The sequence below is a fragment of the Rhododendron vialii genome, chromosome 9a (assembly GCF_030253575.1).
Source record: "Rhododendron vialii isolate Sample 1 chromosome 9a, ASM3025357v1".
Taxonomy (NCBI): Eukaryota; Viridiplantae; Streptophyta; class Magnoliopsida; order Ericales; family Ericaceae; genus Rhododendron; species Rhododendron vialii.
The window spans coordinates 26,615,258-26,758,839 of NC_080565.1; the positions used below are offsets into that span (position 1 = coordinate 26,615,258).

A 143,582-nucleotide genomic window follows, 5' to 3' on the forward strand; every position below is an offset into this window, starting at 1 on the left:
ACTTTTAGGGACAAAATAGACAATTCACCAACTTTTACCCACTAACTTTACAAAATGGACACTTATTAAGGGACAGCTCAAAATGGAATACCGGACTATAAATAAGGAACGGAGGGAGTAATATATTTTTTTGCGAATATCGATTTTACACCTATTATCCTCTCCTTTAAGAGCGGATGTTAGCATTTTCCTAAAGATAAAAAAGTTGTATATGTTTGCGTATGTTTTGGCCTTTAGTTAATTTTTTGAACATTTTAATATTTTTACTTTTTGAATAGAGGTATGCTATATTCATCATAAAAGTTTAAATGAATAAATTTTTTAATAAAAAATTGCTAAAGACGAAAAATTACGGATAACAAAACAGTTACAAAGTTTGGAGATAATAGATGGCTAGTGAATTTAACACTCCATTTTTTTGCCATTCGCACTTCATTTTTCGTCTTTATTCATGTGAATTTACTTTCTTACCTTCTCATAAGTTCATTTTCCGCACATGAAGGGGCAATATAGCCAATTCACCCTAAATAAAGACAAAAAAAAAATAGCGTAGATGGTAAAAAAAGAAGTATTAAATCAATTCCCTAAAGAGGAGTTTTGAGAGGCCTAGGTTATCATTTGCGAGAGGGTGGAACAATGGGTGAAAGTGATGTGCTCCTAACGCTTCTCCCAAGAAAAAAAAAAACTTGATCTAATTTTATCTTCGAATTTTTTTTTTTTTGCATTCCACTTATATTTTTTGTCTTTATTTATTTATGTAAAATTACTAAACACTATCCTCACTTCTTAATTCACTTATCCCATATGGACTGTAATTTGGTAATTCTACGTGAAACATGATAAGAAAATAAGTGCATGAGCGTAACAAAGCAATGTAAACATTAATTTTATCTTTGTCTAAATAAATATTCAAATTTTTTTTTTTTTCCACGGAAACAGAGATGGATATTATTCATAAGAAATAGGGTCCGAAGACCTAACATCGGCAAGAGCTAGGTTAGCCAAATGGTAAGGGACAGGAACCCCCCCCCAATTTTCTAACCTAACACCTAATAGGGATTGTTTAGCCAACGAATGGGCTACCCTATTGCGAGAGCGATTAACATATTTAAAAACACAAGAGGAAAATAAAGGAAGAAGCTCTAGACAATCCGAAAGGATAGAGCTACAATCGATGAATGATTTTCCTACTTGAGTAAGTGCTTGAACAACCTGAACTGAATCACCTTCAATAATAATATGTGAGAAACCCTTATTTGCAGCGATAATCAGAGCTTCCCGAAAACCAAATGCTTCAGTCGTTCTCGGGGAGAAAAAACCGTGAAAAGGAATGGATACCGTTCCCAAGATAAGGCCGGAGTGATCACGCGCCACAATACCAACACCAACAAGACCACTGTTCTTGCCTATAGCGCCATCAACATTGAATTTTATTACCCCAACAGGTGGCAGATGCCACATTGGGCGAGGCACGGAGGCAGAAGCACCAGAGGTACCACGGTTAGAAGTGTTCGATGCCTTAAATTCAAAACAAATTGTAACAGCTTTCTCCAAAATACTAGTACTATCCCAGCCATGGCCTTCAAAATGCATATCATTCCGAGCCTTCCACAAGAACCAACAGATTGATGCAAGAAGCGCACACTTATCAATCTCATCAACAATTGAAGAAGAAGTATGGGAGAGATAAGACCACCACTCAAAGAATTGAAGCGAATCCCATGAATTAGAGAAAGCAGATGCAAACGGGGATTTACGCCATACGTCGCTTGACAATTTACATTGGAAGAGCATATGTTCCAAGGTTTCATGCTTGGAATGGCACCTTGGGCAATATGGAGAGATATCAATACCCTTCCGATTTAAATTAGCAAGAACCGCGATAGCATTATGGGAACATCTCCACAAAAACATCTTAATTTTATTGGGAATAGAGAGAGACCATAGAGATTTCCAGAAGGGGTCCGAAGGATTACTTGAGCTTGATTCACCTCGCTCCCGTGAATGGCGAGGGATAATGCTCCTTTTCGCCAGGTGGTATGCTGACTTAACCGAAAATATGCCATTGTTAGAGAAGTGCCACACACCTTTATCACCAACCCCTTGCGAGCTAATCGGGATCGAGATAATTGACTCTATATCAAAATTTGAGAAGAGAGATTGAATAAGAGGGATATTCCAGCTATGGGTGTCACCATCGATAAGATCCGAGACAAGACCAATCTGGTGGTGAGGGGGTTCTGACGGTGGTGGTGGACTGAGAACTTTAAACGATAGGGAACGGGGAAGCCAAGGATCATTCCAGATATCAATAGATGTGCCATTGCCCACAACCCAGCGCCATCCTTTTCTAAGGACATCTCGGCCTGCAACAATGCTCCGCCAAGCCCAAGATGCCGTACCAGGGCAACCAGCTCCCCAAAAGGAGGAATTGTGAAAGTACTTGCCTTTGAAGAGGCGCTGGAATAGAGAGTGTGGAGATTGAAGCAACCTCCAACCTTGTTTGGCAAGAAACGCAAGATTAAAGGCGTAGAGATCCCGGAAACCAAGTCCGCCTTCCGATTTGGGATTACAAAGTTTCTGCCAACTTACCCAATTAATTTTATTCTCCCCATCCTTAGATCCCCACCAGAATTTGCGGATAGCACGACAGAGGTCTTTGCAAACACGTTTCGGCAAAAGAAAACATTGCATAACAAAATTGGGCATAGCAAGCACAACTGACTTTAACATAACTTCCTTCCCTGCCAAATTTAAAACCGAATCCCTCCAGCTTTGTAATCTTTTCAAAACACGATCATATACATATTTAAAAACCTGAGATTTGGATTTCCCAATTATAGACGGCAACCCCAAATATTTTCCACCTTGGCACTCACTTCGGATGTTCAAAGAACCAGAGATCTCTCCTTTCAACTCATTCGGGGTGTTAGGGCTGAAAAATAATGAAGATTTCTCACGATTAACTATTTGCCCAGAAGCCTCTTCATATTTCCGTAAGATTTCTTCAATAGCGTGGCAACCCGAAATAGTAGCTTCCCAAAAAAGGACTGAGTCATCGGCGAAAAAAAGGTGAGAAATGGAAGGGCAATGTCTTCCCACCTTGATGCCAGATAGATTTCCATCCCGGATTGCCTCTTGAATCAGATAGTGAAATCCTTCCGCGCACAGGATAAAAAGATAGGGGGACAAAGGGCACCCCTGTCTAAGACCTCTAGAAGGAGAGAAAAATTCACCCTTCTCTCCATTGATAACCGTAGCAAAGGAAGTCGTAGTGACGCAAGACATAACCCATCGAATCCACTGCTCATCAAAGCCGAATTTGCGAAGCACTGCTTCTAAATAGGTCCACTCAATCCTATCAAATGCCTTGGCCATATCCAGCTAATAAATATTCAATTGAGGAGATTAAAAAGTGTAGTGATTTTCATGCTTCTTTTTTTTTTATAAACACGTCCCTTTTTTGTTTTCGTGTATTGTGAATTTATAAGATTAATCTTTTATTTGTACACTCAATGGTAAATTCTTATTTGAAAAAAGACAAAAAGTAGTTATTAAAAGAATGTGTAAAAATCAATTATCTTAAAAAAAGGTAACGAAAAGTAAATTATATGAGGTGTTTTTTGGTTAATCAATCGATGTATAGTCCAGCAACGTGACAATGAAAGCTTTGGATTAGGAATAATTCGATAGCTCCATCCTATTTTTGCCTCTTCTTTTGCATTAAAAACTTCAGGCATGAAAGCTTTTTCCATGACAGCTTTTTGAATCTTCTCCAGAATCCTCCGTCCTCTGATATACTCATCTGTAAGCGCCCTCTCTCTCTCTCTCTCTCTCTCTCTCTCTCTCTCTTACGGGTTTTGTGTTTGTAAATGTCGCTGCTTTTATTTTTCTCATTTGGTCCTCCGTGATTCTTTACTTAAACACCCATTGTTGATCTTGATGAATGATGGCAAAATTCGCGTATTTTTAAGTGATTTGTAATTGGTTTGCAAGATCACGCTATACCCATCTTCTGTAACCTTTTTTTTTTCCGTTGCAGTTTCTCCTTTCCTTTACCTTTGTTTCATAAGGTGGTTTTGTTTGTTTCTTGTGAAAGATTTCCTCCATCAATGAGGACATTTCTCGACAGAACCATTCGAAATCAGACAATTCTTTTTTTATAACTCAGGTGTCTGGGCCAGCTTATGCCTAATCTCACCGTCCACTTGCGGGGAGCCCAATCGAAACCGGAGCAATTGCTCCGCATAGACTGGCCCAAAGAAATTGATAACATCTATAAGATTTTGACCCCAAGACCTTAGGAGGGAGCTAATCTCTAAGTCTCATCTCTTGACCGCTAGGCCAACCTCTTGGGGTTAGAAATCAAACAATTGCGTGTGTGTTTAATACTTGGTTTTAAGAGAAAATAACAACGAAGCTAATAAGCTATAATTGGATCAGGAAAGAAAAGAGATAAATTCACCTACTTTGGCTTATTCTCAAAGGGTGGATACCTTTTTGTCTCCATTGAGGGGAACTCTTCCTCTCCTCCACTCCCAATGCCATCAAAGGCAATTAGAAATCTGGAATTTTGATTAAGGGTTCAAAGAGCACTCTTACATGGATTACAACACGTAATTGTAATCAATTACTAGTAATAATCAGTTTTTGGGGCAAAGGCTGTGAATAGAATTTTGTGTTCTTTTTGTTTTTGCAAATGAGGTGTCCAAATCTTCGCCCTGACTAATTTCGGGTTCATGTAGTCCCCAGCCAGAACCGGCCTTAACAGTTTGGGACCTTAGGCGGCTTGTAACCGTGGGCCCCCAATCATTTCATGGCCAAATTCAAACAAATAGATATCATGAAAATAATTTAGAAGCTAAAACATCCTAGTATTTTTGCTTCAGGTTCTAACTAAATCGACACTGAAATAACAAATCAAAAGAAACTAAGTATAAAGCTGCAAGAATACAAAACATTGAAGGAATTGCAACAAAGTGGTTCTGTATTTTCTTTTGTATGTTTTGTATAACATCAATGTTTTGCTTAAGATTTGCAAATTGATTTCATTGTTGTAGAGATAGCACTTTTAGAATTTTGTTTTTGGTTCTGAGTTCAATCCTAAGAGCAAAAGGAAAAATGCTTCATGCGAAAATGCTTTGCCCATTGTGGCATCACACACTTCTGCTTAAACATGTCGTTGAATTCTTGAAATAACTGTTGAAATCTGGAATAGATGGAATATTTTATATCTGATACTTATGCTCAAGTAGGGGCCTTTTTGGAAAAAATTGTGATAATCTGTTGGTGATAATTTGACTATTATTTATGCGGCTATAGTTGGTGATAATCTGTTAACACAAGGCACGGCTCATGAGATTTTCCAAACTTGTCGTTGTCTCATTGTTTTCGAACTATGATCCTTTGTCAGAGCTGTGATTTAGAAATCATGTTCTTTCAAAGACTCAAAATGGAATTTCCTACGTATTGCAATTGGTGTTATTGAAAGTATCTTATATCTTGTTTAATATGCCTTATCCTTCTTTTTGATTCTTTGCAGATACATATACTGTTCTTAATCTTGAAGTTGACAGGAAAAGATGTTTCGGTATTTGACAGAATTGTATGATAATAACATGAAGCCGAGCACAGATCTATTAAGTGCAGTGGTGCCATTGATGAAACTTCTTACCCTTACGGTTGTAGGACTAGTTCTCTCTCATCCAAGAACTCAAATCATCCCTAAAGCCACGTTCAAGCTACTCAGCAAACTTGTTTTTGCTCTTTTCTTGCCTTGCCTTATCTTTACGCACTTGGGTCAATCTATCACACTCAAGAATTTTGCACTCTGGTGGTTTATCCCTGTTAATGTATTGGTCAGTACAGCCCTAGGTTGCATCCTAGGGTACTTAGTAGTGATCATATGTCGACCACCTCCACAGTTCATCAGATTCACCATTATAATGACTGCATTTGGCAATACTGGAAATCTTCAGCTTGCTGTTGTTGGATCGATCTGTCACAGTAAGGATAATCCATTTGGACCTGACTGCCATCGCAAAGGCGTGGCTTATGTCTCTTTTGCCCAATGGGTTGCTGTAATTCTTGTTTATACCCTTGTTTATCACATGATGGAGCCTCCTTTGGAGTATTATGAGATAGTTGAGGAAGCCGTTGAGATTGAGGAACACCGGGAGGGGAATGGTAATGATGTTAGCAGACCTCTTCTAGTAGAGGCTGAATGGCCGGGAATCGAGGATAAAGAAACCGAGCATTCCAAGACACCATTCATTGCCAGGATATTCAATAGCGCAACAAGTGATACACAGACTGGTTTTCCTGAACTTGATCTTACAGTGGAAGAGGGTGGGAACAGTCCCGAGTCTGTTAGGTGTTTGGCTGAGCCTAGAGTGGTGAGAAAGATGAGAATTGTTGCTGAACAGACTCCAATACAGCACATACTTCAACCACCAACAATTGCTTCTCTTTTAGCTATCATTGTTGGAATGGTGCCTCAGATTAAAGCCTTATTCTTCGGAGGTGATGCTCCGCTGTCTTTCATATCAGACAGCCTAGAGATCTTGGCCGGTGCCATGGTGCCCTCTGTAATGCTTATTCTTGGAGGTATGCTGGCTGAGGGGCCAAACGAGTCTAAACTTGGCCTTCGTACTATGATTGGTATTACCGTGGTGAGGCTTTTGGTGCTTCCTTTGCTGGGAATTGGAATAGTGGCGTTGGCCGATAAACTGCATTTTCTCGTTGATGGCGATCAGATGTACAGATTTGTACTTTTGTTGCAGTATACAACACCTAGTGCCATCTTATTGGGAGCAATTGCGAGCCTGAGGGGTTATGCAGTTAGCGAGGCTTCTTCTCTTCTATTCTGGCAGCACGTATGTGCGCTGTTCTCACTTTCCCTCTATATTATCATCTACTTTAAGCTGCTTATTTGAGACTTGCATAAACCTCTATGCTACAAGATACACTGGGAGACCAGCTACCGTGTGAGTGGTTTCTGATTGTGGCGTCTCCTTTCTGGTTGCGGTATAGTTTTTGTATTTTTGAATTAAAGCCTCTTATGTACTTCCTCCAAGTAGGTTAGCACGCTTTCTTTGTGGAGAGGGGTTGAAGATTCTCCTTGCACAGTTAATATTTTCTGTCAAATAAGTGAATATGAATCCAACTTACAGACATGTTCTTATGGATTCAGCTAGTTTCCATTTTCAGACAAACTTGGGCTTGATCTACTGGCTGTTTGCTCGTACTGTCGTACATTGTGTGTCAATGAAATGCTTCAGTGGACAGAGCAGCTTTTGAACAAATTTAACAGTCAGTTTTATTCAGTATGTTCATGATTATGGTGTCCTTCTTCTTGTTTTTTAATGACCACAGGAAATTTGGTTGGCTTTGATTGTATTTCCCAGATCAGAAAGCTTCCGAAGTTCTCTTACAAAACCAGTTCCTTGTTTCGACATGAAATGCGATTTTTAGGTAAACAAACATGTTACTGTATTAGTCGAACGCCTACCCCTGTGACAGTTTGATCAATGCATCTACATTTGTCTAATATGCGATGTTATAACTCCTGTTTTAGAAGGTCTTGAATTTGAGTCTCATTATCATGGCTATTCCTTGTTATCTTGTCATTGACTTCTTTGTTCATGGGTGGTTTGTGCTGCTAAGTCATTCTAATTGGCTCTTCGCGTGCGAGACAAGATCGCGCATGAAGGGAGGGTTTTAGCTTTGACATATGTTATAGAACTCAGTTCCTCAATAGCTTAAGCTATCGGTCTCTAAAGGAGGGATTTCATTGCATCTCCAATTGTAAGCCGCTTTTCTTGCCAAAGTCGTTTTGGTCTTCGGTTTAGCAACATCTCCATGTAATCATATCTATTCTCAGTAGCAATGCGTTTTAAAAAATAAAAATGAAGCCCCATCTCAAAACTGACAATACTATTACAGTTGGAAGGGCATGTTATTGTTTGAGTAAGTGTCTCGGTAGACCGGAGTTACGAAGCTAGTACTTATTACATAACTATCCCTTACTCTTAGCCGCAGGCCACATAATCTTCTTTATCTCGCGGTCGATGAATCAAATCAAGGCTTTAAATTGATTGGAATTCTGCAACTTCAATTTTTCCACGACTTGGAAGAAGGGTTTTCCTCTTTTTGGCTTTGGTTCTGGTCACTCGGTCAAAGAAACAGGATGACCATTCCAAACATGGTTTTGTTTGTAAAACTTGACATGGCTTGTGCCTTTCTCTTTGTTTCGTGGAAAGATCGAAGGGCATGAAGTATTCAAATGAGTTCCTTTTAGCCCCGAAGGTTAGTCCAATTAGTTGGTGAATTTTTTCTCCAACACAATTGATCAGGATTCAATTTTTAGGATTAGGTTATAAGAAAATAGTTTTTGGTGAATTTTCCAATCCCGGCATGGACGCTTTGCTTTTAACCGGATTGAAGAGGGGATTAGTCGAGATTCGCATAAGCTAGCCGGACACATCTGACCGTCAAAAAGAAAATGAAGTAATTCAAATGAGTTCTTGTTTTTGAAATTTTGATTTCCTTGCCGTGCCTATAACGTGACATGCACGGGACTTTTGTGTGGTCGTTGTTCCAAGCAATTGACCCAAAATTACTTTAGCTTTTTTTAGATGGGAAAGACGATTGGCCTTTCGTTAATAAGTCTCAAGATTTTTGTTTCTGTCGGTATTTGCTTATCTTTTTCCTTTTTTTATTTACTCCAGCCTAGGGGATTTGACATGGGGTAGTGAGATTTGAAATCACCACCTAATGCACGAAAGTGCAGAGTGTCTGTTATTGGACAACCGCTCAATTTGTTCATAGTTTGTTTTCAATTATCTCTTTTTTATACTCCCTCCGTCCCTTTTTAAATGTCCTGCTTCGTAACTCCAACTTATTAAAAAGACATCATCATTACACCTTTCACATCAACTTTTTCCTCCACTTTTCTTACTTACCCATCATCATTACACTTTTACTCACTAACTTTTCAAAATAAAATCTACTTTTAGGGACAAAATAGACAATACACCAACTTTTACCCCCCTAACTTTACAAAATGGACCCTTATTAAGGGACAGCCCAAAATGAAATACTGGACACAAAAAAAAGGACGGAGGGAGTAACATGTTTGGCTTAATTTAACCACACTTTTAATAATCTCCGAAAGACTAATCTCACCGTACATCTTCAATTCAATTCAATTCTTGTATCTCTTCCATTTCCTCCACGAGGCAGGATTCTCTATGCTCAAAACCCTTGTGCATCTAACTGAAGGGATTTTCCGGTCATTGAATTTAAAACATAAAACAAAATCACAATTCAACGGTTGAAAAACTCCTCAGCACAAAAAATTTCGGAACAGAAAATATAAGACCCCTTCCTCCACAGGGTTTAAATCCGGACAGAAGATTATACTCCGATAAATGGTGTACAGTGGTTCGAGAATATGTGGAGAATCGTAATGAAAGCAAAAGACCGGTGCTTTGTCTGCCACCTTTCCTCCTATACATATATTGATTCCATTCGTATGGTCCATGAACAACAAGAGCCCACCCCTAACTAAAAGAAGAGAACTATTTACAGTGAAGTTGATAACTTATCTTTTTCTCAGTGATGACCAATGTTCTAGTACCATGAGAGATGGGATTTTGGGGCCAAGACTATGGATAGCTTCTGGACCCCCATGTGTTAATTTTAACACCCTCTACTAATCCCGCTAATATATATAATATTTATAAAAAAAAAACTACTCCTTTCGTCTATTTTTAAGTGTTTCGATTCGTAACTCCAACTTATTAAAAAAACATCATCATTACATCTTTCACATTAACTTTTACCTCTATTTTCTATACTTACCCTCTATGGAGATATTATCATTACACTTTTACTCATTAATTTTTTAAAATGAAATTTACTTTTAGAGGTAAAAAGGAAAATGTACCAATTCTTACCCATTAACTTTATAAAATAGACATTTATTAAAGAACAATTTAAAATAAAATATTAGACTTTAAAAAAAAGACGGAGAGAAGGAGTACTAAAAGAATATTAGCAGCCCACCCTTACATTGGTCAAATCTATGCCCACCCTTGCTTCGGTCACGTAGTAATCAAATCTATGCAGATTGCAGAGGATCGCTGGTATGACTTTTTGTAAGATTCCCATAATATGCTTTAGGCTTCGTTTTCACTAAAAAAAAATTTAATATAATATATTGACTTTTATAAAATTATTTATACTAAACTAAAACATCCAACTCCAATGCATTGTCATGTAATTTGCACATTTTACTTAAGTAATGGTGATATCTCATATGATACTCAACATGTGTTACATAGATATATGGTCACCAAAAGATTAGTATTTCTTTTCATACGTCGATAATTTTTGTTCTTAAATGCGATACTTAAGTAATGAACAATTTGAATATTTTTTTCAAGGCCGGGATGAAACCCAAAACAATTTAGAGAAATGGTAGAGTTCATGAACACTTTTCATGAAAAGTGTCCATGAACCTCAACAAGTTATCCAAACCCTACAAGTTATTAAGAACAAAAAATAAGAGCACGAAGGTAGCTTAATCCATCATGTATTCATCTCATATCTATTAATTTTTCGTATCGTGGTTGTAATTGCATGTGCATGTAGCCTCCGGTCTATCTAGGGATGACAATTATGTCTGATCGACTTTGTTTTTTGCCTCATTTGGATTGAAGTTTTGGAGATTTTTTTGGGAATCGAGTCAGATTTGGAGGAAAAAATTACAAAAAAAAAAAAAAGTGGATTGGATCAAAGGCGGTTCCAAGTACCCAGCTCCTCTGGCTCGATCCCCATCCAATTCACCACCCCATTTTTTTATGGTATATATTTAATATGTTATTTACATATTAATTATTGTAAATTATTACTCACTCCGTTCCATTTTAAATTCAAAATATTGGGGTTCTTCAGCGCGTAGCCTATTAGTTGGAATATGTTGTAATGAAAAGTTTGATTTATTAATTTTTTTCAAAGGTAAATTTTGGATCAAGGAGGGGATGGTCAAATTCGTCTCCGCTTTGCCCAATGCCCCAGTTCTCATCCCTATGGCCCCGTTCAATTGCGTGAAATGGATAAAAAAATCAACTTTCTTGTAACTTCATATGTGTTCAGTTACAAAAAAGTTGTATGACCCATACTGAAAAATCTTTTCTTGCAAAATAGATTTTGCTAAAAAGAAAAAAAATTTAATTTTTCTGTAACACTTTTTGTCAAAAGAACACACAAAAAAATAAATTTATTTATCTTCACTTCACTTTATTTTTCCTGATAATTCATTTCTCACACGGCACACCCAACAGCCGCCGAACAAATGTCAATCGTCAATTGCCGTGAATGGACGACTCGGATTGGCACAACACGCCGCATAAACCCGCATGAAAACTCTGTCCCGGTTCGGATAGGATTCTCCAAAAATTCTTTTTATTGCTTCGAGGCATCTCTTCCCCCACCGCACAAATTCAACCCAATTAAAATAAAAAAAATGCTCCCTCCTTTCATCTCCATTAAAATTTTCAACAATGAAACTTCGATCCCTCTTCTTCCGCGTTTCCTGATCCTTTTGCCCCGCCTCCCGCCCTATAAAATCCAAAACCCTAATCTCTACGCATCCACACAATCTCTCTCTCTCTCTCTCTCTCTCTCTCTCTCCACCACATAAAACGCCTTCCTCTATCTTCCATTTCGCCCAGTACCCCTGACCATATATCTTCTCCCTAAATGCTTTGACTCCAACACCCAGATCAATCAAAACCCTTTTATCTCAATTCTTTAATTTTTTTATTTTTTATTTTTCCCTAATTCATTTCCGTTCAATCAATTTTTTCCTCCAACATGGCAATTGCCTACCCGCATTTCGTCGCCTCCGACAAACCCCCGGTGGTCAACCCACCCCGGATCTCACCCCTACCCTCCCCGCATCCCCCGCCGCCGCCGCAGGTGATCCTAACCCAAGACGAGCTAAAAAAGATCGCCGCCTACAAGGCCGTCGAGTCCGTCGAGTCCGGGATGGTCCTGGGCCTCGGAACCGGCTCCACCGCCAAACACGCCGTGACCCGAATCGGCGACCTCCTCCGCCAAGGCAAGCTCACCAACATCACGGGCATCCCCACCTCCCGGATGACCCATGAATTGGCTTTATCGGTTGGAATTCCGTTATCCGACCTCGATTCGCACCCCGTCGTCGACCTAGCGATCGACGGCGCCGACGAGGTGGACCCTCACATGAACCTCGTCAAGGGCCGCGGCGGGTCCTTGCTCAGGGAAAAAATGATCGAGGGCGCGTGCAAGAAGTTCATCGTGATCGTCGATGAGTCCAAGTTGGTTGACCGCATAGGGGGTAGCGGGCTGGCTATGCCGGTCGAGGTCGTGCCGTTTTGTTGGAAGTTTACGGCGGAGAGGCTCCGGTTATTGTTCGAGGAGGCGGGTTGCGTGGCGAGGCTTAGGAGGGATGGGGAGGGTGGGGAGCCGTCTGTGACGGATAACAAGAATTATATTGTGGATTTGTATTTCGAGAGAGATATTGGGGATTTGATGGTTGCGAGCGATAGGATTTTGAGGCTGCCGGGGGTCGTCGAGCACGGGATGTTTCTAGGCATGGCGACCACTCTCATTGTTGCTGGTGAACTAGGTGTTAAGGTCAAGAACAAGTAGAAAGTTCTAAGAGGTACTTTTTATTGATCAAGGCCAAATCCGGTACCTAACTTATTGAGTAGTTGTAGGCTTGTTATCTGAATTGTGCTTTTATGTAGTTGGAAAGACGAAAGCTCAAAGCTTTATTGCTTTATGATCTAGGCCGAATTCGGTACCTAACTTATTAGTAGTTGTAGGCTTGCTATCTGAATTATTATGCTTTTATGTAGTTGGAAAGTCGAAAGCTGGATGCTTTATTGATTTAGGACAATGTAAGAGGGATGAATTCCCGATGTTCTAGTATGAACGGATACGGTTATTGGAGAATTTCATCTCTAGTTTTGTTCTTGTCTTGAGACTATATCTAGTGAATATGAAATTTTGGAACTTGTGTCCGAATTTATGTATGATCACTGTTTGTACCATGAAGAAGATCGTGTAGGAGAGTACTCATTTTAAATGGTTCTTGCTCTCTTCTTCAACCTAATGGAATAGTAATGGTATAATGAACTTTGACTTTGGCGTATTTCCGGGTGCAATTCAGTCTATTGTCATTCCTTGTTCTTTGCAATATTGTGAGTGACATTGGAGCTAAATTTTGTTCTTGGAAGTCCTGGGGAAGCTATGATCAAAACAAATTGATCCGTGTATAACTTTTTTTTTTTGTCCATCGATAGGAGAGATCATTTATATCATGTATGAGTTACGAAATAAAAATCTAGAGACACTACATTACATCAATTGTGAGTTCACGAGATAACCAAGTCCAACAACTCAACCAATATAAGAAATAGGCCCATCATAGGGAAGAAACAAAGAGCCCCTCTAAGGTAAGAACACCCACAAGCAGGTGGGGAGATTCAAACTCTTGACCTCCTAATCTGATGCAAGAGTCCTGGCTAACTAGGCTAACCCAAGTTGGTTGTGTATAGCTTAGAGTGTGCTCTTTAGAGGTTTTTAGACATTATGTCGTTGGTTTGTTTTACCAGTTGTTTGTTGTTAGGGGCCCGGTCTGGTGGAGAAGGGCTTGCCTAGTTTTTCTGTTTGGCTGTATCTCTGTCTTTGTAGAATTTTGGGATCTTCTAGTTTTCCTTTTCTTTTAAGATTCACAACATTTGGAAGTTTTAAAAGTGTTTGCTTATGTTGAAAGTTTTGCATATATTAGAATTCTACTTATATTATTATTTTGCGCCTAGTCTCCAGGGGACCATGGTGCCTTGGTGCGCCTAGAGCCTTTTAAAACACTAATATGTACGTTTTGCCAAGTATGAATAGAAAGTGGCCATGTTTTTCTTGTAGCATATTGTATTTTAGATATCATACTTGAATTTCAAACTATATTCAAGGAAAACTTAAAAATTCAATAGCCATGTGAATATGTGGAATTTTGGGTTCTATGTTTCGGCCTCCCTTCTACGTAAATCCTAGCTCTGTCCCTAATTAGTAGATCTAAGTCGATATTGCGGCACAAAACTGATATTTTGAGTTACTTCAATGGACATACCATGCTTATTCAAAGAAAAATAAAGTTGATACATACAGAATGTTTCTGCTATTACAAAAGTCCATCAGTGTTTACTAGAAGGTTCAAAATTGCAGCTTCTTCATGAATCAAGAAATCAAATCACAATTTACTGTGTGTGCGCGCGCGCGCGCATGCTAATTTCCTGGACTATTTGTTGGATTCGCATATGTATTGCATTGGTTGTCTTGACTTTTGAGCATAGCTCAAGAAATCGTTCCCCCAGGGTTTTTTGGGCAGGCGGTTTTGTGGGGTGGAGGTTAGGGGTTTGATATGGTGGTGAAGTGTTGATCGGCCAGTTGTGCTAGTCTAACGCATTAATAATACATTGATCTAAACTTTGTAATGTAGCAATTTAACTGACCAGGCTCTGTTTTGACCCTGCATTGACAATTCATGCTTCTCCTGTCACTGCATTTATTTGTTTGCATGCGCATGTTGTTTATAGCTTCCACTTTCGTTTTTCGTTAATTGGTTTCTCTTGTGGGTGGATGATTAAGATAAAATGGGGAAAAAGGCAGTCTTAAATTTCAATGCCTGCAGAATGAAGCTAACCAAGTCAGTTGTTTTGTAATTTTATATGTAAGAAAACAATTCATGGAATAGACCGGTTAGTATAGATATAGGATGCCCAACATGAGTTGGATGGATAAGTCACTCCTACCTGGAAGGAGCTGCAAAGAAGGCTGTTGCAATCACCATCAGGGGAGATTGTTGAGAAGATCCAAGTAGTCTTTTGACCACAGTTTTTGGAAGAATTTCAAAGCTAACAAGCTGTAAATGTCTAATGAAGAGAGTTTCTTGAGATCATGCCTAGCTCGCAAAAATTAACCTGTAACCGAGAGCGCATATGTTGGAAGGTTCACCACTTGTTGGGATTGCCATTGTGGTAATCTTGGGAGGGGTAGTAGTTTTAGTTTGTCTCTGTCTAATGGAATGCTGGATGCTAAAGGTACTCTCTCTCTCTCTCTCTCTCTCTCTCTCTCTCTCTCATATGTATGCATAGCATATGGCAAACTAAGTGAAAGAGTATTGGGACGTCTCTCTCTCTCTCTCTCTCTCTCTCTCTCTCTCTCTCTCTCTCTCTCATATGTATGCATAGCATATGGCAAACTAAGTGAAAGAGTATTGGGACGTCAATCGTCAAGGAAATGCACAATGGCATGGCAATGGAGGCATTCTTGATCACAGCTTCTGTTGTTTTTCGTTGATCTTGTGCAATCTGCAGTAAGGTCAATGGCCTACATGGATCCATGTTAGTGACTGGTTAAAAGTGGTTTCAAGGATAAAAGAGGTTGCTTTTCTATCGTGTCTGAATATCTAGATTGTAATTTCTGAGTATTCCTTCAATCTCGTTGTCGTTCACTCTTAGAAATGCAGCACCGAGAGGGATGAATGCTACTTGCATTTTTAGTCGTGTGGAGAATTAGGTGCGACTTCTGAAGAGTTGTCCCAGTGCTCCAATATTATTGGGCAGATTGTCTGGCAGTGGCTTCAATAAAGGTATGTGTGTAGCCTTCTTTTACGTACACCCTTGATCTATGCTAGTTTTCGCGACCATTATTTCTTTTAGTCCTGCTGTCTTTGACTATTTTATCAGTACATAGCCCTTGTTTGACTTTGCTGTTAGAAGGTGACCTGAAAGAAGGAATATAGAACATCCATGCATTGTTAAGCCTAACGTAAACCTATTGAAGTCAAGCACAAAGCTTATATATCGAAGAAAGACTTATTACTAGTAATTAGTGTACTTGGTGAAGCGAAACCTTGTATATCCCCTGATAAACGTTAGCCCTATATGCATGCGGGAAATTTACAAATAAAAGGGTTTCAGAAAGAATATTTGGGTATTCCAAATTTTATAGAAGTACTTCAAAAAAAAATTCTTTGAACATTGGGTGGAGGACATTGAGGTTCCTGTGTTTTTATTAAAGCAATAAGCTACTTGCGTTTATCGTATCCATCTCCATTCTCCACTTCCAAGCTGTTGATTCCTCTGTCCTTAGCGAAGAAGAGGCCATCTCGCAAGGCCCAGTGTTGTCTCGCCACACTGCTAGCTTTCCCTACGTCGCTGTGTTAGCCCATGATCCATTGTCGTAGTCTATCAAAAATGATACCTCCTCCCATTTGCAAACCTCTTTGATGCTACCACCGTATTGAGCTGGAAATCCTTCGGGGTTTGGAGGAGTCCACCCAAAAAGTGGACACTGGATTTGGGATTCACATCAGCTATATAATATAGCTATTCCGAAACAAATTTAAGTTCGGCGGTGTATTATTGGTCAAAATTGGTGTTTTTGAAAGTTCCGGTGTGTTTTTGTTGATTCAAATGTGAATGTCCAGAAGATCGCTCCTCCTTCTCTCTACTTTCTCTCTCTAAAAACCAAACCCACAGATTCCAGATTTGGGGGAGGGGGCCGCCGCCACCCTCCCCTCCCTTTCCCCTCCTCCAGTCTCTCTCGACCCTCCGGTGTATCTCTCTCCGGTTTTGTATGGCGAGCGTTGGTGTGTTTCAGGTGACAGCTTCGGATGATCAGACCTCCGGCCGGTGTTCTGTGGGCTTGACTCGACCGGACCCCGCCTTGTCTTCTCAGATCCGGCGGTTAGTGGCCGGCGGTGAGGTAATAATGGTGTGATGGAGTTAGGGTTTTTTTTTTTTTTTTTTTCCTTTTTTTTTTTTCTATTTTTATCGGTTTTTTCGGGTTTCCTGACTAGTCTCCCCAGTCCGAAATAGGTACCGGTCTGTTTTTTTAGATCTTGTGTGGAAGGGATGGTGAGCGAATAATCTGACGCCTATTGAGGATTGTCCGACGATGGTGGGTTGATTATGGTCGTCTTGCTCTGGTGCCTGTTTTCGGGGTTAAGATTGGTTTGATGAAAAGGGTCCCCTGTTTTCTTGCTTATTCAGTGATTAGGTTCCGTTCCCATAGGTTCTTAATCTCTATTACGGTGAACGGCTCTATTGGTCGAATTTCGTATGTCGGCTCTGCTTTGCAATATGTGCTTATTTATCGATGGTAGAGTTTAGGTTCCTATCTGATGTTCATGTTTAGCCTGTATCTTTGTATTTTCGGTGGATTCCTGTATTTGCCCGATGGGCACTTTGTAATGAAATGAAGTTGATTGACTTACAAAAAAAAAAAAAAATTTGTGAATGTCCAGTGTCTTTACAGAAATGATTCGTGCACAGCAAGCTGTGCACAGCAGCCTTTTTCTCCCGTCCCGGGTCGCACAAAGATGATCGGAGCCGCTCATTTTGTTCAAAATATGTCGTTTAAGGTCTCTGTAAAAAATGAGTTTCGTTCGATATCGTTAGAGGCGTTAACAAAACACCCAAAATCAGCCTAAATTCTGAAGTGATTTTGGGTGTTTTGTTAACGCCTCTAACGAAATCGAACGAAGCTCATTTTTTACAGAGACCTTAAACGACATATTTTGAACAAAATGAGCGGCTTCGATCATTTTTGTGCGATCCGGGGCGGGAGAAAAAGGCTGCTGTGCACGTAGCACAGCTCGTGTCTTTATAGGTCAAGTCTATAAAGACACTGGATTTGGGATTCACATCAGCTATATAATATAGCTATTCCGAAACAAATTTAAGTTCGGCGGTGTATTATTGGTCAAAATTGGTCTTTTCAAAAGTCCCAGTGTGTTTTTGTTGATTCAAATGTGAATGTCTTAAGTGGTATCAACTCTTATAGGTCCAGTCTATAAAAGGGCTTTATCCCGGCTTTAAGTGGGCGACCCACTTGTGGAAGGTAAGATTAGTGCCACAAGAATTAATCGAGATGAACGAAAGCTGGTCCGGACACCTTAGATTATCAAATGCCCCTAGTGAAATAAAAAACTGTCCCCTACCGAATCCCAACATTTCTCCCCACGGTTTTGACTTTTGAGTGTACCTACTCATGCAAGCTGAAACGATGGTCGACACAAGGGAGGAGGGCTGATACGGTTCCGAATTCAGTTGGCGAAGGTGCACTCTCAAAACATGGACCCCGCTCCACACAAGCGGGCAACCATCCTTGGGACATATCTGTCTAAAGTGCAGGGTGTCCTTCGTGGCGAAAAGGAGTTGTGGATGGATGTCGAACGGTTTACATAAACGAAGGCTATACAACTTATTGCATGAAAAAATTGTTAGCCTAATGGCCAAGTTTGATTATGTCTTCATGGGTATAACTCACCTGCATTCCCAAGGAAGAAAAATCGATTGTTTTTTTTGCTGATAGAGCACTTGATTCTCTAGAAAATCAATAACTGGATCATTTCAAACGGTTCTAGAAAATTGTGAACCAAAACCTAACCAACATATGCATGGAACCTAATTAGAACCAAACCACAATACTGGTCCGATTTTGGTTCGGTTTCAGTTCTATCCAATTGGCATCCAAACAATTATTCACAAAATATGAACTCATATAATTAATAAAATAGAAAACTAATCTGTTGGAATAGGAAAGGAAGGAGGGAAATAAAAGCTTTCCTAACAAATGAGATTTCATCTCTAAATAAATTAAGTTTAGTAAGGAAAAGATTAACATACCAAATCTAAATACACATTTAATTACACACATATGTATTTCTATATTTATTTTAGTTTTAAACGGTTTGGTTCGATTCTAACCAATGTTATTTAATTATTTGAGAACCAGTAACCGAATAAAAATTAATGGTTCTTCTTTTTTTGAAATCATAACCTGACCGTAGAACTGGACCAAATAAGACGGTTTGTTCCGGATCGGATCAATTTTGCGATTTGGTCGGTTTTCTTGAGCACCCCTCCTTATTGGCTAATATGAATAGCCTATTTAGAACCAAGTTTCGACCGGGACACGTATAACAAGTGAGGTACTTGTGCCAAATCATTTGGTCCAAATAAGAAACTACTCCTGCTAAATGGATGTTGGAAGAGGGTACCCAACCCATGTGCTTGTTGTTTTTGAAGAGAAGTTAATGGAGTAGTAGATTGATTTGGTGTTTGAAGGATCTGGCCTAACTACTTTAGCTCGTTTGGTTACCTTGCTTAAGCAAATAAACGAGACAATAAGAATAGTCGTTTGACATTATTAGCTTGTTAAATAAGGTTCCGTTTTGCTAAGATTTTTATTTTTGAAGTACTTATTTTCGCTGTACGAGACAGGTTATTCTCGCACAATATATATTTATTTTAGTTAGTGGAACACACCCTAAATAAATAAGTTATACTCAACAGCCAACCAAAATCTGCGAGGATAACTAATCGGGCTGTATTTGTATTATTTTCTCCCTCTCTTTTTTTTTTCTTCTGCATGTGGGAAAGATGCTTATTAAAAAATAGTGTGTGAAATGGGGCTATGTAGCAAATACTGACAAATTGATTAAAGTTAGAGGGGCGTGGTAAAGGCGATGTACGGTGCCGTGCACATCACTAAATCCGCTCGGCGATCCAACGGTCCAAATTTCATCTCCATCATCTGAGTTGATCGTTGTTGAGCAGACGATTCGGATGTGCGCAGCATAGTGCTACACAACACCTCCCCTTGGGTTGCCTTTTAGTAATTCTCACGTTTCTTTTATTTGATTGGATTCTCCTTTATTGCTTTTTCACTTTTTTTTTCTTTTCCTTTTTCATTTTGGGTGTATTTATTAATCATTTGTTTTGTAGTCAAAAGTTGAAAAGAACCCAATAAAGACTTTATGAATCAACCACTAATGCATGGATTACTATATGCAAATTATAGAGAAAACGTGCGTTTATTGCTTCATGATGAGCATGAGATGTATACCATGAGGATGTCAAGTTGGTCCAATACAAACCAATGACACCTTGATCAAAAACTGCAGTAAGAGCATGACAATGGATAGAGCATTCAGATAAATTTCACACGATACGGATCTAGCAATGGATAAAAACAGATTAATGTTTTGATGGAAATTAAGAAAACCACATTAATAGCAATAACATAAAAGCATTGTCTCCATCTAACTCTTAAAGAAAACCAAAATTATTATAGATTGAAGGTGAAAGCAAGACAAGTGCTATAACAAAAAGCAGAGCATGAAAAGAAAAAGGAGACTCACATTATTATCACTATTTGTGGCTTCGATGTTCATGAATCCTCGGCCTTACCCAACATCACCTGCATAAAGTTCTCAAGAGATTAATCTCTCATGTCTACACCTTGAAAGTGAAAGGAGATCGCAAATGTTAACTATGTCTTTTGCAAATCAATGGAAAACATACTACAATTCCATCAAAACCCAGAGCAACACAGGGGCCACAACTCTCACGGGTATGCAGTCTAATATTATTAAGAGGAAAAGAGCAACAAAGGAAGTGCATTTTTTTGTTAAACTGGTCAATTATTGAAAGGTATTGCACGCTGAAGTGAATCTATGAATCAAGGGCATTATAACAGGTATGTTATGTCAAGGAGAAAAAGAAATAGGCGCTACATACTATGTGCACTATTTCAATTTAAATGCGGCAAAAATAAAGAATATAAATAAGTCGTAACTCTTTTTCATACATTATCATGATAAATTGTTGTGTCTGTGTCCCCCGCCATGTCTGTATCCCCATTTATTGAGAATGGTTGCGTCCCATATTTGTGTCTGTGTCCCCAGCCGTGTCTGTGACCGTATATGTGCCTATAATGGTGTGGAAAATAGAAAAATGCAAACGCACAGAAACATATTATCAAATAAATTGACTGTGTATTTACAAAAAATCTCATGTACTTATTCAATTATGGAGCTCAGATGTGATTCGGATCGAACATAAGGATTGTATTGAAGGTATTTGCCGGTTGTTTTGAAAGGTTAAATAAAGGGGGCAACCAACCTCACTATTCCACTGGATGTTAGTTTGAAAAATAACCTAGGCACGGTTTCTTTGTTTAAAGACACGTAACAAAGCAGCCAAACCTTCACCAAATAACCAACATTTGAACTATCCAAAATTAACAAATGAAAAGAGCAGGCAAATGGGTAGCATAGAACTCAATAAAGATTCCAAATATTACTCCAATTTTTTCCTTTTTTCAATTATTCATTTTCTTGGTTAGTGATTTTAGTATCCCCTATAAGAAACCAGTTCAAAGGAAAATTAAAGGAACTAACTGGATGCGAGCACGTCAACACAGTCATTGTGACAAACAACTAATAGGATGTAAGCCTAGTAATTCTAGAAACCAAAGAACATGAAGAACTGACAATTTCCTGAAAAAATCTTCACCCCTGTGATTTTAGCACATATTTTGAGGCATACATGTCTACTAAGAACATTCAAAAGTTAAAATAAACAAACCCATATAGCTAAAGATGAAAATTCCAACACTAAGACTAAGTAACAACCGGTATTAATTCAAACAATTCAGAGCAAGTCTAATCAATAGTCTTAATAAGGAAATTAAAAAAAAAGTAATTATATACCTTAGAGACTTTACAGCGAAGACAAAAACTGATTTAGACACAAACCAATGCAAGTTAGCTGTTGGATCAAACTCATCTCAGGCTCAGCCCTTCTAATAAAATGTGTTTGCGGGGGGACCCAAAACTGTGATGACCAAAAAAATGTTGTAACTATACATGTAGCAACTATACATGTATAGGTTGTGACGACCATAAAATGTTATTATGACGATCGAACTTTTTCATTGAAAATGAGGTAAAAGTAACCTTTTCGAAACTGTACCGACCAATCGATAGTTCGAATCCCAAGAGGTGGACCAATTATTAATCCAATCCTCACTCCTCTCGGTTCATACCCAAGCATTTAGGCTTCAAGAGGGCACTCTGATACAGGGGAAAAAAATTAAGAACAACTAATTGACAAATAGGTTGGAGTATCGATCACACGAACGTTTGCACAATTATTTTTTAGACGAAACTCTTTACGAAGCCAAACCTAGTCGTTTTACGTACAAAATTGAGGATGCTTCCGAATATGCATTCTTCATTTAGTGTCATGAGAATCTTGGATCTTCCCTTTGAATTTTGACTTATGATTGTCAATCATTTGTTGTACCCAGGAAAATCTGGAGGATCAAGAAAGGGAAACAACAAAAGGGGAAACAGGCAGGTCCCACTCCACACGGCGAAGCTGAGCTGCTGCTGTTCACAATAAGTCAGAGAGGGTAAGTAGGAGCATTTTGAAAGATTTTTTCCTGAAGAGAAACTTTTGAGCTACTGTAGCATTGTTTGATTGATATACACTAATATCATTCCGAGTGATCGAAGATTCGTATTGGTGCAGAGACGTAGAGACAGGATCAATCAGAAAATGAGAGCTCTGCAGAAGCTGGTGCCAAATGCAAGGTGAGATGCATGCGTCGTTTCTTTTGTTGCTATTGCATTACAACTTTTCTTTTTACTTGCCTAAACTCCACCAGAACGTGGCCACAATTATCTTAAACAAAGAAACAATCAGACGTAACACAAGAGAAACGAGATATATGTGGTTCGACAGTATTCTTACGTTCCCAACAGAAAAGAAGAACAAAATCACTATGCAACAATAAAGATTTTGATGCTTCGCTCCCTCGCACAGCCTCCCTTCCAAATGCTCTTTATGTCACAACGCTCAGGGCCTTGCCGAAAGGAACCTTGTACAATAATTCTGAGAGTACTGTAAAACACAAGACACCTCAAAACGCTAAGGGTAAGCAAATGACAAAAAGCTTTATGGTTTACATTTTGGACCTTAATACCTTATGCATATATTATGTAAACTCCAATTGATATTGATCCATTCAAAATGGTACAAAAAGACAAATAATTACACTTGACACGAGAGATCACAAGATATACATGGTTCGGCAGTGTTTTCATCTCCACAACGTTAAAGAAGAAGAATATAATCGCTAAATGATGATATAAATTTCAAAGCCTAACTGTCTCACACTAGGTCCCATCTAATGCTTTCTCCGTTTACAACACTCAGAGCCTCGGCAATCTCACAGTACAGTAAAACTGTAAAACACGAGATACCTCACAACAGTAAAGATGCGAAAATGATAAAGCACCTGTGGATTTAACTCTTCTCATGTTATTGAATTTGCAGACTGATAAAGCCTCAATGGATGAGGTGATAGAGTACTTAAAGCAACTCCAAGCACAAATTCACCTAATGAGCAGTGCAACAAGAAACAACATGCCCCAAATGATGACGCCGGCAGCTCTGGGGTTGCATCACCAGCAGCAGATTCAGATGTCACTCCTAGCTCGTATGGGCATGGGGATGGGTGTTGGTCTTGGCATGGGAATGGGAATGGGGCCTGCATTTCTTCCCCCTCCTCATCCCTTTGTGGTGCCTCCCATGATTCCAAACCACAATCCGTCACAAGCAACAACAGATGTTGCAGCTGTTAGAAGTTCAGTTCCCTTCAACAATCCATATTGCACTTTCCTAGGACAGGTATGTGATAATATATATATATATATATTGCAGCTAGCTGAAGGGTTAGGGATTCTGCGTCCCCAAGTAAACCTAGAAGTATCTGTGTGCTTGTCCTATTGTCCATCACACCACATGAAATTTTAAAATACACGAGTCGTGGGATACGATCGTACAACCAGAGATGCATTAGACAGGGAGACGAGCACTTCTTGCCATCTTGGGGGTAGATGATCATTGTTAAAGATATCTCTATTCCAAATTTTTGATGTACTTTCAGCTGCACAATACCAAGGCAAGAATAGTGTCAATGTACTTTCAGTTGGGGAAAATTTCAAATTACAACAATATCAAGGCAAGAATTGTGTTGTTGAGAGTACATTAGGAGTGCCGAGTTCTCATGCATAGATCTTCACAAGTAGAAATGGAAGTTATTTCTTTGTTGAAGTTGCTTCTAGGCACACATATGGTAATAAACACTTCAGGTTATAGAAGATGGAGGAATATACATCTCTTCCACAACGCACGATAAGCTGTAAAATTTTGGTGGCAATCTCAACATATGAGAGTCTCGAGACACGATCATGTTGCTACTTGCTAGGGATTCATTAGAATTGAATAATATTCATACATCATTCTCTATAACTAGACATGGAAGCCATTCGTTTTTGATGAATTGTTTCCACTGCAGCCTATTAATATGGACCTCTACAACAAGATGGCAGCAATCTACCAGCAACAAGTCAATCATACCTCACAACAAACAAGCAGCCCTTTTCCATCAACACATGTTCAAGGCGGAAAGGGACACCTTACATGATCAATTGAATGGAAGCAATTAATCTAAATTATGTTGGCTCATTGATCCAAAATGTAAAGAGCTGGGACTATTTTTGTATGTTTAAGCGGTTATTGTTGAGTTTAATTTTGGAATTAAGATACTACATCTCTTTTAGTATGGCTTTATGCATTTTTCATACTAATACAAAAATACGCAAACCTATTCAACTTTTTATCTCAAAAACTTAATTCAGAACTGACAACTAAACAAGGTGGATAATGTTTGATAGGCCATTTATAAGGAACAACTGAAAATCTCCATGAATAGAGCAATTAGTCAGTGTTTATGACTTATTTTTGTTTTTATGTTCAATAAAATTTTGCACTAAACATTCAGAACCCATGTCAAATTCACGTCGTTTCGATTTTTGCACAAAAACAACTTTCAACACCTGAAAACAGAGCACTTCCTAAAAGCATTATGTGTTTGTATCAAACTTTTTCGACACAATTAGCTGAATGATATTTCTGTATGTTTTCGGGGTTTCTGTTTAAATTTCCGAAAATTATATTGAGCACTTCCATTCCTAGTAGGCTCTCCAACAAATGATTGCCTCTTGTGAACCAACAAAACAAAGAAGAATGGAAAAAATACCTTGAATGGGACATTTGGTCCAAAATGGAACAAGGTGTCTGATGACCCTACAATGAACTAAACCATAACATGTATAGGCATTCCTGTTCCTATGTCTCAAATTGAATAGACACACCAAACATCAAAACATCTAAAATCACTCACTGAACAAGACCATAGCTTCATCTAATGCTCCAATTGAAACATTTGAGATTAAAAAAAAAAACTCACAGTTTTGATGGATAGTTGGTATTCAGAAACAATAAGTCTAGGGATAAAGAATTCGACTACAGAATTAGGAACAACATAATATGGATGAACAAATTTTTTACATGATTTGTTGGTGAATCATAAATTCTAACAAATACAAGTATACAAAAACAAATGATCACATGGAGACCATGATGTTTTAAATATACTGGCAAAACAAACAAGTCTTATTATCTGTTGATACTCCAACTAGATTAGACTTAAAATATCCATGCAAGCTCCTAAATAACAACTAATAACCAATTCATGATATGATCACTGACATTCTCAACACATTAATTATGACAGCAACCGGTGCACGTGGAAATCCTGATAAGAACAAGCAAAGTCAGAGATTCAAGTTTGATAGAGACACTTCTCTTATGTGCAGCCAAGCAAGTTTTTGGAGGTCAATTCTCAACCAAAACAATGCCAGTGCAATGGCCAGACCATCTAAAATAGAAGTCGCCTTATCTTTGCATTGCTTAAGGGGACCATGAAAGCCCTTAATATAATAGGCCTTGGCTTCCTTAAGTGTGAAAGCCTACTCTACAGTACACACAGAGTTGTTGAAAACCAAATCACTACCCATACGTGTGAAAACCTCACGGGTGCTATGAACTCTTATGGCCAATTGGGTAACTGTTATCTGCCCTAGCATTGTGACACGAGTTTGAGGTATGAAATCAGACTCTTCACGTAAACTATTCCCCAGTTCATGCTATAAATGGGAGCCTTGTTACTGGATATTAACAAGATTGCTGAGACATATATCGTGTTACATCTCAAAATATAAAAGTTAGTTTGGAAAGACATTGCCAAAAGGGAAATGATGTAAACATCAATTGGTTGAAGAAAATTCTCATGACTAGGGAAAACCAATCCTTTTTCCTGAAGGTTGTACCCTCAAAGTTCTGATTTCTGTTTCTTTTCAAAGGAAATACTGAAAGCCACAATGGAGATTTTGGGTTTAACTGTTTAAGAAATACTCCTAAAACGGATGGTTGTTCCATCTTTTTCTGTTTCTTATTAATTGTTGTGCACAGTAACACAGTTCAAAATTTGTGTTATAGTTGCCATTCCATGGGATTCGACACTACAAACATCAAATGCATGCGTCCACCTGTGGTTGTACGTTGATGTATATATCTTTCTTTCATGCATGGCCCGTGATCAATTCATGGAGAGCTGAATAAGACTACTAGACTAGTTAAGACTCCCTGAAGGATATAGAATGCCTAAAGCATATTATTCCAAACCCAGAAGTGTTTATTCTATCGAGATAGAAAGTTCTTTATACGAAATGAAGCAATCCGGACTCAAGTGGTACAATCGTCTCAATGGATATTTATTGGAAGAGGGTTATCTGAATAATCCAATTTGTCCATGCGTTTTTATTAGAAAATCAAAAATCGGATTTGCCATCATTACGGTTTATGTTGATGATCTAAATTTTGTTGGAACTCCATAAGAGTTTATTAAAATCGTTGTATATTTGAAAAAGGAGTTTGAGATGAAAGATCTTGGCAAAACAAATACCTTGGCCTGCAGATCAAGCACTTGCCAAGATGACATTTTAGTCCATCAGTCAACATATACAGAAAAGTCCTGAAACACTTTAACATGGATGAAGTTTATCTTCTGAGCACTCCTATGGTTGTTTGATTACTTAAAGTGAACAAGGATCCCTTTTGTCCTCAAGAAAAGGGTCAATCGCCACTTGGTCCTGAAGTACCATACATAAGTGGAATCAGTGCTTTTATGTATCTTGCCACTTGCACATTGCCCGATATTGCCTTCTCCGTCAATTGATTAGCTAGGTACTGTTCGTGTCCCACCAAAATGTATTAGAATGGAATTAAGCATATTCTATGCTATCTACAAGGCAAAATGGACATGGACTTACTTTATCCAAACGGCTCAAAGCCAGAGCTAGTTGGATATGCAAATGCTGGTTATTTGTCTGATCCACACAAAGTTCGATCACAAACAGGGTACATCTTTACCTGTGGTGGCACTGCTATATCATGGTGTTTGGTAAAGCAAACATTGATTGCCACATCCTCCAATCATTCTGAGATTCTAGCAATTCATGAAGCAAGCCGGGAATGTATATGGTTAAGGTCCATGATACAACATATCAGAGAGAGAAGTGGATTATCTTCAATCAAAGATAACCGAACAATATTCTATGAAGATAATTCAGCCTGTATCACAAATCAAGGGTGGCTATATCAAGGGTGACAGGACAAAGCACATCTCTCCTTATACACATGAGGTTCAGAAGAATAGAGACATTGATGTCCAACAAATGTGTTCTAATGACAATTTGGTGGACTTGTTTACCAAGGCATTACCAACTGCAACGTTCAAGAAGCTTGTTCATAATATTGGGATACGGCAGCTCAAAGATTTACCATCCACGTTGAGGGGGAGACAATGACCTGAAGTTTATTTGTCGATTGTACTCTTTTTCCTTCATCTAAGGTTTTTTCCCAGTGAGTTTTCCTTGGCAAGGTTTTAATAAGGCAATCTGTGAGCGTTTGCCTCCATTGACTTGAAGTTCATTTGTCGGGTCGATTGTACTCTTTTTCTTTCATCTAAGGTTTTTTCCCACTAAGTTTTTCTTAGCAAGGTTTTAATGAGGCAATCTCCTTACAAGAAATACAAGAATAGTGCACTCTTTTTCTTTCATCAATGGTTTTTTCTACTGGGTTTTCCTTGACAAAGTTTTAACGAGGCATTTTCTTAGTTTGCGATCATCCAACCAAGGGGGAGTGTGTGAAATGGTTGGATGGATGACATCATGGTGATGTCACATGGGTGACCTCATCCAATTCTTAGCCATGAAGAAGCCTTTCGGCTAGGCGGCAGAATGAGGACGTGGGAATCACCTTCTTAATTACACTTAGATTCCTCAAGTTTTTGCTTATTATACATAGTCCCTGGTTCCTCCTCTATAAATAGGACCCTCAGTTCTTTGGTTTAATGTATTCAGAAAATTAGAGAGATACTATTGTAAAAGAGTGAAAGTGAGGTTATGGGAAATACTTCAATAATAGTCTGTTAGTTTATAAGACTAACCTCTCTCTCTTGATAGTTCCTGAAGCAACTATCTTTTCATATATATTGGGTTCTTTTTTTTTTTTGTAACAAGAAAAGCATTAACTACTACTCCTATAAACTCTTGGATGAAAAAGCCGAAAAAAAACCTGTTATAAAAAGGGGTCCTTAAGTGGGCGAGTGCTGCAGTAGTTGATCATCGGGCACAAATCAAAATACATTTAACTTGAAACATCTACAAGAATTAAGATGTTTTTGGCCTTCCGTCCTTTCATCCGATCCGTGGAGAAGGTGGTTTCGCCTTATCTTCATCAAGTGGTTGCGCCTGCGCTAGCACCAGCTGTTCATGAGGCAGTTTCTGCCGCGGAGAAGGCTGTTGCACCTGTTTTCAATCGGGTGATTGCTAAGGTTGCGCCCGTGCTGGCGCCGGCTATTCATGAGGCAGTTTTTGCTGCGGGGAAGGCGGTTGCTCCGGTGGTCGCGGCAGTTGTGCCTGTGCTAGCACCGGCTGTTCCGGTCCTTTATGACGCAGCACAGGTAGTTGCACCAGTTCTTCCGGTGGTTGCCACCGTTGTGCCTGTGCTATCACCTGTTGTTTCGGTGCTTTCCACTGCTGTCCGGGCAGTTTCTGCAGCGGCACAGGTGTCGTTGGTGGCAGGGCAGGCAGCTGCTGCGTTTAATGTCCATTGACTCGCAAGAAGCAGTAGTTTGGTTAATTGATCGAGGAGCACCGAGTACAAGTTGCTTTTCCGGTGCTCCCAGTTTGTTTGGTGTGGTTTTTTTTTTTTTTGTGCTCCCAGTAGTTTGGTTTGTTTGCCTTGAAAAACATGTTTTTGGGTAATGTTTTGTGAACCTGCTTGTGTCCCAACGTATTTATGAAGAATCGAATATTTAATGTTGTTTGTCTAGTCTTATTTATTTGCTTTATTAGTATCTTCAAACTTATAAAATGAGAATATAATGTTTATAAACAATACATAAACGAAGAAATCATTAAAGAGGAAATTTTTAAAAATAGAAAAGAGCAATTTTTTTTTTTTTTGGGTTTGACGGTCAGTGGTCTCTGGGCCCGCCTATGCGTACCTTGACTATTTCCCTCTCTGGTCCATGCCTAAACTTGGATATTCACAAGATGTTGTCTCTTTTACGGACATCTGGGTTTACAGTTCATGCATGTTGCCACTTTATATAGCTACCCTTTGGTTTGAGAAAATAACATTTTGGCTCTTTAATTGCTTTCTGCCTTTCTCCTTGAAGCACTCGTAGCCCGTAGGTCTTGTTCTTCCACTCCATCTGCAGAGCCTTCTTCTGTTTGTTGTATCTTTAGTTAGGAAAATTTCATTTTCCCACTGAAAAATTCTCTCACTATGTTGCCAAAACGGGAGAGGACTCGTTGCCTTCATATGTTGCGAAGTATTAATCACACAATCCAGGTCATATAATTCGAGTGTGGTGCACGAGCGAAGAGCGGTAAGCGTGAGCATGAAAGAGTCGTTGAAACACATTCCAAACTACTACACCAAGCACGAGCGTATACATTTTGATGAATTGTGTGACTAAGATCACAATGCCATCCAAGCCCATAGAAGCCTTGCAAAAAACGTACACCCTAACATAAGTCCTCACTCAAGACTCAAGAGTATAGTTGAGCTCTCACTCACCCAGTGCTCATGCTAGGTTTTATCTCTTATCCCCTACATCTCTGCTCTTGCCCTCGCGCACATTTTCTCGCACCCTTCTATATATAGGCTCCATAAATTCTCATTTATAGGAAGCCCAAAGATTAAGCCTAATTACATGTGGAATCCTATTAGTACACCAATAAAAGGGTGCCTGAGTCCTAGCACAACTCAGAAAATTTTCACAAGTTATTCTAACTTTTTTTTTTTTTTGGAACCAATTGATATTATAAAAAGGACTAAGCCCAACACTCAAGGAGATGGCCTTGATATTATAAAGGGAGTACTTTATAAAATTTTCACAAGTTAAACAAACTTTTTCAGGTTAAATAAGAAATCCTTTATGGGATTGGTACTTGCAAGTCCCTCTAAGTGGAAAGCGTTGTCCTAAATTTCAAGTTATGAACCATATTTTACTCCCATGTATAAAATTAAGTGGTGGCTATGCATATACGCAAAGTCTTGTCTTTTTCTTAGACCTAGTAAGTTGCAATATACAGTTAAGGAATATAGTTCTTTTTGCAGTCAATGTAGAAATATATGTGATACGTATTTTGAGCTCTTATTAAGTATTCCTTCCGTTCCAATTTATTTGTCCACTTTTTGACTTTTAAGTGTTCCAAAATGTTTGTCCACTTGACTTCTAATTGAATCAATTTTCCCTTTTTGCCCTTTCTTAAGTGGAATAAAGTAACATTTTAAAAAATTTGAGGGTAAATGTGGAAAGTTGTCACTTTTTAGGTGTAATCATTGTGTTCCTTAAAAAAGTTAGATTTTCGAGATTGGACAAACAAATTGAGACGGAAGGAGTACAAATCATGGATCCTGTGGTGGGCCGAACCGTTATGGACAATAGGGCAAGCCCAGGGAAGGGAAGTAGGCGAAGCCAGAAGTTGGGCTCACTCAGCTGCTGCGTCATTTGGGCTGGAGGCCCAACAAGGTAGTAGAACAACCGAAGCGAGGTGGGCCAGATCGAAGGGTCCAACCCATCGGTTTATGGCCCAGCTTGTAAGCCCATGGACCGAGCCTTCGGGTTGGGCTAGCGGGTCGGTTGGGTTGGTTTGACCCACGCAGAGGCCACATGGAGACTCCTTTTGCTGTTTCCAAAGAGGCCTGGAATGTCTAAGAAGGAAGGCGGTTACTTGTGACGTCACGGGCATGTGTCGTGGTACGTTGGCCTATATAAGTGAAGGGTTATACCCTAGAAGCTACGCAACCCTAGATCACTCTAAAGTACTCTCTCTCTCTCTCTCTCTCTCTCTCTCCTCTTCTTGTATTCTAACTTGTTCGTCGGAGGGGCGAGAGGCGGCCAACCGCCTCACGCCTTGGTGCAGGTTTGCAGTGGAGCGGAGGAGGGGCGATCCGGAGAAGGTCTAAAAGGAAGCCACCTCCCATAGATCCTCTACTGCTCATAGAAACCTCTACACATTTTAGATTCGGATTCGTAGTGAATTCTGGGCAAATTAACACCACATGAGTGGGCACAATACAACCATCTGTTTAAAAAATAAACCAATTAACAAACATGTAGTATCACCGGAATACATGTATATCACCGAAATTTGTTCTTTTCTAACCTGCAGCTATATACATACTCATGAATGTGAATTCTTTCCATGGCTTACCAGGTTTTACTAGTTATATATAGGACGTGGAGGGAAATATATATATATATATATATATATATATATATTGTAGACAGTATTGGCGAATCAATCCATGGATAAGGTAGGGAAAAAAATCGATACAATTAATATTGTGAAAGCGTACCGAAATCACAAAAGATCAATGCATAGGTCAAGAGCAGAAAAATGAAAAGGCTCTTGAAAAGCTTTACGTAGTAATAAGCTAGCTTTACGTAGTAAAGGCTCTATTGATCGTTTCATGCTTTCGTTTATGTCTCTCATTGTTCAGATACTATAAGTTTTGTAACATTTTCATACAAACTGATATGCCATTGCGGAGAACAGGATGAGTACACTATTTCAAAATGGAGTCATCCCGTATCTCTTGATGTTATTATTGTTATCTTAAGGGGCCGTTTAGCTAAATAAGTTAAGAGGCTTATTTTTTTGTCCTTATTCAATTTTTATTTCGCATTTGTTAGTTTTTCGTCAATTTTTTGGAAATTATTGTTTCGTCATGATGAAATGAATCTAAAAAGTAAAAAATTACGATCGAAATCTAATTTTTTTGAATAAAGATAAAAATAAGCCAATTTTTTCGTCTTTATTCAAAAAAATTGGATTTCGATCGTAATTTTTTACTTGTTAGATTCCTCTTGTTATGAAGAAACAATAATCCCTCCAAAATTGACAAAAAACTAACAAATGCGAAAAAAATTGAATAAAGACAAAAAAATAAACCAAGTGGCTTATTTAGCCGAACGGCTCCTACAAGTCTTAATTTAACTTCTTGTTTTGAAAGAGAGTTCAACTCTGCTTGTGTTGCTTCTTTCCACATTGGCCAATTATTTCTATGTCGACATTCTTTCATACATTGTAGTTCATTTTCATAATTACTTTTGGTTAATGTCAAGAGCAACTTCAAACGAGAATACGTTGTCTACAGCGACTTTGTTTCTATCCCATACGTCTCCTGAATTTATGTAGTGTATTGAGATTTCATTAGTTTTAGGTATCTGGTCCTCTTCAGGGATAAATTTTCAGGAGAATTCTCTTTAGGAGACTCCTCTTCCAGAGAAAATATGGATTTCACCTCTTTTGGGTTTCTACAATTTTTAGCTAGATCTCTTTAGGAGTATTGAACTTGGCCTCTTCAGGAGTACTATATTCTTTATTTTAGAATTTTCTTTTCCGGAGACTCCAACCCTTTGCACTGACAAATCTCCCATGCTTCTGGCATGTCTTATACTTATTTGTTGTTGCACCGGCGACTTGTCCAACAGGGACCTCTATCCATTCTGGGATATTAGCATCAAATATATGAGACTTTGTCATTTGCTTTGTATTAGTGAATGCATTAGGCATTTGCTTTGCAACACTTTGCAAATGAATGATTCTTTAAACTTCAAATTCATACAAATTGGTACGAGGATCAAGATGTGATAACGTCGAGACATTCCATGTAATTTCATGTCAAGCTTTTGGCTGCGACTTTTCTCCCCCTAATGTCAAGAATATTGCTTCATCATAATGTCAATCCTCAAACGTGCCTTAAAAGTATCGTATGTGAAGGACTCAAGACACCTAATAATAGATGGTTAATCAAAACAAACATAAATTCCAAGCCTATGTTAAGCACACATTTTAGTACGGTGAGGAGGTGCAACAGGCACATAAACTGCACAACCAAAAAACCTTCAAATGACTAATGTTGGGTTTTTGGCCATAGGCAAAATTGTTATGGTGAGTTCTTATTATATGAAGTTGGTCTAATGTGAACAATAGATGCAGCATGGCATGTCCCCAAGTAGAAATAGGTAATTTTGACTTCGTAAGTAAAGGTCTAGCATTCAATTGAAGTCTTTTGATAAACGACTCTGCTAATCCATTTTGAGTGTGAACATGTGCAATAGGGTTTTCTACATCTATTCCAATAGGCATGTAGTAGCTTTTAAATGCTTGAGAAGTAAATTCTCATACATTTTCAAGGTACGAATCGTCTTAATTTGATGATCTGAAAAATGTGCTTGCAGTTTAATAATTTGAGTCATGAGTTTAGCAAAAGCAGTATTGTGATTAGAAAGCAATGCAACATGTGACCATCTAGTTGATACATCTAGCAAAGACATAAAATAATGAAAAGGCCCACATGGAGGATTTACCGGCCCACAAATATCCCCTTGACTTCTTTGTAAAAATGATGGGGATTCAATATTTATTTTCAAGGAATATGGTCGAATAATCAATTTTCTTTATGAACAAGCACTACAAGGATAATCACTTGGCAAAAGAATCTTCTAGTTCTTAAGCGAATGTCCGTTTGAATTTTCAATAATTCGATGCATCATTATAGTTCCCGGATGTCCAAGGCGATCATGCCATAGCATAAACAGTTTTGGGTTGGAACACTTTTGGTGTGTCACAACATCAATTGTTCTTGTTGTCGTATAATATAAACCACAAGAAAATGAAGCAAGTTTTTCTAGTACCAACTTCTGGTTGGACTTCATACAAATGATATTGAGATATTCATTCTTTCCTTCACTTATAGTTTCAACATGATAACCGTTACAACGTATGTCGCTGTAGCTCAACAAATTTCTTCCAAATCTGGTTTAATACAAAGCATCACCAATACATAACTTTGTTAAATAGGTAACACAATTAGTCCTTCTGAAACCTTTAGTACTCTTATATAAGAGATTTATTTTCCGAAGTCTTCCCTTTATCTTTTCAAGCTTCAGGCTTATTCCACTTCAGGTGAAATTATTTAGGATTCTTGCCATTTGACTTTTGAATATTCCCTCCAGGGAATTGGTTATATTTTACCATAACCTTGTCCACGGTCATGACTTCGGCCTTAAAAAGAGATCTTGTTCGCTTCTGGGAATTGCCCATGACTACTCTGTTCACTTTTGGGAACTATTGTCCACGGTCATGACTTCGACCTTAAAATGAGATTTTGTTCACTTACGAGAACTGCCCATGACTCTGTTCGCTTCTGGGAACTGGCCATTACATGAGACTTCATTTGCTTCAGGAAATAATTCATTAGAAGTTACTCCATTCGCTTCTGGAAATGGTACAGAACAAAATTGAACGAGATTTGTGATTTTTCCAGTAAAGGTTCGTTATTTTGTTCAGTTACGTACAAGAAGACATTGAATTAATTCAGAATACTTTTCAAAACAACGTTAATTAAAATACTACTACAGGAGCATATTAGGGGTGTGAAAACTCTGCCTTGAAAATGGGAAGAAACCGAAACAGAGGTTTTAAAGAAATTCAAAGAATTGATCATTGAATAGTAAAAATACTATATATGTAGCACACTATCCACAATCTCATTATGTAGTACTTCATGAAAAATAGTGATGGATAAAAATTATAGTTTTAGCACAATCCATTCGGGATGCGTCATTTCTATATATTTTTATTATGTGATTAGCCTCCATGGCATCAAAATGGATCTCCACATCAAGTATCCAAAGTCAAGTAATTATTTCTCAAAATATCAAGGGCTCAATTCTGCTCGATCCAATATTATCTAAGGTATTAAGATATGATGAACCAAGTTGCTGGAAAAGGGGTGGCTTTTCTATTGTGTCTGAATATCTAGATTGTAATTTCTGAGTATTCCTTCAATCTCATTGTCATTTGAAGCATCACTCTTAGAAATGCAGCCCCGAGAGGGATGAATACTACTTGCATTTTTAGTCGCGTGGAGAATTAGGTGCGACTTCTGAAGAGTTGTCCCAGTGCTCCAAGATTATTGGGGATATTGTCTGGCAGTGGCTTCAATAAAGGTATGTGTGTAGCCTTCTTTTACATATACGGTGATATACCCTTGATCTATGCTAGTTTTCGCGACCATTATTTCTTTTAGTCCTGCTGTCTTTGACTATTTTATCCGTACATAGCCCTTGTTTGACTTTGCCGTTAGAAGGTGACCTGAAAGGACTATAGAACATCCATGCGTCGTTAAGTCTAACGTACACCTCTTGAAGTCAAGCACAAAGCTTATACATTGAAGAAAGAACTTATTGCTAGTAATTATTGTACTTGGTGAAGCAAAACCCTGTATATCCCCTGATAAACGTTAGCCCTATATGCATGCGGGAAATTTACGGATAAAAGGGTTTCAGAAAGAATATTTGGTATTCAAAACTTTATACTTCCAAAAAAAGTTTCTTTGAACATTGGAAGGAGGAGGAGATTGAGGTTCCTGTGTTTTTATTAAAGCAATGAGCTACTCGCGTTTGTCGCATCCATCTCCATTCTCCACTACCAAGCTGTTGATTCCTCTGTCCTTAGCGAAGAAGAGGCCATCTCACAAGGCCCAGAGTTGTCTCGCCACACTGCTAGCTTTCCCTACGTCACTATGTGAGCCCATGATCCGTTGTACGATGGTCGACACAAGGTAGGAGGTCTGATACGATTCCGAGTTCAGTTGAGACATATCTGTCTAAAGTGTAGGGTGTCCTAATTCGTGGCAAAAAGGAGTTCTGAATCGTGGGATTTGCTGGGATTTTCCCAATGCATTTCCAGTCCGTAGGTAGAGTTGTGGATGGATGTCCAACGGTTTACATAAGCGAAGGCTATACAACTTATTGCATGAAAAAATAGTTAGCCTAATGGCCAAGTTTGATTATGTCTTCATGGGTATAACTCACCTGCATTCCCAAGGAAGAAAAATCGCTTGTGTTTTTTTGCTTATAATTCAAGAGGCTAATATGAATAGCCTCTATGGAGAGCCAAGTTGGGCAGTGGTGTTCAAAGTTCGACCGGGACACGTATAACGAGTGAGGTACTTATGCCAAATCATTTGGTCCAAATAAGAAACTACTCCTACCAATGGGGTTCCAATGCCGAGGCGTACCACGTGGTGCCCACTCGGCGCATCCGAACTGTCTATTACATTTTTGGATGGCTCGGATTTGGAGAGAGAAAAAGGAGAGAAAAAATGTTGGGGTGAGAGGAGAGAGGAGAGAGAGAGTTTTAATCCGAACCGTCTAAAAGTATATTGGACCGTCCGGATGTGCCGAACGAGTATCACCTGAGATATACCCGCCCGGCACCGAAAAATTTCTTAATTAATGGATGTTCGAAGATGGTACCCAACCCATGTGCCTGTTGTTTTTGAAGAGAAGTTAATGGAGTAGTAGATTGATTTGGTGTTTGAAGGATCTGGCCTAACTACTTTAGCTCGTTTGGTTACCTTGCTTAAGCAAATAAACGAGACAATAAGATAGTTGTTTGACATCATTAGCTTATTAAATAAGGCTCCGTTCCGCATATATTTTTATTTTTGAAGTACTTATTTCTGCTGTACGAGACACATTATTCTGTCACAATATATATTTATTTTAGTTAGTGAAACATATCCTAAATAAATAAGTCATACTCAACAACCAACCAAAATCTGGGAGGACAACCAATTGGGCTGTATTTGTATGTGTATTATTTTCTCCCTTTTTTTTTTCTTTTTTTCTGCATATGGAAAAGATGCGCTTCTTAAAAAAATAGTGTGTAAAATGGGGCTATGTAGCAAATACTGACAAATTGATTAAAGTTAGAGGGGCATGGTAAAGGCGACGCAGCACCGTGCGGTGCTGTGCATATCACTAAATTCGTTTGATGATTCAACGGTCCAAATTTCATCTTTACCATCCCAACTGGTCGTTGCCGAGCGATCAGTTCGAATATGCACAGCATAGTACTGCATAGGGGTGGCAAACGGGCGGGTTTGGGTTAAATTGGATAAGTTGTTAGTGGGTTGGGTTTTTAATGGGTTATTGACCCATTTAGACCCATTAACTATGAGCCTAATTACCCATACCCAACCCGACCCATTTATTTTAAAGCAAACCCGACCCGCCAATTAACTCAATTACATATATACTAAAAATTATGATCGAAAAATTAGAAAAGTAAAAAAAAATTATGATCGAAACTCATAAATTTTTTCAAAAGGACGAGAATAAGTAATTTTTTTTCTCTTATTGATTTATTTTTGTCTTTATTCAAAAAATTATAAGTTTTGATCAAATTTTTTTACTTTTCCGATTCCTCTCATCAAAACAAATTAATAAGTTACAAAAGTTTGATACAAAATAAAAAAAATGCAAAAAAAATTTGAATAAGGACAAAAAAATAAGTCAATTTTTTAATCTAAATTCTTTGTGGGACTACCATGAGAGAAATTTATTCACGGCGGAGCACAATTTCACAGGTCCATTCGCGCAATTAATGGATGAGATATGTTTTCAATTTTGACTGATCAAAATAATTGTTTCCGGTCACAATTGATTTTTAATTCGGACCATTCAAAATATTTTTGAACGCGTGTGATTTAGCACAAAACAATTGAATAAAAAAGAGAGAGAAAGCCATGCTCCTGGGTGGGGTGGGGGGAGAGAGAGAGAGGGGAGAGAGAGAGAGAGGGAGGGGGCCGTACTAGATCTGAGCGGGGTGGTTTGGATTTATTGGGCTTCCCAATTGCAAAAGAGACAGAATTTGGTGGGTTACTTTCATTGCCCATTAGGTCAATTAAGTTGACCCAATTGATGTCCAATTATAACCCAACTAATAATGGGTTAGCTGAGTTTGAACCCATTCTTACCCAACTAATAAATGGGTTGGGTTGGGTCTATTTTTTAGTTGATGGATCTGAATTTGTTAATGGGTCTGAGTTCAATTTGCCGCCCCTAGACTGCTGCACAACACCTCCCCTGGTTTTTTTAGTAATTCTCACGTTTCTTTTACTATTTGATTGGAATCTCCTTTATTGCTTTTTCCCTTTTTTTTTGCCCTTTTCCTTTTTCATTTTGGGTGTATTATTACTCATTTGTTTTGTTGTCAAAAGTTGAAAATAACCCAATACAGACTTTATGAATCAACCACTAATGAATGGATTACTATGTGCAAATTATAGAGAAAACGTGCGTTTATTGCTTAATGATGAGCATCCAACTTTTGTGATAAAAATGTTTTGCCTTATCAAATGCATTCATAGGGTTTTTGGTTTATCTAAGTCCTTGTTCTTGTGCAACTTCAATCCAATTTTCAGTTTTTAAGGAGGTATCATGGACTGGGTTCCGATCTAATTTTCAATCCTCAGATATGGTCCAGTTTTGAACCATTGTGAGCACACGCACAACAAAAAATGGAATTGTTGAATTCGAAACTCTGACACAGAAGGTCATTCACGCTAGAAACTAGCTTGATTTGACTTTAATAGTTGTACAAAACAATCACATTTTTAGGACAAAAAGTAGACACTATGAATGTTTAAAAAGCTCAACTCGTTAATTTGTTCTTTCACATGCAATTGTGGCTTCTATAACCAATTGAAGTCGGATCAAGCTAACTGTTGGTGTGAATGACCTTCTATGCTTCATCTATGGGATGAACGGTCATCATGTTGTGGGTTTCAAGTAGGGGTGAGCATGAGCCGGATTGGTTCGGTTTTATAGTAAATCGAAAACCAAATCACTACATAGGGATTATGAATTTAGAGAACCAAACCAACCCACAAAAAGTATATAACCAAATCAATCCAAACCATTAGACTATGGTTCGGTTTCGGTTTCGAACCACGGTTTACTTGAAATGGAGATATCATCTTCGTAAACTATTTAAAATACTCAAAATTGCTGAGATAAACTAAGAATTTATTTTTATTTATAGAAATATAGGAAAATTTTGAAATTAATTGAGCCATGGAATCACTATTCACTAAATGGAGCATTACATTATACCATTTGCTTTTGGTGTATCAAAATTATAGGAATGGATTATGATATATAGAAGTTTATGCTAAATAATTTTGACAGTAAATGAATACTGAATAGGATGGTGGATTGAATAGATTATTAATTTAGAAAATTAGTTGACTATAACTCCCATGTGTATGAGTTATATATATACACACACACGGTTCGGATCGATTTGGAACCGAAACAACTAACGTAAATCCACAGACCAAACCATTTAACGCAGTTTCTAATTTTTTTTAAACCGGAACCAAACCATACCAAATCATTCGGGTTGGATTGGTTTGGACTGAATTCACGATTCGATGGATTTTTTGCTCACCCCTAGTTCTAAGTGGGCTGAAACTACTAGATTGCAACTCACTCCGAGTATGATCCATTCAGAACTAGAGAAGCTGCTGTCCCTTAAAGGGACAGCAGCCTGCTATCTCGGCCAAGGGGGTTGTGCTCCAGTCTCGCTCCAATGATCGAAAACGTTCACTTCGCAGAGCTCGTCGAGTTGAACAAGTATGTAAAAAATCAGCTCGATCGGATATCATTAAGTGCCTAAACAAAACCTTTTTGTCTTAAAAAAAATGAATCCGAAACACTGGATCAAATCTACTAGAACCCATTATTAGCAAGTTATATGTGTTCCGATTAGGCACTTAATAATATCCGATGAAACTAATTTTTTGCATATTTGTTCAACTCGACGAGCTCTACGAAGTGAACATTTTGAATCATTGGAGCAAGACTAGAGCGGGAACCCCTCTGCCGGGACAGCACGGTGCTGTCCCTTCAAGAGACAACAACTCCCCCAGTCCGATCCACTCCGTGGACTGGATACCGGATGTTAAAAAATAAAATCACCGACTTGTTGGATCTTTGGGTGATATTCATCAACCTTAAAGGCTAAGAAAACAAAATTGTTTTCCAATTTTTATTGAATCAAAAAGCTGGATGGCATTTCTGCACAACATGAAACCAGACTAGACTGTATATTATATCATTAAGGCACCACTGACTATACAAATATACGAGTGATATACAACTTTGCTAGAATCCTTGCTTTAGCCTCTTTGTACTCCGATCCCCAAGAGATGCCTAACGAAGAATACTTGCGAAGGGAACGGCTTGTCTGCAGAGTACAATTCGCTCTCGTGCCGTCTAAAAAGTATAGATTCAATGAACCAGATTTGCTGATACTGTTGAGATGAACGACAGGGAACGAACTACGTACACTGCTGCGCTGCAGAGAAGTTACGGAAAAGCCGTGTGAAAAGGAAAAGCAGACAAAGAAAAGAAAACATTATCATTTGAGAATGATTAAAGAAAACTACAGTACGAGAGTTACGGGCGAATTTCGCCGCACTTTCTGGTAATGGAGGCCAAGCCAAGCCAAGCCACACATTTCCTCTTCCTTTTCTTTCGGCTTTGAAAGTGAAAGCAAATGGTACCCATCAACGTTTCGTGGGTGTCTTTCTTGGTTACCTAAACGTATTGCATGCAATTACTTAATGTGTAAGTTTAAGTCTGTACGTCTGGATTCTCAATATTGCAAGATCCAGCAGACCGATTATTTTTAATTTTATCTGTCGGCTATGACTTGGTTTAGTGTTATAAACTTATAGATATGGACTCTCTCTCTCTCTCTCTCTCTCTCTCTCTCTCTCTCGTTTGGGCACATTTCGACTAGTCCTAAGACCTTGCAGTTAATGATCGGGAAAATCTCAAATGGCCATGTAAGAATTGACGGCACGTGAAAAATTTAGAACATGAAATAGAACAAGCCCCAAAGTCACTTGCCTTACCAAGTACCAACCATGCCAACTCTTTGGGGTCGGTTGATGCAGTCTATCTTGTAGTAACCATCGTGATAAAGAGCTAAATGACTTTAAGTTTAATTAACTCCACTTATTTTACCTCGATTTCTATAGCTATACATTTTCCCTAAATTTTTTGTGTTGGTATTAATTTCACCTTTTTTTATTTTCGTTAAATTTACGAAACTTTTTGGATTGGCTGAAAAGTAAAATATTATGATCTATGTGTGCCCAAGATTAAGAGCACAAGTCCAAAGCACCGATATGCAATCTTGAATATTCACCTCCACAACATAATAATTCTCGCTCGATTCATTCTCCTGTCTATTATCTTCTCTCCTTTTGTTTTAGGAAAAAAGGAAGTTTTCTTCGGGAGCTAGATGAGTTTGTTTGTTTATTTGTTTTTTCTTTGAGAGAAAAGAAAGAAAGGATGAGTTTGTTTAGTGAAAGTTGAAATGCATTACTCCGTATTTCCCTAAATAATGTGAATAATATATAAAAAGTAATGGGATTCGGTGGTTCGATCATATACGTAAGTACCAACACTCGCTTTATTATGATTTTAAAATGAAACAACTCTTTCCAGTAACGGGCAAGTAACGCTAAAGCCACCACAAGATTACGGCCGCTTACGTACATGCACGAATCAATTGACTTCAGGCGCAGACCACCTCCTCAGTATTGTTTATTAACTCCCTCTTTTCCGGTTCGAAGTCTCTCCGGTGTGCTATCTATTCCTCTTAGGCTAAGCTAATTCATACAGAGCATTTACGTTGGATTTAATCGGGGGGCCCGTTAGTGGATATTACGATTGGTCTCTTTGAATTAGTCGAAGTGCGTGTAAGCTGATCCGGACAGTTATAATATACGTATCATTGTAATAATATAGGCCCCATTTGTTTACTTTTAGGCTCCGTTCCGGAAAGGAGAATAAGTATTTATTTTTTAAGAAGGCAATTTCAAGCTCAAAAATTATGTGCTTACACAAATTATTTTTCTTTCACTATGGATCTTGTTTGATAGATCTCATTGAGATTTTTAATACGTTGCAAAAAAATTGAAAAAATATTTTTTATTTACATTATTTTTGAGTTTGAAAATATGAAATAAGAACTTATTTTTTAAGAAGGTGTTCTGAAACAGGGCCTTAAGGTCTTGTACAATGGTCGCAAAACGTGTGAATGAGGTTCGGTTGGGTTGATAAAAATGGACCTACTCCTAGTAAAGTAATCAAATAAAAAACTAAAAAGTCGGTACAAAGCATGAAGTAAGCTAAATTTATTTAAGGCAAATTGCTAACGTGTGTCCTAGACCCAATTGATAAGTACAATTAATGACTTTACTTTATGCCGAAAGTTTTAATAAATCAAACTTTTTTTAAATGGTCAGTAGTAAATGAGTTATTATCGAGTAGCATCAGAGCATTTGGTGCTATACGGTTTAATTACCATTACAATAAATTGTTGTAGTACCTGTTAGCTTTAGATTCTGCTGCAAATTTTAGATTCTTAATTTTGGACTGGGGGAGCTGCTGTTCCTTAGAGGGACATTAGTGTGCTGTCCCGGCTGAGGGGCCCCCGCTCCCCTCTCGCTCCGATGATCGGAAATGTTTACTTCGTAAAGCTCGTCAAGTTGAACAAATATGTAAAAAATCAGCTCGATTGGATATTATTAAGTGCCTAATCGAAACCTTTTTGTCTTGAAAAGAATGGATCCGAAATACTGGATCAAATCTATTAAAACCCACTATTGGCATGTTATATATGTTCCGATCAGATACTTAATGATATCCGATCGAGTTGATTTTTAGCAAATTTGTTCAATTCAACAAGCTTTACGAAGTGAACGTTTCCGATCATCGGAGCGAGACCGGAGCGGGGGCCCCTCGGCCGGGATAGCAACTCCCCCAACTCCCTTGATTTTAGTAGAAGTTGAGAAACCTGTTTGTTGTAGCTGCGAGATTACGAGAGTTTTATTCCTTTTTTGAGAATTTGTGTTGCAGAGTTCCATTTGTGTTGCAGAGTTCCAAAAGCTACCCCATCCCGGCTTTGGAATTTTGAGAATTTCTTCTCTTTTTCAGTTCTCAGAAGAATCTGTAGATTATAAAAATCAGTTATTTAAATATTTTGATAAATACTCTAAACTGTTTTTTGAAAGCTAGAATCTAAAAATCAGTCAAATCAAAATGTCGGGTGGATCATCACATTTATGGGTTCTATACTTCTATCTCTTACTACTAGTAACCGTGCAAATCCGGCAATGCTGTTACTGTTTCTTCAATTTGGGATTTTTTGACAAAAATTCTAGTGTATCCTTCAACATCAGAATCATGAGAAATTTGCCAAAATTAACAAAATTCCAAAGATGGGTCTAACTACAGCAGAATACAGACCAGACCAGATAGCTACATGGGTTAGTCATAAAACAATCACCCTCACATTCCCATCACTGAAAGTTTCCAAAAAAAACTAGTCCTATTCTCCTTAATGATCATAATGCAAAGGAAAGATGAGTATAACTCTAACTGCGCTTTTCGGTTCTTTTTCTCCAATAAATTGCCATGCCACCAAACATGAGAAAAATGACTCGAAAGCGAAGGTAAAGGTTCTTCTAGGCCCCACTCACCATGCAATGAGTCATTATTCAGCGGTTGCCTACGTGGTATTTTCAACCATTTGCGTTGCGACAAATTTTGCGGTAGGGCTCTTGTCATTCACTTATGTTGGATGATTGCGAGACAAAGAATAATGATACACATTGTGTGGTGAAGATCTTTTATTTGTAGGGAATACTGCATGACAATGTCACATTGTACTCCGATGTTTTTCCGCTAGTTACTCCGATAAATGTGTATCTCTTGATAAAATTTGCGGTATAGACATTATCATTCACTTATGTTAGGTAATTAGGAGATAAAGAACGACATTATCATTCATCTTTTAGTCCTACATCATATAATTAAGAGCTTTATAACTAGTTAAGCTTTTAATGTGTAACCACTCTTTATGGGTCTCAAATAAGAAAATATCAAATTACAAATTATGAAATGACGAATATATATATAGACACACACACATATACACAAAATTTCAAGTAAAGACGCTCTTACCGTATTAAGTTAAGGACGTCCCTTTCCCGACCAATTTGTGATGATCTGAGTCGTTCAATATGTTTAGAACGTGATTTTAAAGATACTCGCGAGAAATCAGCAAAAAGAAGACCGGAAAGGACTTGATTTGAGCAGTTTTTGTTTGTATTTTATCAAACGGTTCAAAATTATAACTACTCAAATCAAGCCATTCCTGATCATTTTTTTTTTGCTGATTTCTCACTAATATCTTTAAAATCACGTTCTAAACACATTGAGCGGCTCGGATCATCGAAATTTGATCGAAAAATAGGAGAAAAAGGAACGTCTACATTTTATTTAATATGAGGACGCCTATATATATATGTCAGCTGACATTTAATAGTACAATTCATCTGCCATCGCCTTATATTTTTCGAGACTTGAGAATTAATTTTTGTATTCTAATATTGTTATCACTATTTAATGTTTTTTGTCAATTAACAGATCTCGGATATCAAAATTCTAGCTCCATTCTCGGTCCCACTCCGGTGAATGCATGTGATTGGTCGGTCACTCTGACAAACAAAGCTGCACCTAAAGACACCATATCAATACCATGACCGCAGTTTACGGAGGAACATTACTACCAAATTAGCGCTAACTAACTGAATTTAATGAAGTCCCAATAAAACATCATGCTGATCTTTTTCCACCCAGATATAATAGTGGTGCTACCTCACTATTCTGTTTCATCGCTCCTCTCACCGCAACGTTCAATTTCATAATCCGTTTCGGTAATTTGTAGTCCGGAGAAGACTCTTTCAAGGCCTGAAAGAGTCAACTCCAGATCGTCTAAAAGTGGACTGTGAAATTGAGAACAATAGAGGAAGCAGTAAAATAGAGCGGTGTGGATAGAGTTTATGATAGGGGGAATTGCATTTCAGTGGAGAGTGGGGCAAAAAATGCCCAACTCATAGACCATGTTTTTGGAATTGTTCAGTCATGGGAAGGAAAACAATAATTCTAAGACATGGAATTGAAGACAAAAATATCCCTCCCTTCTGTTATGAATCAGGGGCAATTTAGGTTCATTCACAGGGCAATTTAGATTTATACACGGGGCAACTTATAGGGCAACTTAGGTTTATACACGAGGCAACTTAAAGGGCAACTTAGGTTCATACATGGGGCAATTTAGATTCATACACGGGGCAACTTAGAGAGTAACTTAGGCTCATACACGGGACAACTTAGAGGGCAACTTAGATTCATACATAAGGCAATTTAGATTCATACACGAGGCAACTTAGAGGGCAACTTAGGCTCATACACGGGGCAACTTAGATTCATACACAAGGCAATTTAGATTCATACACGGAGCAACTTAGAGGGTAACTTAGGCTCATACACGAGGCAACTTAGAGGACAACTTAGGTTCATACACGGAGCAACTTAGGTTCATACATGGGGCAATTTAGATTCATATACGAGACAACTTAGGCTCATACACAGGACAACTTAGAGGGCAACTTATGCTCATACATGGAGCAAACTGCTTGCGCCCCCGCCCAACCGCGCGCGCACACACACACACATATTTTAATTTCCTTCTTTATTTAATTACTTTTATTTTATTTATTTAATTTCTATAAATACACCCTATCTATATTAAAAAATATAATTCAAAAATTAAGTGTTTCAATTTTCAATTCAGTTGAACTGAGGCAAGATTGTATTTTTTTTGATCATTTTATTCTAAATGGTCATAATGAATTTTTTGCTGTAAGACCTTTCAACAAACATCCTAAGACTCATTATTTAATTTCAAGGCTGTCTTAGGATGTCCATTGAAAGACGTTTGAGTTAAAAATTTATTACGACCATTTTAGATGAAATGATCAGAAAAACAATATCTTTGCACCGGCTCAAACGGATTGAAAATTGAAACACTTATTTTTTAACTATATTTTTTAATATGTATATAGGAAAAAAAGGAAAAAAATAGTTGGATTTATTAGAGGCAATACTTACATCTCATGCTTGGAGTGTTGATTCGTGTGCTAAAAATGTTATTTCTGGAGGCTATAAAAGGAGAACTTTGTGTTTCAACTATATTTTTTAACTAAAAAATTGAAATACATAATTTTTAACTATATTTTTAATATATAAATGGTGTAAAAAAAATAAAATTTTCAAATTTCAATCCGTTTGAACCGGTACAAGGATATTGTTTTTCTGACCATTTCATCCAAAATGGTCGTAGTAAATTTTTGGCTCTAAGGCCTTTCAACGAACACCCTAAGATTCTTTATTTAATTTTAAAGTTTTCTTAGGGTGCACATTGAAAGGCGTTAGAGCGAAAAATTTATTACGACCATTTAGGATGAAATGATCAGAAAAATAATATCTTTGCACCGGTTCAAACAGATTGAAAATTGAAACACTTATTTTTGTAACTATATTTTTTAATCTGTAAAGGACAAAAAAAGGGAAAAAAAACAGTCGGATAGAAAGAGAGAAAAGGAAATAAAGAGAAAAAAGAAAAAGAAAAAAAAAGATTCAAACTGGAAAGAAAGAAAAAGAAATAAAGAGAAAAAAAAGAAAAAAAATTTATATAGGAAAGAAAGAAAATGAAATAAAGAGAAAAAAAAAAACCAGGCAAATTGGAAGGGGGGGGGGGGTTTTCTAAATGTGGAAATGGGGTTGTGGGGTCGGGGGTGGGGTGTCCGGAAAAAAAAGCACAAAGTAAGAAATTAATTTTTAGGATTTCAAATATGTGTGGATATATTAGTCCTTTTACATAGTCATTTCATGCATTGGGAATTACTTTTCTCATTTTCATATTTAGATGAATTTTTAAAAAAGTGGTCCATGAGTTGGGCATTTTTTGCCCCTCTCTCCACTGAAATGTAATTCCCCCTCTTATGATAATACTAACGTTTTCTTGTTCTCATTCACGTGGTACAAAATCCCAAAAAAGGGCTTGTAAACTTCGCCTGAATTACAGTATCTTTTGTCGGGAATTATCACTTTTACTCCTTGTATTTAAGTAAAATTAACTTACATGCTCTCTCAACTTCAAGATAGACACTTGAATCCTTGAATTAAGGGTGGAAGTGAGGATCAAAGTATCTGTAGTACCCTTGCTAAACTATAATCAGCGAGGATGAAAGTATCTGTAGTACCTTGCCAAACTAGACTCGACAACTAAATCCCAATGTGACATGTATCGATATTCAGTTGTCAAACGACAACCAAATCCTAACATCATCAAAACTCGGAGCCACATCTCCTCTATTGATTCCCAGTGAAGTTCAAAGTACATGATTTTAAAGTGATTTTGCCCCTTACACTTTATGTTTAGGACATACTCGAAGTCTCGAATTATATTCCACACTTTTATCTAGAAATGGAAAGTGGTCCAAGAAGGGTGCCATTTTGAACACGCAGTAAATCTCCAGGACTCATTGGTATAAGTTGAATACTTCAGGGCCCCTTTCAAAATATGCGGGATAGCTCCACAGTTTAAGATTTATCTTAAATTGTGGAGAAAAACAGAGGAAAACAATTTTTTTCCCTTTTAATCTAGTTCAAGATTTGTTAAAAAAATTTACCTATTATTTACCTAAACCATTTTTTTTTTATCTGAAGAAAAAAAAAATTAACCGCTATTTTTTTTGGGAATTGATTTTCACACTCATCTTTTTTACATTCACTCTTTTTTTGTCTTTTAGCAAAAAAAAATGCATACATTTTCAATACTAAAAATCAAAAAAGGGAGTGTAGTTATAAATAAATAAATAAAAGGAAATGTGAAAATCGATTTTTTTTTTCAATGCAAACCAATTTTTTTTTTTTTTTGGGTATTCCCAAACGAATCTAGTAGAAGCTAATTTTAACTAATTCAGCAATTACTAAGGGGAGAGGGAGAGAGAGAGAGAGAGAGAGAGAGAGTAAACGATGCTAGCTCAGCCAGCTTTGCTTCAGTCATCCATTAACGGTGGGTCATTCAATGCACCCACTTTTTTCGTTTCGTTTCCTCAATCACATCTTCATGTCACTCTCTCTCTATACGTATACATCGTATACATCTAAACTCCACTTCTTTTTCCTTGTCTATATAAATGCATGAATGTGCCAAGCCCTACAGAAGAACATAGTGGAAAATGTTGACGGGACTAATAACAAAAATTCATCTCGTCGGCTACTCTCAGTCGACATATTTTGTTGTATTTATATAAAATCTTGGCATGGAATCCCTTAATTTGCGCTTTGTGCAATGAGAAGATATAAAGAGGGAAACCCAGATGAAGATCTGCGTCGTCTCCCAGTTCTTTCTCTTCCTTTCTGTATCTTTTTTCAGCTCCATTTTAGCTGCAAGACCCACAGATTCTGTCAAGTTCATCTTAGGTTTGTTACAATTCAATTACATTTTTCGTTCCTTTATTTATCTTTGTGTATTTGTCAATCCAATCCGTGCAGTTTTCTTTTTGTATCTGATGTGTGCTTTACATGTATTCCTGAAACAAGATGATTTTTTTTTTGCTTACCAGAAAAGAAAAAGGATTTTTTTTTTTTTCTGTTGTGGAAATTGAGTCGGGCTGTCCAAGATTTGGGATGACGTGATAGGTTTTGTTTCTGGGTTTTTTCTTTTTTGTGCTTTAAATGTATATTCTTGAAATGATGGAAATGTTTTTCTTGGTTATTTCTGCTGTGAAAAACTGAGCTGGGTGTTCAAGATTCGGAGAGGTTGTAATGGGTTTGCATTTTTTATTCGCTTTGTTAGTGGTTTACAGGTATTCTCGAAATGGGGGAATCTTTTTTCATTGGTTGCTTTTCTGTTGTCAAAATTGAGCTGGGTGTTCAAGATTTTGTGATGTAAATGATGGGTTTTGTTTATCTGTTTTGGTTTGTGGTAGGAGAGGAGAGTTTGGGGCCATTGAAACACGGGGCTTTGAGCGGGGCTGCTCAAGCGCCGGGGCCTGCCAACGAGGTGCCATTGAGCACGCTTGTGTTGGCGGAGAGTAGGACGAAGAGGCCGGATATTCTTCATGGGTTTAGGCGGTATCGAGGTGGATGGGATTTTGCCAACAAGCATTACTGGGCTGTAAGTAAATTTGCCTTGCTTTTGTTGTGGGATAGTGTTTCTGTTTTGTTGATTGTTATGATAAAAATGGACTCTTGTTTTGGAGAAACTTGCTGGGGTTGTATGGCCTAGCCTGTGTTTCCTGTAACTCAATTGCTGGATGGAAATGAAAATTTTCTTGAAAAAGTTTGGCACATGGATAGGAACATGTTTAGTTTAGATTGCAATTGCGATTTGACATTTTTCCAATTTCTCTCCACTGTATTTTCTAAAAGGGGATTGGCAAAAAAAAGAGTTTGTGTAGCTGACTCCCAACTGATAGCGACATAAGACCTGCTTTGGTTTGGTTGGTTGGTTTATAATTGTATTGTCTTAGAAAAGGTCCATGAGAACAAGATGACAAGGTCTTTTTCTTGTTCTCGCCCAAGTTCAGGTTTTAAAAATCTGAATTCTGCACTAAGAAGCTTGGCTGTAGTGTATTTTAGGTCGTCACCCATAGGGAACAATTTTCAACTACTTGTGCTCAGGAAAAACCTACTCATTGTGGAAGTTTGAATTGGTCTTGGTTGTGATTCTTGTGAATATTGTATAAACTTTAGGCATTATGTCCAATAAAGCTGATCAAGTTTTTGTGGAATACGCCAATATGAGGAAGCTAGAGATATATCTTTTGAAACTTTGAATGCCATAGCCTCATGTAGAAGCACATGCATACACAAGCAAACATTCGCCCTGATGTTGCCTAAATTGCACATCTTCCTTAGAGTGGGGTACCTTGAAGTACATCTTTCACTGTAAGGGGGCTCAGAGAAGCTGTTAGTGGACTGGGTGGTTGATTGCTTCTATTTGTATTACTTCAAAACAATATGTAACACAAGTCGGTGTATGCTAAGAATTTTGGAGTTGCTGTCTAAAAACACAAGTGAGTGAAGAAATTACGTTATGGTGATGAATATGATTGTGTAGATGGAATCAAAATGAAATTAATATATTTCCTTACATTATCTTCCTTATAGCCAAGTCATGCATTGTTTTCTAAAGAACAACGACGAAAAATTGCAAAATGAACAGCAAAAGCATTCACTTCGCCAATGATTCTGACCATTGTATTCTGTCGTAGAATCTGACGATTTTTTCTTTCTCTATGATTCATTTTAGTATTACTAATCATGCATATACCAATGCTAGTGGATTATCTTTCCTTGAATTTATCTAGGTAGTCAACACATGGCAGTGCTCGTTACGAAAAAACAAACGAAAGGCATTTTATCTATCATTCTGACCACTTTATCTATAGTCGGTTGGATTTACAGGTGCTTTTGGTTTTATTCTCGCTGTGCTCTGGTTTGTTTCTTTCGGCTTGGCTCTGGTTGTACATCATTGCTGTGGATGGAGAATAAAAGTCAAAGGCAAAGAATCACACTTGTCACAAAGGATATGTCTGATCCTGCTTCTTGTCTTCACATGTGCTGCAGCGTAATTATCTAACTCCAAACTCCTGGCTTGTTATGATCATCATTTCAAGCTTTATAACTGTATCTACTATAGTGCTTGAACAATGTTTAACGTTAGAATTCCTCTCTTTTTGTGTGATTATTTTTGTGAAGTGGACATTGCGTTAAGTACAAAACTACATTGATGTGCATCCCCTGTATTTGAGGTTATGCATGCTCTCTCATGTTGTCTGCATGTGGGCTTGCTCCGTGTGTGTGTACATGTGGACACATAAAGTATATGCATAAAATACCAAGATCTTTTTGATATTTCTTGAAAAAGCAACTCATTTTGCTCATATAGCTTGGTTCGTAAATGAACCAAGTTCATGGATTGGAAAACTTGTAAGCTTGTTGTGTCCTCAGTCCCTACCTTTTTAGTTTTCTTTGCCTTTTAAATTTTGAAAGAATGGGATTTGAGCTGTATTAACAAGTCATGGTATAAGCTTTACCATGTTTTGGCATTTAGTGAGGTATGTCGCGCGAGAGGTGTTGTGCGGTCAAGTGAATTTGCTATAACCTATTTCATGCAAATTTTGGACTTCACCTGATTAATGTTTGAGTCGTAATCGCTGAAGCAAACACATACTTAAAGCTTAATCATTAATGTTGTGTGTTTTTCTCAAACAAACTGTCAGTGTGAGTATAGGAATCTCTCTCTGAATGATGTCTCTTTTGCAACTTCTGTCATCTAGGAACATTTTTTTCTTTGGAAGTAGTTCCAAGTGCGAGTGTCGCTTACAAACATGATTCAACTCAACTTTTAAAAGCCATGTTCCAAGTATTTACAGCCAAAATGAATCATGAATCGTTATTCTTTTCTAGCTGATGAAGGGAGACCAACCACTGATCCCAAAACTGGCAGCTAGTTGTAGGAGGAAAATCAATCTTTTGATGGGTGTATACCTAGGATGCTCCTGCATTGTGATAGCACAGGCCATAGTTTGAGATTTTCAATTAAACCAAAAGTCGTTATGTTTTTTTAACTACATCAACCAGGCTTTTCAGTTTGTCCAAATCCTAGTAACTTCTTTAATCTGGTTCATACAAATTATTATTATTATTTTTTTGGCTATGTGATTACTTGTCATGGTTGTGCACTTGTGCATGAGCAAACCAATTTTAACGCTTCCTTCTTTGTCCGTAAGGATGCTCCCTGTAATGCTGTGGCCTTTAACAATGACATTCATTTCCATCTCTCTCTCAGTTCTCTTTCTTTTTGGCCTTTCATTTTTTAAGTAGCAAGATTAGATGTTGTATGCAAATTTATTGTTGTGCTGTTTGAGATGCCAATTTCTACAAATCTCAAAAATCTAATTGGTGGCTGGGAAAAAGTTTTTTCCTGTGTTTCTTTAACTTCTCGGGTTAAATTTTACAAAGACTGATTTTGCTGGTAATTGTGAAACACGGAGTTAGAAAATAGTAACCCACCCTTTCGATTGGAATTTCAATTGCACTCAAATTCCTGAACTTATGTCCCATCTTATCTTTCTTGGTTTCTAGCTAACAAATCTTTTGTTGTTCATAACTCAGGACCGGATGTATTCTTCTGTCTGTCGGACAAGATGAATTCCATGGTGAATCGATGCATACTCTGAAGTATGTGGTGAATCAGTCGGACTTCACCGTGCAAACACTAAGAAATGTCACAGAGTATCTGTTGCTGGCAAAAACTATCAATGTGGCTCAGGTTTTCCTGCCTTCAGATGTCAAAGAGGAAATTGACAAGTTAAATGAAGACTTAAATACCGCAGCAGATATGCTGAGCCAGAAAACAAGTCAAAATTCTGGGAAAATACAGAGAGTCTTCAATGCAATGTATAAGTTCATGTACTTAATATTGTCATGAAACTTACCTTTTGTTTGACCTCACAATGATGACACGAAAAGAACTTTCATTGCAGACGATCGTCATTGATCACTGTTGCTGCATTGATGCTTCTTCTCTCTCTTGTTGGTCTTTGTATGTATCTTTTCAAGATCCCATTGACCATTTTATGGGTGCCAATTTTGCTTTTGACTCTTTTTAGCTATTCCCTACTTACATGTTTTACTCTGTTTTGTTGCAGTTCTATCCATTCTTGGTCACAAACATGCAATTCACATGTAAGATTTCTCTTGGTTCTAAATTCTATCACATCCCCGTCATACTGTTGATGTTCTCTGAAAGAAAATAGTGGGATATTTCTCAATAGTTCTAGTCTGATTCAACCTCATACTGATGCAGATTTCTCATTAGTGGATGGTTACTTGTGGCAGTCACATTCGTTCTTTGTGGAGGATTTGTAATACTCAACAAGTAAGATATTGGAGTTAGTACATTCACTATGCTTTCACATATTCCTTCTTTGATAGCAATTTGTGTAGAAGTTCAAAAAAATAGAAAGAGAATAGGGACAAATTTTCCCCAACTTCCAACACCTGCAATTATTTCCAAGATTTTATTGCAATGGGGTGAAGATATGCTTTGTTCCAAACGTTTATGGTTATTCTGCCAAATGGTTCCTTTTCAGGTGTGGTACTTTCATTAAGACAACAGAACTGTTTCGGTTTACCAATCTAGACTTACCTTCTTCTTGATCCAATTTATTTGTCGCTCATGTAATTTTTATTTCATTTTACGGAACTCCCACGTTCATGACTTACATTGCAATACAACTTGCTTTTGGTTTTCCTTCTTGTTTTAGCTTCTTGAACTTTCAAAAAGAAACGAGATGCTTAATGGGTAAGCTAAGCTAACTCCATTTACTGACAGGAGGTATTCTAATGTGTTTCAGTGCCATTTCCGACACTTGTATGGCTATGGGAGAGTGGGTAGATAATTCTCATGCAGAGACTGCTCTTAGCAATATCCTTCCATGTGTTGACCAAAGAACCACGAACCAGACCCTCACTCAGAGTAAACAAGTCGTCACTGATATTGTAAATATCGTCAACCAATTCATATACACCATCGCAGATACAAATCCGTCTCCTCAGGCAAATTATCCTAGTTACTACAATCAATCTGGGCCATCGATGCCACCTCTTTGTTATCCATATGACGGTCAGCTGCAAGTTCGCCAGTGTACTTCCTTCGAGGTGTCTATGGAAAATGCATCTCTGGTATGTGGTGTTCTATTGTTGCTTTGTTTCTTCTTTAGTTATTGTTTTTCTAGACGAAGCTCCAAATTAAGGATGATCATGAGCAAAGCTAATGCAATCATTTTGGCTCTTCTCTGCTTAACTGAGCCTGCCCTAGCTCTAGGGCTTGTATGCTACATTGAGTTACATTCACCCAGACAAAATGTGGAAACTCTTGCTACGTGCAAACTGACCAATATTAAAGAGATGTTCTTTTGCTGTCCTTTAGCTGCATCTTCATCTTGACTTGCATCATGCTGGCTCTGTAGTCTTGAATTATTTCAGTACCTGCAGCAAGGTGGTTGCTTAGTCTCACGTTAATTGTGAATTTGAAATCGACTGATCTAACATCTCATTTAGAACGACGGACAAATAAATGATTATCTTATTTTGAAGCTTGCCCGAGAGATCTGTGTAACCTTTTAAATATAAACTGTTGCGTGTATTTGACAGGTTTGGCAGAATTTTACTTGCACAGTGTCAGCATCTGGGTTATGCACCAGTGTGGGAAGGGTGACCCCAGACATGTATGGGCAGTTGGTGGCGGCCGTCAATATAAGTGTCGCTCTTCAGTGGTATGCTCCACCATTACTCAGTCTCCAGGACTGCAATTTTGTGCGCGACACTTTTCGGAACATCACTTCAAATTACTGTCCTCCCCTCGAGCATGATCTCCAAACGGTAAATGCCGGTCTCGCCCTCATCTCGGTTGGAGTAATGCTTTGTCTTGCGCTCTGGTTACTTTATGCAAACCGCCCCCAAAGGGAGGAAGTGTTTGCGAAGCTGTCATTTAAAATAAAGAACACTTGCAGAAATATCAACAGCAACGCTGATGTTTTATCTACAAGCACAACTCCAAGGAGTGGAGCTTAGAGTGTACTATATATAGAGTATTTATACATGCAATAAAGGAATGTTTTTTTGATAAGTTACATGCAAGAAAGGAATGTTGGGATGTAGAATTAAGGGTAGTTGTATGATCCGCCGTCGGGGCCAAAGAAATTAAGGTGGGGCAAAGCGCCATTTTGAGTTTTTGGGCGCCGGCGTGTGGTTGCCTTTGTAACGTAAGGTTGTAGCTCGGCTGGCTTTCTTGCCGCCTTAACTTTTGAAATTGTTTTGGTTATTGGAATTTACTAGTAGGTTTGTAGTTTCTATGTTGCGGCATATGTTCCATTGACTCAGACACCAGCATCGGGTGCGAGTCTACATTAGACCTTGCTAAATTAGAATCTTTATGAATCTTATGATCCTGGGGCATGGTCTCAGACAGTACAAATGTTTCTTTCTAGCCAAAAGTGAAAAATGTGAATAGTTGAGGATCTCAATATTTAGAGATTGGGTACTAATGCTGGGTACTGAGTGGTTTACTGTGAAAATTCGTAAAATTTTTACACGTAGGCGTAAATGGTTTCAAGAGGAATTCAGACGATATGCTACTATGATCATTGCGTGCAAATTGCATTTGATTCCCGACGAATAACACATTGGTCGATGAATCATGACTTCTCCAACTGGTTAAAGAAACGCAATGTGCAGAGAGCATTTTCTGACATTGCTGCAGCCAATGTTGCACTTTTTTTTCTAATGAACGTCTCCCAGAAGACGATATCATTACAAGTCTGACAAAAATGAACAGACGTTTTTATCATGGCAAGAGGGAAAAAAACCCCTCGAAGGGAGGAAAAGCGGCCAATGCTGCACGTAAAACAATCACTTGATCATCATATCATGGTAACCTTACTACAGTCTCTCTCTTTTCTTCTACTGTTGGAGAAAACTAAGGAGGCCCGTTCCATCTCAACTCCTTGGCTTTGTTTTGGTACCTTTGATGTTTAGATCAGTCCCTTTGCTTATGCAGAAGACCTTTTTGGAAATGTAAGACCCTTCTCGAAAAGTTTATCCTCGGAAAAATTTGCAATTATTTTCAAGAATACATTCATAAGTTCACTTCGTTTCCCTTTTGACATTGGATGACACAGCTTATTCATGGAGCCTTGGCTGCTATTCCTAGTAGTATGTCTTGATTTCTAGCAATGTATTTGTATCTCTCAGTGTTTCTGTTGTATGTCCGGAAATGTAGCTGAGCTTGATGTATAAAATCCATATACACATATGTAAAACAACCATATATACATATTACACATATAATACAGAGAGAGAGAGAGAGAGAGAGAGAGAGAGAGAGAGAGAGAGAGAGAGACCTTGATCTGCCTTTCTATGAAAAATGCACTATGCATGCTGGTAACCATGCAAATCAAACTACTGTAGTATGCTCACTTAAGTGTTTAGGCTATGCTCACAAACTCATCCAATACCCAGAAAACCGAAAAATGAAAATGGAAAGAGAGAAAGAACCGATGATAAGAAAAACTCAAGGCCGTCGTTGGACCATATGAATCCAAATATAGGGTCATCAAACTGTACATTCAATTAGATATATTCGGAAGAAAAGGCCGAGGGTGTCGAAGAAGACCTCAATCAGACTATTTGGTACAAGGCTTTTTGTGTCTATGTTCCTATCCAGCTCTCCTGAATTCACCTGTTTGTGTTCCTTAAACTGATGGCCATGTGAATATTCTGTCCCTTAAAACACAACCTCAATTCCAGCTTCTCCTCGGCCTGAAACGGTAGCGGGAGAAAAACATATAAGAAAATTTCCCCTTCTTCCATCTCATTTCAATTCTTTTTCTACAAAAATCTCCCTCCATTCTATTTTTCTTCCCCCGTAAATCTTGTTTTTTTTTTGCTTTCAGAACACTATTTTGAAACAGCTTACACTATTGAGATGATTATATGTTCTTAAAATAGTGTGGTTGGTGAAAATACTTCCTATTCTTCTGCCGCGAGCGCCAAAAGCAAGCAAGTGCTCCAAATGCACAGCTGGCCACGGCGATTGCCAATGCAGCCCCGACAGGCACCACAAGTGCATTCGTAGAGACTGTCAGATCATCAGCGACAGCCTTGTCGGTCCCACCATCCTCGAGCCCCTTGCCCTTGTACACAGTCACAAGCATCTTTCCATAGTAGCTACCCAAAAACTTGAAAACCTCATCGTGGTCCCAATCAATCTGACTAGTACCATTACGTTCCTGGCTTTTGGAGAGAGAACAATAGGGGCAAAGCTGTTTCGAAGGCCATATCATCTTCGGGAACTTTGGATCATCTGTTTCGAGAGATGTTTCTTCTTTCATTAATCTCTCGTTGACTTTGTTATGTGCACTCCACAACCAGAGGACAAAGTCACGGGTTTTGTTGAAAGGAGTAGAAACACTGACAAGGAGAGATTTTGTTTGAGTCAGATGACATGAGCTTCAAGAACTACAAGGATTTTCAGCAGGCTTTTTTTTTTTTATACCTTGAACACATGTCATGAAAGTGTTGGCGGCACTCCTCACAGATGAAGAAACTGTGAATAAATTCACAACTAGCTGAAAATGCCATCTGGCTCTCCCCGTCTTCAACTCTCACAGAGAGTGAATGCAATAGAACCCATAAACCACAGCTGCAATAGGAACAAAAACTACTAGGTTAGTTGAAACTTCTAAGCCAAAACTAGAAGTTTTTTTCTGTGAATCTAAGGCTTTTGCTTGCCAGAAATTTTTTTGTAGCCAAGCCATATCAAAAAGTAACAACTGAAGATCCAAATAATGCAAGCTTTTATTAAGTTTTTAGTCAGTAGAAAAATTGCATTCAAAGAACTTCTCTTTAGAGCTGTAGTTGTAAGAAGTAGGCAATCGTGTCAATAGTATTAAAGCCATATCAAACATCAAGCCTCACCAACTACAGTGCCAACTATGCTTAAACAGTACCAATTTGGAGGCACAAAATGAGATGTGCCACATTCTCTATAATCACATAAGCAGCAAATACTTAAGTACACTGAAAGCTATAGCAAGAGTTAGGATCAGGCTCAGGCTTAGTCTGGTACTTGATTCCCGTTGCACATCATCCTATGCTTATGATACCGACCAGATTCATGACAACACATCCATGACAAACTAATTTCGGTTTGAAACCATTACCTTGAAGTGTACTTGCTCAACAGCTCAGAAGTAGACCACATAGTTTTCTAAAATACGAAAACTTATAAATGAATCATTGCTTTTGCAGAAACAGAAGCTAGGAACCTTCTACTGCTTATGTCACCACCGTTCCCATCACTAGTACACCACTGCAACCATCACTGCCACCACCATCACAACAGTTTTCACTGCTGTTGCCAGGAGAACTCACATTATCATTGCCAAGAGGGAAGAAATCACCCACCTTTGACACTGAAACAACCATTATACTTCTCTCACAACCACTTCCATCCATCCACCCAATTCTCACTAGCTTCGCCACGGCTGCCACATGCTATAGCCCACATTTGATTATCTTTTTCTTTGGTACCAACTTTTTTAATGTATTCATAAGCATTTTGTTCTACAATAGAAACAACACACTGTCGTACAAGCTTCTCAATTGATCTCCCAAATTCTACACTAAATGTCTTCCTCTTTCATATCAATTTGTTTATGCATCCATAAAATTGTTTTCAAAGGAAAAAGCCAAAAAGCAACTACACAGTGCATAGTGCATACAAGCTTCTTATTGAACCCTTTGAAAATCTGAACCAAATGCTGCCATTGCCCTTTGTTATTTATAATGATGCTACCCACTCACAGACAGCTATTATGGCCTAATTACAAGTCAGATTTTCTCAGCTTCAGGGCCCGAAAGGTTTTAACGGTATTTTAGTCCAAAAATAACCACTATTCAAGACAACTCAATTCCCTTAACTGTGTTGTCTATATGGTATTTTTGGTTATCTTTAGTGGAAACAAGTAGTATTTTGATGTCTATTTGGAAACAAAAAAAACAAGTCGTGAACTTAACTACTTAAGTAAGCAACAATTGCTAAACTTCTGGTGGTTATCTCCTGGAGTAATTTCAAGTCCAAGCAACTTCAAAAAAGAGCCCACTCCACTTTCAGTGCACAGTATAAAAAATAAAAAATTGCTTCTCCTCCACAGAAACTTCATACATAAAGACTCACTTGGATATTAAATACATCTAACTAATTTGCTTCTCCCGGAAGATATTTCATAGGAAGGACTTATTGGCATTCGCATTCGCTAGAAAATCCACCTGATTAGAAAGACACACAAAGTGATACTAAAATGCATAACAGGAGCAACGTTAATTTCTTGTTTCAATGAGTGAAGTTTGTCAATCAGTATAATCCTATCCTTCACCTTAAACTTCTTGCAGATATGCACAATTATCGACTGTGTTGGCCATCCAATAATGGAAAATATACACCAATGTCATGCTCTTGACCTAAAATTTCAAGCAGATATACGATGAATCGCTTTGTTGATCAAAAGTTAATCCTAAGCTAGTTTACTACATGTGGAAAATAATATTGCAACGATGATGGTGGTTGATATACATTGTTATTCAGACTTGTTATTTCAGGGAATATCTTATTCAAAGAATATAATCTATTAATATCCTGGAGAAACCAATAAAATGGAGAGCTGACATTGTCAAAGTCAATAGTGAAAAGATAATTAACTGATGTATCAGAAACAAGAATACAACATTACCTAAATCCCCTTGTATCATTCCTGCTGCCTCGACAAAACATCTAAAAGAAAATCCATAGAAAAGGGATACAATGAGACACCATTAGTTTTATCAGATAGTCTACAGAATTGAAATATACAATGACCAAAGCTTAATCTATACTTGATAAAAAAGGGAAAAACCAAGTCATGAGAGCCCAACAGTTGTACCCGACTGAAAAGTGAGTTGGTAGGGTGCAGCGTATCCACTTTAGAAACCTAATAGAGGTAGAATATAGCCTCTGTATCTGCTGTTCAGCCATTGTTTTGACTAAAGAAAGTGGTTTTTGTTGTTGCCTAGATTGTCAATTTGATTTTATTTCAGAGTTGGGGTAATTTTGTTTTCCTTATGCATAATCTCTTATAATATTTCAAAAAAAAAAAAAAAAATCTCTTATAATTTGAGAGTGACGTAATTTGATATTTTGTAATTTGCTAGATACAGGTTGTAAGGTGACCCAGGGGTTGCATTCAGGGTCAAATATCATTATTTCGGGCGTATATGTTGTCGAGAAGAAGTGGTGAATCTGGTACGTAGTCGTAATAGAATTACGAGTAGCACATAAGTCTAGAATCTTCTAAGTATTTTCTCATACTAATCCAAATGCAACAAAAGGAATCAAATTTCATGTCTGCTAATTCAAGAGATTTTACGAAACAAAAATATCAAAGATAGCTACTCAAGTACAGTTTAAGCAAAGGAAGGCTTTATCACTACTTTGAACAAAATTTTCACTGGTTACCAACCCAATATCCACGAGGAACTTCTTTCCCACAAATCTGTAAATTTCCTAGTGCGCCCTTCCCATTAGCGATGATGGTTTCCTGTTTTTTGTCTGCCAACATATCTGATGGGTACAACTCGTCAAAGTTGACAAGGAACTCTGCGCTTCCCTTCCGACACCTATATGAATCCCGAGTCAGTTAATGACAAAGCTACACTTGCGGAAAGTAAAACCTGACCTCAACGACTCTCGGTACTAACCTTCTAGATGGATGATGAGCCACAAGAAGTTGAAGAAATTTTATGAGTGATGCCCGAGTCTCCGAATTGATCATCTGCACAATTCTTTATTTCAACTATCTCAAAGCCGTAACATAATCACATGAAGAGCAACATATTCTCAAGCCCAAACGAAACCAAATTTACCTTGTGCTCTGAGATGATGTCAAAGGCAGTTGATGTTGCTTCCTCAACATCGTATACAGCGCGTACAATCTTCCATAAATCAGCATGACGAAAATAACTCCAAGATTTAGGAAACATAATAATTTTTTTAAGAAACACCGAAAGAAAAACTGTGAGTAATGCTTTTGAAGGACCTGTCCAGGGTCTGACACATTTGATTGGAGATGCTCATTTTCAAACTTCTCATCCTCCAAGCCATATGAGCTGCAAAGTCAAATGAAAGATCAAAACCTAACAAAGGGAGGAAAAAATAAAAGCTCCAAATGTAACAATTCTGGAAATCATGCATGACCAATACATGTACAACAAAATAACAAAGGTGTTACATGCCTTCCTAATTGCTTGTTTATCCAATTAAGCAAGCGATCAGCTGTCCGCCCGTCGTCAATGCCAAGTATCTCATTTTTGTCTAGTTTAGGTTTTGAACCAGCAGAGACAAATTTAGAAGGAGCGCCCCAAAAAAGCATAGGATAATGACCCACGGAGAACCTATCACAAAGATCAGTATTTATCTGCGCTGCCCAACAATGAAGAGAAAAGGGAGTTATTACTGAGATGTATATGATGAGAAAAGGGATGGGTTCCAAAGTACACTTAAAAACACAGGAGAAAAGAATTACAGCAGAGAGAAACGGAATAGTAAATTGATTCAAAGTTTAAAGCTTTGATGAAAAACTTCTACTAAATCATCCTCCATGTGCAATTGCAGGTGCTTTAATTTAGGGTTAAAATAACCTCTTTAGTCAAATTTCTTCGTTTCATAATTGTAAGTCATTGTACGTATAGAATTGCACTAGGCTAACAGGCAACAAATATGTACACAATAATTCTTCAGTGGATTTGCACTCATAAAAACTTGGGTGAAGCTTTTGAAATTGGGAAAATGACGGCTCAGGACGTGTTTTGATAATTAATACCCGCCAAGGACATGCTAAGAACATTTGTTAATGCTGAAAATGTCCTTGGCAGGTATTAATTATCAAAACACGTCCTGAGCCGTCATTTTCCCTTTGAAATTTGGTTTGATGTGTCATGCAACCTTATGGTAGTGGAGTTTTATGTCCATCTTAGTAGCAGGATCCTTCTAAAATAGGTGCAGACGGGAGCTCGAATCGGCACTCCCAAGATGGGAGCATAACGGGAGCTCGCTCTTAACTAAGATGGGAGGTTATCGGGCCGTTAAGGTAGTTATTCTCTTACTTTTAAAGGAGTTATGCCATCGTGGAAATAAGAATATGAAAATCATATTAGTCAAGAAGTTTTGCAAATTGAGAATATATGTAACTTCCAATAATTACACTTTAAGATCGGAAAAACTTTCAGTAAGTATCACTTTTCATTTAATGGTTAAGTATTTAAAGAAATCTTATATACATATTTTTATATTATCTATATAAGCTCCTAAGGCACTCCCTACCTTAGGAGCTTCTAGGTGCCTCCGCTTCCCCGCACCCGCTCCCACTTCCGCTCCCGCACCTGCTTTGTGCTAGTAAGTGTCAGATTCTTAGCTTATTTTTCTTCTTTCGTTATCTGTCTCCCCCCAAGTTTGAAGCAAATTTTTTTGGTACAACCTACTGGTTTTCATACAAACTCATATCTTATACAGATAATACAAAAGATTTCTTTTAGACCGTTTTCGATCATAACAATACTATCTCTACAGCTTTCATTTGAAGACCACAAGTGGACCAAACTTGTGTTCTTTTCAGCCAAAAAAGAAGCTGACGACAAAATTTAATTATATGAATTCCACTTCACATTTTTATGGACAACACACAATAACAAAAGTGGGCTTCCATTGAACAATGTCTGTCCCGCATTTAAAGCCTAGCTCCGCTACTGCTCATAACAACCCAGTTTTCACCTCAAAACCATACCTAACCATGTCCAATAATCAACCTTTTCTCCTGCCCCTTTGGACATCGTGCGCACGTGTAACCCTCAAAAGCTTTGCCGTCCAGAGAATTAAAGAACCTATTATTAAACAAATAATTTCAATTTCGACACCTTTTGAGATGGAAAACCTTTGAACCTTCATTTTTTTCTAACTAATGGACCCCTGACACCAGCACCAATAGTGCACAAGCTCAACCCTCCTAATGTCATAGTTAGATGCCCAAACGCTAGCTTTAGATATCTTTGCATTTTATTTCTATTGAAAGCTATTTAATAATCTGACAAAAGCTATTTAATATTCTGACAGTCCTTATCAATGCCATAGGGTGAACAACTAATAAGTAATTTACATGACCACACCAGCATACCATTGCCTCAGCAGGAAGTATCAAGAAAGCATAGCAACTATACCTTTGATGCACAGTCTACTCTTGTCATCAATATGATCCCTGGATGAACTGCTTTAGGTCCATTGAAAAGCCTCGCTACCTTTTCATAATGTGGCTGCAAGTTGAAACTCACAAGTCATAAGCCATTAGAAATCCAAAACCGGTAAATTTAAGATTCTTAACACATCATTCAGCATAGAGGATACCTTATAATTTCTGCAAGCAGGGCACCTGTAAGATCAACAGAAGCATGTAAAGAACTCATGTTCTAGTATTCTAAGAACAGTAACAGAAAGTTCAAGCATCTTCGTACTTGCATGCCAGCAGTATCCAAATTGTTTCTTCATTTCACAAGAAGTACATAGATGGGACCACGAAAAACAAATAATTAAATTGTGCGATTTTTTGCCCAAAAATGAAGTCGGCGATCTAAGTTGGATAAGATTGGTTGGCCTTCTTGGCTACAGGGTCGAAGTTTTTCCATGACGGCATCAAGGCCATTAGTGTATACATAAAGAGGCTGTCATAGTTTTTCTTTTCTTTTTTCTATGACGGCTTGACCTGGCGGTGTAAAACTGAAACTTTACCAAGTGGTTGTCCAAGTATACCTACTATGGGCTTCCAAAAGAAGGGACATGGGTCTGATGCAACTAGTAGCATATGTCACAATCATCAAGAAGTTTCTATGGATTATAGGAAGTGATAATGCCGTTATGAGGCATTATCAGTGAATAATAACGTCATTGCTCTCGTATTTAGACCATGACGCAACTAAAGGAGATTAAGAATGCGCTGGATCCCCAACTCATTTTTCCAGTCAGAGTCTCAGACCATTGGCACTTTTATACCACAGGCCAATGCAGAAAACATGCGAGGAAGTTAACAAGTTGCAACTTACTAAACACAGATTACTAATGGCTCTAAAAAGAGAATGAAGTGTTCACTCCAGTTCTCATGTTTGAGATCACAAATATCATCATTCATCACCAATGTGAAGGGAAAAGGAAAATATTACCTTAGCTTTCTAGTTATACAACAATATACTTATGACTTATGAGCAAGCTGGTACTTTCTAACTCAGTTCTTCATGTAGAACAAGTGGTCTCAACACATGATTAAATACGATACTGTCCCTCCACTCATACTGAACAGAATATAAAGCCTCCAAAAAATATCCCTATTGTGGATGGCTGAAAATTACTTAGTATTTGCTTAAAGAATGCACTTGATCATTCTTTGACGTAAAAATATAATAAGATTCAGTGTTCATAATTACAAAAAAGCTTCAGTTGAGAAATATTGTATCTTCTTCTTTTAGATGTTTTTGAAGCTTCACCACATTGGTCAACATCATACCAGGTAATACCATACCAAGGCAATGGTTCTAGTATATAACTTGTAGAGTTGTCCAAGGAACTGAAACATTGATCCTAAGAGTTTGAAAACCTTCCAAATAATCAAATAATTGTATCTTATGCATGCACGAAAAGAAATTTCGGAAGCAAAATAATTAACATTCTTAATCAGATTTGTAACTAACCCCACACAAATAAAGGACAGTGCCAACGCAACAAAAACAAAACACCATTGACTAACTCACTGGCCACTGCCCTATATATCCAAGATCCCAATTTCCAGTTGACATGCAAGCATCTTGAATCTTATCAAGCATTTATCAAAAATTTCTAAAGGAGACATGAACTGTATAACTGAAACTTCAAAACCTAGACTGCCCACAACAAAATTCATATTGCCTGTGACTTTCAACATTGAGTTTTGACCTTTATCGTGATGGTATTGACTGTTTAATCGGACCTATTAAAAATCTTTCACGTCACAGATTGTAGTCATTCAAGAATCTATCTATCTCTCTCTCAATAAACCACGTCTTTCCTTGTGCACACCAAAGGCGGACCGAACAACAACTTAAATACACGCTACTATTAGGACACCAAGCTCATAGGCGTACCATAAAAGTTTAAAACCTTTCTACAAAACATGGCTCATTTCTCAACCTTCACCTGCCCTAAAAAAGAATAAATACTTGAGCCGCTACTGTCCAAACAGAGCCTAACAGTTACACTATAGTACGGTAGCACAGCAATCCAGATCGAAGTTAAAATTACGAATTTCACCGCTACAGATAACTGAAAAAATTCTAACTGACCAGTGAGCGAAGAATTCAACAATGGCGTAGGTGGCCGGGGTGTCCCTGAGGACGGCATCGAAATTCGTGGCGTTCAAATCTACGGCGAAATCCGGCTGGTTTCCGGTTTTTTCGACGACGACGGCCCTGAGGACCGAGCGAGATCCGATTGAAGCTGATGACGCGGATAGAGCTTCGAGGCTTAAAAGGAACAGGGACAGTGGTATAAGAATGGAAGACATGGACGTGTACAGGGAGATCGGGAGTAGAGAGAGAGAGAGAGAGAGAGAGAGAAGAAGGGGGGAAGAGAGAGAAAGTAGGAGGAGAGAGGAAAGCGGGAGGCCGGAATCTTTGATTTCTGGATTCTTGTTTGTATGTATTGACTTGTCACGGTAACGGTGCGGTAACTACAGGTACCGACCCTGTCGGTACCGAAATCGTAGGGCCGGCCGTGCCGGGCCGTTTCCGGCCACAGAACGACCGATCCGAGCCGTCCAAAAATTCTATAAAAAAAAAACGAGGGGGCCTTTGTGAGAATCAACGGCATCCAAGATGTGTAAGGTGCTTGATCCGAGCACCCTTTTTCGTGTATATATGTATATTCCCGCGAATATACATATATACACGAAAAAAGGGTGCTCGGATCAAGTACCTTACACACCTTGGATACCATTGATTCCCTCTAAGGCCCCCTCGTTTTTTTTTTTTAGAATTTTTGAACGGCTCGAATCGGCTGTCCGGTGGCCGGAGACGACCCGGTGCGGCCGTCCCTACGATTTTGGTACCGACCCAATATCATTTCTGCGGTAACGGTTGGGGAGTTTCGACGGCGGTTTGGATTGTTTGGGAAGCGGGAGGGCGACGGGGCGATCTGGTTTTGGCTTGAGGATTTTTTCAGTGCCGAACGAGTATATCCCATCTGGTACTGTTCGGTGCATCTGAGCCGTCCGATACACTTTTGAACGGCTCAAATTAAAACTCTCTCTCCTCTCACCCCAATCATTTTTCTCTCCAAATCCGAGCCGTCAAAAAACGCAATGAACGACTTGGATGCGCTGAGCGGACACCATATGGTACTCGTTTGGCACTGATTCTTCGATTTGGAAAATGTCAGAGTTTAAAAAAGAAATTTTATTTTCGCACTTCATTCTTCATAAAATACTCCATTTCAAAATTAGAAAATAATTTTTACACTTTTTTTTTTAATATCCACACTTTTTTTTGTTATTTTGTAAAAAAACAAAAAAAAAACACATTAAACACTAAAAAATAAAAAAGGGGGTGTGGATATCAAAAAAAGGTGAGTGTGAAAATCACTCCCCTTAAAATGTCTTTCAGTATTTGTGTGTTTATGTACTAAAAGACAACTTTTTTAGTGCAATTATAAACAAATGGGGTACAAAAATCAAGCCCCATTCCAATAAGATTATTATTTTTTAAGTACTTATTGTTCGCTTTACGGACAGATCATTCTCTTCCAATACATCACATTTAATTCAAAAAATAAGTACTCCTTATTTTAGTTGATAGAACACACTCTTATTAGTCATTACCTTTTAAAAAACAAAAGAAAAATGTACTGCTAATAATACATTTTCACTAGTATTATCTTTTTCAGAAGAGAAAAGTTTTTTTTCCACTCTATTATCTTATAAATACACTCCAAAATGAATTTTTTAAATTATATAGAGTAACTTAAATCTCTATAAATGGCAATTTGTTAAATACATCTGTAAAGAAGTGGAATGCATAATTAATTTCTCTGTATACAGTACGACAATATGATACTGTCTTAATTCATTTAATTAATTCTGATATTTCTGATGTGGGGTGGTTGAAATTGAAAAACTTATAAAATTGTAACTTTCCGTTTTTCCATTAGTGGGTATGGTGGCAGCAGGCCAGGTATGGTGTGTCTCTAGTTCTGGTGCTCTGGGTAGATGCAGGATCTTCAGTGCCAAAAATTTATGTGTCTCTTTGTCAAGGGATTTTTTGGCTTCTAAATTTAAAACATAAAAAAATTACAAATCCAATGACTTGAAAACCTCTTAGCACAGAGGTATATGGGTTTTTGGAATCGGACCCCTTTGGGCAATACGTTGTTGAGAAAATTACGGCCTAGGACGTGTTTTGATAATTAATACCTGCCAAGGACATGCTGAGAACATTTGTTAATACTGAAAATGTCTTTAACGGATATTAATTATCAAACACATCATTGGTCGTCATTTTCCCGTAGTTGTTTGTAATGTGACAATAGGGACATTGAAAGGTTCAATGAAGGACTACATGCAAAAATATTTGAAAATTTCAAATTCGCACCTGTATAACTTAAATCTTTTGTAGGAATTGGGTGAAATACAAGTCACATTATAGGACATTTGGCAAAATTACCCTTCTATTTATAACTAAATGTTCTCGCAATCCCAGTTTATTTTCGCTTCAATTTAATATTTTTATTGTTTTCTCTCTAAACTTCCATTAATCTTGAAAATATCTCCTCTTTCAACCCAACGCTAAAATTCTCAGTAAAATAATTAAACAATTCTTTGTAACCTTGCAAGGGCAACCTTGTAAAATACCTTAAACAATAAAGGTATCGTCTTCTAGCTTTGTCACGTAATTTGAAGATCATGAAGTTTTCATGTTCTTTGGTTGTTTCACAATCAGTTCCAAACACTACTAACATTTTCCATTATATTATTGGGATGATGATTTCAAAACTAGTTTGTTAAATGCTTGAAAAGAATCAAACTTTGATTAAAATTCGAAATATTTCGAATGCTCCTCGGTGACACTCAGACTCAAGATTTAAGTGGAAATTGTGACGGTGTGTTGCTGCGCTAATTCTACCGCAGGTTTACATTCATGGGTGCTAGGGCAGAGAGACATTTGTACGCGGCCTTCTAACTTTCACCATGGGTAGGTAGTTAGGTACTAGTCTACACCCAAATAATGCTTGTTGACCCCACTTTGAAAATCTAATTTGCCCCCAGCATATTCATTGGTTTGGTACTTATAAAACTTAGGGTGGCAAATAGAGGTTCCTCAGCCTAGGTTCTCCCACAATCAGAAAACATCAATTCACATTAAAAAAATTGGCATTATCATTATCCCAAAAGATTAGTAGGAAAGAAAGGAGATATTTGAGTCATGTGCTTTATTGTTTTTTGGGGTTTTATATATGATAGAAAGTAGAAACTCTCTCCCTCTCCTTTGTGCTATTCGGGTTATGGGTTTTGTTATTTTCTGAGATTTATAATTGTGTATCCAGAGAAATATTTTTTCTTAACAATAAAAATAAAGCCATATATCATGGATTGTTTTTAAAATACGAAAGGTGGTTGGGTTCAATTATAAAGAAAGCTGCATTTATTAAGGCAGGCCTTCTCCCATCATACCGATTTTAAAACAGTCATTTTTGTCACTTACGTCAACTAAAAGTTCATTCAACGAAAACAACTTGTCTAAAGTCCTTAGGCTACATACACTTTTTTGATCACCTCATTAACCTAATTTTGTCGTTGGGTCAAGTGAATCACACATAGGTCGAAGTTTTGGTCCAATGTGGCCCTGCCATGGGATATGGTTCCTTCATCATGGGAAACAAAAAAGAGAGTTCATCCGATGCACAAGATTCCCTGCGCTCCGCAATTAACAGTTCAACCTTATTTGAAGTTTTGAACTAATAACAATCAATAAAAAAACTAAAGGACACCAGAGATCCCAACCAACATAACAAAACACACACTCCTAACTATAAATCTCCATAAGATACATGTCTAAAGTCTTGTTTCATGACCTGACCAAATTCATTCCTTTTGCTTCATTGCTTATCCTGGTTTTATAGTAATTCTCTGGTGCTGCGCGCTCATACGGCCGTAAGGTTTGCTAGAGCCTTCAAATTGAGGGGCCTTATCCGGGATTGGCTTCCACTCCATAGAATCTTGGATATGAGGTGGTAAGTATGCTCCGAGGGATGAAAATAATCCCAGAACAGAAACTGATCCGGGTTTGGACAGACGGTGTAACCCTCTTTGCCGCATTGCACCAGCCCTCCAAGAGTTCCATCCCCACAACATGCGTTTGATACATTCAGGAAGCCTGCACTCCCATAGAAACACAATTTTTATTTGAACCGCAAAAAAAAATCGTTAATCTTTGAAGTTGTTACAATGGCTAATAAGATAGGGAAAACGGCGTCATATTTCTAACAAAGTTAAGAACAATCTTGTGCCCAGTCCGAAACCCAAACCCTCGATTGACAATGAGTCAAATGTATATTTATTGGTTCGGTTGCAAATGTATATTTATTTAAAATTGGTTGTGCATTAATTAAAAGAAAACTTATTTGATAATTTAATGTCCAATCAACTTCATCTTTTTCATAGACCATTTTTCTCAATGGACCTTGAAAATGGACAGTTTCGATCATTGCCATTGCCCTATAAATAGCCCAGTTTTACTTAATTTATACACTCTCTAAATTTTAGAGTCTGTGTCTTTTAAGCAATCGTGTTATTGTTCAGATTGAAAACTATTTAAATTGGCGTGGAAACAAAAAATCAGAAACGAAAATATTTTAATTTTTTATTCAAAAAACCAATAATTGTTTTAAAAAAAAAGTAGAATGACTTGGTGAAAAAATGTGGGCCATTTAATTTTATTATCTTGTTCACACTAATCAACACATTTTGGCATTTTAGCTTGTTTTCACGCTAACAACTTGTGATCAACAACTTCTTTATTCAAAAAATTTGGAAAGTGATTTTGCCACTCCCCTTTTTGTTAATGTCACTTTCCTTTGTGTCTTAATTAGATGATTTGTTTTGTGAGAGAAAATGAGTGATATTAACAAAAGAAGAGTGACAAAATTAATTCCCAAAAATTTTCACTCACATATCTATTTACAACTTATTTACTATCGAAAACAGCTAACAACTTGATTACAACAAATTCTTTCTCAAAAGTACTTATTAACCGGGGGAAACACCCCATCTATATATGTTACCGTGTGCATTAAAGGAAAGGAAAAAATTACTGTAATTACGTACCATAGCGCTTTGGAATTGCCCGAAAGAGTTGAACAATGTCATAAACAGCTCCATACACACCAACTGCACCAGGATACTTGCTGGGTATACTCTTCACCACAGTTTCCAAACCCTGGTTGTAGTTCTTCACCATCTGGTCCATCTTCCCGAAGCACCGGTCCACCGGTGTGCCGGGCAGGAGGGCCCTGGCCGGAACACAGCCCACAGGGCCCAGCGAAAACACGGCGATGCGATGAGCCCCGAGTTTGTAAATCTGGTCCATGAATTGTCCAACTTGCGTCAACATGGCTTGAACATAGGCATCTGGGTTCAGGGCTGGGGGATCAAGCGGGAGGAAGTAGTTGAAGATGTCGTTTGAACCGGACTCGAATAGGAAGAGCGAGTTATGGAGGAGTTGTTTGTCGATCTGGTTTTGGTCTATTAGGGTCTGGAATTGTTGAAGCTGGACTTGGAGTGGTGTCACTGCCTGTATGACATGGCAACCACATCAATCAATCTAAATACTAAGCAAATGTGTGCTCTCAATTTTCACACACACATTGCTAATTTGTTGGACTTTTCAATTTTTTTTAATTTTTTAAAATTAACACAGAGAGAGAGAGAGAGAGAGAGAGAGAGAGAGAGAGAGAGAGAGAGAGAGAGAGAGAGAGAGAGAGAGAGATTAGGGAAATATATACACCTGAGGAAGAATTATTCAAGGGCATTGGCATGGGGTGACCCAACTCATTTCTCCACGACACATCTTTGTGATTGCCACTATAAAATGTCGAGTCCACACAAAATTTATTTTTGTCTCGTGCATCAAACAAGTTCAACGCTAGTGTTAATTATGAGAATGGTATTGTGGTAACTTTAACATAGTTAAGTGGTAATGTTTCCAACAGTGGAAAATATGTATGGGAGTGATGGCTTTTAGTGTAAGCTAGCACCGAATTAAAATTTTTATTATCTCGTGGGGTGTATCATATGTTGTCTTCATTAAGACCTTAATTATAATAGAGATATGTTCCACTAAATAAAATAAGTACTTATTTAAATAAATATTTTGAATTGAAAGTAATATATTATGAGAGAATAACTTATCTCGTAAAACAAAAAATAAATTCTTAGTGAAACGAGGCCAAATTATTTAATACGCTTAGAGCATCGCCACAAGGGCTCTTCTCAGCGCACGTTGGTGTGGGATCATGGCTTTTCCAAAGTAGGTAATTTTTTTCTGAGTTAATTTTCTTACCAAATCCTCATTTGTGTCGTGCAAAACTCCGCTGCCAGCACTTGCAAAGTTGATGCCATTGGATGGGTAATCCTTTGTGCTTCCATTTGCCACTTCAATCTGTGCCTGAAGATATGGCTTTTGCAGTTCTATCCCAGCAAATTGAGCTGATCAATAAATAAAACAAACAGAATTGAAGGACCAAAATTATACTCCATCAAAAAAGCAACCAAGCTGAATATGAGTCAAGAACTCACATATGAAGTCGACAACCGTTCTGCCGTTGGTGAACCTTCCCGTAGAGCGGTGGAAAAAGCTCGATCCGTAAGGCGGGAAATCTGCTTGCGCAGTGCAGTTCTTGTTGAAATGGTTGTTGCCCGCGTCGAAAATCGAGTCTCCGAATGTGAAAATGGCTCGAATGGTGGTTGCCGAGGCCGAAATGGAGAAGGCGAGAATCAGGAGAGAGAGAAGCGGTACTGGAGGACTCTCCATGGAGAGAGATCAGAGAGCTAGAGACCTCAAGCTAGCTTGAGAGAGACGTGACCAGTATTAATTTATACGGACGAAAGAGAGAAGGTGACGAACAAAAGAGAGCACAAGGACAAGAAAATAACCGAAGACGCAAACTTGGTGCATGGAAAAATCGTTACCCGTCATGACAAAAGTAGCCGCTAAAACCAATTGCACGCCAACAACATTTTCGGCTACTTTTGCCCAATGTATATATATCTGAAGAATGGAGCCGGGATGCTGCCAAGCATTACCTGTCAAACAGGGTGCCAAGCGGCATTCGGTCATTTATCTCGGCACGAACGATCAAATTTTTGCATATGAATTGATTTTTGTTATCGGGAGGTACGTACTTTCGAACTTAATATGAACAATCGGATTTATGTAGATAATACACAATTGCAATGATCTGACAATAGTGTTCGTTAGGTTTATAACCGTAGTTTTTGTGACTTTTTTTTTTGCCCCAAGGGTGTGATCGGGCTTTGTCCCGTCCTGATGTATTTCCAACCACTGGTTGGAATTTCCTTTTCCCTTCTCCTTAATAAAATGTTATTTTTGCCGATCAAAACAATTTTGACTATTTTTTATTTAAAATGTAAGATTGTCAAATTAAACACTACATCATTTTATCTCTTGAGAACGTCAATCGGAAGAATCATCCCTTTCAATTCCTTTACCCAACTTCACAAGAATCTCCACCCAAAGATTCTTCTTTTCACTATAGTGCCGATGCTCATGGGGTTTTTGGAGCCACTAATGGATCTAGAATGGGGTTTTTATACATATATAGTAAGTTTTAAAATTTTGATAATTGCAATTCCAATTGTTCTGTTTTCCTAGTAAAAGGTTTCCATTTGGTAATTTGTTGGTGGCTTGAGCATTGTCTAGATGTAAACCAGTGGACATTTTGGTTATTTATATATTGATGAGAAAACACACATCTAAGCAATGTTTGCGATTTCGTGGGCCTCACTGTATGTGCACCGCACATATATGGCACCTTTGGTTATATTGTTCGTTTTGAGTTTTGAGATTTCGGATTCACTCTCAGCGCACGGTTTCTAATAAATTTTTTTTTAATTATTACTCTTATTTATCTCTCTATCTCTCTCCACTAAAAATCCAAAATCCAGGTACCAAAACGAACAAGCCCAGACAACTAATGAGAGGCCAAACGAGGAGGCTTAGATAGTTCAAGGTAATAGCAATTGTGCGATTGACGACTTAAATAAGAGGCCCAACGGGATAGGTTTAGATATTGTTTGGGGTCAAGTAAAAACCGTTGATAGATATGGGGTAAGTTGTAGTTGCCTTTGGTGGAAAATCACCATTTTCACCATTGCGATTTTGTGGGCTTCACCTTACGTTCACTATAATTATAGTATAGTAATTTGAACCGTAGGATTCTTAGAATAAAATATTTATGACAAAAATTAACTTGATTAGACGTTGATAGGTGCAGCAAAAATAAAATTTTAGTTTGTAAAATGGACGATCTGATTCTTTAAAGTTGAACTATCCATGACCGTATATTTTATAGACCAAAATTCAATTTTAAATATACCTATCTATGTTTGATCAGGTAATGACTTTTTATGTGTATATACTACTTTGTGAATCCTTCAAAATAAACGATTTAAATTATTAAAGTGAACGCATGGTGAAGCCCAGGCAAGAACGGTGGGTTTTCCAACTTAAGGTGGGAAAAATTTGGTCCTAGTTTCGTTCTTAATTTTTAAATACTGATTTCCTGTTTTACGCGACATGTCATTCTCTTACAATACATTACCTTTAATTCAAAATACTTATCTAAAAAAAGATAATTCCAAGGGGACCAACCACCCCATACTGATGGGGTACTGACGGGCACACAAGCTCACTTCAGGTCCCGCACGGATGATCCAGAGCCGTTCAATACTTTCCAAAAAAAATGAATCCAAAATCTAAATGAAAAAATATAAGATTGAATCGAGCACCTGTACATATCAAATTGAGCTGATTTTTTCATAAGCCTACTCAATTTAGTTTTAAATTATTGAACGGCTCGAATAATTTGTGCAAAACCCAAAATGAGCCTCGTGTACCTATCGATACTCCATCTGTACGGTAGTGGTCGGTACCAATAGCAGAGTTCTTCGAAAAATAGTTAACGGGACGAGGCCTTCTCCCCATAAATATTTATTGTCATTTGATTTTATTTTTGGTAACTCCTGTGAGTTGTAAAATGTGGGGCATCGGAAATCCCTAATTGCCGAAAAATTCAACGACAAAACGACTTGTTCATACGTCTCTCTCTCTCTCTCTCTCTTGTCCAACAGTCTGTCTGCACTAGGAGTATAGACTACTCGAGGATTTGAGGTTTTCTTCTGCGTAACATGAGCAATCAGAGCCAAGGCGAAGTCGACGCAGCAAACGTAATGGCTTCGGCCATGAAAGCTGCGGAAGATCTGTACAACATTCGCGACACCTATTTCCCATCAAATCCAGATGACAAAATCTCCCGTCTCCAAGCCCACTCAGATCTCGCTCTCAACCTCCTCGATTCCATTCCTTCAGGTAACTTACTCTGCTAGCCTCTCCAATCCTCCCATACATCTACCTACATATATATATGTACACGTACGTGCTTATATATCAGTTAGCCTCACTGTACCTGTTTGGTTGCTGAGAAAATGCATTAGAGTACATGAATGCAATATCCATAAGCTGTAAAATTGATTGGGCAATGTAAATTCTAACCTTGAGAGCCACGGCGAATATATGTAGGGTGGCCGATTGTGCTTTTCACGTTGATTTTCTGTTAGCTGTTATTATAACTTGCAAATTTTAAAGGGTGGCGAATTTATAGAACTTGAAACGAAGTCTGGTTAGTACTACTGTAATAATCAGGTTATCACTAAGGGCACCATAGATTGATTTCCCGGGAGCCATAGCTCAAAGGAAGGCTGAGTCCCTCGCAGCTGCTTCAAACCTTAGTCACATAATAGTTCAGTAGGACCCCCACTCCCACTCTTAGTCCTTGCTCTTGCGAATTTTAGTAGGTTGGATGTTTTTGAAAGATGTTTTCACGCTCATGCTTGCGCTTACGCTCGCGCATTATGTAACTTAGCTTCAGACTATGGCCAGATTCACCACCATAACTACCTAATCCCAAACACAGCTAATTCTAACCAAAAAACCAAAATCAGAAATTGAGAACGCATTACTCGATTGGAATCAGGACAAAAACCTATTAGAAAAATTGGAATCGAATTTACAGTCTGTAACTCATGGTTTGCGAAGCCCTAACTTTCTCCTTCTCTGTGTCCATCTCTTTAGATAGATAGACATATAGAAACATCTCATCCACCAAGCAACAACTCAGAGTTAACAGAGCAACATAAATGTCATGCTATTATCTTTTACTACCGATACAACTCAGAGTTAGTTTTGCTTCATATCTTGTCTCTCTGTCCTTTTCTGCAACCTACAATTTTAGTTATCAAGTTATGTATACCTGCAATGCAACTCTTGCGTGTTTGAGTACAGAGCAAAGGAAATTACCTATGCAACGTGCAACGTATGAATATTTGAGAGGAAAGATATTGGATGTGTTTCCTGAATATAGGAAAGAAGCAGAAGATCATCTCTCAAAAGCTGTAAGAAATAAAAAATTTGAGCCCTGACTTCCTATTTGCTTGATGGGCTGCCTTGCTTAGGCTGAGTATTGTTTTCTGAAATTCTCTGTTGCAATTCCAGGTAAAGTTGAGTCCGTCTCTTGCAGATGCTTGGCTATGCTTGGGTAACTGCATTTGGAAGAAGGGAGATCTACCTTCAGCAAAGAACTGCTTTACACTTGCACTAAGCAAGGTATGTTTTTTCATTTCAGATGATTTTCCTTGTTTCAGGAATATCAACGATGATGCATTTCAATTTCCATCTCTGTTGTATTTTCAACTTCCCGCCTGTTCATCTACCATGCAGGGTCCAAATAAAAAGATACTTAGTCAATTATCAATGCTCGAAAGAAGAATGGCTCAAGGTACGGATCATATTGCAGTGATACTTGTCTGTTTCCTGGCATGGTAACATCATACTGGGGTTCTCAGCTCTTCAAAAGATAATATGAGTGTGCTCTCAATTTTATTTGGGACTTTGGTCTGGTGACTCCGGTCAATATTTAACAGTCTGGTCTGCTGCTTAGATAGCTATGGATGGCAATTTGAGGTGATTCCTGCTGGACTGCAAGTGCAACTAACCAGTTTTCACACTCATAAGAGTTGAACATGTCTGGGATCAAGATTCCATTGATTTTTAAATGCTTCATTTTCAGTTCCGTTAACTCGTTATCTTAGGATCTCAAATCTAAGTCTACTAGGGGGCACCCCTTTGGCTTAGGAGTTGGGGCATATTCAACCAGTCTTGAGACATGAATTTGAGTCTCCCCAAAGTTTGGTAAAGAAAATTATCTGAAATCAAATTGTTTTGATGCCTTGCTATCCTATAGCTTTGGTTCTTTATGGCATGAAGCCTAACGTCGTGGACTCTTTTTCCTTCATCCTTCTGGCTCATCACACACACACACCCGCCCTCTTTTTCTCCATGTGTTTATTGTCTGTTTCTACACACTGTTTGCATTAAATTTATCCGAGGAGATTACTTAATCTGCCTTGGTTAATACAACAATCAGCAGATGCTCTTGATCTTTGTAAATTTTGTTCTGAGCTCTGACTGATACATTGACCTGTTGCTTCCTTCCATTGCCTTTGATGCCTTTTACTGGAAGCAAGTACTGAGATATGGTGATTTTTGTTGGAAGTTGGAACTATCAACTATGTATATGAGTTGATTTGTGAATATGTAAATAGTACATTTATTAGTGTCATACGCTGATGTAAGAAACAAGTAAAATACTTTCTATTATAGAGAATCCAAGAATGGGAGCTTCCCCATCAGTTCTCAGATATGAACCTCATTCTCATAGTCATATGAGACGGTAGAGCTTTACGTGTGATCTCTGACCTTATGCATCAAATATATCACAAAGAATCAAACCTAATCCTGTATTCCTTTTCTAGGTGCTGAAAATCAGGCAGAGATTGTCGAGGAGAGCATCAAACATGCAAAGGAAGCTATAATGCTGGATGTGAAGGATGGAAACTCTTGGTGTAAGCTATAATGCTGGATGTGATTATTAATTGGCTCCATTAGTAATCACATGGAGTATGCTGCATAATACAATATTTTAGTTTCTAGTTAGTTTTGAACTTGTCATCGGCTCCTATCCATGAAAAAGGATTGCAATGGGGCACAAGGGTCCTATTTGGCTTCCTTGTACATGATCCCCGAATGGATTCTCCTACTTTGACTGCAACTAGGTAGTGTGTCTACTGTCCCTATCCCTGACAGGGAGGGTTTTTCCCCATCCCAAATGTCCCTGCCCTAGTAGTCACTGAGTTAGTACTCCCTCAGTTCCACCCTAAGAAGCATAGACATGGATACAACCATACAGGATATAGGCACGACACGGACACGCAGACACGTTATTTCTCAGAAAATTAGGACACGGACATGTCGGGGATATGTTAAATGTAATGTGTAGTTGTTTTATAGAGGTTTGTTATGATTTCATATAAACGTCAGAGACATTTTAATGCGTCCTTAGCATGTTCCAAGAGTGTTGTGGTTGTTGCCACTTGCCAACATGTTCTAGAATATCCACAATATGTCTAACTAAAAGAAATATAGTAAAATCATTAGACAAGTATTTAGGAATGTCCAATACGTGGCCGGAGAGTGTCGTAGACGTGCCCGTGCTTCTTATGTCCCACATTGTTTGGGCTTTTGGGGGAATCCAACTCTTTAAGGAGCATCATCATTACAAACTAAAAATAATTCAATTTCCCAAAATACCCTTGATTTGACATCTTATATGAAGTCAAAAGAGTTATCCAATGTTTATTCGATTTAAAAAGATAGGGCAAAATAAGAAATGTACTCTATCTTGCCCATTGAAAAGTCGAAACGGACATACACTTTGGGACAACAAAAAATGGAATCATGGGCCAAGATAATGGGACGGAAGGAGTATATGCTAAACCTGGAAATGGAACTCTATATCATTTTGCTTCATCACACCCCAGGGGAAAAAAATAAAGGGAAAGAGGGCCTATGTTCATGTAACTAGAATAAAACATTGAGGCTGATGATATGTAGCTCAATATACATAAAACCCACAGCAGCATCACAATAGATCATGGAAGTATCAGTCTTGTACAAAATGTTGGAAAAAGGCAGAAACAGAACAGTGGCCATTTTCCATCATTTGTCAGCAAAAGTGGAAGAATAAAAATATGGAGCCCTGGAGCAAACGGCTACTACGGTGACCCTTCCTATTCTTGATGTTGGACAAGGGTCCAGCACCAGTACATGACTTCTGGTGAAATGTACAGGCTTCATAGGATTGGGCTTATGAAATGACTCAATAGACACAAGGTGAACTTTATAAGACATTACGGTCAAATATCTATGTTATGAAGTTCTAAGAATCAGGAAACACTAAGTGCATTGGGCAGAAGTTTGCGGACGTTCAACAAAGGGTGATAACGGAGGGTCGACTAGACAAGACGGGTTAACTTGCTGAATCAAAGGAATGCTCATCTGCCCTAGGTTTGGGAAGAAGTTCTTATACTTTCCTTCCCCCTTATGCAAGGGTTACAGACTCTAACAAACTCAATGCTTGCATTGCCAATAGTGATTCATAAGTTGCAACACGGATATTTGGCAACAATTTTACACGTCCCCGCGCTTTGCTTCGCTTGTGCATCTTTTCTTGTCAAAACTTCTGTATTATGTGTACAAAGTGTGTAAGTTCTCATGAAAGGATGTGAATTATCCGAAGTGAGTTAAGAAGGGTGACTTTTGAGATGGTAGGGTTACTAAAATACTGAACGTTTGTACAGTTAGTAGTATCTCATCTGAGACAGCTAAGAGCCTAAGACAATTGCAATAATCGTGGCTACCTGCATTAGTAAAGGAGAAAAGGAGAGGAAATGAGATGTACTGAGGAAAGAGAGCAAAAAAAAAAAATCTTTTGTGGCCTTCTGACTTTTTTGAGCTTATTATCCTTTCTAACCTGAAGTTCGAAAGCCGGACCATGTATCTATAATTCTAAAAATTATTGCCTATTCTATCGGTCATATATTTGTCTAGAAATGGTTTGGTTCCAGGGTTTATGATTCTTTTTTTTTCTTCAACAATGTTTGTGTCTATATTCTCTTTGTTTATGTGTTTACATCTTACTGGCAGACAACCTAGGAAATGCCTGCCTCACATGTTTTTTTGTGACTGGAGCATGGGATCACAGCAAACTTCTGCAATCTTTAAAAGCATACCAAAATGCTGTATGTGCACGCAGTAATAAGTTTCTCGTGATTCATTGGTTTTCTTTGGATTATGCTGTTTTCTGATACTGCTATATTAGCTATCTAATGTTAGCTTCTCTGCTACTATAATTTATGTCTTTCCGAATTGTGAACTATGTTATTACATTGTGATATGCATCAGGAGAAAGACGAGAGCATGAATTCCAATCCCGATCTCTATTTCAATTGTGCCACAGTAAGTTTTGAAAATTTTCCAACTCTTTCCTTTCTAAGTTTTCTCATGTAACAAGACTTTCTGGGAAGTACTTTTCATCTACTAGAAGCCTAGAACTGGATCTTCTTGAAACATTTGACTGTGCAGCATTTCTTTATGTTCTTATGTGTTCCTTTCCCTTTCCATGGTGGATCTGGACCATTTGGCTGTAGCCTATAAGTAAATTGGAAGCTGAGGTTCCTTTCACAAGTCTGGAACCAGGGATTAAGAAAAATGAAAAATACAATAGGCTATTTTTACGAGAATCCAAGGGTGAATTCATTTTTGTGACTTGTTCCGTTTCTTGGTTGCATTGTTTCAAGGATGGAGAATATAGGTGAAGGGGTAATGGGAGAGATACTTCTGACTTCTGTGATTCGAATTGCCTCTCAGTAGGACATATACAAAACCAGCTGTGCTTGATGGCATGGAGGTCTTCAGGGTTTACGAATTTGCTAATGTGAGACATTGCTAAAGAGGTGTGGGCGACAGATTATTGCAATGTATGTGAAGGAGCAAACGTAGTTCAGGTAGGGACACTTAAGGTGAAGAGGGCAAAAACCATCCAGAATGGAATGATAGTAATATGTAAAAGGCCAAAACAAGATTATGGGTACCTTTTCCGCTAAACTAAATGGACTACAGGCTAATGGCAATATTCAAGTTGTTTCCGCTAAATGGTATTTTAGTAATAGTTGATGTATCTGAAGAGAATGGCCTGCCTAGAAATCCATGAAAACATGGGCTTTCGTCCATTTAGTCTATTTAGTTTAGCGGAAACGCACCCTAATATGTGACCCCGAATAGCTATGAGGATAGTCAAGTGGTTATTACCCCAATTAGTAGCTTTCAAGCTGAACTGCAAGATCCTCCATAACCACAACCCATCCTGTGCCCATAGGTTAAATTGTGTCTGAAATTACCTCATGGTGAGCGTACTTGAGAATCTCACGTGCAGTTCTCCCTCCTTTTGGTAGTTTCCCTCCCCTATTTAGTGAAGTGTCGATTTTTTGTTTGTTTAAATCTTTTGTATCTTTGTGAGTTGTGTGGTTCCATGAGCTTTAAGTTCACTTCATAAAATGGGTTGTCATAGTCATGCCTGTAGTCGTATATTACAACCTAAGCAGTTTTTAAATGTTCATTTTCCTCTAGCCTTAGCTTACTGTTAACCTGTACATCTGTTAAACAGTTGGGGTGGTTGATGAAATAGTGGAATGGTGAATCAAGTAGTTTCAATGGTCTATTTTGGAGAACTATTAGTTGGTCAACGTTCATATCCTCCTGCACTAGACATTAAGAATTTACATAGAGATAAACAAATACTAGCATGGCATAATGGTCACAATTAAGGCAACACTGTCCTTTTGGTTCATGCAAACTTAAAGTTTGCTTCAGAGTCTTGAAAAGGAACCTAGGGCTGTGAGTTGTCCACTCTAGCATCCCTATTCCTTGAGAATAACAAGGCTCAAAGAATTTGAGCTGCACAAAATTTGGACAACTAGTCAGATTTGGGACAGCTACAGTTCCATGCATAAAGAAAGGGTAGGTGCAGAGGTGCATATCTTATGCAAACAAAAATTGCACAGAACTTGTATTGTTACTATGTACCCAGCTATTTCCTGGGAGGACCTTGTACATATCTTTTATTTTTCGGACAAGTAATTAAATTTTATTGAAAAGGCATCAAGGGGATGCCACCCAAGGGGAGGACCTTGTATATATCATACAATACAAATAACTCCGTAGCTAATAATGCCAAGTAATTGCAAAGCTTCTATGCGGATTGCATGGATGTGTAATGTCCTGCATTTACTGTCGTGGTCCTCATGGTTTGTGGTGCAGTTTAATTGTACTATTTCTCCTTATTCAAGGAATAAGAATAAAACCAATAAGAATAAAACCGCTCTTATAATTTGGAAACCTAGGTCCCAACTATGTTTGGCCCATTACGGTTGCAACCGTTGTATCTTGTTTTAGAGTTTCTTTCTGCCTAACATAGCCATGACTTACTTCAATAAGTCATGCAAACTTCGGCATCATATACTTATTAGGCATTTAAGAATAAAAATATCGTTCACCTGTTATTGGTCAAAGTCAGTGGTTGATGGGAATAATTTTTTTTTTTTTTTTATAAGTATGGGAATAAATTTACTTCTTAGAGGATTTGAGATCTAGTTGCCTTCTGGTTTTTAGTTTCAGTGATTTTCCATGTAGTTTTATAATGCTCAATAGAAAAGTTGCCTGTCAACCAAAAACCAAAAAAGGTGGAAATTATAAAGCGAAAGACTCAGGCAAATTGCCATGGGGAGTTGGCAAATCCCATTATTTATTTGTGATTTGAGATTATGGGATGTTTTTGTTCTGTTTGTTAACCCTTCTGCGATCAGCTCATCTTGGCTGTTCTTGTATACTGTAGGTACATGGCTTAGTGTGTACGTATATGCATGTATTTTAGACACCTCTAATTTAAGGGTTTTCTTACATAGCCTACCTATTCGCATGTCCATGATCAGCCTGTGGTCCGTCTATTAGATTTTTACTGTCTTGCTTTCATCGTACATATGTAGCTTAAATTAGATCTTAGTTTTATTTGTCAGTACAAATGTGTTCAGTTACCAAAATCCATTTATTCAGGTAAACAAATATCTAGAGAACTATGAGAGGGCTCTCAGTGGATTCGAAGCTGCTGCCTCAAGGGATCCTGGTCTCAATTCTACTGAGGAGGTTCGCAAGATAGTCAACCTTCTAGACAAGTTGGAGTCTTTGTTGAGGGTAATGAGTTCCTCCTTCACGTTACCATATCAGTGGTATACAAACATAGTGGATTCAGCTGACGTAGAAAAGCAATAACTTTAATCTGTTTCTGCTTTAGTAGGATGGCTTTGGTGGTATGTATCTCCATTTCATGGAACATGATGGGTTAATGGAATTCTATAAACTGAAATAATTTTGAATAGATAAATATGCTCTCTTCATTGCTTCACCTGGATTGGTAGTGATTTTTCAACAGTGTTACCCTCAGGATGTCTTGTGCTCTAGTTTTCTTTTTCATAGAGAGCAGGCGCTGTCATAATTTCCCTTTGTTTTACAGGGACAAACTAAAGCAAAACGACTTAATTCTTTGGCATCATCTCTGGCTGCAGTTAACTGTAAGCAAATTTTGTGCTTTATTTGATGGTCTACTCCCTTCTAGTGAAACTGTTAGCCAATGTTTTATATAATTGAACTTCTTTTATCATGCTAGTGAACCCTTCATACAGAAAAGCCACTGTAGGCATTCTCTCGGACGGCCTGAATAAAAAAGTTGCAATTATTGGGAAGGTGTTGTTCTTTGTTAAGCATGAGAATGTGGCTCCTTTGTAAGTTCCTTCAAAATTTCACTCCAAGTCGTCTCTCGTCTCTGTCTCTCTGTGCACAATCGGTTGTGCTCGAGATGTTGGGCCATATGCATCACTTTGTGCTTTTAGTGAGGTTGAACTAAATTTCCTTTGGCTCTACAGATACTACTTGGTTTGTGATTCAGATCAAAGTTGCTATGTTCTCTCGGTCTATGGGATACGCGATGAGGCGGTAAGTTACTTGGACTCTGGTTGATGTCTTGTAAGGTGCAGATCCTTTTCAATTGGATCTTGTTTTCTCTTTCCCCCCCTCGAATTTCAACAAATGGAAAATAGAAAAGTATAGAACAACAAATCATAGGAAAGTGAAATTTTCTTGTTGTCTTAGAGGGCTGTGCTGTGCCTCTAGCAACTGAAGAAGTAGTAGAACAACAGAAGGATTAACAATCCGGATCTTTTCCGGTGCCTTATCATTGTCATTCCCAGTTCTGAATGACCGTTAGGTGAATAGTTCCCAACAGTTAGGAATGAACAGCTTGATTTTATTCAATTATGGCTTCAATTACTTCAGTGCGATATTGAGATCAAGGACCCCTTGCAGATTAAAGAAGGAGATCAGCTCACATTGTTGGAGCCTAATTACCATGATGTTGATTTTTCTTGGAACAGGAAGGTATGTGCTGTATTTTAATCCTCCTGTTTCTTAGACTTCAGTAGGCTAGTCATGAGTTGGGAATCTAAACTAGTACAGTAGTACTTAGTTATCTACAAGTAAAATCCATCTCATTTTATTGGCAACAACTCCCCCTGGAGAAATTAATCATGATTCTTCTCCCTAACTCCCCCTAGAATTGGGCCCCTGATGTTAATGACTTGATTTGAGCTTATTGATCTATTAGACAACTAAACAATTATCTTGTTCTCTGAGGCTTGAAATCCATTCACGGTTCGGTATTCACAACAGCTCCCGCAATATAAATGAAAATGAGTCTTCCTCCCAACTCATGTGAAGAGTGAATTGAGCCCATGTTTGATGATCGTCCTGTTGAGTTATATTCTTTGAAGTTAGGTAGGACTTAATCTCCTGGTTCCTTAAAGAAACTTATAATAGCATTTTCGTGTGACTCTTTGTGCGCCAGGCGTACAGGTTCAATTCAGTCCGTGTGGATTTCTTGGAACAAGTTATTGTGAATGGGAAAGCTATATCTTCTACCCAAGCAGTTCGGACAGCAATTCTTGCTCAACATAAACCTTGAAAAAGGTTTAGTCATTGGCTGCTGCAATAGTTCGATTTTTGTGAATGTGATGTAAAAAAAGAATAGGGTTAGGAAGAGAGGAAATAATGAATACAGTTAGTCGTTGCCACTAGTTCAATTACAGCGGTAACAGAAGTGCGGTAACTTCTGCTTGTACTCTTTGTTTGATTTTCCAAAAATCTCATTCTTTTGCTCATGGGTATTTGTATTTGATGTAGTATATTTTACCATCCATGAACTACAAAACAAATGCGGTTTCTATGCAGTGTTAATGCCTGTAAATTTGAGACACGATATCAATCAGACTTTCAACCTTGGCAGAGACATCATTGCTACTGCAAATTTTCTAGGGTCCTTTGATGTTCGAATCTCCATTGTTGTTTTCTCCAAGAACTTGATGGTAACCCATAGAAAGTAATATCAGCTCAAAGGTTATAGAACCTGACATACTGCAATGGAGGAATGATGCGGAACAATGGAAGAAACCAATTGCCATTTTTTTTTTTTAAACTACTTCTACAATATTTGTAATTGTTAGCATTTTACTGCGGATAGGCATTTTGTAAAAGTAAAGGAACAACTCACTGCTTTTGTGGCTCGTGATTTTGATGTCGAGATGATCTGGTAATTAGGGAATTGAGTGCTTATCAGTTAAATGAACATGACAACATACATTTTTGGCAAAACTCACGAAACCATTTCCGTAAGCTTTCTTTAAACTTATTCCATATTTCTGCTCCTCTGATGAGCTTCTCTCCAACGAAAACCATCACCTATTTGTCATCAGTTCGGCCTGATGGACCATACTGTATATAGCTGTGGCTCTGAAGTGCGAAAAGAATTAATCACGGGGATTGGCAAGTGACAATCACCTGGCAATGAGGACCGCAGGAAGCCTTCGGTCTGTATTGGGTCAATCTATAAGGAGCTTTGTCCCTATTTTAATTGAGCCACGCTAGTAAACTGCAGGATTGATTCCCACATTAATTGGTCAATTGGGCTTATGCGGTTCTATTTGCTTCAGGTTTCAAGTCATTTGGTGTATGCTAGGGCGTCGAGCCCTTACCTGCCATCCTGTTCTTGAATTCAAATCCAAAATTTTAGGAATTTGCCTTAATGAAATGGTCAGAATGGTCGATTTATATGCACTCTTTTATGCTTCATTGGCATTATCTGATTTCCTAGTGCACTTTACCTGCACTGTGAATACATTTCTTTGATTTTGACAGTCACCTGGATATTTAAAAACACTGAGATTTTATAGAAGAATCAACCTGCAACAAGCATAAATTGCATTTTTTTTTTTGGTACTTCGGAATATCAATAAATTGCAATTGCAAAGGAACAATAGTATAAACCTTGCTTAAACACAACATTATACACCAGGGAAATTTATTTTATTCGAAGGAGGAGCAAGCGCAAGTATAATGTTTAGCTCCCAAAATTACTGCAACCTGCAGTAACTAATATCCACGATGTATTGATCCAATAAGATATATAAATAAAATTCCAGTGGTCGTACAACTGCTAGATGTAGGAAAACTAATACGCTATACACAGTACAGATGAAGATGCCGTAAACAATGTGCATGCGAGTGTCAACCTAACCGCAACACATCCTCCACTTTTTTTTTTTTTGATCATCCAACACATCCTCTACTGAAAATGGGGAAAAGATACAGACCAATAACGCCAATAAACAAACAATCAGACTGCATAAACTATTGCTTATAATAGCCACTCTGGTGAGGAGGAGGATATGGAGATGGAGATGGAATGGTGTAAGGAGGCCGAGGATGAGTTGCAGGTTGCTGGGCTGGTGCATTGTAATATGGACCACGCCACCCAGGATATGCCGGTTGGCCAGGATATGCCGGTTGGCCATACTCGTGGCTTACTGGTGGCTGCTGTTGGGGTTGTGGTGGTGCTGGGTACGGTGGGCCACCACCTGGAGCTGCTGCGTGGTATGGAGGAGGAGGTTGCTGCTGGGGCGTGGTGCCATAAGGAGAAGGGTGGTGGGCGTAACCCCCGGGCATTGTTGGCTGCTCAGTATGCTGGTTATAATAAGATGTCTGAGGACGTGGAGGTTGGGCCATGTTCCCAGGACTTACTTGTTGCTGAGAAGAGGATCTTGGAATTTGATGATGAGGTGGTCCGCCAGACGGGTAGTTGTAAGCACCTGCTGCATTCTTGTCCTGGAAACCAAAATTTGCCATCTGTCTCTGTACATCTTCGATCATATCTCGGCATTGAATGCTTCGGGTCATTACAAAATCGCTGCACTGCTGTTTTATGTTTGTGATAGCATCCTGTTTGAGGCACAAGACGAGATTTTCTAAGGCAATCTCAAAGACAAAGATATGATGAGTCATTCCTAGATTTTCCATACAACACCGTAATCCAGAACACAAAAATCATACCTGAAGAGTAACATAAAATTTCAATCCCTCATTAACGTTTTCTTTAATTTCCTGATACTTCGCTATGGCAGCTTCAATTTGCTTGTAGCTCTTCTCACGAGATGCTGAGAAGTCAGAATTTCCACAAAGGGAGAAAAGAGGTTAAAATATAAACATGTATGATGTAGCTTACAAGATAAACACACAGTTTACACACAAAAAGGGGAAATGGAGAATCACATTGTCAGTCGTGTTAAACAGAGAGGAAAACATTGAAAAACCCAAACAAAAAGAACCCAGAAGACAAACTTAATAACTGACATTGAAGTCCAAATCCCAATTCGTCAAGGCTTACCTTTATAATCTTCAAGATTGAAGATGGCAGCGAACTCATCATTTTGAGCCTGCGAAACAACAATCGATTCTATAAGGAATGTTCGAGCCACCAATGACAAGATACTTTCCTAAATCCAAAGGGATCAAGTACAAAACTTTAAACAGGAGAGCCTTCACATGACACGTCAATTCTCACATTCCATAAATGCAGGCAGAAAGAGGAATTGAACATCAACCATCCAACATGATTCTGAAGAATGCAAGGAAATGACATGGAAAAGGTAGTTTCCCTATTCACCCAAAGAGCTATTTGCATAACACAAGACAAAGTAAGACCAATTGTTTGGAAAACAGAACCTATTGCAAGAATGCCAACAATACCCTGTCCACAATAACAATGACAATTACTTTTTGATCCCACCTAACTCCTAGATTGATATGTTGACCTTCCTTGGATTCAACATAACCTTCGGATTACAAATACAAGAACATAAAAATAAAAAAATAAAAACATACAAGTTAGAATTCGACCTGACAAACTGCCTCTTGTGAACCATGATAGGAGAGCTCAAAGCAGATGACATGACTTTGAAAACGGGCAAGGTAGAAGACAGTAATTTACAGAATCATGCAAAGAATAAACAGACCTGAATTTGTAGCAACAGTTGCTCTTGTGCCTCAATATTCTGGGCAATTTCTTCGCAGATGTGATCATACTTCGTTATTTCCTTCCTAAAAAGATCCTCATACGAGCCAGTTGATGCCATCAATTTCGGCAAAATATCATCCTGAAAATATCAGATATACATCAGCCAATTAAGGGCACACTAAAAGCAAAAAACACGGAAGAAGAAGAATGCATGGAAACCACTTAAGAACTGTGATGATAACTTCTGGAACTGCAAAAGCAGTGATCAACATAGGCAATGGAAAATCATTGGAAGTATTGAAAATTAACTAGTTAGACATTACAAGAAAATCTTTACATTGCGACAAGGAGATACCACCTTCAACAGTGCTAAAAACAATTTTTTTTTTTTTTCTAAAAACAATATTCAAACTTCCTCTTCCTTATGAGAGGAGTGGACATCAAGTTTTCAAGCTCAAGAAAAGAATTGAACACGCAATGTGAAAATGACCACAGGGGGCATCCCACCCCAGATAGAGAGAAGGGTTTTGGAAGCAGGTCCACCTGCGATCATAACAACTTCAAAGACTGTTTAAGGGACATCCAAAATTGAGCAGAACAGAGTTGATATGTTCAAGCAGGGTGTAGTCCAAGACAACATCCATTTCTCCTTGCAACCAGGACAAGAAAAAATAAATCTTGCCGTATAAACCAACTTGGTTGCATGGATAAATCAGAAAAGCGCTTTCATTAAGCAGCTATGCATCCCAAAGGTAACATGCGAAAAGTCGTAACTATTATCAAAATCATGCAGGACACAGGATTTTCCCCTTAAACAGCAGCAGACAGAGCATGGAGCAATATCCACCAGAAGTCGGAACAAGGAAAAAAAGAGAAAATGATGCTATCATGTGATAATCTGGCGACATAGATATCAAATATAAATTAGTCACACCTTCCTCTTCATCTCTTTGAGCATGTCTTCAAGCCCTGCACGTTGAGCACCAAGAGTCTCCAAGTGCCTCTGCAAAAGCAAGCAATATGAGGAACTATTGTGCACAAATCAGTCGCTAGACAATAATGTTTTCAGTAAAATGAAATGGGAACAATCTTCCCCAATGACTGGGCAATGATGATCAAGGGGCGAAGGAATTTAAATGCCGTTTCCTATATGTTTCCCCGTATATCATCTAATGAAACAATACTCAAATGCTTTAACAACATTTTGAAAGCGCTAACTCTTAAGACATTCATTGTAACATGCCTGTGTCCGTGTAAAATGTAAAGAAACGTGCAGAAAGATAACTAATCATTCAATTCATGTACATCGACATGCATGTCAACAAACATTACATGTATGGCATACAATTTATAAAAAAGTGCATCATTCAAGGAATTAGTAGTTCACTTAAAAGAGAGATCCCTAGCAAAAAGAGAAGCATTATCTTGTTGGAAAGAATGGTCTAAGGGGCCACCACACCCCCAAAAGATTTCTTCAAAACTCGGTGTTATATTACAACTCCTAAGATAAGTCCAAAACTATAAGGGTTGCACACCTAATATTTTCGAAGTTCGTCCCCAATTATAGAGGTTGAAACCATCATTGCGTCCAAGTTTATTAACTAGGAATTATTAGTTCACTTCAAATGTACTTTTCACTTACAAGCACTCAGCTAGTATGAAGTTCGTTAATGTATCAAAAATATATACCATATAAATAACCCAATTTCGGAGCGATTCTTTCCATGAAAATTACCATGCCAATCCAAGGGATTCCACACCAAAGGGTTAATTTCACATGTTCATGTACTAAACCCTTGGTTTCAACCCACAAGTTAAGAATGTTATTCCTTTTAACTTTGATAAACTCCTTCAGATATCAAGCGTCAATCAAACTATATAGCCTGCAAATGTCAAGTTCTCATCCAAACAAATATAATAACCACAAGGGTCCAGCAACTCAGCCACAATAGTAACCTCCTCAAATCCATAAGTTCCATAGATGAGGAAGCATAACCCAGTTGAAAGAGAAAAGACCACTCTGATGAAACAGAGAAGAAGGAAACAAGATAGGGAGACATTTGAGGGGATTAAAGTAACAAAGGTGAATGACTCCACATATAAATAAGCAGGAGTTGAATTATAACAAAAAGTTCCAAAAATAGCTCAATCTGAAAACAACAGTGAATAGCAAACAAATGCAACAGAGTTCCAAAATATATTGAATAACATCCAAAAGAGTATCTAAAATGTTACAAAGTTCATCTCGAAACAATGAAGAGAGTAGAGCTTCCTTGACGTGAATCAGGAATTCTTATTTTCAGTTTTCCCGCAATGGGAGGGGGTAACTGGATGTCCAATGATGGGAGGGGGTTTCAGTTTTCACATTTGGAAGGCAAACTCCTTCATGAAAGAGAGAAACATGACTAGCAGAAGACTAGCTATCATGCCCATACCAAACAATACATAAATAATAACACAGTTAATAGACATAGACTGAATAGATTATATTACCAAACTCTGCTTGAGGGACCCCACAATGGCATCTTCATTGGCATCCAAGGACATAATAGGTCTTGCCAGTGTAGGAAGGGCTGATTCTATCTGCAAAGAGTAAAGTGCACATCAGTACAATGCTCCAACTTCTCTCATAAGGAAAAGGAGTGCTAAAGCATCCAAGTCAAAACAAATGGGCAATGAGTAGAGAGGCCGCCCAGTCTCATATCCTAATTTTGGAGGTTATAATTAACCACTGCGGACAAGCTCTAACAAGGAGAAAAGGACACATTTACCCTGCACCTAACTCAATTTATTACAATTTTAAGACGGGTATATAAAAAGAAAGCTAATGAAGCAGTCCTAATTGAAATTGTCAACCACGCACCAGTCAACACTTCTTTTTTTGATACTGGTATGGTATGTACTGGACCATTGTATCTTGCCTCATGATTTCTGATTTATTGATACTTTTATTTCATTGATAGATTTTACATTAGGGAGTCTTTCAAGTAAAATTTGGCATACATATAATATTATACATGCTAGAGTGTATTTAGCAGTAATTAACTATATACGAGGCAGAAATTTTTTCCATTGTCCCAGCTTCATCCAGATAAGTGCCGGAACATGCAGGAAACACGTGTAATACCGGAATACAGCAGTGGTTTACACCGTACAAAACTGAGTATGGAGTGTGCCGGTTTTTTGAAGTTATGGGGCGTACTGTCCAGTACCAGCAGGCATGGTACGAGATTTATAACATTGGTCTTAGTTGCAAAAAAACTACGAGGGTTTTTGGGACTTGATTTTTTTCTTTAGATTTTGAATTTTTTGATTGTGATTTGTAAATTTTGAATTATGATCAGAATAGACTATGAACATATCGAAGACGTGTTTGGATGGTGTGCGCAAAATAGATTTCTCAACAGACTATTGTAAAGGGTATAATCTGAAGAATAGATTATGATGCGTGTTTTGAGTCTTTGACCATGTTGCCATTACCTGGGATCTCTTAATAGTTAAAATAGTATTTTTTTTTTAAAGGCCAGGGGTAAAATAGTCTTTTTCATTACTGCAAGGAGACTCCAAAATCTATCTTATCTACTGCCTTGCTCCTCGGTTCCCTACTGCTCCAGCCGCTCGCTGTGATAGCTTGCCAAGAAAGCAAAAGCTCCTCTGAGCAGATTCTCGGATCGTGTCTCTATCTCTCGATTTGAAGAATGTATTCTAGCATATGGCATTCTGCAAATCCCCCCAAACCCCCAGAATTGGATAATGGAAAATTGAAAATGTGAAAATCTGGCACCCAAACACCCCCTAAACAGGTCAGAAATGCAAGGAGAAAGGTACAAAGGAAGTGAATAAACAAAATAAATATTGACAGTTGACCACAGATCCTCCATCAACACAGGACAAGCTACACAAAGCCAGTATGCATGGAGAAAAGTATTAATCAACTACATAAAACAATTGGTTGAACAACCTCAGTTTTCTCTGGCAACAAGATATACCACACCCAACCCAAAAGATAAGTCATAAATGTTAAAGCATCCATCTCGAAACCAATTGGCAATGAAAGGAAAGGCCGCCCAAACTCACATACTAGTTTTCGAGGTGATAATTAACCGATGTAGGATTCCAACACCCCCGCACTTGTGATCCCTAACTCGCATGTGGAGAGGTCAACAAATGATCCGAAACATATGCATCACAATGAAACAAAGTGCAACTATGGCACAAACAAAGGAGAAAAGCCTCCTAAAACTTAGCTCTGATACCATGTTAAAGCATTCATCTCAAAACCAATTGGCAATAAGGAGAGAGGCCACCCAAACTCATGTACTTTTCGAGGTGATAATTAACCGATGTAGGACAAATTCCAATAGTAACAAAAGAGGGATTTACATAAGGCACATGTATAAGTGTACCACAATATAAAATTTGTGTGGAGACCAAAGAAGAAAGTCAGATTTGCTTCCATCACTCACATAACCACAAAATAAAATTTGTGAAAAGGCCCACAAACTAAATTCAAAAAATGCTTTTGAAAATCCTATATAACCAGGAATAAAATGCATTCCTTGGAAATATCAGAGATCATAATCAACTCAAATGGAAAAACAATATGCATTATGAGATAGGAAATGAAAAGCTGCCACTCGAACTTCCAATCAACAAGCCACAAAGATTTCATGCAAATCCTTGAAAGGACACATACCGGGCGCCGGTCAAGGATTGACATGAGTGCTGAATGATCCCTCACTGAACGCTCAATCCGGGCATCACTGTCTGCAGCTTGCTTCAGATTTGCTGCAAATCTATTTAACCTATCTTGCAAGTTCTTTGTTAGAGTACTTGACTGAGGCCTAGTCCACCGCGTGCCAAATTGGCTTCTAAACTGTGCATCTTCTGTTGCTTCTTTCTGCAAGAGCTCCTCAGTTTGAACAAGCAATTCCTGATTTACCCTCCTCAAATCTCTAAGTTGCTGTAGCTCGGCTTCCAACCCAGCTGGACCACCGCAAATTTGAACCGCCTCCACATCTTCTTTGAGAGTTGTAGGCAGGGTGAAATTCCCTTCTAAAGCAAGAATAGAATCAGGCAAGTCCATTTCTTTGAGCCTCACTCGGGCAAGTTCACTCCCCTGTTGCAATTTTTCAGCTTGTGTTCGGATGATCTCATCAACCATTTCAGTGTATCTAGAAAGAGCTTTTGCGCTGCTGTCGGGAACAAGACTTGTAAACATTTTCTCCTTGCTTGCATCCAGTATCTCAGCCATTGGCATAGACTTAACCAAAGAAAATGCTGGAAGAGGAGGTAAAGAACTGGCGGGAGGAACCCTCATGAGGTAAACTCTATCATTCTCCTTCATAGCCCTTTCAAGGTTGCGGTTTAGATTCCCTTCCAACTTATTAATTGCATCCAAAAGCTGCTGTGCAGCACCTTTTGACGATGATTTCTTTACCTCAGACAAGGCATTAACCCCACTCTTCAACCGAGCAATTTCCTCAGCAATTTCCTCTTTCTCATGCAGCTCCAAACTACACCTATAGCAAGCCTCAGCATAAAACAAGGCTGCCTTCAGTTGAACATGAGAGAACCAGTTCTTGTCAAAATGTTCTTTCAGAGGTGCAACACTTAGCGCTGCTAAAGCTTCCTCATAGTAGATCCCAACCTGAATTCAAGTGTAATTAATTGCCAAGCAAGCAAAAAACTATATCTTCATGGATGTTCATTGCCACGAACAAGCTACAGAAACAAGTATATTAACGACGGCGGTATAACCCTTCATGTGCCATTGTTATACGGTGAACAATAGCATGTTTACCACACTTCCAGTAAATTCCATCACTTGTGCAGCTAAACACATTACAAGTCTCTCACATTAGACATAAAGTCACATTTTCAGAACTCATACCACGTGTGCAACAATTCAACTCAGATATAGGCACTTCAAGAGTTAGAAACAATTCAAACAGACCCATAGGGCATGTTCGTTTGATCGGATTGAACAATATATACAGGGGAACAAATATATGGTATTTGGTTAAAAATTCTATAATCCGGACTGAATATCCACCTGATTGTATATGTATCCAATAAGAGATGACGATACTATAATATTATTAACCATTTACTATAGTTGAATGAGATTAGACATCCCCTGTGAGATTTACATATACATCTCACTTCACCAGTTCTCCACCTTCACGACAAAACAAAGGATCGATTCAATTCTATCGAGTCTAACTCATATTGATTATTTCTCAAACAATCAATCTGGAGGATTGAATGACCATAATAAGCCTAAGACTGCATCTCCGAAAAACATAAGACTGGACCGAAACCAAAATAAGGGGGTTTAAGTGGAACTATTGTCATTTTTCATTTCTTTTTCAACAGCCTCTTGTATCTGCTGCTCACTATACAGAGGAGCTTCCGCGTCAAATGCTTTCATTCCTACCGTTAGACGACGATATGAAAAACAATCTAGCTCTAGCCATAGCTAGAACTCAATTGTCTCCTAGTAATACTAGTACTTCACAACGCACCTTAATTGGTTTAATTGGTTGACCAACAGTATCTTTGCATATCCCTTTACAACTAATCCCATCGAATAAACCATCCCTTAAAGCATCTCCAGCCCTTATCCATTTTTCCACATAAACTCAAAAGTTGAGAGAACACCTCGAAACAAACTCCACTCCTTAGACTCAAATTAGTTTTACTTATACTTTTACTCAATTAGGGGAGACTCAAATTCTTACTCGCATTCTAGAAGGCTGTTTTGTGCTCCTCAAACTTACAACTATGCCATCAATGCAGTTTTTACTCAAATTTATGCTTAGATTTGGATTTGTCCATTGTAGTCCTTCATATCAAATGAAGCTTTTACTCAAAAAAATTCACCCAAACTTAGGTAAAAGTACAGAACTCTAACCTGTCTGGAGATTTTAGCACAAACCCCAGGAGTACTCCCCTTAGCAATGGTATTTTCAAAAACACACTCCTGTGCTTGTGCCAGCATAAGCCTCTCCAGCATCCCCGCACACTCCACCGACAAATCCACAGTCGCGGAACCCCCCATCGCCGCCTTGGTCGACTCGTTATCCCTCAAAAACGCAAACGCCCCCGCAGCCGCGATAAACGCGTGCGAAGCCTGCTTCCTCCCCTCGATCGAGCCACCCGCCCGGTCGAACGTCAGCCCTATCTGGCTGTACACCGCGCCTAAATTGAACAGCACGGCGGCCTTCTCGAGGTGTACGTTCTGCTGCGAGGCCTTGAGCTTGTTCTTAAAGGCGTCGTGCCACACGAAGGTGAGGGAGTTGACGTGGTCCTTGTCGGGGGAGATCGGGAAGCGGGACTCGACGGCGGAGAGGGCGCGGTAGTACCGCTGGAGGAGGTCGCGGCGGGAGGAGAGGGAGTCGGGGGCGGAGGCGGCGGGGGAGCGCTCGAGGTCGGCTCGCATTGATTTCAGGGTTTGTAGGTCGTCGTCGAGGCTCTGGGCCTCCCGCTCGGAGTAGTTGTAGACGACGTAGTTCCGGAGGGGGCGGTAGAGGTCGACGGAGGTCGGTTTCTTCTCGTAGACGGCTAGCATGATGTTGGCGGCCGACGAGGAGGAGGACGGAGGAGCGGCCATGAGCGGAGAGGCCGAGTTGGATCGGATCGGATCTGATCGAATTCAATTGCGTGTGTTTTCACGACCGGTGGAACTGTCGAACAACGCGGCTTTTCCGTCTCGATTTCTATACAGTTTGGATTGACATTATTTTTCTTCGTCACGAAGGAGACGTAGTAATACTTGCGGTAAGATTTTATTTTGTTTGGAAAAAGTCTATTTTCATTCACTTTGGTTATCATTATGTGTGAATATCCCCTCACGGTTTAAAATTGTTCATATAATTTACATGTGATTTTAAAAATGTGCGGATAGATTCCTACCGTCATGTTTTCTATTTATATTAATTGAGGTGTATCTCACATGCCTTTAGAATGTAACCTGAGTCGTTCATAATGTATTAAATAAAGAATAGAATATCTCTGCAAAAAAATCATCTCGATCAAACATTAATAACTCGGTGATCTAATTTTAGTAAATTCAAATTTGAAATTTTAATTTCATAACAAAATCGATTTGACTATAAACTTTCATTTTTTGATTGACTTGAATTTTGGCATAGATGTAGTACTCGTCAAAATTTACAATATCAACGATTTGGATTCAATTTTTGGTATAGGTGACGATGTGGTTAGATTTAAAAAAGAAGAAAAATCAAGGGATATGATGAGGGTATTGATGCGCACCCAATATTGTAGATATTTGGTGCGACTAGTCCCGTTTTATGTTGCTTTAACTTGCATTTATCTAGCTTTTATAACGATATTGCACGTAAGGTGTGTTTTTAGTGTTTTCAGGCAAAACGCCCTTAAAAGGCGTATTTTGAGTGCAAAGTCAACCCCCAAGTTAATTCAAGAATCATCGCCCGGTGGAACTGGTGCCAAAGTGACCAAAGAACGAAGGCGAGGAGCATCGGGCAAGCCAACGGTCGTCGGGTGTCAAGTTTTGGAGGCTGGCCTGAAGACCAGAGATAAGCTCCCCGTATCGATACGGATTTTGGACCGTATCGATACGCGTTTGTTATCTTTCCAATCAGAGAGTCCCGTATCGATACGGCCATAATCTGTATCGATACGGGATTGTTACGGGATATTGGCCTTTTCAGCTTAACGATGTGGTATCGATACTTTGCTTATTCTGTATCGATACGGAGAGCTTCCGACCAGATATTTTGCTACTTTTTGGACTTTCCATTTATGGAATACTTGCTACTTATAGTATGTTTTTAGATATTTGAGGAGAGAGAAACCCATTGTGTATAAATAGGGGTCTCCTCTCTCCCCTTTGTTAGGTAGTTAATTAATAGCTTTAAGTTTTCTTCCATTAATGTCTTTCAAGCTTTTATAGTGTAATCTCTTAGAACTCAAGTAAGTAATTCTCGTTTGTTAATTTCTCGTTTATTAAAGTTGTTCCTACGGACTAGATCTTTTATAATATCAAGTTTGTTTTCGTTTTTATCGATTAAAAGTCATGTCTCGTTTTTATGCTTTCTTTCATGCTTTAGCTATGTGTGAGTAGTTGATAGGCCAAGTCTCGGGGTAATCTTTCCCGAGTACTTAGGTGGTTATTTGGTTCTCAAACCTTCGGGCTTAAAATCTTGATTTTCGGAATTTCATTAATCTAGCCTTTTTGGTCTAAGCGAGGCGTGTTAACTCCTTGGTATGAAGTTTAGTCAAGCGGTCTTGGCAAGCGACATATTGAGGGCTCGTGGCCCCCTACGTGTTAGATACATTAGCAAAAATAGGTTGATTTAATTCCGGTTAATCACATCTTTTGATAAACGTAGTCATTAAAGCTAAATCTTTCGGGCGTGAGCACGCGGTCGTGACTCTCGCCTGAGTTATATTGAGAACCGGTAACAGCTTAAGTCAAGGGTTAGACGATCCCTAGACTTGCCTCCTTTTAGTTTATTAAGCGTCATCCTAGTCTTTTGCCTTGGCAATTTTCATCGTTTCAAAGCAAAACCAAGTTGGCCGTCTTAAACGCCACAATCCACCATATAAAATCTACATTCCGATTAAGCTACATTCGAATTCTCTGTGGGTACGATCCCGGACTTCCGGATATTATGCTACCGACGACCTAGCCCTACGCTTGGGGTATTTCAACCTTATTTGAAGGCAAGGTTTGAGGCGAAGCAGGTATATCGGTCTTTTAATGTTGTATCCATTAATATGGATGAAAAACATGACGGCAGTGTATCTATCCGCATATTTTCAAAACCACAGGTAGATTATGTGATCAATTTTGAACCATGAGAGGGATATTTACACATGACGATAATCACAAGGGGTAAAAGTGGACTTTGCTCTTTTATTTTTTACAATAAAAAAGGGGCACGGGCCCAAACCAATTGGTTTCCAATCGGTTTGGATCGTTTGTAGGCCTTTTTTCGGCCCACAATAATGATCGGAACCGTTCACTTTTTAGAGCTTGTCAATAACATTGACCCTGCAAAAAATCACATTGATCGGATATTGTTTGATATGATTTAAAAAATGCATTAAGTTTGGGAAAAAAAAAAGAGTGCAACACTTGATTGCAACCCTTTTGATTCAATTATCCGAAGATTTATGCATTTTGATATCATATGAAACGTATCAACATAAATTTTGGCGTGATCAATGTTCTCGACGATTTCTAAAAAGTGAATGATTCTAGTCATTGTTGTAAGCCCAAGAAAGGCTAACAGTCAGTCCAAAACTGGACCAAATTGGTTGGTACTTCAACTGGACAGGACTATTGCCCCAATAAAACTATGGGGTGTGCACCATTTGGTATATACCAAATGCACACCGCTTTACGTTGGACTTATCTTGAAGTTTCGAACAAATAATCATTCAATTCATTTAAAATGTATTGACCAGTTTTTTGCTCAATTTGCCAACATGAAATTGAGCGAAAAAATTGTTTAAAGGGATTCTTAAAAAAATAATTTAAATAAATTGCATAACTCAGATCATTTATTTGTGAAGGATCTGGCATGAAATGGTGTACGTATGGAAGGACTCGTTTTCAAAAGAATCCTTGACTTTTCAGTCAAATGTACTAAAAGAAATTTCAGTTTTATTTGTCAGACTTGCTAAACCTCCAACGTGAAATTATGTTAAATTGAAATTTTCACATCGTAACCAATGGTGACTTGTCTATTTTGTTAGTCCACATAGCGGAAAAGTTATTCATGTGGAAAGTGTAATTGACAGCAACCTTGTAGGTGAACGACTCAGAAATGATCAGTCCGAGGGCCAATAAGGAGCAAAGATTTGGGAAAAACACATTTTAAGAACAGAAAATCCAGGATCACCGCACTTGGTCCACCACCGTATAGGGCCCACTCCGGACCTCAAAATAAACGGAAAAATATCCATAAAAAATTTCTTACTCAGTTGCCCACCTTGGCCATCTGAAGGCATTCGGAGCAAACACACCGGCAGCTAGCTAGCTTCTTACCGTAACTCTCTAGTTACATAACTTATATTGACCACTGAGTTGCTCAATCGGAGCACAGTAATAACTCAATCGGAGCACAGTAATAATTACTCCGTATGTAACCCAGCAGAGACATCAAAATAGGCCACTTTACAATTCACTACCCTGGAGCATTATATGCATTCCAGCTTAAGACTAGCTTAAGTCAAAACACAAAACAGAGAGACTCGACGTTCTTTCTAAAGCTCATGAACTTCTGATGTAACACGCTCGCAACAAAAGCCAGAGCAGAGAAAAATACTTGTCAATGCTGCAGGTGGAGGATAACATTCTGTGGTTCTATCATCACATAAAAAATAATGCAGACGCTTCGATGTCCAAGCATCCAACCTAGAAACGCTTGTTTCCACAAATTGTATGCACACATGCGCTAAGAAGTCTAAAAACACCCATGCCAAGACAGCTACAAAGGAAGAAACGAAAGTACCATGTCAATGCGCTGTCCTGGAGAAATCCTTTGCAAGGTTTTGTCAGATCATCCTCAAAATACTGATAATAACTTACATGGGAATTTACAGATCCACTGCTTTTTCTCCTTACAATATGACAAAGATGAAACAGCAAGGCCCTCACCCATCTCCATAAGATGGTTAAGATGATTTACCACCGTTGACATAAAACGGAGAACCCTCAAGCATCTCATCTCAAAACCATCTAAGATGTAACTGCTCATGCAGGTATCACCAACAAGACCCTAAGTTATAGATTTTCGCTATTATCAACAAGGTTACAAGAGGAAATCAGAGCGCTTGTCTAAGAGGTGGCAGATTCCTTTGCAATCTTGTCCGCTTTGGCAATGACCTCTTCAATACCTCCAACCATGTAAAATGCCTGTTCAGGAAGGTCGTCATATTCTCCATCCAAGATGTCCTGTTGGAATCAAGGAAAACAGTAAGGGACCAAATGCATTTATCTTTGCAACAGCCAGAAAGACTAGCTATATATTCTCCAGAAGTACAATAGTAAGATAAAGTCACAAGCATAACAGTGCCAGAAAGACTAGCTATATATTCTCCAGAAGTACAATAGTAAGATAAAGTCACAAGCATAACAGTGCTTAAATCGCTTGCAAAGCACCCACTTCAGCCAACATATCACACAACCTATGACGGAAGTAGTGACAGAAGAACAGAATGATATTGGCTATCAGCCATATGAGAAGTATTGAATCCGCTTTTCCTTGCAAGCATATGTAGCACCCCTCAAAGTTGAGTCACTACCTAAAACACTACAATGTTTTGTAGGAAACACGACAAGATGGAATACCACACCAAACACGGGGTGCAGAGCTATTAAATCATCAACAAGACCACCAATCTACAAGTCTTCATTAATTGTAATGTAGGAGTGGAAATAGAAAGAATAAATACCAAACTATAGTTCTGCATGTATACCCTTGGGAGTCATTCCACTAAGCATTGTATTACATGCTTTACAAGGCTAGAAAGGGGACAACCATTAAACTTTACAAAATTTCATGTTGGGTTGAGTTGGCAAACAGAAGTTGCTAAGCAGGTGAATGCGAAAAATGAATTGGGACAAATACTTTATAAACAACAAAAGGATGGTTTCAGAGTGTAACTACCTGGAAACTGGTAATGCTTTCCTTCAAATCCACGTACTTGCCAGGGGCACCAGTGAACACTTCAGCAACATGGAAAGGCTGGCTCAGGAACTTTTGAATTTTTCGAGCATGAGCAACAGTCAACTTGTCATCTTCACTGAGTTCATCCATTCCCAAAATGGCAATAATATCTTGAAGGTTCTTGTAGTTCTGAAGAACTTTTTTGTACTCCACGAGCAGTATTGTAGTGTTCCTCTCCCAAGATACGTGGGGAGAGCATACGAGAAGTAGAATCAAGAGGATCGACAGCAGGATAGATGCCAAGCTCGGAGATTTGCTCAACAAACAACCAAAAACATTGTTAAGGGTTTAAACAGGTTTGATTGTGTCACAGTAGACGGAAAGCGAGAAAACATGTCTGTCGCAATAACACAGTTGTGGCATCCAAGTGAGCAAAGGTGGTTGCAGGAGCAGGATCTGTCAAGTCATCAGCAGGCACATAAATGGCTTGGACAGATGTAATGGAACCTTTCTTGGTAGTAGTGATACGTTCTTGAAGACCACCAAGATCCGTAGCCAGAGTTGGTTGGTAACCCACAGCGGATGGGATACGGCCAAGCAAAGCAGACACCTCTGAGTTTGCCTGTAGGATGAAAACGATAAACATAATATACATGGCAAGAGGGGGAAAAACATACAAGCACAACACACAAAAAAGAAAAGTTCATTGAAACTCTGCCTGCCTACCTGGGTAAACCGAAAAATATTGTCGATGAAGAGCAGCACATCCTGCCCTTCAGCATCTCGGAAGTGTTCTGCGACAGTCAAACCAGTAAGACCAACACGAGCACGGGCACCAGGTGGTTCATTCATTTGTCCATAAACAAGAGCACACTTGCTTTCACACTGAATTCAGTGGACATAGAAAATGAAAACAGAACCGAAACAAAGTTAAAAACACTCTAGTGCGGATCATTGTGGAACAACCTAAACTAACATTAGAATGCATTAACCTGCTTATCACCCAGTTTAATGACACCACTCTCAATCATTTCCCTGTACAAATCATTACCCTCCCGAGTACGCTCGCCAACACCAGCAAACACAGAGAAACCAACTGATTGAGGGTAGGGTATTAATTAACAAAGAGAACACTAGCAAATCAATGCACATGACTATCACTTTCACAGTTTCACTAACCATGGGCTTTCGTGACATTGTTAATAAGTTCCATAATCAGCACTGTTTTTCCTACACCAGCACCACCAAACAGACTAATTTTTCCACCTCTTTGGTACAGTGCAAGAAGGTCAACCACCTGAAAAGAATAATATGGATATGGCGTGAATTCAGGCAATGAGAGTTATCTAGGCCCAAGGGTAGGATGCAGGAAGGAAATACACAAACAAAGGTTGATGATAACTAATTAAAGGTACATAATTTCCTTCAAGAATCAAAGCGGAACTAACAGCACAAACCTTTTAAACTGATACATTACCTTGATCCCAGTTACAAGGATCTCTTGTTTGGTTGCTTGCTCAACAAAGGCAGGAGCTTCTCGATGAATTGGCAAAAAGTGGTCGATTTTTATGGCAATATTGGAACAAAAATGACAAGCAATCAAAACTAAGTTCAATTATTATAGGTACCCAAAATTTTACGCAAAAAGTGGAGTGGACGGTGGAGATTTCATCTTAGAGCAGTGTGGATCCTAATCGGCGTGAATCTGGGCCTCGAATTTCAAGTTTGAGTACGTTTCTGGGGTATCTAGCAAACCATGATCAAGTAAAGTTGACACCACATAATTTAGAATCAAAATTCCCAACCCATAAATTTATCCAAAGTTTCAAGGGAAGTTAAATTGCTCACTGATTTTGCCTCTCTCATCTATAGGCTCTCCGATAACATTCATGATATGGCCCAGGGTGGCCCTACCAACAGGAACCTACCCATGATTCGAAGGAAACTAACATTAACTTTTGAATAACAATCATTCTACAACCACAAACACTTACACAAACCCACTCACATTCACATTGGGGCACATACACACTACATTTCTAGTGTGTGTGGGACCCATCAAAATATGTGAGTGTGTGTAAAGTGTTTGTGTAAGTGCGTGGTTACACTTACACACTCGCATCTTTTTGTGGGGCCCACACACATTAGAGATGTAGTGTGTGTGGGCACCAATGTGAATGTAAGTGGGTTTGTGTAAATATTTGTGGTTGTAGAATGATTGAATTAACAGAAAGGAAGGTGGAGTATACTGAAGAGGCATCCATTCACCAAAAAGTATATAACATTGAAATCACTGGGAAAAAAAAAACCAAAACAAAGCATTGTATAGGTAGAAAACTCAAACAAAAGAAGCCCAAAGAGAAGTTCCATCTGGATACACTTCCCAGTTAGTGTTTCGCTTGTAAAAACTAATACGACTAAAAATAAATCAATTTCCTAGAATTCCCTGATATGACATCTTATGACTTATATGAAGTCAAAACAGCCTTCCAATGTTGATTGTGACTTAAAAAGAAAGGGCAAAATAAGAAATATACTCAATTATGCCCATTGAAAAGTCAAAATGGACATACATTTTAGGACAGCAAAAAATGAAATCATGGGCCAGACGGAGGGAGCAACCAAACGAGGGAAAAATCACAGAGCTCTCCAACTTCAATCCACCAACTGCCAAAACGCCCACAACGATAGAATAAAAGAGCAGGGCTAATAAACAAACCGAACATTTGATTGTTCAAGTTTGGTTTCAAAAGATGACCATACGTTCAAATTTGGCTTCTTTTTTTCTTTTTGATAGGCAATTTGGCTTGTTTATTAGGCGAGCCAAGCTCAAACGAGCTTTATTCGAGCAGATCACGAATAGCTATAAATTTTTTAAACATCATAACTCAAAAGAGCCATGCAGCAGCTTGTTAGAGCTCGGTTTTGAAAGGTCAACGAACTTTTAAAAAAAGTTCAAGCTTAGTTTAATTGTGCAGCAAACCCATCGCCCAGAAGCATTTAACTAGTTAATACGAGCTCGAACTTGAACGGCTTGATTTGTTTATCAGCCCTATAAACCAGCAGCAAATTAGTGGAGTAACTTACAGTAATTGGGGAACCGGTGTTCAGAACCCTCCGACCACGCAAGAGCCCTTCGGTCCCATCCATAGCGATGGTCCTAACCATGTTCTCCCCCAAATGCTGCGCCACCTCCAACACCAACCGAATCGAGTTATCAAGGACCTCCAGCGCCGTCAGAATGGGCGGCAACCCCTCGTCGAACCTGACGTCGACCACGGCCCCGATGACCTGGCAGACCTTCCCGAAGGCGCCGGCGCCTGTAAACTCGTCGACGATCTTTCCGGCGGGGAGGCCGGCCTTCTGAGGAGGAGGAAGAGGCGGACACGACGAAGTGGGGGCGGAGGTGGCGTAGTCGAGGACGCGGGTGAGCAGGAAGCCGGTGGGAGAAGGGCGATGGTGGGAGTACTGGGGAGATGGTGTGGGGATTTTGAAAGGAGGTTTGGGAGGGGAGCGGTGGAGGGAGGTGCGGAGGAGAGAGGAGAATAGCCTCCGTGTCGCCACGGCCGGTCTGGTATAGAGAGAGAGAGAACGAGCTGGTACTAGTGCTCCTCTACAGTGCCCCGGCAATTGTGCATTTGTGCGTTTTTTTTTTTTCTCCTCCCGCAATACAAGTTGTGTCGATTTAGTTTATTCGCACTTCGAATTAAATTTTTTTGAAATAATTTAATTAGATATTCGAATTAGTTTATGCATACTTTAATTTATTTTTGAAACCCAAATCACCCCAACTCACATTAATACGCTTGCTCTTGAAATGATGTGACTTAAAAATTATTGATAAAAAAAATCGAACCTTACACTTTGCGGAGGAGACCAAGAAAATCTCTTTGGTACGTGTTTTCATTGAGAGTGACAATTGTGGGGTTAAGTTTTTGTTTTTTTTTCCTTTTCGGGATTGATGTCCGAAATTGAACCGCCGTTTTGCATCGTACACGAAGCGGTCTTCTCGATTAAAGTAATTTTTTTCTTCTCATTTTGACTTTCCATATCAACCCGATGTGTCAAACGGTTTGGGCTTGACACGGCATGGGCATGGGCATGACATATTTAAATGTGGCGCAGTACGGCATCAGCACGATTTTAGATGGTTCCGGCATGTTTAAATCTAACACTGCACGACATGAGCATGGACATAGCATAGAAGCGAGTCGGGCACGGCATGACACAACACGGTCAGCACGACACGAACATGGCCCACCAAATACTAATTTTAATACAAAAAAATATTAATTTTTTTATTTTATAACATTCTACACTGTTTGTGTTGATAAAGATTTTACGCTTTTTGAAAAAAAAAATCTTTCCGACAAACTCGGTTGGAGATGTGCCGACATGGGCACGGCACGACTTGATTAAGTAAATAGGCTAACACGGTATGACACAATTAAAAAATAGCATGACATTGCACGATAAAGTAAACGAGCTGGCATGGAACTAAACGGGTCATGCCGGCACAACACAACACGATAAAGAAAAGTTTATCTGATAAGAAGAACTCCCATAAACAAACTCCAATTTCAATTTTAAATTCAAGTACTAATACTTTCATAATGCAATTTTTAATTCCAATTTCTATTTCAAATTTTTTGTTCTTATTCAAATTTTTTTTTTGCATTTGTTAGTTTTTCATCTATTTTTTGAGGATTATTATTTCTTTATGATGAGAGGAATTTAAAAAGTAAAAAATTACAATCAAAATCTAATTTTTTTGAATAAAGACGAAAAAAATTGGCTTATTTTTGTCTTTATTCAAAAAAAATTGGGTTTTAATTGTAATTTTTTACTTTTTAGATTCGTCTCGTCATGAAGAAGCAATAATCCTAAAAAAAATCAACAAAAAACTAACAAAAATGATTTTTTTTGAATAATAAAGACAAAAAAAAAAGCCATTTGACTTATTTTGCCAAATAACCCCTTAACTCTTTGAAACGTCATTGATTTCATTTAAGTTTTTGTGTAAAACTTAATTAAGTGCAAGTTTAAGTGAAATAAATCCTTCAAATTGTGAGTTTAAATAATAAAATTATGTGACGGGTTTACTGACGTACTATAAATAGGAGTATTTGAACAAGATTTAAGATCCTAAATCATGTCTGACTTTTTTTACAAATTTCTGCCAAATAATTGTAGTTAAGTGGTTAAGTTCTTGGGCCATTTACAACCATTTTTTCAAAAAAAAATCAAGTTATTGGGTCATTTACCATCGTTAAATATTAGTATTAATATCGAGTAATACACAAAATGCCATGTAGCTAAGTGGTTAAGTTCTTGGGTTACTATTCAACAGGCTGTGGTTTCATATCTCAGCACTACAATTTTTTTTGGTGAAAGGCCTTTAGCTGCGGTCATTTACTATTATTTTTTCTTTTCTGACACTTGCTTTACTAGCAAAAGAATTCTAACGCCATTATAGCCGAGCGGCGATCATTTACCGTCATTTTTTCTTTTCCGACGCTTGCTTTATTGGCATTATGAATTCTAACGCTATTACCGCCGGAAATATTTTTACCGGCGATTATTTAATGCTGCCAAAGCCAAAATTTGGCGTAGTGACCAAAGACCTGATGCTGTTAGTTGCTGAGTTTCTTATGGTATAACAATCTCAACTTGTGGGTGCTCACTCGAACACGCGGCCGTCTCACCATGTTGTGGTTTGATCAGACGCCCCGAGTAAAAATGTTACCGAAGTGAGGAAATGTATAATCCAGAGGTCCGGAGCACTCATTGAGAAACAAGATGTTCAAGAGCACAATTTCACAGTTTCAATCATTGCATTTAAAGAAGTGTTCAAGCACGATACCAACCTATTTTCAAATTCTGTTTGTTTATCAGGACATCTGCATTCTACGTTTTCCCTTAAAGGAAAGAATACCAACTCGTGTGATTGATTAGCTGTGTTCCTGTGAATGCTAACTCTGTTTACGACATGGAAGTCAACAATCCGTGCTGGTCTTTTGAACTTTTTCTATGGCCTTTCGCGCCTGAAAGAACGACGATAAAGAAAAAAGGAAAGATGTCATAGCACAAGATATCATCAGAAGTAGAAAATTACCAGTACTCGTTCGAATGAAAGTAGAACAAGAAATAGTACTAATAATTAACTTGCCTCGAGTTCCCAATCGGTGAAGAGATTTACGGTAACAAGTGCTATAACTTGTACAGAAAGTCCACAAATTATTCCCATCCAAAGTCCCTGTTTGTCACAATTTAGAGATCGAGAACTTCAGTATGGGTGTTGAGAGAGAGAGAGAGAGAGAGAGAGAGAGAGTTTGTACCATGCCTCCAATATGCAAGACAAAAGCAAATAGCACAGCTGAAGGAATTGCCACGACATAGTAAGCACCAAGGTTAATGAATGCACACAGGTTTTGCCACCCACATCCTCTAGCAGCCCCTGAGATCCCAATACACCACTGTTACACAAGTATTGAATCCTACGTATATAGAATCGCAAATAAAGAATATACGGCCTTCGGTTGTCCTTTCAAACAAAAAAACTCTACGTTACGGCTCATAATTTGAAGAAGTAATGGTCACACCATTAATTTGAAGAAGTAATGCCAACGACACATGATTCTAGTAAGGAACGTTGTATAGGTATGACAAAAGTGTTGACTTTTGAGGCCATGTTTTGGCTCCATCCTATACAAATGCAGATTTGCATTTACTCAGAAGATTTGGCGTGGGTTGCATTGAATGCAATTCATTCTCCCATGTGGGTGATTGAAGTCAAAGATTGGCAGCCTATGAAGATTTCTCAAGCCACGCTCAAATCAGGAAAAATCTCAGGCGTGGATTTGCATTGATCCTCGCATGGCCATGAACAGTGAAGTTTGCACAGCCTATAAAATTCGAGCTTTGCTCCATGTTTTTGTATCTCTCTTGAGTGAGAGACCAGAGAGTGGGAAATCAGAAACGTATCTGATTTTGTATCAGTTTGAGAGAGTGTGAGTTTGAGTGATTTGTAATCCTCCTCCTCCTAAATATAATCTGGCTGCCCCCCGTGGACGTACCCGATTTTGGGGAACCACGTAAATCTTTGTCTCTGTGTTTGTGTGTGTGTTTGTGTTCTGGTTTGATCCTTAGTTTCCGCAACAATTGGTATCAGAGCATTTGGTTACCAAGAACACAAACTCTGTTTCGGCTCTGTTTTCCGTTTCTGTCCAGAAAATTACAGTCACGGAATTCTGATCAAAAACTCAGTTTGATCACTGAGTCTCGTGCGTCTCTCCGAGACGATTCCAACGCACCAAGGCCCGTCGCGAACCGAGCACCACAGAAGCAGAACGCTCCGTTCGACGGCGGCGTGTTCACCGCGAGTTCTGTCCAGATAGAACCCAGTTCCGAAAAGTGATCGGAAATTTTTTTTGATCAAAGACCCAAATTCGGATTGTTGAGACGATCACAACGGTGGTCGGAACGTCGCCGGAGGTGGCCGGAGGAGCGAGCACGCGCCGGTCAAAGGTGGGGCGTGCGGAGCGCGTCAGATCTGCGCGCGCGCGTGGATAGCACACGCTGGCGTGTGGAGAGCGTGTGCCGGTCAACGCCACATGGGCAGTCAACGCTGACTAGGCGATGAGTCAGCGGCCCAGTCAGCAGCCACGTCAGCGAACACGTGGCGGTGCCACGTCAGCAAGAAGGGTCCCATTTTGGTGACACGTCAGCGGTCAACTGTCCACGTCATCCGGTCAACGATGACGTGGCAGTCCAGTCAGCGGTACAGTGGCTGGTCAATGGTCAAACTGCCAGATTTGTTTTTTTTTGTGATTTCGGAGCCGTCCGAACTCCGTTTTGCGCCCGTGAGTAGTCGATTTTGACTATCTCGACGTTCCAGATCCAACCCCGTGCCCCGTTTTTCGAGATTCCGTTCCGAAAAAAACTGTTGGGAGTATTTTCAGCGGTAAAACTCTCGTTTTTGACTTCGTTGGATGTCCAGCATCGACGAGGAGAGCCCTAGTGTTGTTTCTTCAACACCTATGGACAAATCATCAGATAGGAAGACTTCAGACGAGCCCTCGGTCAGTTCCTACATGAGGAGGAGCTCGGTTTCGAATGCCAAATTCGAAGTGGATAAGTTCGATGGCACAATTAACTTCGGCATGTGGCAATGCGAAGTTTTGGATATTCTAAATCAACAAGATTTGGAATTCACTTTGGAGGATCGTCCTGAGGATATGTCCACCTCCGATTGGGACAAGCTTAATCGGCAAGCTTGTGGCACGATCCGTCTTTGTTTGTCCAAAGACATCAAGTATTCCGTCATGAGGGACAATTCAGCCAAGGAGTTGTGGCAGAAATTAGAGAGCAAGTACATGACGAAGAGCATAGAGAACAGACTCTACTTGAAGAAGAGACTGTATCGTTTTCAGTATCAACAAGGTGCGTCAATGAACGAACATCTAAATAGTTTCAATAAAATTTTGGCCGATTTGCAAAACCTTGATGTTAAAATTGACGATGAGGATAAGGCACTTTTGTTGATAAATTCTTTGCCTGATACATATGACCACTTGGTTACTACCTTACTGTATGGAAAAGATGAAATTCGTTTTAATGACGTTTGCTCTACTTTGATTAACAACGAGGTACGGAAGAAGGATCAACAAGTTCATCGAGATCCCTCTTCATCAGCACTATCAGTAAGGGGAAGGACTGAATCGAGGAATAGACAGTCCGGGAGGAGACAGTCCAGGTCCAGGTCAAAAGGCAAATCAGCTGAAAGGAATCAGAAATCCGGTGATAGGAAGCAGATTGCAAAGGATGAGTGTGCTTACTGTCATGAAACGGGGCACTGGAAGAAGGATTGCCCCAAAATCAAGGAACAACAACAACAACGAGCGAATGTTGCAAGAGGAGAGGTTGACGACTTGGCGTCAGCCTTGATTGTTTCATCAGACACGAATTCAGATGAATGGATTCTGGACTCGGGATGTACCTACCATATGTGTCCCCATCGGGACTGGTTCTCAAACTTTCAGGAGATTGACGGTGGCGTAGTTTTGATGGGCAACGACAATGCCTGCAAAACTCAGGGGATAGGTACAATCCGACTCAAGTTGCGCAACGGTACAACCAAGCTTTTGACAGATGTCCGGTATGTCCCGGATTTGAAGAAAAATTTGATTTCTCTTGGAACCTTGGATGCAAAAGGTTACAAGATTACTTTAGAAGGTGGAGCCCTGAAAGTAACCCATGGTGCATTAATGGTCCTGAAAGGCACTCGGAGGGGAAATTTATACTTCCTCGACGGGCGCACAGTTACAGGAGGAGTAGCCATCTTCAACAGCAGCTCAGATGATGCTACAGATGACATTTCCCGACTCTGGCACATGCGCCTAGGTCATGCCGGAGAGAAAGCTTTACAAGGATTGGTGAAGAAAGGTCTCCTAAAGGGGGCCAAGACAGGGAAGTTTGGATTCTGTGAGCACTGTGTTCTGGGCAAACAGACCAGGGTCAAATTTGGCACCGCAGTTCATCGTACGAAGGGTATTCTGGATTATGTTCATTCAGATGTTTGGGGGCCCACAACGACAGCAACTTTTGGTGGCAAACGGTGGTTTGTCACGTTTATTGATGATTTTTCACGGAGAGTATGGGTTTATCCCATGAAACGCAAGGACGAGGTCCTTGACACCTTCCTTCGTTGGAAGCAGAGGGTGGAGACTCAGACTGGCAGAAAAATCAAGGTACTTCGGTCAGACAACGGTGGTGAGTATACTTCAGATCCCTTTCTCAAAATCTGTCAGGAGGAGGGGATAGTCCGACATTTCACCGCCGCGAAGACTCCACAGCAAAATGGAGTTGCAGAGAGGATGAACCGCACTTTGGTGACTAAGGTGCGGTGTATGTTGTCCAACGCCGGTTTGAGCAAAGTATTTTGGGGAGAGGCAGTCGCCTATGCCTGTCAGTTGATCAACAGGCTACCGTCAGAGGCACTTGGCGGACGGACTCCCATGGAGGTATACTTTGGTCAATCTTCGATTGATTACGATCGGCTGCATGTATTTGGTTGTCCTGCTTATTTTCATGTCACAGAATCTAAGCTGGATCCTCGAGCTAGGAAGGCTATATTTGTTGGCTTTACTCCAGGTGTAAAGGCCTATAGACTCTGGTGCCCGGAGTCTAAGAAGATTATTACCAGCCGAGATGTTACTTTCGATGAGTCGGCCATGCTTCAAACCAACTCTCGAAAGGTTAACACCATTCCAAGGTGTTCAGATCAGGTGGAGCAGTCAGAGCAGGTGGAGCTAGAGGTTCCTGTAGTTCAAGTTCCTACCATTTCGCCACCACAGGAGCACCACAGTGATGTTTCAGATTCGAGTTCTGAGTCTGATGATGTTTCAGTTCCCGAGGCTATAGCGCCAACACAGTCTATTGCTACTAGCCGTCCGAGGAGGGAGATTCGAAAACCTGCCCGATATGATGGTATGGTTGCATACGCCCTTCCGGTTATCACAGGTGTTCCGAATACGTATAGGGAGGCCGTTTCAGGTTCTGACAGTTCTCAATGGAAGCAGGCTATGAATGAGGAGATGAGTTCTCTTCACAAGAATAAGACTTGGGAGGAGCTGGTACCACTTCCCAAAGGGAATAAAGCAATAGGATGCAAATGGGTCTACGCCAACAAAGAGGACAGTTCGGTCAAGGGTGGTGTTAGACATAAGGCCAGATTGGTGGCAAAGGGTTATGCTCAGCGCGAAGGGATTGACTACAATGAGGTCTTCTCTCCAGTGGTGAAGCATGCATCGATTCGCATTCTATTATCTTTGGTTGCGCAGTACGACCTCGAGTTACAGCAACTCGATGTTAAGACTGCATTTTTGCATGGCGACTTGGACGAAGAGATCTATATGTCACAACCAGATGGTTTCAAGGTCTCTGGAAAGGAAAATTGGGCTTGCCGTCTTCGCAAGTCACTATATGGCCTAAAGCAGTCGCCACGACAATGGTACAAGAGATTTGATCAGTTTATGGCTACGCAGAGGTATACTCGCAGCAGTTTTGACCATTGTGTTTACTTTCGTAAACTTCGGGATGGTTCCTTTATCTATTTGCTCTTATATGTTGATGATATGCTAATTGCATCTAAGAGCAAGGTGGAGATTTCTCGGTTGAAGGCACAACTGAGTTCAGAATTCGAAATGAAAGACCTTGGAGAAGCAAAGAAGGTCATTGGGATGGAGATTCAGCGCAACAGGAAGCAGGGCACAGTTTGCTTATCGCAGACTCAGTATCTGAAGACTGTACTCCAACGGTTTGGCATAGATGGCAAAGCTAAACCCGTTAGTACACCGTTAGCCCCGCACTTTAAGCTCAGCGCTTCGATGTCACCTCGTACTGATGCGGAACGAAAACAGATGGCCCAAGTTCCGTATGCCAACGCTGTGGGATCCTTGATGTATGCAATGGTATGTACCAGACCCGATATTTCACACGCTGTCAGTATGGTTAGCAGATATATGCATGATCCAGGAAAGGGTCATTGGCAGGCCGTGAAATGGATTCTCAGATACATTCAGGGAACAGTTAATGTTGGCCTAAAATTTGGGAGAGATCAGAAATTTGGTGATCAGCTTGCAGTTGGTTATATAGATTCAGATTACGCTGGTGATCTGGATAAGAGGCGGTCAACTACTGGTTATGTTTTCACTATGGCAGGAGGACCAGTTAGTTGGCGTTCGACTTTACAGTCCACGGTTGCACTATCTACTACGGAGGCTGAATATATGGCGGTGACTGAGGCCATAAAAGAAGCCATCTGGTTGCAGGGTTTGATTGGTGATTTGGGTGCCAAACAGGAGCACATCAATGTCTATTGCGATAGTCAGAGTGCCATTCATTTGGCAAAGAATCAGGTGCACCATACCAGGACAAAGCATATAGATGTCCGTTTTCACTTTGTTCGGGAAATTCTAGAAGAAGGGGACATATTGCTTGAAAAGATTGCCACTGCAGACAACCCAGCTGATATGTTGACAAAGGTTGTTACTGGGATCAAGTTCAATCATTGTTTGGACTTGATCAACATCTCTCCGGTTCAGAGCGCCTAAGGGCGCATTGGGGGCAGCATCGGATCTTGGAGAATTGTCGCCAAGGTGGAGATTGTTGACTTTTGAGGCCATGTTTTGGCTCCATCCTATACAAATGCAGATTTGCATTTACTCAGAAGATTTGGCGTGGGTTGCATTGAATGCAATTCATTCTCCCATGTGGGTGATTGAAGTCAAAGATTGGCAGCCTATGAAGATTTCTCAAGCCACGCTCAAATCAGGAAAAATCTCAGGCGTGGATTTGCATTGATCCTCGCATGGCCATGAACAGTGAAGTTTGCACAGCCTATAAAATTCGAGCTTTGCTCCATGTTTTTGTATCTCTCTTGAGTGAGAGACCAGAGAGTGGGAAATCAGAAACGTATCTGATTTTGTATCAGTTTGAGAGAGTGTGAGTTTGAGTGATTTGTAATCCTCCTCCTCCTAAATATAATCTGGCTGCCCCCCGTGGACGTACCCGATTTTGGGGAACCACGTAAATCTTTGTCTCTGTGTTTGTGTGTGTGTTTGTGTTCTGGTTTGATCCTTAGTTTCCGCAACAAAAAGAACAGTAAGATAAGTGATGACAGAAACCAATGGCGGAGATACTTTAGGGTGCATGAACAGCGGGTCGGCCATCCGTTTAGCCCATGTAGGCATATCCCTACTCTAGAGGCCGAGCACAATCCTTATTCTAACATTGATTAGGAAACAAGAGTTGTGAGCACAAATTCAAGGGAGAATTTTTCATAAGTCCACTATACCACTTTCCAAACCCACTAAGTCCATTTCTAAATTCTATAACCTCCTAAGTCCACTAATCTATTAATAAGGATATAATAATCTTGATTAGTCTAATATACCCTCTGTTTTGAAAAAAAAAATTGCCCCGTTATTTCCTCAATTTCAAACATATCCATTTATTCATTTAATCCCATTCCCCCCCTCCCCCCCTCCCCCACTTTTCCAGACGATCCAGCCCATTCCCCGTCCCTGCCGATTACTCATTGCCGCTGGTTCACTCCTCACCTGCTCGCCGCGGTGCACTCCTCCTCCTCCTCCTCCTCTCCGCCCTTCGTCGCCATCCATGGTTGTTACCACCATGGCCGAGACGAACGTACTCGCTTGTGGTGATGTTTGGTTCTTCAAAATTGATGCAGAGCAATCAAGAAATCAAACTGTTACCATGAATATGGGCATGAGGCGGCATGTGACTTTGGAGATACTTATTATATGCTAATATTCGGTGCAGTGCAGATCGTAATGTCTCAGATACCCGATTTCCATAACATGGAATGGCTTTCTGTCGCTGCTGCAATCATGTCGTTTACCTATTCTTTCATAGGACTGGGACTTGGCTTTGCAAAAGTTGTAGGTATGGTTGCCCAATTCCCTCTGTTGAACTTAGAAATAAGAAACTGCATTTTGGAATGAGATGGTACAAAATTCTCTGATGGTTCATTCCGAACAAACTTTGGCTTATACGACTGCAATTTGATATTTCCCATAGATCTGTATCAGATTTTTGACATGTTTTACTTCGTATATATGGTTATATAAAAGTTGTTGGAATTAAGATGTTACTGACGTTTGTTTAGTTGTTGTTGGATACCATATATGGTTATATGTTCAGCTATGTTAGGGTTTTGTTTTTTGTACTTTTGATTAGCTGTTGTTGGGTAACATATATGGTTATATATATAGTTATACATGGTTATGGTTGTATATTTATGCATATATAAATATGTGGTTATATATTCAAGTCTATAAACGGTAGTCCAATTGCACTAAAACTGTTTTTTTGGTTGCTTTTGAATGTTTTTTGTACTTTTTTTTGCTGCTGTTAAGAAACATATATAGTTATATATTCAGGCCTATATGGTTAACATATATGGTTAATTTAGTGTTTTAATTGCGAGTATATATGGTTATATCAAACTCTGATCATTATATGTTCTACTTTATTGAATTGGTCCGCGCAGCGGCCTTACTGACTTATTATTTGTACATTTTTTCAAAGGGTGAAGAGTATTAAGTTACATGTGAAGTTGACTGTGAAGAAGGCAACAGTGACAAAGGGAAAGAAGTTACGAGATCTCTTCTTCTTCTTTTTCCCATTTTTTTTAGAGTTAAAAAAGGACAGAATCTCATGTATAACGTTATAAGGTTATATGTTTATTTTTTGTCACACTTATTATGTTTTTTTGTGTGTATTTATTTATATGGCAAAATAATACATATAAGGTTGTTTGTTTGTTTTTGCATTGTAAACATATATAAAATTATTTATATACGGTTATCAGAAGCAAGTCAATGAAGCCGCTGCGCGGGCCAATTCAATAAAATAAAACATATAACGTTATATGTGAGTTTCTGTGCTGTGAAACTCCAAAAAAATAGTACATATAACATTATATGAAAGCTGCTGACTTGTGTACCTCCCAACAAAAAAAGAACATATATTGTTACTCGAAGCAAGTCATTGAGGCCGCTACGCGGACCAATTCAATAAAGTAAAAATATAATGTTATATGGGAGTTTATGTGCAGCGAAACTCCAAAAAAAATATAGAACATATACCATTTTATGTTAATATATGTACGTTCAGATGTAAACGTGGAATGTTATATGTTCTTGTATTATAATTAAAAAGAGATTTCAAAAACTCATATAACGTTAAATGCGAGCCGATAAATGAGTATATAACGTAAAATGTAAGTATCGCACGTTAAATGAGAACTGATGAACGAGTATATAACGTTATATATGTACAATTACGTTATATACAGTGTATCAGAAAAGGAGAATCTTTTGTCGCTTTATTCCAACGTAACTGCTGGGATTTCAAACGTAGAACGGATAATGGGCTAAAAATATGGGATTTGAATGAAAAGGGTAATCTTCTCTCTCTCTCTCTCTCTCTCTCTCTCTCGTTTGGACTCTGTTTCCCTTCTGGATATAGGAACAACGTGAATATGGGAGATTTTATAGGAGTGGGATATGAGAGATTTTATAGGAGTGAAATATGTCAGATTAACAGTTTTTAAAGGTAAGGGTATTTTGGTCCTGAACTAATTCCTTTTTTAAGGCCTCACCAAAACCTAATTAGTGGACTAGAGGGGTTATGAAATTTAGAAGTGGATTTAGTGGGTTACAAATATGCTATAGTGGACTTCCCAACAATTTTTTACAAATTCAAACCAACTATGAGAAATCCCCTTGATTTAGTACCTGACAGCACACATTGAAACCCATCCAGGAAGTCAGATAGTGCAAGCAGTGGCATCATCTTTGCAACATAGCTTATCACTTCTTCTTCATTGCAATAGAGCTTTCCCCACAAATGTCTAACCAAAATAGTACCTGTTCCCACAACCGCGCCCTCCACCACGGCCACTACTACCATAACACAGAGAGCTAAACGCGCACCTTGTGGACGACCAGCGCCCATCTCGTTAGAAACTCGGGTACTACAACAACAAGAGAACACCAAAGGTTATGGAAAAAACCCAAAGAAACAAGTTATTATTGCAAGAATGTTCCGCATATCTATTTATATTGTTCTGATGGCTGGATTGTTTCATGTTCGTATAAGGCTCATATCGTGTCTTCGAGAGGGAATTTGGGATTCGGAAGCCAGTATGGTTTGGGAATACAGTTAAGAAAAACTCTATTTACGCTCGACTTACTCACCTTATTGCACCACCGAGACCAACGGAGATCATATACACCATCCAACATGTGTTGAGGCTGGGAAAAATGCACAAGATTAACTGAGATTTACCTTTAGTCTTCAAATTATTAGTTATGTTTGGATTCAACTCTAGCAAGAAAATTATTTGCTAGTATTTATCAACAGAAAGAAACACTTTTTGTAAAACATACCTTACTGATAACACTGATGTCTCTAGCTGTGGATTTGGAAGAAGACCGGATAAAAGAACAACCATCTCAAACGACCAATACTCTAAGCTGCAGCTCAGGTGATCAATCGAAAGGTCAATTACCAAACCATTCGTATCACGATATAATCAGCAAAGTGTTTCCCACGAGCAATCACATCGAAACCGGAAGCAGAAAACAACATGACCCGGAAACGTGAAACATGGTGCAGAAAGACAAGGAAAAGACTATGCTTTGACTTCTTAAAGTGAACAAGCATTTTGTTTCTACATTTCAATTTGAAAAGATGAATGAGCAAAAAGCATCCAAACACTGATCCGGATACAGAGTCATCTAATGCACGTGATCCTATGAATGCACTATAAAAATCACACGCATTGAACGACTGTGTCTGAAACATTACGGACAAACAAAATTAGACCGAAGAAGTTTTCTTTTGGAGTATAAGAACCCGAATATCATACTTAAAGATACTTTAATTTCTCTCTTTTTTGTTTAACTGTGCTCAATGGATTCGCATGAGAAACTCAACTTACCAAATCATAAAAGCCGAAGGAACAGCAAGCTTCAAAAACCCAACCACATCATCCAACCCCTCCCTCGAAAACCCGGTCCAAGTCTTCGCACAATCGGGAGACAGCGTCACATAAGCCCACAACAAAACCACATTAACCCAATTCGACACCCCATTCGCGACCGCAGCTCCCCTGCTCCCCATACCAAGCCCGAAAACCAAAACCCAGCACACCGGGACGTGCAACAAGGCCGTGAACCCGTAAATCATCACCATCGGAACAACGACGCTCTGGGTCTGGAGGAACCGGCTGAGGCACTGGAGGAGAGCGTAGGCGAAGAGGGATGGGATCATCCAGCGGTTGAAGGTCCCGGCTTCGTTGGAGATATCGGGGTTCTGGCCGAAGAAGGTTAGGATGGGGGCGGTGTAGAACCAGACGAGAGAGAGAGGGATGGATGCGGCGAGGAGAGACAGCATGGCGCGCTGGGTGTGGATGCCCAGCATGTGGTATTGTTTGGCTCCGTAGGCTTGGCCGCAGAGTGTTTCCAGAGCACTTCCCATTCCTAGCTATAACGAGAAGTAGTTAGAGATGATGCAGAACTCCGGTAAGATTTTGAGTTGGAATTAGGAGAGTTATATAGCAGCATGAATGATTAGTCCAGTGTGAGAGTTGGAAGCTAGTTTTTGGACAGGTACTCCTACAATTGTGTCGTTAGTCCATTCTTGTAAACTTATTTTTCTTCTTCGTTTTGGGTATTTTGTTCATTTTTTTTTTAAATTTGTTAAATTCGCATTATATTTTTTGAATTAAGCATCCTTCTTGACAAGAAGAGTTTAAAAGTACAAAATCATGACGGAAAACAAAAAACAGTTTACTAAAGACGAAAAAATATCAAACAGTTGTCTTATTTGTCTAAAGTGTCGTCTTATTTGAAGTTTTTCAACATCGATCCATATTTTTATACTTTTCCAATTTGTCTTGTTGAGAAGAACGATTTTAACCCCAAAAATAACGAAGAAAAGCTAAACAAAAAGTTACGAAACGTAAAAAATATCGAAATAAGTTTCAGACTTCTAAGTTCACAAAAAACGCAGCTTAATTTTTAGTTGTGTCGAGTCATATGTTGATACAAGTCCCACTTCACCATCACTTGTTATAGATTGAACTCTTGATTGATGTGCCAAAATTACATTCCCAAAGGAGCCAAATTTAACAAGCCAGAGGAATTGCGAAAGTCAAGTTTCAGTCGAACAATATTTTTGGCAAGGAGATTTGCCAAAGCGAAAGAACATTTGAAATGGCGAGCTTTTTTTCCTTTGCAAAGCTCAGAATGTGCAAGAAGTCTCGAAAATCAGGCCACCAATGGCCTGGTTTTGCCATTTCCTAAGCACTATTTGGCAAAAGAGATGACAAAGTCATTTATCACCGTATCACAATCACATTTGTACGTTGTTAGGATTATAATTCAAATCTTAATGAAATGATCCAACGAAGGAAATGACTTCAGCTCACGACCCCAAGTGATTGGGACGTAAGGCTCGGTTTGGTTTGGTTTGGTTACTGTTATGATCTTTGTTTTCGTTCTATGCCCAGTTTGCAATCTAACAGTTCACCTTGATTGGCTTCTCTCCCCTATGGATATAATTTGCTCCCAAACATCAATCTCGGCACCCAAACAGGGCAAATTATTGGGTACATGGTACTCCCCGCAAACAAAAGATCGCCGCTACACAATATTGGTAACTCCTCGTCTACCAACCACTCGACAAACCAAAATGAATGATAATGTCTAGAACTGCATATTTGTCGCTACGTAAATGGTTTGGGGACTGCTGAATAGCTACTCCCCAGACAAGCCAACTATCTATAGTCTGAACATGACGGCCTGATCTTAAGCACAATAGCAAGAATCTGAACATAACAGCCCAAGCCCATAAGCAGGGACGGATCCACCCAGGGCACGTGTCCCCACTATGATTAACAGGTGCTCCTACTAGGATATATTTCTGGATCTGTCCCTGCCCACTAGGGTAGTAGGACTAGAGATGGAGATAAAATTAAAGCACCCAAATTTTCAAAAACACAAGAGGATAGTTGAAAAATCATTTGAGCTATAGTTACCAGGACACTGAAGCCGGAAACAGAAGCGAAGGAAGTGGCCAGGGAAGCAGAGGACAGAGGGAGCTCCCCCAGGTGGCCTACGAACATGATGGATATCACTTGCAAACAGTACTGCAGCAGGCTTACTGCTATCAGGGGCCCTGCCAACACCACCTGCTTCTTTCCCTCTTCCAGTATTTCTTCCCTGACAATAAACCAGCCGCCTTCTTCTTCTTCTTCTTCATGATCTCTTCTCTCATGGTTTGGAGTAATGATCAGACGAGCTTCAAGACTTGACTTTTTTCCCCCATCCATTAATTGTCCTTAATTCTTCTGTCTTGGGGTTAGTTAATGTGGAAGGAGAGAGGAGAAAGAAATAGCATATTCTCAACCACTCTCAATGTATTAGGACAAAAGATCGGTCAATTATGGATGAATGTAAAACTACTACACAAGTGGTACCCACCAGCTTAGTAGTAAATAATTTATGTGGCATTTGTGTTTCCATCTGATTGGGAATCTAGAACAGATGGGGGCAATTAGGAGTAAAATAAGTAAAATGAGGAGTTTTACACTCTACTTAATTCTAAGGGGGCCGCTATTCGCAGCCCTCTATTTTCTCCCGGAGCCCGTTAAAAATTTGCAAGTAATTACAACATGACCCCCTAATGTAAAATGACCTACTTACCCTTATACCTATACATGAAATGACCTATATGCCCTTATAACCAAAATCCCTAAATTATCCACTACCCCCTTCCCCTCAAAATCCCCCCAAAATCATCATTCACGTTTGAAAATAAAAAAAACACACACAAACCTCCAGTTCTTCATTCTCGGCTTTGTACTGTTCATCTTCTCTTCTCCCGTCTCTCTAAATCATTATTCTCTTCTTTCCTCTCTCTCAAATTTTTCAATGGAGGAGGAGCAAAGACCAAATATTGTATTAATGGAAGGTTCAAGTCCTTCCATTGATCCATTTTTTGACCCTCTTGTTGGATTAGATTTTGAAATTGAATCAAATTCTATTGGCAACCATATGATGGCAGAGGAGAAGAAAGATATTGTGATGGACATTGTATCTTGGAAGCCGCGTGAGGAGGTAAATTTTTCCATTTACAATGCCTCTGTTTTGTTGTTGTGGCGTCTGGATTTTGTAAACCCAATTTTTGAAGGGTTTTGTCGATGTATCTGGTTCGAACAGAATGAACAGAATAAAGTAAGTAATTTCGATAGCTAACCACTGTAAAATATTACCATACTCGACAGCTAGTTACCGAAATTGAGATACATTTTCAACATCTAATTACCGAAATACATGTTTCTTGTTTTTATAGTATGCATTTTCGACATGTAGTTACCGAAATATAATCTTTTTTTCAACAGCTAGTTACCGAAATGTATGTATGATTTTCCTATATAGTATTAAGTTTAGCAGTTCTTTACCGAAATTTGAACATATTTTCGACATGTATTTACCGAAATATAATATTTTCTTCAACAGCAATTTACCGAAATGTATGCATGATTTTCCCTATATAGATAGTTCGGCAGTTGTTTACTGAAGATTGAATATATTTTCGACATGTAGTTACCGAAATATAATCTTATTTTCAATAGCTACTTACCGAAATGTTATGTATAATTTTCCTATACATAGTTCGGCAGTTGGTTACCGAAGTTGGAACATATTTTCGACGTGTAGTTACCGAAATGTAATCTTATTTTCAACAGCTACTTACCGAAATGTTATGTATAATTGTCCTATACATAGTTCGGCAGTTGGTTACCGAAGTTGGAACATATTTTCGATGTATAGTTACCAAAATATAATCCGAGCACAATTGGAAGACATGCCGAAATGATTTGCTCTTGGAGATGAATAACCATTATGACCTTTACGAAAAAATGACCGGTATCGGAGGTGCTAACAAGTTACGTTATAGATTGTCATTCTTTCAAGACGAAACTGCACCCGAAGACAAGTGGATGATTTTTCCTGACATGGGTCACGTTGTAGCTTCTACTTATAATGTGGTGGTTGTCCTCCTATCCCAACTTCAATGCCTTACTTTCCTTCCACTCCATTCTCGTCCTCCATCATCGGACAAAATAAGGGTTCTTGGAATTGGACTCGTGAACGGAGATCACTTCGTACAAGTACATACCGTTTAGTTTTCTTTCTCAAAAATTCAACATTACTAGAAATTGCCTTCATGTGCAATTTTCAAAATCCTTTTACTTTGACAGGTTGATCTAAAATCATGTTCCCCCTTGCCACCTATTGCCAACTATTGGTTCAAATTTCGATGGGAGGAGGCCAAGGAATGGGAGAAAATAGAAGCGTTTAAAGCCATAATAGGAAGTGATGTAGCAACTGCCGAGTCCTTTGACATATATTAGTTTCATTTTATATGTATGGTTATCATGTTGACGCTTTACATTGCAATGTTGTTGACTAAGCACCACAAGATCGACCTCGGTTTCGCTCTTTGTGCCATTTATTTTATTATGGGATTGATGTGAAGAAATTGACTGAGCACAGGTTGATTTAAGTATGTCAATTCCGAAGTTCTTGTAATGTTCTAGTAGCTGCATACCGATATTTTTGTAATTTTTCAGCATTTACAACCCGAAATTGTTATTAGATTTCAGCACTTGGATACCGAATAATTGGTACTATTTCATCATGTGGATGCTGAAACATGCTTTTTTTTAGAAGAAACAGTTAGGTGGGCTCTCTCAGGCACGGTTTTATTGCCCTGCTCATTTAAACGAATGCCCAAAAATAGCAAAGTGTCATTGATTACAAGAATCTTTTTTCCCAAATATGAGTACCACAATTTACAGAAAATACAAGGCAACATTTGAGTGTCTATCCAACATTTAGAATGTTTCATTGATTATAAGACTCGTTTTCCCACACTATGAGTACCACAACTTACAGAAAACAAGTATAAAATAACATTGAAAATGTCAAACGATACTGTTTGAGGATGGAGCAGGTTGGGGTAGCTCGGCTTCCTGCACAGCAACATGGCACGACTGCCTATTCGAGTTCGAGGACAAGGTTGACTGTGGCTGTCCTATTCGTCGGCCTCCTCGAGTTCGAACTCGAGGCAGTGAACGCATAACCTACACGTATATGAAAATAATACAATTACAAGTTATTCATTTCCACAGGAAGAAAGTTTTAACATCTGCTTGCCGAAATAAGCTTAACATGTCAGACACTGATTATTGAAAATGATAAACAATTTCGGTTTTTGGTTACCGAAAGTTGACCAAAATGAAACCAAAAAAGAATTTTGTTTCACAAGTGATTATCATACGTCAAGCTTCTGCTTCTGATCTCCAATAAAACAAGAGGCACAACGCTGTTGCTTATAAACAGTTAATGCCTGAGACATAAACTTTCCCTATTCACACCCTTGAACTCCATTACCAGGAAAAATCTTTCACAAAAAAAGTACTAGTAACAAAGTTCTTTGTTTTTCTCCAGCTAAACATAACCACTTTGACTTAGATGCTTTCAACAAAATATTTTCAATACAGTTCTTATTTATCAATTTGGTTGATCATGCTCGTATCCATTATAAACAAACATCAAGTCAAACATTAGACATTAGACACTACGAAGGAAGATGACAGAATTTGTCTATGACAAAGACTCAAACTATTATACGTCTTGTTCCAAAGAAGGTCATGCAAAGTCAAACTTCGATCAAAAAATCAACTATTGAAAGCTGTTTACCTCAGCAGCCTCAGACTCGTCCTGAAGGACACCTCGGCCCCCGGGCCCGACCTCGGCCTCGAACTCCACGTGGTGGACGCATAATAACCTGCATATAATAATAATAATACAAATTTACAAGTACGAAAAGGCAACAAAAAGTAAGAATGCCAATAAGACCATGCACTATCAGTAAGCTATGGCTTATGGCAGGAAAAAATGAAGACTCCATAGTAGTACTCTATAGCTTTTCAACCGTTGTCGTCAAAACGTACTCAGACTTCCTCCAATTGATACAAGTGATGCAAATAGAAACAACCAATGTCCAAAGCAAACTCAATAACATTTTCAAACTCATTCGGCTCACTGCAACAAAGTGTTCATTGCTCTCCCTCCTATATGTCATATATAACATCAAGAAGATGAGTATAAATCCAACAGAAGTATAGCAAATACGGATCAACTAGGCGATCCTTGTATTGTTTGCTTCCCAGAACTTGTATAGAAAATTTGTTTGGTTGACAAATCAAGTCAAAAAAGTTTTGTACCAAGTGGTCTGCAAAATAGATTCCGAAACAGAGAAGAAACAGGAAGAATAACAAATTAGCAAGACAGCTTATGAAGGCCATACCTTAGCTTTCTATTTGGTCTGATAATAACCCCACTACTATTTTGTTGAGTATGAGGATGCTGTTTCAAATATGAGTACGTCTTTTGGAAAAACTAATATTAGTACCCTATATGAGTACGTTTTTCAAAAAGACTAATATCAGTACCCTCACTAATATTTTGTTGAGGGACACAGGCTATTGGCGAAGTTGTTTATAACCTAAATACATCTTTGGGAAAAAAGACCAAAACCAGTTCTGAGGGCCACAAGTTAACTGGTTTTAGTAACTTTTGAACCTCTACAGTTTAAGTCACTGGATCCACAACTATGAGGGATCAACCATTGTTTTGGAAAAGAACCAACAACTTAGTCGATTCCAAATCAAGGACGGGTGTATTCTGGAAAAAAAAAAGAAAAAAAGAAGACAAAATAAATAAATAGGTTACTTAAAAGAAGTGGGCTTCATCAAGCTCATTTTCCAGATTATTCTCAATTTCCAGATTATTCTCAATTTCCAGATTATTCAAAGAGCCGTGGCTCAAACTTTTGTCAACTAGCAAATGCACTCCACATATCTAAGACTCGCTATAAACATTTCAAACAGTGAGCATTTCATCGACACAAGCTAAAGCAATCCCATTCATGCAGGACAATGTAATAAAACAACAAAATCTTAGGAATCCACCTACGAGCAGAGAAGCTCCAACAGGAGCTTCAAATCCTACATGGAGGTATTGGCACTTTTGACAAGTACCACAGCTCAAATTCAGCTGCCTCTCATGAAGCCAAATCCACTTGTATTGGCATGAGGTTCATGCCAAATGTGCTAACCAATACAGGATTAAAAAAAAAAAAAAAAACCCTAGCATCTCACATATAAGCTTACAAATCTCAACATTCACCGTTTTTGGCTACCAATTTCGGGATTTAATTACCAAAATTTCTAAACAAATACGGGATCTAGTTACCAAAATTTCTACACAAATACGGGATCTAATTACCAGAATCTCTACACAAATACATGTATGTAAATGGGTGGACTGGGGTGGCAGCGGTGAAGAACAGAGAGAGAGAGAGAGATAGGGAGAGAGAAGAAAAGAGAGAGAGAGAGAGAGAGAGAGAGAGAGAGAGAGAGAGCGCGCGCGGCACCTGAGGCGGTGGTGCGGCGGCAGGAGTGGCGGTGTTGCGTTGGTGGCTATGGAGGTGGAGATGGTGGGAGCCAGAAATGGAGTGGCGTGGGGAGACGTAAATGGGTGGGCTGGGGGATTAGGGTTTTTATTTGGATGGGTGCAGGAGTTAAAGTGTAATTTTTGGGAGGGAAAGGGTATAATAGGAAGACCTAGTACATTTAATGGGTTACATGGAGAAAATTTTCTTTTTTAAAATATTGAAAATGGGCTCTGTGGAGTAATGGGCTCCGGGAGAAAATAGAGGGCTGCGAATAGCAGCCCCCAATTCTAAATGTATTTTAAAATTTAGGGTAAATTTCACTTACCTCCCCTGAGTTTGTAACAATAACAGACACCTCCCCTTATGTTTGACTTACCTCCCCTGTCAAACTCTTCGGCTAACAGATGTTGACGGACCGCATGAATGTATAATTTTTCCCTTTTATTGACCTCCCCTAAGGTTTCTAATAATTGCAAGTACTTCCCCTAGGTCTCTCTCTCTCTCTCTCTCTCTCTCTCTCTCTCTCTCTCTCTCTCTCTCTCTCTTCGTCATATAATTTAACCTATAATTTAATTAAGTTATTGGAGTTAATGCAATAGTTATCTAGTCTAGAATTTTAAAAATAAAAGTTTACTTCATCTTATCTCTAAATTTCTTGTGAAAACAAACTTTAAAATTATAATTTTTTTGCCTATTTTTTCAAAGATTTAAATTTCTCGTTTTAGATTTCTAGTTTCATTGAAGTTGTTAAAATTTAATTCCGGCAAAAATCTAAAGGTATTTGTTACCGATTGGGAACCCATTATCTTTTTTTCAATTTATGATTTTGTTGCTTTATAAATTAAATTGAATTTTACTAGAATATAATATCATAATATCATTATCAGAAAAAACATATGGGTAAATCATGTAGCCGTAAGGTTTTTTTCTGAAAAATAGGAGAGTAATTTTGACATGTGTACTTCTAATTTAGACAGGCCTCAATTAGCAATTATTTTCTTTATACCATAGAATTTTTTAATACCATGAAACTTTTAATATTTTAATTACAAATTTGTTTTACAAGATCCAAAAGTTCGGGAAAAAAATTGGTTGGAGAAAAAAGATGGTTTGGCTAAGAAACTGTGTAAGAGTTTTAGCCAAAATATGACTTTTTACTCCAATTGATTTTTTTGCAGACTTTTGGATGATATCTAACCTTAATTTAAAGCCATGAATTTTGTAAATTTTTGTTATTCTTTGTAAAAATAATAAAAATTGAAGCTTCATGAAAATGGAAAGAAACTGTAATTTCTTTGGGATCATGCCTACATGTGCATTTATCTTCAAATAAATTCAAAAGTTTTTTTAATCTCCGTAGAAAAAAATATTTATACATGCATATTTAAAACCAAATGTATATATTTAATCTAAAAGTTCGAAAAAGAAATCAATTGGAAAAAAAAGATGTTTTGGCAAAACTTTTAACATAATTTTTTTGGTATAAAAAAAATGCACGATGTAGGGTTGGGAAATTTTTTTTACCTTAATTTAAGCCATATTTTTTTTAGAAATTTTTGTTATTCTATGCAAAAAAGACTTTTGAAGTTTCATGATAAAGGAAAGAAATTGAAATTGTTTGGTATTTATACAAATATATGCATTTGACTTCAAAAAAAGTCAAAAGTTGTTTTAAGTTTCCTAAAAAAAGATTAAGAAAAGAAACTGTAATTTCTTTATATTAATGCCTACATATGCATTTTTTTTTGGGTAAATCAGCTTGAAAATAAAAAGGGATAACTGAATATACAATCTACAAGGGACATACCCCCGGAGGAAAAGAAAAAGAAAAGAAGAAAACTAAACAAAAGAGAATGCCTACGCCAAATGGCTACATAGGACTAGAAAAATGGATCAGTTGTTTCTTATCCATCTAATAGAGGGATACGAAACAGATGGCAAAATGATTACATTTAGTGCAACCTGCATAATAAAAGATCCATCATGACAAGAGAAGTAACCAGTTTACATGAAACCAACTAAAGCTAGACGTTACAAATGCCTCAATCTGAGCTTCCTAATGCCTAGATGCAAATGCTTGAACCAGCAAAAGGCACAATCTGAACTTCACATGAAAGTGCCTACATATAAATTTGACTTCAAAAAATCAAAAGTGTTTTCAAAGTTTTGTAAAAAAAGAAGAAGCTTATACACGCATATTTAAAATTAATGTATATATGGGTTTAATTTTGAAGACACCCGTGCATGTGAGATATGTATAATAACTTGATCTCTTTTAAATAGTTTTGATTAGTAACATGAACGCCTTTTAAATTGAGTGTAGAAGGGCATTAATTTCACAAAACCATTCTAAAGGGGTAAAATTGGTAATGAAATGAATTTAGTAGCTGATGTAAGCATTTTCCGTTACCTAGTAACAGTCTTCTAACGGCAATGGAGAATCTGCAACCGGCAACTAAAGCAGAGGAGAGGTAAGTGTAATTTTTAAACCGTAAGGGACATACCTCCCCTAAAATTTATAGTTCTATACTTTGGAATTTTTGTATTTTTATATATATATTTTTAAAATTGAGATGTATTTATAGAGAAATAAAGTGAAAAAAAATTATTTTCTTAAAAAAAAATACTACTACGTAAAAAGGGCCTTAACAGGCCTAACATGAAACCAAGCACAAGTAAATTGAGTGAGTTAACGTGCGTTTTCCTAATTTTTTTACCCTTTATAATAGCCTAACAAAAAGGCCTCATTTTTTAATTTTGTTTTAAACGCTTGACAATTGAGGGCCGGCTCTGGACCAAAACCCTTAAATTCAATAAAATAGCAAATTAAAAGTTTTGGCCAGAGAAAAGTTGAAAATTTGGTTCATGCTCTTTGAAAATATGTTTTGTGCAAATTAATGATTTACTACTCAAATCATTCCCTCTCTCTCTCTCTCTCTCTCTCTCTCTCTCTCTCTCTCTTTTCTACTAATAAAAAGAGAAAAATTTTCAGTGCCGGGTGGGTACCACGTGGTGTCCGCTCGGCGCATTCGATTCATCCATTGCGTTTTTGGATGGTGAGAAAGTGTTGAGATGAGAAGAGAAAATGTTTCAATACGAGGCGTCCAAAAGTATCTTGGGACAGCCCGGATGTGCCGAGCAGTACCACGTAGGAAATACCCACCCGGCACTCAAAAATTTCTCCCTAAAAAGAGTGATGTTATTTCGGCATTGAGCATCCACACTAACTCTCTAGATTTTGGACCAATTTACATCTCAAAAAGTCACTTTATTATTTTATCTACTCACTTTTAAAATGTTTATTGCATCATACTCTCTATATTAAAACTATGTCAATTTTTTTTTTTGAACAGAAACTATCTCATTTAAAATATTGTTTCTTTATTCCTAAAAAAAATACAGCAAAGAAAAAAAAAACAGCAAACCAAAAGCCCCCCTCTCTCTAACTTTCAGAGAGGCAGAACAAAGAAAAGAAAGAAGCCCGTCCATCAAAGAAAGCGTCGGAGGCCCGTCTATAAAGAAGGCGCGTTGCCGGCAATCAAAGAAGGCGTTGAAGAATGAAGACCAGTCGATCAAAGAAGGCCCGTTGCTGGCGTCGATCGAGGCCATGCCGTCCGTGTCGGTGAAGGTAACCCGCCTCACAGCCTCAATCTGATAAAGCTAATAGATTAAGGAATAAAATATTGTCTACCGAATGAACAGTGACTCGCAGGAAGACGCGAGGTACTGTAGCAAAACTACAAAATTGTTGAAGTAGCGATGGTGATAAAGAGTCTGATGTCGGCGAGTTTTACATGATTTCCTCGCTAGTATAGTTGCAGAGGGGGTATGACGAGGGAGATGCGCTAACGCAGAGGATTTCCAACGTTCTGCCCTTCACGCCTGCAATATTTCCCGCCATTCCATTTCTTCCCCAACGCAGCAAAAACCCCAAACAAACAAACAAACAATGGGACGACAAGACCTAGCAAGGGAAGCCCTAATCCTCCTTCGAAACCGACTCTGCAACCCTAGATTCGTCTTCGCTCCTTTCTCCAACTCTCCCGACAGCAACTACAGGTCCCTATCCACCACTGTTTCCTGCGTTTTTCACTTCCACCTCTTACGATTGATATCGTTTTGGTTTAATTTCAGCAAGTTGAAGTTCATTGTATCGAGCTCGGTCACCGAGGCATTTAACAACTCTGTTCTGCTTCTCGATCCCGAGGTTGCAGCAAAAATTCGGTAACACTAAAGATAGGTACACTACCTTTTTACACGACATAGTTATACTACATCTTATGTGGAACCTATTTTGAGTCCCAAAAAAATCTAAAAAAATACCGATAAATTTTAAAATATTATTTTATGGGTCCTATAAAAAATTAGCTCCAATGAATGTCGGTAAGTACTACTTTTGGATTCATATGGGTGAAATTGCTTAATTGCGCAGTTTCGGCACTACGAATCTAGAAATAATACTTACCAATATCCGTTGAAACTAATTTTTTACAAAGCCCTATAAAATAATATTTTAGAATTTATGAATATTTTTCTAGATTTTTTTGAAATCTGAAATGAGCTCCACATAAAATGTAGGGTAACGTGTAGTGTAATTATGTAGTGTATGTAGCATCTCTCGATGCGGTAATAATCAAGATATATTAGTAGTAAAAGTTAATTGTTGAGATTACTTGTTCATGGATATGTTTGTTAACCCAATTTAGTTATCGAATGGAATAGAGAAGAATGCCGTGATTTTCTTGTTTCTTCATCAGTTGTCTGATGCTTAGTACTTTTTAGGTGTTAGAGCTTGTTATTGAAGAGGTATTGAAAGAATATCCCGACACGATATCAGTGGTATGCTTCTGCGCAGCCTTTACTTTTTCCTGGGAAGATTAGATATTGAATGCATGGAGGAGAATTCCAATCATGCTTCTTCGCTTATTATTTTTGTTTTCTATAAAGAAAACAATTGCGGTGAATGGTGATATGTCCCTTGTTTCGTTTGAGATTTTCATTTTCAGTGAATCTTGTACCTTTTCACTATATTGATTAATCTCGTGACGCTTTCAGATAAAGCTGAATGGGCTTTTACACAGTGATGACAATTGCGCACTCAAGGTTCATCTTGATAACCTCGTATACTTGTTTGTCGTTTCGTTTTTTTTGATGTTCCCTATACTTGTTTTTTACATCACATATGTTTGAATTTCATGGTTTCGCTACAAATTCATTACCAGTCGAAAGAATAAAAAATCTTGCAATTCTACTAAATCATGGGATTCAGCTCAAGCCTGAGCTGCATTGTTGGAGATCAATGCCTTTCTATGGTCACACTTGTCATATTGCTTATCTGCATCTCCTAGACATCCTTGCGGCTCTTCTCTTAGGAAACTCAACTAAAAGCGTTACCACATTCCTTTTTATAGTACGGAAAATAAAGTTCTACTTGTCCTGTGTGTTCATTTTTCTCTTTGATGCTTTTTTATCTTACCTTTTCTATTATCCAGGAAATTGCTCGACAATTATGCATGGAACATCAACTGTTATTCTCAAAAATGGTAACATGACTAACCAGGGCCAGCTCAAGACTTTTGAGGGCCGGAAGCGTACTTCGAAAATGAGACCTTAATTTATGCATTTTTCTACTTCTTCCATCCCAATTTGTTTGTCCAATTTTTGACTTTTACTTGTTCCAAAATGTTTGTCCACTTTAAAAAAACCAAGGGATCAAAAGCTACAAAATTCCCTTTTTGTCCCTTACCATATGAACTAAAGTAATTTTTTTCAAAAAGTTTGAAGGGCAACTTTTGGAAAGTTGATCATTTATTGGTGCAAAGATTGTGTTCCCTTAAAAAGTTGTATTTTCCAAATTGGACAAACAAATTGAGACGGAGGAAGTAGTATTAAAAGAAATCAAAATAGCAAATTCGAAACAAATAAAGAATATGTATTTGTTATGGAATACGCCTTATTTTCTTTCTTTTTTTAATGCCTCAGTGTTTTTAATGAGTAATTTCACAATTTAGGCCTATTTTAATTGTGGCTCCTAAATTTCAATTGGGCCTATTTTGTGTAAACGAGATATATATATATAGATCCTAAAAATTTGGGGCCCCTCGTTTTTAATTTTTTCCGGGGGCCGGAAGCGCCAGCTTCCCCGACCTTGGCTATAAGCCGGCTCTGTGACTAATGCATTTCAGAATGTTCAATGTGCTTGGAATATGTTTGATTCAGTATTTGTAATCTCAACATAATGTTTTTGCAGGCATCCTTCGATGATAACACCCAGTTCATGATATCAATGTTAAAGTAAGCCTACATGCTTCGAATATTTGTAGTTTCCCTCAGATACTTCAGGGCTGGTTGTATTTGCCATGCATATATATATGCTCATTTGTCATATGGTGTTGCTAGGGAATGTGGATTAGCACACAAATCAGTCATTTTCGTACTGGATGAATTTGACCTCTTTGCCCAGGTAAGATCTTAAGTTTGTTTTTATTCTCTTCTGTTGTTTGCATTCCTGAATCTTTGAACCATCACCTTTTTATTATTCCTTCTTCTTCTGGGTGCATGTATGATTGCTTAATTGTACTTGATCATTTGTTGCAGTTAGGTGGATTAGTAACTGTTAAACTCCCTTTTTTCAAAGAAATTGGAGCCCTGACTATTATGGCTCTGCGTTTCTATTGCCAGACGTGACATGCTTTACCTATCTCGCACTTCTCAGGGTAAACAACGACTACTTTATAGTTTGCTCGATGCAATGCAATCTCTAACATCACAAGCTGTTGTAATTGGTGTGAGTTCCCGACTGGTATGTATCTTCACATTTTTAATGTTTCTGGGTTTAATTTAGTCCTGTCAGAAACGAGAGATGTTCCAGATAATTGCAAAACATGAAAATTGAATTTGATGGTTCACAAAAATGTCCTGCAATTGGCAGAGAACACTAATAATTGATAAATTATTTCTGACAACATGCAGGATGCTAATCAGCTCTTGGAAAAAAGAGTGAGATCTTGTTTCTCACATAGGAAACTCTTGTTTCTTCCTCTGTCAAAGGAAGATTTGCAGAGGTACTTCTCTAACTTACGTCTGCAGAGCTGCTGTAGCTTATGACCAGGTTGAGGATTCTAGATAAAAGTGTTGACGTATTAATCTTCTAGCCTATTTGTTATGCAGACTTCTAAAGCACATTTTTGGAGTTACCAACAGAGTCAAGCCTTCCGCATGACTATGTTTCTGAGTTCAACTCAAGCCTTCCTGTATCCTTTCTATAACTTTGTTTTTCTGAATAGCACAGCCAAGTTTGGCTTAGAGCATGTAAACTTCTTCAGACAGTGTGGAAAGAAAACTTGACGAGAAGTTCCTTTCATTAAATAACAAGAAGTGGAAATAATGAGATGCAGAGTTAGCATATGAGGACTTGTAGGGAAAGAAGCTTCACTATTTCACGAAGAAACCATCACTTTACAATTTCTCACAGAGCAGACATATTAGTACCTGTATCCAAATTGACACGAGGTCAAAATTTGCATGATGGCAAATGAACATCCATTTTGATTTTTGTTGAAGTGTCCTACATTTCCTATATTTTTCCTTATTTTGCTTTCTTACTTTTTACATTTATTATTATTTTTTTGTGGCAAGTAAAAGACTATATTAAGAAGGGCTATGGCAGGATGTGTGTGCCTTTCTACCATGTTTGATTGGCTTTTATTTATATAAGAGAATCCTGTATGTGCATTGAGCTATATAGTGTTTTCTAGACCATCATACTTGATAAATAACTTGTTTAAAGGTTTATCTATTTTGACATATATTCACTTGTATGTTGTTTTTGTTTGTGTTCCTCATGGAGAGAGAAATCATATAAAGAATATGCACCACAGCAATCATATGCAGGGTATACAACCCATGCTTACATTTTGGGTGGTCTATTTGGGGAAGGTGAATTACATGAGAAGTTAGGTGTATGCCTATAGGGTGCTCAGAATGTAAATCCTTGACTTTCATCAGAACATACTAGCCGATGAGAGATTCAAACAACTTATTGATACATTAACAACTTCTGATCCCACATGCAGCCATCTTTTGAAGTTTCTGTAAGTTTTCTAGATCAGAAAGCATACAATTCTAGTGCAAACATGCACTTCTTTTATTTGTTCCTAAACCTAACTCTCATGGTCTCTAACACCAGGTTTTCTGCTGTTCGTCATATGAATGTGGAAACTGGGTTGTTGTCTATTGACAACTTCAAGGCTGCACTTGCTAGCATCCAAAGGCAGCCAAAGCTAGAATGTTTAAATGGTATGGGGGTACCTCAATACACCTTTCCCTCTTTCTCATGCATTTCCTACTTTTGAGTTCCTCAACTTTCCTTGGTTCATCACCTGCCTGATAGTTTGGATTTGGAGGGCGAACTCTGAGAATAGGGTTTTTCCCTATTCCTTTTATTCGGATAGAATACCAAAGATGATGCATTTTTATATGAATCCATTTGGTTCTTGCTTGAGCTGGATGCCAAGTACTTCCTAATGAGCTCTAATATGGCCAGATTTATAAATAAGCTATGATCTGGAACTTTCACATTTACCTATTTACATCTGATGTTCTCCCTTCCAGTCCAGTGGGGAAGATGAGGGGCATTTGATTCAGGAATAAGCTTGGAGACATGTAGAATTCGTTGTCTAGAAATAAGTCAAGAGGATTAGAATTGTTAAGGAAGACTAATACAGTATCTAAGTTTTACGGAGAACATGGTACAAAATCTTGTTTCTGGTTGTGTAAGTTCTGAAAGAGGGAATATTGGAGTTCTAAATCTGGTTAAATATGTCTCTTAAGCCACTCTAATCTGAGCCATGGCAAGACAGAAGAAAGCCTCATAATGTTCTTCTTGTATGCATCCTTACGTTTGCTGATTACTATTTATGATTTTAGCTGTTTTTTGTTATTGGAGAATCTTTACTTTCTTCTTGTCTCTCTCTCTCTCTCTCTCCTCTATCCATAATTTTGTTGCTATCATTTGGGAAAATGCATTTCCTTTCCAAGAGATGATCAATTCACATACAAACTTGAACATCTTTCTATTCCTTGATTTTTACGTTGGATACGAGCTTTTCAAGTTTTTTTTTTGATCGGCAAAAATATTCCATTCATTTGCTTTTCAAGTTGGAATTCAAACTCTTAGAAGCCCACTAACGAACCCAAAAACAATAAGCTTCTAGTCGCATGCATGCTTCTTTAGGCGTCTACATATGTCACGAAGGTGCTGAAATATCTATCAGGCACCTGACTTCTTATCACCATTTTGTTGAGTTTCTTTTGATGTAGACTTATGTGGCGCTAAATGTTGTCTGTGCAAATTCCACCTTTTTTTCAAGCAGATTGCTCTATTCTTGAACTCTATATACTAGTTTGCATGAGGAGGTTAGAAGAGCAAGACTCATATAACTTCAATTCTATAATGAAAGGTGCGCCTCAAATGTTGTTTTGTTTATTATGTCAGTACAACTCTGGCAATATGTTTTGACTTATTGTGTTAATCATGCATTCCAGAGTACAAAAGTATACATGATTCATTCCAGACTTCGAATTACTATTCTCGAAATGTATGCTTACGAGTGGGTATTGAACTTTGCATGATATTCATTGCTTCTAATATATCCCCCAGGCATATTTTGGCTATCTGTTTATCTAAACTTCTGCAGGCATTTGAGCACCTTCTTGCACGTGAATTGATCTCCTTTATGGATCACAGAGGGCACAATCAGTCTATTGAATTTCGCCCGGTGAAGCTTCTAATCTCCTACCACGAACTATATCAAGGGTTAAAATCGTATCGCTCTTGTCCCGTAAGTTTGGAAAATTGTAGTGCATGCATCATGTTAATGGTCTTAATTTTTCGTGCTCCATAAAAATAACCTAACCATACATCTGAGAATCGATAAACATCTAACTTATACATAAGAATCTACGTAGCTCTGTGGGAATATTTTCATGCTCTTTTTCAGTATCTATCTTATTACAATGTTCCAAAAAGCTAGCTTCCTAGCATCATTTATAGACCTATTATGATGTCAACAATTTTGGCTTACCTTATATATCAAAAGTTGGTGATTGGTATCATTTTACTTGTATTGATAGGCAATTCTTCAGAAACTAATCAATCGTGAAGGTTGAAACAGCTGAAGGGGATTCATAGATGATGTTGTTTAAGCTACAAGATGAAGAACCGCACAATGTTGTTTGTTTCAGATTTTTGTTTCAAAGACTTCATTCGTCACGTTGGGATCATTGATAGTTTAACCAATGGTTCTAGCACTGACTTAAATGCCATCCTCAATGAGGGAAATCATCTTAAGTTGCAACATTTTGGAATGATTTCCTTTTTAACGTCTTGTTTTTGTTCGTTTTTCCTATTTATGTACTATTTTGTATTAGATTCTAATGATGACTTTTAGCCTTGTAATAAAGAAAACAAGAAACATGATCAAGCCTCTCCTGTGTATGCCCAGTGCTTATTTCTTCATTGAACATTATTGCTTACCAAAATCCCCAGTAGATGAATGAAGTGCATAATGAAAATTAGACCCCCGGAGAAGCTTACGGCCCGAACAGTTCGTTCCTGTCCATTTGAAACACAATCATTATTCCTTCATTTTAAGTGTCATTGGGGCTATGTTTTTGCTCATTCTCTCAACCCTTGCTCTATGTTTTTACTCTCACAAATTGTAGTGGTTGGGAAGATACTGCAAAAATTGAAAAACTGGATGACAAAGCCAAATATGTGAAATCTGATCTGAAGGTAGAACTCACTAGAAATGGATTTCAATTGTTTGAAATGCTCCGGCATGAATCTACTTATCGATATTGAGAAGAAAAATGATTCAATACATCCTATAGATAATGTTTCGGTGACATCTGCTCGAATTATAAGCTATAATGACGTTTATTTCCGCTCACTGTCACTCCTTGTGAAAAATCTTTACCAGAATTATGTTGACGAGAACTTTGATGTGCAGCTGAAGAGGAGTAACTTGGACATGAACCACCATGCAACCAACACCACATACACAAGATGGATGCTCATGGTAAAATCGGAACAAGAGTTCCTCAAATTCTAATCCCAAATCAAAATTCGAGTTTCTTGCATGTAACCATTATATCTACATCTAAATTGTTTCCACAATTTCTATTCAGGCAATCCCAGATCAATTACAGGAGAGTGTATGATACTTGAATTCAGAAGAGAATGTGGAAGTTTAGATATAGTTCAGTCGCTCTGTGAACCTCATGAAGTTGGAGTCACAGAAAATGGAGTCCACAAAAAAAGTGACAACAATATCAGTCTACTTAATGGGTACACTCAGTGGGCATCAGAAACACTTGAAGGCAATGGGCTCCTCAGGTGCTTTGATGAGGTGCAGCTTTGGTATACTCATCTACTGCAAGCCAAGAGGGAGGAGATTGCTAGGGGAAGGACCTCATGTAAAAGAAAGCACTCTACCTCACCCATTTCCGCCCAGAGCTGTGTTTGGTTCAAGTGATATAGCAAGCTCTTCCTACTCAAGAATTCGAGCATCAATCGTCAATTGATTCTTGGATGGACTGGAATCAGACTGGGAGTGGATCTGCTTGAACATCCTAGTTTCTTTTCATATTTTCGGCTCTATATTCAAAGGAACAAAAAAAAAACAACAAAATAAAAGGAGTTATAGGGTTAAAGATTTGAGTTCACCAAAAGGTACCAAAGCAGCACGATTCAAGAGCATGTCTGGTAAAAAGCAGTGTGTGTAATAATAGGTTAAATACAGATTGATGAGTATGAATAGGGTGTGCATATATATATATATAGAAGGATCCCAGAGAGAAGATTAAATTCAGCAAATTCATTGAAACTCAACCAGGATGTATTGATTATTTGGTCTGTTCTCTCAATGGTGAAAAGCTATGTTCCATTAACTCGACAAATACGGATGTCAGACACTCAAGAATGGAGCAAGGTATAGGAATAACTAAGGAACTTTAAAATTATTTGTAAGAACTAAAGTCCAACAAACAAACCAGCAAAATAATGTAAGCTTCTGATCGCTGTGAGAAGATGCAGCATAAAAATGTTCAATGTCAACTTCATCAACAAACGAAGAGAATCAAGATGCAAAACCAATGGTTCTGGTCAACAAAAATATCTGAACAAGTTACAAATTGACAATGGAAGAAAAAAAATTCATTATTCTGAGAGACTAAATTTAGAAAACCTTTCCAACAACCTAAATGGAGTAATTTCTATTCAGAATCTGCGCTCAACTAACCTAAGTAATAAGCATTTACAACTCAAGATGGTGATAATTTACAAGGGTGGTTGGTTTACACAGCAAAAAAGGAATGAAAGAATGATACTCGTAAAATGACACAATCATTGTTGTTTTCTCTGCAGAGTCCGATGCAGTTGCCACGACCACGCAATCAAAAATATCAAAAGGACAGCAGCGATGGAAGTCTAGAAAACCACCAACCACATAGGCATTGGCTGGGGGAATAATTCTGGCGGTAAACAAATAGAGATGTATGTCAGATAGCCCTTCTAAGCATGGATTTGTGCAGAAATTTATCTAGCAAAAAGATAAGGGACTAGAACAAATGAATTCTTCTTTGTCACTTGGGTGTCCCTATCTTTTTCTTTCCTTTATATCTTCCTTCCTTTGTAAATCTTGCGACAACGACATAATTTAAGCTTGACCTTGATTTTTTTTTTTTCAAATTTAGTCAATTAACAATTCAGTTTCCCATTGCAATATTTGGTGGTTTATGTGATTTGCTTCCAAACCTTTACTTTAAAAACAAATTTTTTGGTTTATGTGATTTACTTCCTACCTTCTAAAGTTTGTTAAACTTTAAATCAATGTCAATAGTAACCATCAATCATATATGTACATTGCTGAACAACGGGCACGCCAATCCTCGTGCAAGCACGAATTGTCCAACTAGTTAAATATTATGTTAGTTATAAATGTTTTACATGTAGGTTAATGTGGTACACAAGAAAGATTTGGGTGATAGAAGTATAGGGTTGCGAGTTCAATCTATGACCACTCCATTTTTAACGCAAAGCAGTTTTGTAAATCATACAAAAAATTGTTTCAAAATGACGGGCTTGCCTCGAACTCATAAACTAAGGATTTGAAGAGGTGGTACGATAGTTTGGCCACAGAACCGCAATCCTAGCTTGTTTTGTGTGTGTGTGTGTGTGTGTGTTGTGAACAACTAATTAATAGTAATATACAAACATACAAGAGGCCTATTTTCAAATACCGCCTAGCGCCTCAAACAACTCAGGGCTAGGCCGGGCCTGGACTGGATTGGTGGGGAGGAATTCAAAGTCGGAAAGGATTCGGTCGGCCCATTTGGTGGTGGTGGTGGTGGAGAAGTTGGGAGTGGAGGAGGTGTTTGTGGAGGCGGAGAGTTTGTGGGGCTATTTGGTGGTGGCGGGAGAAAGACTGATGCTTCCATTTTGCTTCGGCTCTCAAGGACGACAGGACGTTGGAATCCATTGAATTTCGTGTCGGGAGTTCTCAAGTAAGAAATCGGTTTCTCTCTTCTCTTCGTCAAATGAGTTCACTCGGGTTGTTCTCGAGTGTAGAGAGAAGTAGAGTAATGATTGGAATATGGATAATGATTGGAGAGGGAGAGAGAGAAGAGAAAAATGACAGTAATGATTGGAAGGAAATAGGATAATGATAAGAATCCAAAACCCCAAAACGAACGGGGTCTAAAGTTGCAAAAAAGTTCAATTCTTTGTTTTTGAATTCCTACTGGAAATCATACATACCTTGGTAGGGAGAATTTTTAGGAGGTCCACTATAACATATTTCTAACTCCACTAGCCCACTTCTAAAGTTCTCAACCCCTCTAGTCCACCAATAATTCTAATGACAAAACTATATACCCTATGTAAAAGAAATAAGGGTCTTATTTAGCTAACACAAAAAATGTATTTTTCCATTTTCTTCGATCTTGTTGTAACCACCACCACCACACCCACCACCACCACCACTCCACCACCACACCAACATATAATGTTATATGTGTGACAAAAAATTTTCTTTTCTTTTTTTTTTCCTACCACCACCACTCCACCTCCATCACTGCCACGCCAACGTATAACGTTATATGTGTGACAAAAATTTCTATTGTATTTTTTTTATTCCTGTTTTCAGCCATTCCCTTCTTGAACCTGCCACCCCGTAACATATAACCTTATATGTGTGACAAAAATTTCTCTTTTTTTTAAACCTGTTTTGAGCCCTTCCCTTCTTGAACCCGTCACATCTTAAAAGAAACAAGGGTCTTATTTGGCTAACACAAAAAATATATTTTTCCATTTTTTTTGATCTTGTTGTAACCACCACCACACCCACCAACACCACCTCTGCCACCACCACCACTCCGCCGCCATCACCACCACGCCAACATATAATGTTATATGTGTGACAAAAATTTCTCTTTTCTTTTTTTTTTTCCTACCACCACCACTCCACCTCCACCTCCATCACTGCCACGCCAACGTATAACGTTATATGTGTGACAAAAATTTCTATTGTATTTTTTTTATTCCTGTTTTCAGCCATTCCCTTCTTGAACCTGCCACCCCGTAACGTATAACCTTATATGTGTGACAAAAATTTTTCTTTTTTTTAAAACTTATTTTGAGCCCTTCCCTTCTTGAACCCATCACATATTAACATATAACGTTATCTATATAGATCTGAGACAAATAAAGTTATATATTGATATATGAAACGTATTTTTGCCAACACAAGCACATATAATATTATATGTGTATATCTGAGCTTTGTACCATGCCAAATATGTTTTCTGCATGTTGAAAAAGTGCACATATAAACTTATATGTCACAATCTGCGTTATTGCCTTATGTTTGGTAATATATTAACAAAAGTATACATATAATCTTATATGTCCCAATCTGTTCTCTGTACGTTATAAAAAACGAAGATAGATCTGAGACATATAAAGTTATCTATGAATATCTGGAATGTGTTTTTTGCCAACACAATCACATACTATAATATTATATGTGTATACCTACCAAAAATAAAAATCGAATTCTTAGTTTTCTCTATTTCTCCTTGTAAATTGGAAATGATTAATGACAAACAAAATACAAGTAACTATACATAATCCGTGTGTATATGTCCACCACTGCTCACGCAACTGCTTCCTTTTAAGGTGCATCTCAATTCAGAAGAAGACAACTGATAAGCACCTGATAATGCAATGCAGGGTGCGCTAGTTATCTAGATTTAATTACTTTTATCGTTAATTATGTTGTTTTTAGTTTCTTTTGCACGTAAGGTAGTTTAGTTTATTTTGTAGGAATTTTCCTAATAACAGGAGTTTTAAGGCCCAAAGCTTGTTGAGATTAGTCCAGGTATAAAGATGATCAAGGGCGGAATAATCAAGTTCCAAAGCTTAGGCCGAAAAGACCCAAAGGTGACCCATCGGCTCGAGAATGGCCAAGGCAGAGAGCAAGAACCAAGTGCTGGAGATAAGCCTCTTGGCATCGGTAGATGATTTTCCATTCCATCGGTACCGGGCTGTTCTCAGTTGCCCTTAAGCTTCTCGGCATCGATAGGAAAGGGAGCATTCCATCGGTACCGACCTGTCCAGCGACAACCCTTATCCACTTCGGCATCGATGGGAAACTAAACAATCCATCGGTACCGAGGTCCCTTCATGAGTCGCTTAAGCCCTTCTCCATCGTACCGAGAGCTTCGAAAGGCATCTTGGGAGCATCTTGAGGAATATTCTATGCGCGTACCATGGAGGATATCAAAAGCCCGTGATGTTACTTTAAAAAAAGAAGAAGATAGATTTTATTGCATAATTTTAGATCTAGCTTAGATTCACTTGCTTTTTGAATTGTTCTTCATTTTTCAGCACTTTAAATTTAATTTTCTACTTTAGTTAACTAGTTTTTGCTATTATAGTCTTCATTAAAGTTGTAGCCGCTACTCCGATCTATCGTCTAATCTAATTTTCTTCTAGCGTTGTTATTTCAATTATGCTAAGTAGATTTTTGCTTGGTCTTATCTTCATAGATATGTGTGAGTAGTTTTCCAAGGTTAGGTCATGGAGTGATTAACACCTCATGGCTCGAGTAAAATTGCATTTTTCACCATAAAGCTTATACATTTGGTTCGAAAATTGGTGTGGGGTTCAGGTTTATTTGTCAAATTGCTAAGGTGTTAACCTTCTTGATCATGTGTAGGTAAGAGCATTGTCTACTTACCACACATGATACTTGGAGCTTTGTCGCTCGAGGTGTTTGCTAAATAAATTCTAGAGCTAGCTTGGTAATCAAACCATTCTATCTTCCGGATTAAGAACCTTAGTTGAGTATCTTAAACCGTGTAATTGGGTGAGAAATGTATCTTTATTTGAGTCATGGGTGTTAGTAATTCCTAGACCTAACCTACTTTTTATCTAGTTTATTCGCTTTTAATTTAGCCGTCTTACTTTCCACTGCAAATGTAAAATTAAGTTGGTCGCCTAAAAGCCGAAAACCTTGCTTCCGTCTACAAATCCATCAAAGCCGTACTAATTATTCCCGTGGGTACGATCCCGGTTTTCCGGATTATTATGCTTCAAATGACGTATTAAGCCCTACGCTTGGGGCGTTATTTCTTATATCGGAGCAAACAGAAGCAACAACCAGACTTGATCAAGAGTGCCTTGAGTCTATGTTTGTATGTGAAACGGCTGGGCATAGGCAATGCGTCTGCGATTCGATTCGATTTGCTTTGCTTTGCTTTGCTTTGAGCGGTATTAACTTCAGGAGAAGAACAAAAGATTACGAATGGGACAATTGATATTACATAAAGAATTAAAACATCAAAACACTCTGTTGGAAGATTTGTACGGTTGTGGTAGGTTGCGGTCGTGGCCAGCAGTCCTTACAGCTCCCACAAACCTCAAGGAATATAAGGTTGGTGAGCAGAAAATTGAACGGCCATGAGGTTGTAGATTGATTGAAAGTTGGGATCGAAAGAGTTTCCTACAACAACTTTCCTCTGGCGGTAGAGAGAGAGAGAGGAGGTTGTGCTCCATATTTGTTTTTGTTCTAGGGTTTCTCCCTATATGACAACTTATATAGGAGGACATTTTTGTCTTGGTTTAATTTCTTTTTTTTTTTAAAATGGACTTAAGGCCTTACTAAATTATATTAGTGGGCTAGAGGGGTTACAAACATTAGAAGTGGACTAACTCGGTTACAAGTTCTTTACAGTGGACCCTAGACCAATTTTTTACCTCTAATTTATATTCTGGTTTGGGAAATTTTTTCTTTCTAATTGTTTGCTTGGAATTTGAATGTAGTACTGATAAAAGAGTACTCACCACCTGTTTGAAAAAAGGTGACATTGAGATAATTGATGGGGAAAAAATGGGAAAAACAAACTCTTATCTCAAACTTTTCTCACTTTTACAATTGAACATATGTGACTTGAATTGACTGGTTTGAGGGTCCATACTCCATAGTTAGTTGTTCATGATCTGTATAATGTGTTGTTTGGAGGCGAACCATTGTTGGTATTTAGTATATTCGTTCCCATGTTATAATGTTACATTGGTTGGATTGGTAATGAAAAATACATCTCAATGGGATAGATTTTGGTCAGGGAGAGAAGAACACTTAGCTATCTTCAATTTAAAATTTCTATAAGCACGGGGATTTTCTTGGCTAAATCTCACCATAATATAGTGGAACTAAAATGTTTACTTGGACCGAACTCAACTTTATAAGCTGGTCATTGCACCCTATCATTGTTGCAACTTGCAATTCCTTTTATTTACTTGGACTAGGTACCGATTAAATTATGATCTTTTGATGCCGTAATTATATACTATTGGCTTATTCCTATTTAACGCTCAGATTGGAATGACTGTACATTCAATAGCGTATTCTAATACCATAATGAAAACCTATAAATAAAGGGAGAAGAGTTGGTTCCAATATATCTGGGCCTTTTCATGATCATTTGCCTCTAACTGAGACTTCCTTTTATCGAATCATTAGGGTATCTTACAATCTTCTCCACCATATTTTCCTCTCTTTCAACAAAGCTAACCATGGCCCTCTCCTCTTCCTTCACAGCTGCTGCTTTGAGAGCAACTAATGTCACGTCGACTCATTTTATTGGCAACCATGTTAAGCAGTAATTGCATTTAGATGCCTTATAGTTTCCTGACTTTAAATGGATAAGTTAATGTGTTATATGCATTGAGGAATGCCTATTGTTATAAGAGTTAAGCTTGCTATTTTGTTTGTTTATCCCGGTATTTTATTTTCTGTTTCCCCAGGTTCTGATTGGTTCAGTTAATATTGCCAAGGCTGCACTTTTTCTTTTTCTTTTCGTTGAAGATCAAACGTCTCCAAAGCACCAGACAAACCGGGCACTGTGGTAAAATGTGAAAATACCCGATACCATTCCGATCTCGATAGTCACCCTATGCTACTGTTATAGGTTTGGTTGTATTCAGGTAGCCGTTTCAACGGTCCTTAAAAAATGCACTTTGGAAAATTGGTTATTCTACCTTTCAAGCTGGATTACCTTTTGAAGTTAATTGCATAATGTGGTTCAATGTTGATGGAGTCCTCCGGCAATAGTGTTGCTGATGTGAGTGACCTGTTTGTGAAGTAGGTGTGTATTAACAATTAAGAAACTCAAGTATTACCATTTGAAGATATGTTTTTTTTTTTTTATCTTACTATTGTATGTTGGGAGGGATAATGTGATTGTGGGTTAGGCTTACCTCACACAACACAAAGCTCTCCACATGCAACAAAATCATCCACAACCATGAACAACGCTCTTTCTGTCTAGCATAGTAATTTATATTTCATTCATCGAGTGTCTAAACAAATTTAGGCACGCCTAACTACCTTGACAGGTAGAGCGATGCCAATATGCCATGTTCATGCAATTCCATCAGGCATCTTCGTACAAAGCCCTTTGAACCACGTTTTGATTTCGGCTATTGCTTTTTGTTTCCCAAGTATGGTGTGTACTATTTTGGCCATCTAAGGAGTATAAATTGGTAGCTTCCCCTTAAAAATTGACCCCGTTTTGGGCATGTAAAGGTTATTGTAAAAATGGCTCTGGGGATGATTCAGGTTTGTTTGTGAGGCTGGTCAATAGTAGGGTATGCAATTCAT

At 38.4% G+C, this 143,582-nt stretch overlaps 9 protein-coding genes, 1 long non-coding RNA gene and 3 pseudogenes across 17 annotated transcripts in view; 6 read left to right on the forward strand and 7 right to left on the reverse strand.

Annotated features, from left to right (window-relative positions):
- Nucleotides 1–3,634: 3,634 nt before the first annotated feature.
- On the forward strand, nt 3,635–7,349 carry LOC131302063 (protein PIN-LIKES 2). 3 transcript variants are annotated; one of them, XM_058328643.1, is made up of 2 exons: nt 3,635–3,807; nt 5,543–7,349. In XM_058328643.1, exon 2 carries the CDS (start codon nt 5,583–5,585, stop codon nt 6,933–6,935), a length of 1,353 nt encoding a protein of 450 aa, XP_058184626.1. In that variant the 5' UTR covers nt 3,635–3,807; nt 5,543–5,582; the 3' UTR covers nt 6,936–7,349. The 3 variants fall into 3 exon arrangements, with proteins under 3 accessions (XP_058184626.1, XP_058184628.1, XP_058184627.1); XM_058328645.1 differs by having other exon boundaries at nt 3,647–3,807; nt 5,602–7,349; XM_058328644.1 differs by lacking the exon at nt 3,635–3,807 and adding an exon at nt 4,000–4,017.
- Nucleotides 7,350–11,354: 4,005 nt separating this feature from the next.
- Nucleotides 11,355–13,065, forward strand: LOC131302064 (probable ribose-5-phosphate isomerase 2). Its single transcript, XM_058328646.1, has one exon. The coding sequence runs from the start codon at nt 11,881–11,883 to the stop codon at nt 12,697–12,699; it is 819 nt and encodes a 272-aa protein (XP_058184629.1). The 5' UTR covers nt 11,355–11,880; the 3' UTR covers nt 12,700–13,065.
- Nucleotides 13,066–15,050: 1,985 nt separating this feature from the next.
- LOC131299753 (uncharacterized) lies at nt 15,051–26,215 on the forward strand (annotated as a pseudogene).
- A 22,105-nt stretch (nt 26,216–48,320) lies between these two features.
- On the forward strand, nt 48,321–55,115 carry LOC131302065 (uncharacterized). Of its 2 annotated transcripts, XM_058328647.1 has the most exons (9): nt 48,321–48,669; nt 49,179–49,366; nt 50,643–50,821; nt 52,372–52,656; nt 52,743–52,801; nt 52,908–52,944; nt 53,066–53,137; nt 53,616–53,943; nt 54,415–55,115. In XM_058328647.1, exons 1-9 carry the CDS (start codon nt 48,567–48,569, stop codon nt 54,832–54,834), a joined length of 1,671 nt encoding a protein of 556 aa, XP_058184630.1. In that variant the 5' UTR covers nt 48,321–48,566; the 3' UTR covers nt 54,835–55,115. The 2 variants fall into 2 exon arrangements, with proteins under 2 accessions (XP_058184630.1, XP_058184631.1); XM_058328648.1 differs by lacking the exon at nt 48,321–48,669 and having other exon boundaries at nt 50,659–50,821.
- A 1,207-nt stretch (nt 55,116–56,322) lies between these two features.
- On the reverse strand, nt 56,323–65,538 carry LOC131302067 (sulfhydryl oxidase 2-like). Of its 2 annotated transcripts, XM_058328650.1 has the most exons (12): nt 65,212–65,538; nt 63,251–63,275; nt 63,067–63,159; nt 61,090–61,271; nt 60,894–60,963; nt 60,721–60,789; nt 60,556–60,629; nt 60,318–60,474; nt 59,553–59,593; nt 57,317–57,463; nt 56,788–57,231; nt 56,323–56,580 (listed from the first exon to the last, which is right to left on the reverse strand). In XM_058328650.1, the coding sequence occupies exons 1-12, from the start codon at nt 65,430–65,432 to the stop codon at nt 56,559–56,561; spliced, it is 1,545 nt and encodes a 514-aa protein (XP_058184633.1). In that variant the 5' UTR covers nt 65,433–65,538; the 3' UTR covers nt 56,323–56,558. The 2 variants fall into 2 exon arrangements, with proteins under 2 accessions (XP_058184633.1, XP_058184632.1); XM_058328649.1 differs by lacking the exon at nt 56,323–56,580 and having other exon boundaries at nt 56,694–57,231.
- On the reverse strand, nt 64,357–65,205 carry LOC131302068 (uncharacterized). The gene is made up of 2 exons (XR_009191589.1): nt 65,038–65,205; nt 64,357–64,917 (listed from the first exon to the last, which is right to left on the reverse strand). It is a non-coding gene; the product is annotated as an uncharacterized LOC131302068 (long non-coding RNA).
- Nucleotides 65,539–68,946: 3,408 nt separating the features above from the next.
- On the reverse strand, nt 68,947–72,144 carry LOC131302069 (GDSL esterase/lipase 6). The gene is made up of 4 exons (XM_058328651.1): nt 71,715–72,144; nt 71,479–71,624; nt 70,245–70,710; nt 68,947–69,294 (listed from the first exon to the last, which is right to left on the reverse strand). Exons 1-4 carry the CDS (start codon nt 71,947–71,949, stop codon nt 69,062–69,064), a joined length of 1,080 nt encoding a protein of 359 aa, XP_058184634.1. The 5' UTR covers nt 71,950–72,144; the 3' UTR covers nt 68,947–69,061.
- Nucleotides 72,145–74,148: 2,004 nt separating this feature from the next.
- LOC131302070 (uncharacterized) lies at nt 74,149–84,501 on the forward strand. 2 transcript variants are annotated; one of them, XM_058328653.1, is made up of 13 exons: nt 74,149–74,526; nt 75,499–75,608; nt 75,709–75,819; nt 75,934–75,991; nt 77,028–77,117; nt 79,258–79,352; nt 79,516–79,569; nt 82,222–82,359; nt 82,679–82,736; nt 82,832–82,946; nt 83,088–83,157; nt 83,527–83,598; nt 84,065–84,501. In XM_058328653.1, exons 1-13 carry the CDS (start codon nt 74,346–74,348, stop codon nt 84,179–84,181), a joined length of 1,269 nt encoding a protein of 422 aa, XP_058184636.1. In that variant the 5' UTR covers nt 74,149–74,345; the 3' UTR covers nt 84,182–84,501. The 2 variants fall into 2 exon arrangements, 1 of the variants encoding a protein (XP_058184636.1); XR_009191590.1 differs by having other exon boundaries at nt 74,195–74,526; nt 83,088–83,192; nt 84,065–84,098.
- A 1,160-nt stretch (nt 84,502–85,661) lies between these two features.
- On the reverse strand, nt 85,662–95,364 carry LOC131302071 (vacuolar-sorting protein BRO1). The gene is made up of 8 exons (XM_058328654.1): nt 94,482–95,364; nt 92,262–93,215; nt 90,059–90,148; nt 88,500–88,568; nt 87,564–87,704; nt 86,936–86,984; nt 86,602–86,705; nt 85,662–86,490 (listed from the first exon to the last, which is right to left on the reverse strand). The coding sequence occupies exons 1-8, from the start codon at nt 95,178–95,180 to the stop codon at nt 85,903–85,905; spliced, it is 2,694 nt and encodes an 897-aa protein (XP_058184637.1). The 5' UTR covers nt 95,181–95,364; the 3' UTR covers nt 85,662–85,902.
- Nucleotides 95,365–99,058: 3,694 nt separating this feature from the next.
- On the reverse strand, nt 99,059–105,734 carry LOC131299754 (ATP synthase subunit beta, mitochondrial-like; annotated as a pseudogene).
- Nucleotides 105,735–106,038: 304 nt separating this feature from the next.
- On the reverse strand, nt 106,039–119,239 carry LOC131302072 (protein DETOXIFICATION 16-like). Of its 2 annotated transcripts, none has more exons than XM_058328656.1 (7): nt 118,865–119,239; nt 116,765–117,039; nt 116,211–116,297; nt 116,019–116,075; nt 115,557–115,795; nt 106,572–106,690; nt 106,039–106,489 (listed from the first exon to the last, which is right to left on the reverse strand). In XM_058328656.1, the coding sequence occupies exons 1-7, from the start codon at nt 119,156–119,158 to the stop codon at nt 106,394–106,396; spliced, it is 1,167 nt and encodes a 388-aa protein (XP_058184639.1). In that variant the 5' UTR covers nt 119,159–119,239; the 3' UTR covers nt 106,039–106,393. The 2 variants fall into 2 exon arrangements, with proteins under 2 accessions (XP_058184639.1, XP_058184638.1); XM_058328655.1 differs by having other exon boundaries at nt 106,041–106,489; nt 116,765–117,309.
- An 8,621-nt stretch (nt 119,240–127,860) lies between these two features.
- LOC131302073 (origin of replication complex subunit 4-like) lies at nt 127,861–134,840 on the forward strand (annotated as a pseudogene).
- A 1,649-nt stretch (nt 134,841–136,489) lies between these two features.
- The window catches only part of LOC131302076 (CDP-diacylglycerol--serine O-phosphatidyltransferase 1-like), a 74,115-nt gene continuing 67,022 nt past the window's right edge, over nt 136,490–143,582 (reverse strand). For both annotated transcript variants that reach the window (XR_009191593.1, XM_058328663.1), the window contains one exon: nt 136,490–136,890. Coding sequence is in view for 1 of the 2 variants with exons in the window: in XM_058328663.1 (XP_058184646.1) it covers nt 136,847–136,890 (44 nt within the window). In the remaining variant the exon portion in view is untranslated. The remainder of the gene's footprint in view (nt 136,891–143,582) is intronic.

Coding starts and splice junctions, on each gene's coding strand:
- LOC131302071 (XM_058328654.1), bottom strand. CDS start 95,180: ATGGCCGCTCCTCCGTCCTCCTCCTCGTCGGCCGCCAACATCATGCTA. Junction 90,149..92,261: donor CAATCCTTGACCGGCGCCCG/GTATGTGTCCTT, acceptor TACTCTTTGCAG/ATAGAATCAGCCCTTCCTAC. Junction 86,706..86,935: donor CAATCTTGAAGATTATAAAG/GTAAGCCTTGAC, acceptor CTGACTTCTCAG/CATCTCGTGAGAAGAGCTAC.
- LOC131302063 (XM_058328643.1), top strand. CDS start 5,583: ATGTTTCGGTATTTGACAGAATTGTATGATAATAACATGAAGCCGAGC.
- LOC131302067 (XM_058328649.1), bottom strand. CDS start 65,432: ATGTCTTCCATTCTTATACCACTGTCCCTGTTCCTTTTAAGCCTCGAA. Junction 60,475..60,555: donor GCTCATCATCCATCTAGAAG/GTTAGTACCGAG, acceptor GGATTCATATAG/GTGTCGGAAGGGAAGCGCAG. Junction 57,232..57,316: donor TTTCATGACATGTGTTCAAG/GTATAAAAAAAA, acceptor TCTCCTTGTCAG/TGTTTCTACTCCTTTCAACA.
- LOC131302072 (XM_058328655.1), bottom strand. CDS start 119,158: ATGGATGGGGGAAAAAAGTCAAGTCTTGAAGCTCGTCTGATCATTACT. Junction 115,796..116,018: donor GGTCTCGGTGGTGCAATAAG/GTGAGTAAGTCG, acceptor TTGTTGTTGTAG/TACCCGAGTTTCTAACGAGA. Junction 106,691..115,556: donor GTTTCAATGTGTGCTGTCAG/GTACTAAATCAA, acceptor TTGGGATCTCAG/GGGCTGCTAGAGGATGTGGG.
- LOC131302064 (XM_058328646.1), top strand. CDS start 11,881: ATGGCAATTGCCTACCCGCATTTCGTCGCCTCCGACAAACCCCCGGTG.
- LOC131302070 (XM_058328653.1), top strand. CDS start 74,346: ATGAGCAATCAGAGCCAAGGCGAAGTCGACGCAGCAAACGTAATGGCT. Junction 79,570..82,221: donor TCTATTTCAATTGTGCCACA/GTAAGTTTTGAA, acceptor CCATTTATTCAG/GTAAACAAATATCTAGAGAA. Junction 83,158..83,526: donor ATGGGATACGCGATGAGGCG/GTAAGTTACTTG, acceptor GACCCCTTGCAG/ATTAAAGAAGGAGATCAGCT.
- LOC131302069 (XM_058328651.1), bottom strand. CDS start 71,949: ATGGAGAGTCCTCCAGTACCGCTTCTCTCTCTCCTGATTCTCGCCTTC. Junction 70,711..71,478: donor ACGACACAAATGAGGATTTG/GTAAGAAAATTA, acceptor CATGTCATACAG/GCAGTGACACCACTCCAAGT. Junction 69,295..70,244: donor GGCAATTCCAAAGCGCTATG/GTACGTAATTAC, acceptor ATGGGAGTGCAG/GCTTCCTGAATGTATCAAAC.
- LOC131302065 (XM_058328647.1), top strand. CDS start 48,567: ATGAAGATCTGCGTCGTCTCCCAGTTCTTTCTCTTCCTTTCTGTATCT. Junction 52,657..52,742: donor CAGAGAGTCTTCAATGCAAT/GTATAAGTTCAT, acceptor CTTTCATTGCAG/ACGATCGTCATTGATCACTG. Junction 53,944..54,414: donor CTATGGAAAATGCATCTCTG/GTATGTGGTGTT, acceptor TGTATTTGACAG/GTTTGGCAGAATTTTACTTG.